This window comes from Rhinolophus ferrumequinum, chromosome 20 (genome assembly GCF_004115265.2).
Source record: "Rhinolophus ferrumequinum isolate MPI-CBG mRhiFer1 chromosome 20, mRhiFer1_v1.p, whole genome shotgun sequence".
In the NCBI taxonomy this organism is placed as follows: domain Eukaryota; kingdom Metazoa; phylum Chordata; class Mammalia; order Chiroptera; family Rhinolophidae; genus Rhinolophus; species Rhinolophus ferrumequinum.
Genome location: NC_046303.1, coordinates 19174582 through 19318760, shown reverse-complemented (window position 1 = coordinate 19318760; position 144179 = coordinate 19174582). Strand labels below are relative to the sequence as shown.

General features: G+C 36.3%; 1 protein-coding gene across 1 annotated transcript; it reads left to right on the top strand.

Annotated features, from left to right (window-relative positions):
* Nucleotides 1–41080: 41080 nt before the first annotated feature.
* Nucleotides 41081–132888, top strand: ABCB5 (ATP binding cassette subfamily B member 5). Its single transcript, XM_033088551.1, has 27 exons — nucleotides 41081–41133; nucleotides 43777–43834; nucleotides 45472–45622; nucleotides 48264–48318; nucleotides 52545–52736; nucleotides 52821–52992; nucleotides 58072–58196; nucleotides 58280–58457; nucleotides 59928–60041; nucleotides 60353–60463; nucleotides 62664–62789; nucleotides 64094–64297; nucleotides 70905–71075; nucleotides 80822–80983; nucleotides 82514–82654; nucleotides 94225–94368; nucleotides 95279–95383; nucleotides 95564–95641; nucleotides 100701–100784; nucleotides 109249–109452; nucleotides 112428–112528; nucleotides 113378–113518; nucleotides 121413–121569; nucleotides 123306–123503; nucleotides 125322–125528; nucleotides 131032–131178; nucleotides 132650–132888. Exons 1-27 carry the CDS (start codon nucleotides 41081–41083, stop codon nucleotides 132845–132847), a joined length of 3777 nt encoding a protein of 1258 aa, XP_032944442.1. The 3' UTR covers nucleotides 132848–132888.
* The last annotated feature ends 11291 nt before the right edge of the window (nucleotides 132889–144179 follow it).

Genomic DNA, 144179 nt, shown 5'->3' with positions numbered 1-144179 from the left:
AGTAAATGAATCTATAACTAAAAAAGCAAACAAAAAATCTTTTGATTCTAAAATGATCTTAGTCTAAATTGACATGTTGAGCTTATTACGGGATTACCCAAAATGGATCCACAGTAATTCCAAGATGGGTTCCTGTGGTAGATTGAATGTCATTCCCTCCTCACCCTTGCTGTGCTTTCCTGGAGGCAGAGTTCACTTCTCTGCCCCATTGATTTGGGGCTGGGCCATGTGACCTGCTTTGGTCAATGGGATGCGAGGGTCTAATATACTTGTGTGGTTTAGTTACGTCCCCCCTGACCTCTTTACACCATGAGGAGAGCATGCCCCAGATAATGGCTACTCAACAGCCATAGCCCAGGAGTTAGAAGACACATGATGCCCAGTTGATACCAACAAAGCTACAGCCCAAACCACAGCCCTCATGTAACATGAGCAAGAAATTAGTGTTTATTGTTGTAAGCCTCTGAAATTTGGGAACTGTTTGTTGACACAGCAAAAGCTGAAATTCTAATAAAATCTAAGCTGATGTGATTCTAAATCAAACATCTGCAATCGTACCCTTGAACAGTTTTAAACTAATCAGGTCTAAGATAGGAATTTCTGAATTCACTAATAGTTTTGTAATTACTTTGTATAACTTTAGGGAAGTGCAATAATGCTATATTTCCTCTTTATATGCTCAAATCCCAATCTACACCCTCCAAAGGTAAATGGTTTACCCTCCATGATTTACAGGACAGTCAATGGTTAACAACAATGCCAATAAAACTCACTGTATATAGTTTTCCACTAGGGGAATTGAAGAATTTTCCCTTTGTTCACAAAGCCAAATACTGCTTTGGAGTTGGAATTTAATAAGAAAAATTCAAATATGCAATTATATGCCTATAATTGTTTTCAGACAGCTTAATCAGGTCAAAATTAAAACTCAGCTATTTAATCAAGCTATAAATCAAACAAGAGCCTTCCCAACCAACACACATGAAAAGCAGTCTAGAATGAAAAAAAGCTATATTCACTTCCATCCTTAAAACTGAAACCACATCTATTAAAAACAGGTACATGGGGAATGAATAAGCTTTCAGTTTATTCAAGTTCCTTAAATTTACAGAAAAGTTACGTGAAAACAGTGTTCCATAGTATATGAAATGGCCAAGGAATTACTACTCCACTTAATAGAAAATACAGTTGCAAAAACACTTACCTCAGAGAAAAATTCTACAAGCAAAGTATCAACCCATGGTCATGTATAAGGAAATGAATAATGAAAGGCTTCTGGAAGTAATCTATCCTTACTGAGTTAAACTTGTGCACAGAAGGCCTACACAATCAAAAGGAGAACTGTTTAAGAATTATAAGACATAAAACAGCAGCAAACTTCAAAATTCCTAAGAAGTGAATGCTAATAATATGCATAAAGCTTAGAGTTCATGATTCTTTTGAAAAGTAATGAGAACAGGATTTGTGATCTACTGAAGGAGAGGCAGTTCTCATTTATCTAAATTAATTAAAAACAATGCCAACTACTTCATATTAAGTACCAACAATGTGATAGTCAAGTTGAATGAAATAAGTTAAGGGTCAGCAATCTATCAGTACATGGTATGCCCATTTTACAAATGAACAGATGAAAACGCCAAGAGTTTAAGTAACATGTTCTGACAATTATTATAAAGTAGAATTTTTCTCAAAGATAAATTAAATTGATAAACACTATTAGCCACATTACTTCAGAAAAAGTGGACTCAACTAAAATCAGAAATGAAAGGGGATATTGTAACTAATGCCACAGAAATAAAAAAGACCATAACGGACTATTATGAACAATTATACAGCAACCAATTGGACAATCCAGGAGAAGTGGATAAATTCCTAGAAACATACAACCTACCAAGACTGAATTATAAAGAAATAGAAAATATTAACAGACCTATAACTAACAAGGAGAATGAATCTGTAATCAAAAACCACCCAAGGAAAAACCCAGGACCCAAAGGCTTCCCTGGTGAATTCTCCAGATATTTAAAGAATACCAATCCTTCATATACACTCCCAAAAAATAGACACAGGAACACTTCCAAACTCATTTTATGAGGTCAGCATTACCTTGATAACAAAGCCAGAAAACACACTACAAAAACAAACAAACAAAAAGTTATCTCTGGTTAATACTGATGCATAAATCCTCAACAAAATACTAGCAAATCAAATTCAATAGTGCATTAAAAGCATTACACATCATCATAACCAAGTGGATTTATTCCTGTAATGCACAGTTCAAGATACAAAAATACATTAATGTAACAAATCACATTAACAAAATGAAGGACAAAAACCACATGATCTCAAATGATGCAGAAATAGTATTTGAGAAAATTCAACACCCATTCAAGACAAAAAAAACAAAAACAAAAAATCTCAACAAACTGAAAATAGAAGGAAACAATCTCAATATAATAAAGTTATATATGAAAGGCCATATATGAAAACTTCTGCAATCCACTGCCCAACAAAGTGAACAGACTTAACACTACTGAACCGCATGATGATAATAAAGATGGTAAATTTTATTATGATAAAATGATAATAAAGATGGTAAATTTTATTGTGTCTTTTTCCACAATTGTTAAAAAGTGTAGAATTCAAATCCAGAATTTTTTTCACAGATGTTTTCCTGCAACATACACTTGGAGGTGGATGAAAGGAACAGCAAGCAGTCCTGGTGGAACGAAGGAAGTGGTCAGATGAACAAGTGTCGACAGTTATATGTGCTCAATGTGAGTAACACGATAGGAAAGTAGAATTGTTACATAAGTACCAATATATACAGAAGCCTGCAGTTCAACTGTCAGAATACATACAATCATAAGAGTTTTAAAAGACTCAATGCTTTTTTATTTAAAGATTTAGTACTTACTTCATTTTCACTGTATTAGTTTGCTACGATGGCCATACCAAATACTACAAGCTGGTCTTTTTCTCAAAACACAATTTGGAGGCTGAAAGCCCAAGTTCAAGATGTCAGCAGGTTGGTTTCTCCTGAGGTCTCTCTCCTCGGCTTGCAGATGGCCTTTTCTCTGTGCACATGCATCCCTACTCTCTCTCTGTATGTCCTTATCTCCTCATCCTAAAAGAACACCAGTCAGACTGGATTAGGGCTCACCCTAAAGGCCTCATTTAACCATAATTATCTCTTTAAAAGCCCCATCTCCAAATACAGTCACATGCTGAGGTAATGAGGTTTAGGACTTCAACATACGAATTTAAGAGGAACACAATTCAGTCCATAAACACCCACACACAAAGTTTAATTTCCTAGTCAGTTGTACATGTGGTTTTTGCTAAAGAAAAACATAAGAGCTGTGGACAGAGATAGTTCAGGTCATATACTATCAACCAAGGAAAATACGACAATGTAATTGCTTTATGTTCTCCACATCACCAGCCACTTATGTGCTTCAAACAGTATTTTTGAAGGCGTTCACTATAGGCAATTTCACAAATTATACATTTCTACAGATCAAGCCTTTTTTGTTTGGTTGGTTGGCTGATTGCTTAGCTCTTCTACGTTTTACTCAGGAGCAGGAAAAAACATCAAAAAGCAGGCTCTCAAGGCCAAGTGAAAGTTTGGGAGAACATCTCTGTAATTCTGCAAGTTTGTTCCCAAGAGATTTCACAACATCCTTGGGGAAGTCTGAAAGCAAAACTTTTCCTCAAAAGGTTTTAATATTCTGGCCTCCACACTTACTCTGGACTGGGAAGTCCCTAAGTATTTTTAAATGAAATTGAAAAGAAATCTACAAATATTTCAAAAGTGTTTTTTTTTTTAATATTCTAAATGGAAGTGCAGTTTAATTTTGTCCCTGGGGAACCAGATGTTTTCTTTTTTCCAGGTTCATTTTATAGTTATTTCTGTAATATATTCAATAGTCATTAATTTTCTCTTCTGATTTTTTACCTGATTTAAATTCTTACGAAAATTATGTTCTCGCACACACTGACTAATTTTCTCAGTTGTCACTCATCTCAGTAAATATTTATAAAAGACCAGCTTGATAAGTAAGCTGTTTAACTAAATATATGTTTAACAAAATAAAGCTCAGGAGCTGTTTTTAAGTCAAGGGCCTAATTGGTGTGTTTAAGTGTATACTGGTGTGTGTGTTTATTTTATTGGTTTATTTTCACTTAACGGAAATTCACAGAATTGGGGAAAACAGCCTAATTCACAGCTTTCTATAATTTATGAAAAACTGTGTACCAATATATTCCCCTCTCAATAATATGAGATCTGGCACATCTTTTAATCTGTAAAATAGAAAAATGTAGGATAATAATTTAGAACAATTTCTAAATGGATGAGAAAATTACATTGTTTAAATTTAAATAATATTTGAGAGATCAGTTCACCATACTCATAAGAACATCTTTGTTTATACAGATTTAATGTATCCGACTATTTTATTTTTAAAAATACAAATTCATGAACTTTACAACCAAATACGGTTTATAAAGTCACAAGTTTTCTCCCCTTGATTTTTATCTTACAAATATTGATCTATAATAAACATTCTTTAAAATGTTACATATTTCTATTTGCAGATCAAAGTGCTGATGAAATACTTCATTTAATCTCCCTACTACATCAATAACATTCTTATTTAATTTAATTTATTATATTAGTTTCAGGTGTACAAAACAACATAATGATTAGACATTTACACCCATCATGAAGTGATAACCTCCCCTCCCCAAGTCTACTACCCCTCTGATATCGTATACAGCTGTTAAAACCAATAACATTCTTAAATACAGCTTACTACATTAAAGAAAAAAGTCACTTTAGTTCAAAGGGACTATCAGCTAGAGAACTGAGTATCATAATCATATAATATTCAGATGAGGTAATCAGAATGTTCAATTTCAAATAAATTGACACAATGTCAACTTTACCAACCTGAAGATGCTGGCATGTAATAGTTTTCTACTTCCCTGAAAAGTCCAGAAACAAAGCATCCTCAAGTGAGGAATTTAAAATGATGCCTCAACTTTCCTGAAGACACAGAAAAGCCATTATTTTATAAAAACCAGATTAGGTTGGACTCTTGTGTCCAGTAAAATAGAATAAAACAGGGGAGAGGATGAGTTGGAGATAGATTGTATTTAAATGTCAACTTCCACCTAAGACTGTGAAGAACACATGCCCTGTTGGTGGCTGAGGTCTTCCTAAGCAAGTAAGTATGAGAGCACTAAGACCAAGAAATGTTCCTAGCGAACATTCTAAAAACATGAGAAGAAATGCCTAGAACAGCCCTCATTCTCTACATAAGTCTTACATAAGGCAAACATGTTCATCTTCTAATTGCATCTCTGCCACCCAATGTACTTTTGGGCTATCTTTTATCATCAATTTTATGGCCTTATGAAATGTAAATTAATTTTAGTATCAGATTAAGAGAACACTAAAATGAAAACATGGAGCTACATACAGTGCATAAGAGGGTCAAATAAAAATGATTTTAGATGATTTTTGCCATTGCTTACTTTCTTAAGTAAGGAGTTGATTGCGTTTTATAATTTATTTCTGTACTTCTAACTATCTCCCCATTAAAACATTACCACGTCATGATTCTGCTTTTGGTCAGAAAGTCTCTCCTGCCCACACTCCTATCTAATCTCACAATGCAAAAGTGACATGTTTATGTATAAAAGCTGACATTATGACTGCGTTTGGTGGTTGGCAGGAACTAAAAAGGAAACACACTATCCAAAAAGCACACTACCAAGGAAACAAGCTCCTTTCGCAAGAGTTATTCGAAATTCTTTTGAGGTCAGAGAGCAAAATGTGATAAGACTGCTTTTGACACCAGTTACATTCCAAGAGCCTCTCCATAAGGTCTCTCCTGTTATCTCAACAATCACTTTCATGTGGATGGTTCTAGCCCAACTCCTGCCCTACCCTCTAGACCAACATTTCAACCTCATGGTTGGCACTCCCACCTGGCTGCTCAGTTAACACCTCCAGCTCCCAAATGTGTTAAAAATGGAGCCTCTCATCTCTGCCCTCCATCTACCTCCCTGCCCCCTACCTCGATAAATCTGCTTTCTCACTTTTCTATTTCCTGTTTGCTACCACTACCTGTCACCCATCTTTGAAGTCATGTGTGGGTTCTTCTTCCATTGCCTCCCCCCTAGATTTTGCATCAGCCTGTCTTTCCCAAACTAAGCTCTTGTTTTAGCATTTACTGACTGTCAAAGCCTCCAGTCTGTCCTTGAAGCAATTGGTCCTATCTTCTGCTTTCAGATGTGTCTACAGACAACACAGCTGCCACAAGCTACCACTAACCTATATGGTGCTTTTGTAATAATCAGAAAAGGTACCCCAACTTCAAAACACTTGACTTCCATCTATCAGGAAAGTTGTTATAATGTAATATATATAGAATGACTGAAACATGGTCATAATAAATATAGAAATATACAGTTAACATGTGAATGGCACCCTCTGAGATTTGCAGTGCACAATCTGCATACAACACTGGGCCGCACTGTGACCCTGCTATCCCTCAACCCCACACATTTTAGTGACCCCTCGTCATCTGTGAAAATAAAAGCACGTCTGTCAGCCTAGTACAGGAGACTCCCCACGCTTGGCTTCAGCCGGCATCTCCAGTATTCTCTCTTATTTCTTACCTCCTCATATGCCTGTGCTCCACTCTCACTGGCAGACTTTCTCAGAACTGATTCACACTTGCCTATTGTCTTGCCCTCAATCATTTGTGCGGCTGGTACAACATTTCTCCTTTTTTTCACTTGTAAATATTCCACCAATTTTTCAAATGTCATTTCTTCCATGAAGCCACACCTTTTCCCCCGCCCAACACAGGAAGTGAGAACTCTCTTCTGTGAGCCCCACTATACTTTGTTTATACGCCAGTTACAATATGTATAATATGTTGACTTTCATTACAGTTATTGGTTCAGTTGATTGATCCTGTACCAGACAGTAAACTTCTTGAAGTGAATATTATATCTCATTTTATGTCTTCTTCAGGGCCAAATCCAGGGTTTTATGCAAAATATATATTTTTAATTTGCTTAATTGAACTAAATCAGTAAGTCTAACTCCCAATAAAGATGCATTACATTTCTGTGGTTAAAAGCTTTCCTTATTCCTAAAACAGACACACAGGACAATGGAACAGAATTGAGAGCCCATAAATAAACCCACACATATATGGGCAACTAATTTTAGACAAAGAGGCCAAGAATTTACAATGGAAAAGGGAAATTCTCTTCAATAAATGATGTTGGGAAAACTGGACAGCCATATACAAAAGAATTAAAGTAGACTGCTATCTTACATCACACACAAAAATTAACTCAAAACAGATTACAGACTTGAATGTAAGACTCAAAACAATAAAATGCACAGAAGTATACATAGGCACTAAACTTAAGGACCTGGCTCTCAGAGGTGTTACTGTGAACTTGACCCCAAAGGCAACAGAAAGAGAAACAAAAACAAATGAATGGGACTACATCAAACTAACAAGCTTCTGCACAGCAAAAGAAACTATCAACAAAATAAAAATGCAGCTAACGAAATGTCAGAAGATATTTGGAAATTATATTTCTGATAAGGAGCTAATATCCAAAATATATAAGTAACTCAAACAACTCAACAAACAACGACAACCAAAATCCAATTAAAAAATGGGCAGAGGATCTGAATAGACACTTTTCCAAGGAAGATACACAGATAGCCAACAAACATATGAAAAGATGTTCAACATCACTAGTTCTAGGAAAATGCAAATCAAAACCACAAGATATAATCTCATACCTATTAGAATGGCTACTATCAAAAAGACAAGAAATAAGCGTTGGAGAGGAGGTGGAGGAAAGGAAACCCTTGTACACTGTTGGTGGGAATGTAAATTAGTGCAGTCACAATGGAAAATAGTATGGACGTTCCTCAAAAATTAAGACTGGAACAACCATATGATCTAGCAATGCGTCATCTGGATATTTAACTCAAAAGTATAGAAACACTGATTTGTAAAGATATATTTACTCCTAGGTTCACTGCAGCATTATTTACAATACCCAAGACATGGAAACAACTTAAGTGTCCATCGATGGATAATTGGATAAAGACGTGGTATACATATACAATGGAATACAACTCAGCCATAAAAAAGATGAAATATCACCATTTGCGACAACATGGGTGGATCTTGAGAGTATTATGCTAAGTGAAATAAGTCCAATGGAAAAATGACAAAAACTTTATAATTTCACTCATACGTGGAATAAAAAACAAATGTGAGGGTAAAGACGATATATGGTGATGGAAGTAGAACTGACTCTGGGTGGTGAATACACAATGATACTGTGATACTGTGTTTCCCCGAAAATAAGACCTAGCTGGACCATCAGCTCAAATGCATCTTTTGGAACAAAAATTAATATAAGACCCAGTCTTATTTACTATAATTATAGTAAATTATAGTAAAATATAGTAAATACTATAATTATAGTAAATAAGACTGGGCCATACATAATATAATATAATATAATATAATATAATATAATAGTACCAGGTCTTATATGAATTTTTGCTCCAAAAGACGCATTAGAGCTGATGATCTGGCTAGGTCTTATTTTCAGGTCTTATATACAGGAACACTGTATATAGATGATGTATTACAGAATTGTACACTTGAAACCTATGTAACTTTACTAATCATTGCCACCCCAATAAACTTTAATAAAAAAGAAAAAGAAAGTAACAAATGAATTAACAAACAAAAACAAACTCATAGACTCAGAAAACAGAATGGTGGTTACTAAAGGGCAAAGGGAATAGGGGGAGAGCAAAGTGGATAAAGGAGATCAAATAAATGATAAGGGACAAAAACTAGCCTTTGGGTGGTGAGCATGCAATAGAGTACTCATATGTCAAATTATAATGTGCTATACCTGACATTGATGTAATGTTGTTAACCAATATTACCCCAATAAATTTAATTAAAAAAAAATAACATTAGGCTACAACTGGAAAAGAAAAAATGCTTCCTAGTGTCAATCAATGGTTGTTGGTACAATTCAACACCAACAGGTGTGCAAACAGCTCAACTGTGATACAACACGGCTTTGGAACATCTCAATAATGTTACAGCTCAATTACAGAACAGCAGGGCTACAGAACAGCATGGCCCTGAGTGGCACAGTTAACCAGTTAACTGCGTTTGCAATATGATGTTTGAGGAGATGTTTCTTAAAGTAATGAAAGAAAAAAACAATGAAGAATCTCACATTCTTAAATACTTTAATTTTTAAGGAAATTAAACCAGTTTTTGAATCAATATTCTACACATCCTAAATGTGCCATTGTTTTTGAAGAATGTAACAGAATTTCCTGACATATTATCTTACTCTCTCAAAGCCTCTCTCAACCTCAAGATTCCCTTTCCTTTCCGCTTTGGTAACCGTATCATCAGACTTACACTCCATCCTCGTGGTTATGCTCCACGCCCCTCTGACAAGGAATCACATAATGGCAGTGACTTACTCTGCAGTTCATCGTTTTATCCCTGACAAGTAAGTATTGAAAAACTCCTTGGACAAAGAGTCAGCAGTCTTGAATGTCATCTCAACTCTGCCACTTAACTACTGTTTGACTTTGAGCAAATCACTGAACCTCATACAACTTCAGCTTCCTTGAGTGTTTAATGAAAATACTTTGCTCATTTGCTCATTCAAGAAGTATTTATTGAGGGCCTACTAAAGCCAGACACAGTCTCGGAGGCTGGAGACACCTCTGGAAACCAGACCCTGTCTCTTCCCTTGAGAGGTTTATGGTTTAAAAGGGAAGAAAGACATTTGAATTGGCAAGCTGAATACAGGGTGATAAATGTCAAGCAAGAGGGAGACCCAATGACCTCCCTAAAAAATAAACATCCTCAGCATTACTTATAAAAGATATCCCTGGTACTTAAACTTGTAGCAAAACAGATACAAATATGAGCCCACTGAGAGTGTTAAAATGTATACAAGTATAAACCAAAAAATGAACTGGAAATTGTTTATGGCTGTGAGAAGGGTATCATGTGGATATATGGCTGCAATTCAAAAGATCACTAAAAATGTATGCAAAATTTGGTCGGTACATTCATTTTTAGAAATAGAGTCCTTAGCTTTTATCAGAGTCTCAAAAAGTTGAATGACCCCAAATCCTAGGAATCAATGCTACAAGATAGATACATTCTGGAGGAGTTGTAAGTGAAACGCTTGGGTTCAAATACAGATAATACACAAATGATACATGATTGACAGATAGATAGATAGATAGATAGATAGATAGATAGATAGATAGATGATAGATCGCTAGATGATAGACAGATCATCTGCCATTCACTAATTTACATGTACCACAAATTGCTAATGTTTCTGTACTTACTATTATGACTCTTTAAATATGTTAAATATCTACACTCTATGCATTTGTTGAAAATTTCTTTGAGATTTGCAGGTAAAGTAGTATCTAGCTCCCTTTCACACAAACAAACAAAAATCTTGGCTTGCATAATCACTATTTCAACAAGAAAGACAAGTGTTATAAATTAAAGTGGCTAGATATGGAGATGTCCAGCAAACTTTTCTCTTACAAGGACATATGCAAAGAAAAAGTAGATTCATTTTGTTGGATAACTGAATCTGATCTTAAGCCATACACTGCTAGATATCAAGAGAGGAAAACATTAACTTTTCCAAGTAAAAGTGTCAAATTCCTATAGACTAAAAGAGTATTTATATAAATGACACATGTGTACACGTACACACACATACACACATACACACACACACACACACAGGATTCATGAGGATTCTCTCATACCCTCATTCCCTCTGTATCCCTTGGTGCCACTGTAGGCCATGAAGAACTAGGAGACTTTACAACAAGTTCACATGTCCAGAAAACTCCCTTTGTTCATGCTACATTTTGGCTCTGAAGGAGGATGTGTAACTCTGGGATAAATGTGTAGGGTGTCCTAGAAGCCCTGCTTAGGAAAGCAGCTCAGACATCTTCCCAGATTTCCCCACATTAATCTGGATATGACCGTGGCATCCCATATCCCCATGTCCACTGTCACAATATTCCCCAAGAAAAGAAAAAGCAAAGACTCTGCATTTTGCTCCATTTCAAATCATTTCTTAAAAAAAAAAAAAAAAAAAATTAAAAAAAATCTTGTATTATCTAAATTAAATTCTAAATATGAAAATTACAGAACCCAAATATGTCCCAACTGCATGACTTTGGATCAGTCACGTCAATGAAAAAACAATATCAGAAGTTTAGGTCTTCCATTTCCAAGTTCATCGTTCCTTCCACAGTGCTTCTTGCCTTCTTCATTATGTCTCCGATACTTTATGAATCAGACCACAATCCATATTTTAAAAACACTGGAGTTGAATGTTAGTCACAGACTGTTTTCCCTGTAATAGTCATACACACGATAAATTATCCACATTATAGTCAAAGTAATACTTTTAAAAATACCTTTATTCACATAGCAAACATTTCCATAGCATTTAGAATGTGCCAGGAACCACTCAAAGCACTTTACAAATACTAATTATATTGATCCTCATTCTAATCTCAAGTTGCAGGTGCCATGATTATCCCATTTTACAGGTAAGAAAACAGAAACACAGAGAAAAAAATAATTTGCCTAAAGTCACCCAGTTTACAGGTCATGGAGCCAAGACAACCGAGGCAATCTAACCCCCCAGTCCATTTGCTCCAATAGTGTCATTCCCCCGCCTGAAAACATCCATTATCTTCCCATCTCACACAGAGTGAAAGTCAAAGGCCCCACGATGCCTTCCTCTGGGCTCTGGTCTACCCCAGATGGACAAGCAGTCCCCCCACAGGGTCTCCACCTGAAGCGTTCTTCTTCCATGTACATGTTTGGCTTGCTCTCTTGCCTTCCCTATTTCATACCCTGGCATTGCTCATCTTCCCCACTGGGCTTTATTTTCTCCAGAGAACTTATTTCCACCTACATATGTATTTCTTGCTTTTGTCTATTCTCTCCACCACCCCATTTAAAATGCAAATTCCGGGGCCGGCCCGGTGGCTCAGGCGGTTAGAGCTCCCTGCTCCTAACTCCAAAGGCTGCCGGTTCGATTCCCACATGGGCCAGTGGGCTCTCAACCACAAGGTTGCCGGTTCAGTCCAGCAAGGGATGGTGGGCTGCACCCCCTGCAACTAGAAACGGCAACTGGACTTGGAGCTGAGCTGCGCCTTCCACAACTAAGACTGAAAGGACAACAACTTGACTTGGAAAAAAGTCCTGGAAGTACACACTGTTCCCCAATAAAGTCCTGTTCCCCTTCCCCAATAAAAATCTTTAAAAGAAAAAAAATGCAAATGCCACGAGGCAAGGGCTTTTGTCTTTTGTTTGCTTCTGTATCTCCAGTGGCTGGAACAATGGCTGGCATGTAACAGGTACTCAATTACCACCCCTTGGACAACCGAATAATGATTTATGACTGTGCAGAAAATGCACATATATATGAAAAAAAATAGGAAATTTGGATTCTACTCTTTCTAGACTGCCTTTTTGACCTAAGTGCTATTTGACCTGGCATTTTGACTCTGCTGCTTGTTTTTTGCTTCATAAGGACCCAGACTACAAAGTGCCAGGTCAAATACACAGAAAATTATACCAGTAATACAATAAGCCAGTCCTAAACCTAGAGTAATCCTAAAATATATGTAGTGGAATTATTCAGTTTTCTCATGATTTAGCTAAACTTTAAATATAACATTTTAAATAATTTATAATAAATACTAATAGTAGACACAATCAACATATTCTATTCATGGTAAAAAATTTTACAGATTAAAAACTGACTAACACTTATGTCTCGTTGATAGAATTTATAGCTAAAAGAGCAGAACAAGTAATAATTATGTTTTTTACAAATAAACAATAAAAAATAAAGTTGATAGTAGTTAAGCCTGCATATTTTATTCAGTTTTCATAGTTCCAGACACTATTCTAAGAGCTTTTTAAAATGTAATTTATTAACCCTCCCCATAGGATTAATCATAAATTATCAAAGGCTATTATAAAACACCTTGTGAGTTAGATACTAATATAATATTATTGCTTTTTATATAGATAAGAGCAGTGAAACACAAAGAAAGTTAAGAAACTTATACTGAGTGACACAGCAGGCAGGGGCAGAGGCAGGTTTGGAACCCATCAATCTAGTCCTTGAATTTGTTCTATGCACTGTTTTCTTTCTAATAAACTTAATGACTGTAGCAAAAACAAATTTTGAAAATAAAATGAAAACAACTTTTAAATGACAAAAGGATGCTATACAAAATAGTTACCAAGAAGTGAAATAGATTTTTATGGACTTTGCTCTTGTTTGCCAGCTGGGATGAGCTAAGTAAAGCAGTGGTAACAGATGACAACCACATCTCAATCATTTCAATCATGTCAGTGGTTTGAAACTGAAAAGTTTATTTTTTATTCATGCTACATGTCTGTCACATTCCGGCAGGGATTTGTGCACCCATTGTCCTTTCTTGGGACTTGCACCATCTGGGCTGTCATTGGTTGAGATGACAGGCATCATTGCTCTTATTTCATTAGCCCCAGCAAGTCACATGGTCATGCCTACTTTTAAACAGGTAGGGAAGTCCCATTCCTCTGTATGCTCAGAAACAGAGGGGAACCATTTAGTGAGCAGTTTTTCAATCAAGATTATCAGCACGTGGATCCCAGATAAATAAACACACTCAATACTTAGATTACAAGAAAGATAGAGCAGCAGGAAATGTTTAAAAGGGTAGGCAACCAACATTTTCTGCCACCATCGATGCTGAGAATAATAATAAACGTAATAGTAGCCAACATTCATTGAGAACTCACAAAATGCTGAGCACTGTGCATTGTATGCATTTCTCATTTAATCCCCAAATCCCAAAAGGAAAGTGCTTTTTTTCTATTTTACAGAAAACTGAAACAACAGAGAAGTAAAATACCTTTCTGGGCCTTAAAGCTAGTTTCTTGGAGCTAGGCCAAGAAACTAGACAATCTCATAAGTAGCGCCTTGTAGAACTGCTCCCCTATACTGCTTCCCTTATTATGTTGTACAAGTTTCAGAGTTTAGAATACTTTATCTATGGGTATTGCAGGCTTTGCAACCATATTCATCAGTGGATCTTGAGTGCAAAATAGATTTGACCCCAGTGGTTTAGCTATAAATGGAAAAGACAACTTCAAAATTTTCTCATAAAGCCTGTTGCCAAGATTGTTGAGAACAGCATGTGCTTTTCCAAATTACAGTGATAAGAAGGTCGATGTTGCTGAGAGCCACAAGTAAGTCCTAAGGAAGCAAGTCTCCAGGAGAGGGATATTTTTGCTGGCCTCCACAAAAGCCTGTGCAGTGGTTTCTTGCGGAGAAGCTGGCTGAGACTACTGGGAAACCACAGTGAAGAGATGCATGCTGTTGGAAGGGTCATCAACAGGAAATAGTCAATAGATTGCCCTAAATCCACTGACTGAGCTTGCAGAGGGTGCTGCTGCAATAGTCTGGATATCGCCATGCCCTCCATTCACTTCAAGACTAAAAGACCCCTTCTATTCTAAAGGGGGAGTAATGAAAGAAAAAGGAGTCTCTGCCTAAAGAAGTTGTATTCAAATTATTCACCCACACCTGGGAAGTTACACCAATCATACCCCCAAAAATGTGACTTTTACAATGACTGGTGTCTGCTGAGCTGTGAATCTCTTCAACAGGTACCCACTGTCGTGGGCTGACAGGTGCTGATGATAATGTCCTCTAGCTATTGTCGCTACCTCTCTCTCTCTCTCTCTCTCTCTCTCTCTCTCTCTCAATCTCTCAATCTCTCAATCTCTCCATGTCTTCCTTTCTAGCCCAGGTTCTTTCAAATCCACTGGATCCCTCTCAACAATTTGCACCCCCATTAGATACTTTGTCTCTCCTCTGGGATACAAGGGACTTTGTGAAGAAGTCTTCAGAGATATTAGCTCAGGCTCTTCATCGTGCCATGGCTGGTCTGCTAGTCCAGCCCCATGATACCCATTGAGCTCCTAACAGTCTCCCCTGGCTACACCTTGGAACCAATTCCCTTCGGTTTGAGAGGTGGGAGTGGGAGAATACAAGGCAAATTCTGCGTCTCTCTCATTAACTCTTACATCATTAAACATTCTGAAGATTTTTGGCATAATCTCCATGTCTTATTACCTTCAGGACTTTGGATTCTGATATCCAAAGCCAAGTTTTTGAATTTTAAAGCACCTTATCTGTCTCAAGCACTTGGCTTTTTGGAATTTAAAAATTCTTAAAATTTGCTTCTGCTATGAGTATCAAAATCCATTCATCAATCCAACTGATGTCCCCTTTCTAAGTAAGTTATACCTTCCTCCCTCTGTGGGTAGTGTATAAAGGAAATCACAGTGTGGGGAAAAGGTAATGGGCTCCAAGCTGCACAGTGGAGGAGCAGGAAAGTGGGCTCAGGAACTCTGACTAATATATCTCAAAATAGCTACATTTATATAGCAGTTACTATGTGCCAGCACCTTAGATAACTTTATCCTCTAATCCTCACAAGACACTATGAGCTGAACCTTTTACCTCCTTTCACAAATAAGGAAAGGGAGTCTTGGATATATTTCTTAACTTGACTAAGTCTGTACAGGTAGTAGATGGCGGAGCCAGGCTCTATGTTAGTTCCTGAGTGTACAAAGATTGATGAGACAAAGATGAGTCATATAAGGATGAATGCACCGAGTGGTATAAGCATCAGACATTTAAATGGATCCTGACAGTCCAAGTGGCTAGAATTGGTGCCTAGGTTTACGCAAATAGGCGGGGAATTTGATTAAGGATTAGAGAAGACTTCCTATAGCAATTAACACTTGAGTTGATTCAAGAAGCATAGCAGGCAAGTTAGACAAGTGGGAAAAATGGGAGAGAAAAGAAGAGTATTTCAGGCCCAAGAAACAGAATCAACAAAAGCACAGAGGTGAGCTGAAACAGAATGGTTTACTCCCTATGTAAGACTGTTTCTGCAATTATCTACTGTTGTATAACAAGTTACCCAAAAACTTAGTGTCTAATAACAGCAGTTACTTTGCTTATGAACCTGCAATTTGGACAGAGCTTTGTGGGGACACCTCATCTCGGCTCTTTCCAGCATGGTCTGGGAGAGCTCAAAGGCCAGGGCTAGATTCAACCAAAGACTCACTCATATGTGAGTTAATAATGGCAGTAGGCTGAGACATTAGCTGGCTCTGTGGGCTGATAAACCTACCCCTGGCCTGTCCTGTGGCTTGAGTTTCCTCACAAAATGGTGGCTGGGCTGCAAGGGTGAGCATCCTGAGAAAGACTAAACCAGGTAAAAGACATCACATTTTTGACCTCGCCTTGTAACTCATGCAGTGTCACTTCTATCACATTGTCATTGTCAAGACAGCTACAAAGAGAGGAGAAAAGACTTCAATACTTGGTGGCATATGGCAAGGTATTAGAAGAGTATGTGGAACTGGAAATATGGTTGTGATCATTTTGTAAATATACAGTGTGACACAACACTAAACAAGAAAGAACAATATAAAATGCTGCTAGCCATCTCCCATAACAATGCTCTTTCCTGATCTAATCACACTATTAGCTGCATGAGGTCACTGATTGACTCATTATTTACTAGGAGGGGGTTACCAGCATAAAGCCAAGAAAAGAACTTTTTGTTCACAAGGCTTCAATGTGACTTACCCACCCAGCAGGCTGGGCACAGGAAAATTCTGTCATCACAGCACAAAATACTTGTTGTGTTATCTGGGCCACATGGTACAAACAACACATTCATGACCTGTCTGCAACAAAGACTTAGCTAAAAATTATGTCCAAAGGCTTCAATTTGATTCTAGCAATTGAAAAATCATTTCAAGCTATTTACCCCAGGCTGCTATAGATGCCTCTATTACTCTATGCAGTAATCTATAAGTCTTGATCAAGAATCCCTAATGATTTTGCAGAGTCATTTCAGGAAAACTCTTATTGCTTGTGCAAGTATCCTCAGAATGGCTGAAACACTTTTGGCTTCATCTCATTTACTGGGTACAACAATCATAGCTCCATGCCATTTAATTGTAACAGATTGCAAGACAGTAACATTTCTATGTCCTATAAGGCCCAGAGTGCAAGTGGCTCAGGATTGCATGTCATGTTAATAAAATGTAAAGTTTCTTTCTTCGGGTAACTTGGAATGAAGCTAAAAGGATTAGAACCCTCTTATCTAGAGGAAAATAACTCTGAATTTTCAGCTTCTTAATCACCTCTCCACCACTCCCACAGGATCATAAGAAACAGAGTAGAGAAGCAATGAGTTTTACTGTCTCTCATAGTGATTAAAGTAGAAAGAATGGTGACCAAATGTAGACAGGGACCCAGTTACCAAAGAATTTACATTCTAGTAGGAAGACCAGAGGTTAGTCAAATAGTCACACAAATATGGGATAAAACTGAGAAGAAATAAATGCTACAAAGGAAAAGCACCTGATTCTATGAAAGCATATTATAAAGAAACTGACATATACATGGGGAAAGCTTCCCTGAGGAAGTGACAGTTGAGCTGAAGAATGAGTATGAATTAACATGGCGTCGGGAGTGAGGGGGGAAAGGGATAGAGGGGAATTCCAGACAGAGAGAACAAAATGAGGAGGAGACCTTGCAGGACAGAGCAGGGTGAACTCAAGGAAGCAACAGAAGGACAGAAGGCACAGCACACAGGATGCCTGGAAGTGGGGGCCTAGGTGAGGCTGGCGGGCCTTTGTCCTGAGAACAATGAGAAACCATTGCCAAGTGTTAAGCCTCTAGATCTTTTTTCACTTCATTCAGTTCAGAACCACGTAATCTAGTCCACTAGAGTAAACCAAATGAGAGTACTGCAGTCGTTTTCGTGTTGACCCTTATGTTTTGAGTCATAACGTGGTCCTCGGGCACTACAGATCTTGTCCACTTTGTTTAGCAGTTAGGCTGACCCTTTAACAACACAGGAGGTGAGGGGCGCTAACTGCCCACGCAGTGAAAACTCCGCACAGAGCTTAAGGCGGCCCTCCGCATCCACGGCTTCCCAACCAGAGATCGAAAATACCGCGCATGGTCTCCTTACCAGGAACTCCTCCCCTCATGTTTCCATCCTCCACACCGCTGTGAGGAATTCAAGGCCTTCCGGGACTGCTGCGCCCAGGTCGCAGTAGCCGGAAAGCAGACGCCGGAAATGACTGTGCGTGGCCGGAAATGACTGTGCCCTGCCGGAAGACGCGGATCTGGAGGACAGAAACCTCGTGAGACCGCAACCGCGGTTATGAGAAGGACCCTGTTATGCACCTCTGTGCATATGAGTCTTCTCCACCGTTTTGTCTTCTCCACCGTCTTGGTCCTTGGCAGCACCTTTGTGCCTTGTCTGCCTGATGACAGGATGCAGGCCTGGGCCCGCCGGGAAGCTGAGAGGCTTATGAAATACTGAGAGACCAATGGCCTCCCAAATTCCAACTGCTTCCTGGCCAGCAAGATCCAGCCGCCAGACAGAGGATGAGGACTGACTGGTTGCGGAATGCGGCCTAAGAAGTGCCGCCTTTACACCCTCTGCCCGCCATTCTGCCCTCACCTCAGAGCACCTGTGGGGACGGAGTCCCAGAGAGCAGTTTCCAGGCTCTTGGCCTCACGTGGAAAGATGTTGGCTCTGGTTGTAGATGGCCATCAGCTCTAACCAGTTAACCATTAGCCACTGATATAACTTCCATGGCCATACTGGGAGGTTGGTTGGTTGGCAGAGAAGCGGAGGGCAGGTTGCAGACCGTGTGGCTCCTGCTTCTTGTGTCTCCAACCCAGCAGCCAGCAAGAATATAGTGGTATGACTCCCCTATCTATGGCTCCCTTGGTGTTCCTTTTTGTCCTCACCATATCCTGAGGTCTTATGTGGGGAGTGGGACCAGGGACCTCCGTATGACAACACCTAATGAAGGGTACTGAAAGGCTGAAAGGTTTTATTTTTGTTTTGGGTAGGTTTTTCTTTTTGGGGGGGAGGGGTGTTTGTTTGTTTGTTTTTATGCTGTCAGAACTTTATTAGGCGAGTTAGGGGCAAAAGAAATAACCCCTGAAACAGTCACTCACCTAGATCAGAACTGGAGTAGAGGACCCTTTGCTTGGAGATGTGCTGTCACTGAGGTAAAAGCATTTTTTATTTTTATTTTTTTTAAGGGGAGCTGACTAGCTGAGCCTCTCTGAGCGCAAATTTCAGATTATTTTAAAATTAGGCAGCCAGAGGAAAACAAGTCTCTGGAAACAAGACCAAACCAGAAGTGGAAGCCGACGCCCCTGCTCTGCAGGAAGACAAACAGGTGCCAGTTTTGTGTTGGGGAAGGGGTGGATATCTTCCTACAATTAAATTTTTGTCGCATCACTCTTTTGCTCAAAAAATTGTAGAGGCAAATTCAGGAGGGAGGGTAGGTTCCAACGCCTGTCTGTTATTTCTGGTTCTATAAAATCTGTCTCCTCTACAACCAACCCTTACTCTTCTTAAAGGAATCTTCTCTTTCATCTGTACTCTGTATTTATGTCTGCCTGTGTGCTTGTGCTCATTTCATTCCTCCTCCTTGGAATGATCTTGTTCCCTTCCTACCTTGGCCATTTCTTATTCTTTCATTAGAGCATCACCCAAGTTCCATATTAACAGGACCTGCCACAGCCATTACAGTTTACAATTGTTGCTTTCTTTGAGATTCTATAGCTGCTGTTACCTCTACACTTCATATTTACAACTAATCACAAATAAAGGCACACTCTGTAACTATTCACATAGGTTCGTCTTGTCTCTTACAAGGACAAGTTCCTTATCAGGAGCCATGTATTTGATCTCTTTTATATCTTTCATAGCTCTTAGTTGAAGGGTAAACTTCAGGGAAGAGGACAGGAAACATTCAACAGACTACACTTAAAAACTTGAGTTCACCTGAGAATGGCTATTGTATTTCATGAGCAACAATGACATCTAGCGGTTGAAAGGTTGCATGCCTTCTGACTTTTTAATAGTTGGAAAAGGCATTCACAAAGAGAATGCTGCTGATTATTTAATGAATCCAAATTATTCCTTTCAATTATGCTTGCTTTCGAGGGGATTTCAAATGTAGATTTATGTGCTCTGCCTTCCCAATGCCTTTCCCACCTTCCTGTGGTCCAACGGCCCACAAACTGCTGGTAAAGGGTCCCAGCGTGTGCTCCTTACAAACCACAACTTCCCTTTCCCGTAGAAAGATCACCAGAAGCTTGCATGACGATTATGCGATTTTTAATTCTCTGCTTCCTGTTAAGATAGAGGTTTATGTGCATAAATATTTATTTTGGAAATAAAATATGTAATTGAGGAAGAAACTTGAGATGATAAATATGATAACCAGAGTAGAAACTCATTTCAAAGCCAAATGGGAGAAAGGCAGTGTGGTATAGAAGAAAGCTCTGGACTTTGGCTTCCAAGGGACTTGGGATCAGATACCAGTTCTTCCCATTAAAGTCACGTAGTAGTTATGACAGAGTAACATCCCTCGGACTCAATTTCCTAATCCCAAACAATGAGGATGACATGTTCCTTTGGGAAGGATTAAATGGAATCATGTACTATAAAATTCTGGCCCAGAGTAGATAGTCAATAAATGATAGCTATTATTATTATTATTTACATTTTGCTAAGAATAAAAAAAAATGTCCTCATGTTTCTAATTTAATATTTTTTAAATAAAACAAATACTGAGTTTTAAATTTAGGATTGTCTTTAACTAAATTTGATCCTGATTAAAATTACCTAATTTCTCTTGGTTTCAGATGCTTCAGCTGTAAAATAATGAGGTTGGGGAAGCTACTTTAAATCTCCGAAAATGAAACAGGCGTTATAATCTGTAGACAGAATTGGAATAGTAGTGAAGGTTTAAAAAAACTTGAGCAGACTGATACTATCTTTATATAGGAAACTTGAAAAATGACCTCTGTAACTCAAGTCATAAATTGTGCAGACAATCTGGATTTGTAGAGGAAGAAAAAAGTGTTAGGAATAAATATGTAAACACATTTATCACAAGAAAATATTGTGAAGTACTGATTTGTGTGGCCCCCCTGTGGGCAGAATGTGAATCACAGTTATCCTTTTAAAATATATATTATGTTAGAAACATCTGAGTCTTCTAAGTTTTATCCAAACCCTCAGGTAAAATGAGATCTTGTTTCAAAAGTTGATTTTTTTTGCCAATTATTTGGAACTTGGCAGACTTTTTTCCATATAAGGAATGTTGCATACTGTGATATCTTTACCAGTCAGTCCCAAAGATTAATGTCACAGTTAGGCCTCAACTGCATAAGTCCACAAACAGGACCCTAAGTAGCATCAGTGGACAGTGATGTTTCTTTGGAAGTGTCAGAATACAATAGAAGTTTGAGGTTGGAAGAAATTTGAGATCTCTATTCTAAATTCCAGTGGAGTATACCAAAAACACACCTTCCGCCAGTTTGGGGCCCAGCAATGGGAGTCAATAATTCCCTCCCCGCCTAGGATAGATGTAGCTGTCTTTTTTTCCTATTGAGTATGATAAAAACAGCAAGGCAGATCAGTCCTGGATTCTAATTCTCACTAATCCATCTGTTACATGAGAGGGAGTAGGGGGTGGGGGCTAGTCATCCCAAAATCTCAGAGGGTTAAATAAAGGTTTAACCAATTTTGTGCTCACATTAAGGACCATTGCAGGTTGGTTGCAGCTCTGTTCCAAGTCTTTGTTCTGCAACCCAGGCTGAAGTAGCAGCCACTAACAGGGACATACTAGTCTGATGGCAGAGGGGAAAAAAATTGACCAGTGAGATGACTCAAAGTCTAAGCTCAGGATTGCAGTAAAGATCAAAAAAGACTGTGATGCTAGATAGATAGATACATAGATATGTGTGTGTTATTATATCCTTTAGTAGAGATTCTGTGCAGTGGGTCTCATATCGAATCCTGGTTCTCACGTGGAAGCCTATATTTTTTAAATGCTGCAGGATTGAGACTTGGAGAGGCATAGTTCTAACCCGAGTCTGGCTGTGCCTGAAGCTAGCAAAGGCCAAGACGTTGTTATTCGTTTCCCTATTTGCCATTGGATTTCTGTCCACTTGTAACCTAAAGAGTTCTAATTAATACACTCCCCTCAGGCATAGTCAATGTTGTTGCTGTTGTTGTTTAATACATACAATTTGAAGAATAATCAGGTGTGACCTTATGGAGACTACTAAAACAATTCATGCCATCACTGTGGGCCTTCAGGTTGATGCCTTTCAATCAGCTCCAAAGTTTCTGTGGTACAGACGTCTAAGAAATGTGAAATCTTTCATAGATGTTCCAGGAAGGTAAAAGGAAAACCACCTTTCTCAGCAGATAAAGACATTTAGAAAATGGGGTGATGCTGTGCTCAAAGAGCCTTCCTTCTAAGCATTCCCTGACTCCTCCCTCCTGTCCCTTTTGCCTACATGCTGATCACTTGTACTCCATAGCTGGGCCCTTTACCCAGCTTCACTTTTCCCAGAGCTTCTTCAGACAGCCTTAGCTCTGTCTGGGAAAGTATCCTTTTTTATCAAGAAACCAGTGGAATCTTAGCTAACCCCTGCCTCCAGGCCTATAGTGGCAACTGTTGAGATGTAGCAGTTCAGATTTACAAGTTTCCTCAGGTCTCCTCCATCCCTAATTCATGATATGCAAATGCTAGGTATTCTAAAGAAGAAAACCAATTATTTCTTATCTTTGTCCACACGCAGAATTTCTGAACAGATGGACGTGATGCCAAATGTTGCTATAGAGTTTAAATTTTTTCTTGCTCTAAATAAAAAATGTCATTGCAATAGTTTATTAAGAAGTTAAAGCTATTTTTAAAAAATACCTTTTCACTTTTTGAGATGTGATAGAGTATTAACACATCATCTCAGAATAGTTAGTGTATAAGAAACGACCCACCCACCCATGCTACAAGTACATGTACTGTATGAATTCAAGAATTTGTCCTGTTTTATAGTCACAGCAGAAGAACTTCCCCTATGTTGATCAGGTTTTTTATTTTCTGTATTTTATTATGCTTTGACATCTTGGGGCCTTGCTGACTCTGGAGGGACTTCCCCTCCCAGGGTTAGTTAATTCCTAGAGATAGCAAACAGTTCAGCCTGGAATGTTCCTTCAAAACCAACCAGTCCAGAGCCCATTCCTTCTGCCATCTCCTTTATTAGGCTATAACCTGCTGAGTAAGCCACTATCTCCCTGCCCTGATGAGTCCGAGGTCAGGTACCAGACAACTAGAGACGGCCCTCAGACCCCAAGTCCACTGAAATTATTCAAACTAGCCAATTCTAAACCTGCTTATCCAGCTTTGTTTTGCCTTTCCTATGGAAACCACAATAAAAGCTCTTGCATATGGTTTCCCCTGCTTCCTTGGTCTCCTGGCCAACCCTGGTACTTCCCTGTGTGGCCCGGTATAGAATGACATACTTCCTGTGTCTGGAGATCTGTGAATACAAACTTCTTCCTTCATGGCAATCATTTCTGTATCTATATGTCTTACCACATGTGATTAAAACAAATCCTGGGTACATTTTAAATCTTTGGCAATCTTATTAACTATTTGGCAAAATAGTTTCTATTAGTGAATATACTACTAATCTAATATTTTTACAATATTCAGAGGTTTCCTTGAGATACATTTTTCTTTTTAAGTAAGACTTCAGGGCCAAAAACTATTCAACTCCATTGAGACTTTTAGAATGAATCACTTCTGTATATTTTAGGAAAAGTTCAGTAATAAAGTCAAAGCTGAATTTGTGGTCTACAGAAGTTTCTATAATCTGTTTTTGATATGAATAAAATACTGTGAGTCATCAAAGGAAAAGTAATTTTCCCTCTTGTGGATTAGAAATGATTTCAGAAACCTTTATAAAACTCAAAGGAGAAGGCATTGCTTCTAACTTGCCTAATTGTTCATTTAGATCTGGTGGTTTAATCTTGTGATTTATTTTCACATGAAGCTATTAACATGTAACTAGCCCCCACATGTGACTGGCTGGTGTTTCTTTTCCTGGAGGAAATTAATTTTATGAACTTTTCTTTTAATTATACCTTCTCTTTTAATTGATGTTTAAATAAGAAAGGAATTGATGGCCTATTGGTGGACAAAATACATTTATGAATGCCTTGCTGCCAGGCTGGGAGATTTTACACACCAGATCCACTGTAATATAATCTTTCATAATTCATATTATGAAATAAAAACATAATTGTCCCTGAGAAGTTATTTTTTTCTCCATTTAGAAGAGGAACTTTAAAAAAGATTCTGTATATAAAACCAACCAGAGATAGAGCCAGAGTGCCCATTACTTTAAGCAATGGATCTTAAGTTCTAATTTGAATAAAATCACTTGTGCTTCTTAGAATACATATCCATAGATCATACTCTCCAAAGATTCTGACTCAATAGTTGAGAAGAGACTCAGGAATCTCCACTTTTATTAAGCAGTCTGCATCCTGACACAGGTGTTCTAAAAATCACAATTTAGTAAACAGAAACCAGTGGCCTACTTTCCCTGCTCCTAAAGGCTTGTTATTGAGCCATGTGTGGAGTCAGCTGTCAGCTTTGGGCGTCCTAAAGTATCTCCTAGTAGCAGTTTCTCTCTGAAAGTTGAGTTGGTCATATTAATTTCACACATATACAGCGGGTGCCAAAAAAATGTAAACACATTTTAAGGAAGGAAAAAACTATTAAAATTGTAATACAATGAATGACGCTAGCATTCATTTGATTGATGCCATCTTTTGAGTGAACTTCATACTACACATTGCTACTGTAATTCAATTTAATTTTGAAAAGTAATACATAGATAATGTATCTTAAAATGTGTACATTTTTTGGCACCCCCACTATATTATATATACATATTTTTCAGTTAAATTTATTGGGATGACAATGGTTAGTAAAATTACATAGTTTTCAAGTGTACAATTCTGTAATACATCATCTATATATCACATTGTATGCTTACCACCCATAGTCAGTCATGTATGAAAATATATTTTTATATAGATAGATAAATCTAGATACAGATATGTTATTAATCCCCACTTTTCAGGTCCGGACATAAATGGGTAAAAACTCCAGCTCAGTCACTAATTGACTGTGTTAGTTAGGGCAAGTTAAACATTTTGAATCTCAGTTTCCTCATCTTTACAATGGGATTCCATTTCACAGAATTACGGTGAGGATTAAAGGGGCAAGTGTATATAATGCAGTTAGCCAAATAACTAGCAAAGATAAGGGTTCAGGAAGTAGTAGATATTATTAAACTATAGGGGTCAAGTCCGTGCAACGCATTGATTCTTAACATTTGTGAAGATTGCTAAATGGTTTCCAGAGTTCTTTCACACACATCATTTCATTATATCTTCACAATTTGCATGTGAGGTAAGAGGGTATAGGATATTGTCCAGTTTACAAATAAAGTTCAACTTCAATTGGCCGCCATGAACATTTGCTCACAGACTCGGTGTGAAAAAACATCAAAGCAGCTGACAGGGTAGGAGTTTCTTGTGCCTTTTGAAGCCAAGGAATTAGTGTGCCCCAGAATGCTCCTGTAAACTTCAGTTCTCACAGTGAGTTTCAAATTTGTAGCACAGTGGCTAAGAGGATAGGTTTTGGAGTAGATAAATTCGGCTCTGCCACTTTAATGGTCCTGTCAATTTAAGTCTTCTGAGCCTCAATTGCCTCTTGTAAAAATGGGGCTAATAAAGCAATGATTAAATGAGATCATTTGCATAATAGTGATAATGTCTAATATTTATTGAAACTTCCATAAAATATTTTTCATCATGTATAGCAGAGTACTTTTCTGCTCAGAATGGATTTAATATATATGAAACCACCCACCTACACATGCTGCAAGTACTACTAATGTATGGGAGCTATTGTTACTATTGCTAACTGAAAGAACAAAGCAATACATTTTTTTTCCTAATGTGAAGAGATAGCTAATGGACAAATGATTAGTCACCATTACAATCGCTTACTTTATTAGGAAGCAAAGTAAACATGAAGAGACTGTGTAACGAGGCCCAGATCACAAAATGACTCCATGGAAGGGTCAGGTTTCTGCCCTGTCCAAGACCTTGTCTCTTCTCCAGAAGAGACACTGTGATCCTTTCATTTCATTCAAAAGAAAGACTTCCACTCGGGGAATTCCCTTGTAGCGTTCCATGGTTTTATCCCAAATGCTCTTGGGTCTGGAAAATTACTTTGTATTCTTATGTTTAATATTTTGTGTTTCTGTTAAAGATGGAATTTTTGCTGAGTTAAAGGCCCACACAGTTGTTACAGGTTCCAATTTGGAACTGATCCTAAATCTTTTGTGGCTTTGAGTTAGTCTTGGCAGAACTCTTTCAGAGTGGGAGGATTTTTAATGGGTTTCTTTAAAGAGTCACTTTAAAGTGTTCATTTAGGCTTAAACCAAAGTAAACTGACCACTCTATTCCCATGGATTTTAGAGGAACAAGGGTTAGAATTCAGGGGAAATGTGGTAAGCAAGCCTACTGAGAATTTGGTTGGTACTGTGGACCATAAAGCAAGATCATGGTGTCACTAAAAGAAACTTTCTCACAAAGTCTTTTCTTAAAACTTTCTACTACTGTATTTACCCAAAAATAAGACCTAGCCAGACCGTCAGCTCTAATGCGTCTTTTGGAGCAAAAATTAATATAGGATTAATATAGGATAATTATATAATATAATGTATTATATTATATTACATTATATTATATTATATTATACCCGGTCTTATATTAAAATAAGACTGGGTCTTATATTAATTTTTGTTCTAAAAGACACATTAGAGCTGATGGTCCGGCTAGGTCTTATTTTCGGGGAAACATGGTAACAGTAGAAGTGTTTTGAATACAAGTAAGTTGTGAAGAATTCTAAATGGGACTTTTTCTTGAGAGACCTCATGGCTCAAATCTATTTTAAAAGTTAAAAATTTGATATATCTTATAATGGTGACATTGTTTAGTATTATGATAGATGTTAGTATCCAAAAATTCCATAAAGATTAAAATAATACTACTTTATTTCTACTGTACTCTCTTTCAAATCATGTAGTAATTATTTTTAATAATCTTCCTAAATCTATCTAGCTAAAATATTTTGTCTTCTATTAAAACTCTATCAAATTTCTTATTTTGTTAACTATTTAATCGTTTTTATTGAGATATGATTGATATAACATTGTGTAAGTTTAAGGAGTACAAGTGTTGTTGGTTTAATACATTTATACTGAAATATGATTAGCACGGTAGCATTAGCGAGCCCCTGTATCACATCATGTAATTATAATTTCATTTTGTAGTAGGAACATTTAAGATTAGTCTCTTAGCAACTTTGAAGTACATAGTACGGTATTTCCAGAACTTATTCATCTTTTAATTGCAAACTTGTACCCTTTGACCAACATCTCCCAAATTCCTTCCACCTCCCAGTCCCTGGAAACAACCACTCTACTCTCTGTTTCTATGAATTTGGCTTTTTAAAATTCCATGTATTAGTGAGATCATATAGTATTTGTCCTTCTCTACCTGACTTATCTCACTTAATGTACTGCCTTCAAGATCTATCCATGTTCTCACAAATGGCAGGATTTCCTTCTTTATTGTGGCTGGATAATATTCCATTTTATACATATACCACATCTTCTTCATCTATTCTTTCATTGATGGATACTAAGATTGTTTCCTGATCTTGACTATTGTGAGTAATGCTGCAATAAACATGGGAGTGCAGATATCCTTCTGATGTACTGTTTTCATTTACTTTGGATATATAACCAGAAGTGGACTTGTGGGATCATATGGTAATGTGATATGATAATACAGGCATACCTCATAGATATTGTGGGTTTAGTTCCAGACTGCTGCAATAAAGCAAATATTGCAATAAAGTGAGTCACTCAAATTTTTTGGTTTCCCAGTGATTCTAAAAATTGTTTACACTATGGTCTATTAAGTGTGCAGTAGCATTATGTCTAAAAAGAACTACGTACATACCTTAATTAAAAATGTTATTGCTAAATAAAAACTTATTGCTAAAAAATGCTAACCATCATCTGAACCTTCAACAAGTCGTAAACTTTTTGCTCATGGAGGGTCTTGACTAGATGTTGATGAAAACGCAGTATCTGTGAAGCACTATAAACCTAGGTGCAACACAAGGTATACTTGTATTTTTTTTGTCAGTTTGTTTTTTAAATTTCAGGTGTACAAAACAATGTAATAGTTAGACATTTCACCCCTCACAGTAATAACCTGCCTCCCCCAATCTATTGCCCCTCTGATATCATATATATCTATTACAATTCCATTGACCCTATTGCCTGTATTTTGAGAAGCTCTGTGCTCTTCTCCATAGTGGCCAAAACAATTTACATTTCCTTCCTTGTCTTGTTCCTGATCTTAAAGGGAAAGCTTTCAAACTTTGACCATTGAGCATGATGTTAGCTATGGGCTTAACATATATGAATTTTGTTATGTTGAGATATGTTCCTTCTATACCCAATTTGTTGAGAGCTTTTATCATGAAAGATATTCAGTTTTGTCAAATGCTTTCTCAGCATCTATTGAGCTGATCATATTTTTTATCATTCTATTAATGTGATATATCGTATTTTTTGATTTGCATATGTCAAACTATCCTTGAATCCCAGGAATGGATCCCATTTGGTCATGGTATATGATCCTTTTAACATGTTGTTGAATTTGGTTTGCTAGTATTTTGCTGAGAATTTTTATGTCTCTATTCAAAAGGGATATTGGCCTTTAGTTTTCTTCTAGAATCCTCATCTAGCTTTGTTATCATGGTAATGCCAGACTGAAAAATGAATTTGGGAGTGTTCCCTCCTCTTCAATGTTTTGAAATAGTTTGAGAAGGTTTGGTTTTAATGCTGTAAGTGTTTGGTAGAATTTACAGGGAAACCATCTGTTTCTAGGCTTTTTTGGGGGAGGTGAGAGCTTTTTGACTATTGAGTCAATCTTCTTACTCATTAATGGTCTGTTCAGATTTTCTGTTCATGACTCAGTCTTGGTAGATTGTATTTTTTATCAGAATGTATTCGTTTCTTCTAGGTTTCCTAATTTGTTGGTGTCTTCATAGTAGTCTCTTTGTATTTCTGTGGTGTCAGTTGTAATAAGTCCTCTTTCATTTCTGTTTTTCATATTTGAGTCTTTTTTTTTTCATAGTCTAGATAATGGTTTTCCAATTTTGTTTATATTTTCAAAAGACCAGCTTGTAGTTTTTTTGCTTTTACTTTACTATCGTCTTTCTAGTCGCAGCTTTATTTTCATTCTGATCTTTGTTATTTCCTTCTACTAACTTTTGGCTTGGTTTTTTCTTTCTTTCCTGTTCCTTGATGTGTACAGCTATTTATTTGAGATGTTTCTTTTTCTTAATATAGTCATTTATTGTTACAAACTTTTCTCTTAGAACTGTTTTGCTACATCCTATAAGTTTTGGTGTGTTGTGTTTCCATTTTCGTTTGTTTCAAGATTTTTTTTTATTTCTTAGATCCATTGGTTATTTAGGAGTGTGTTGTTTAATTTCCACATATTTGTGAATTTTCCATTTTTCCTCCATTTTTGATTTCTGGTTCAGAACCATTGTGGTCAGAAAAGACACTTGTTATCATTTCAATCTTCTTAAATTTGATAAGACTTGTTTTGTGACCTAACATGATCTGACCTGGAGAATATTTTGTGTGTATTTGAGAAGAATGTGTATTCCGCTGCTATATACATGGAATGTTATATATGTGTCTGTTATGTCCGTTTGGTCTAAAATTCTAGTCCAGTGTTTCCTTATTGATTTTCTGTCCAGATGATCTACCCATAGTTGAAAGTGGGATATTGACTTACCCTACTATTTATTGTTATCTGTTTTTCCCTTTATGTCTGTTAGTATTTGTTTAACATATTTAGGTGCTCCAATGTTGGGTTCATAAATATTTACAACTATTATGTTCTCTTGATGAATTGACCTTGTTATCATTATATAATGACCTTCTTTGTCTCTTATTACAGTTTTGACTTCAGATCTATTTTCTCTAATTTAACTACCCCTGCAGTCTTTTGATTTCCATTTGTTTGAGATATCTTTTTCCATCCCTTCACCTTGAGCTTCTATGTGTTCATAAAGGTGAATTGAATCTCCTGTAGGCAGCAGAGAGCTGGGTCTTGTTTTTTTGTGTGTTTTTGTTTTCTTAATCCATTCAGCCACTGGGTGCCTTTTGATTGGAGAATTTAACCCATTTACTTTTTAGTAATTATTGATAGGTGAAGATTTACTAATGCCATCTTATTAATTGTTTTCTGGCTGTTTTGTAGTTCCTTTGTCCCTTTCTTCCTCTCTTGCTGTTTTCCTTTGTGAATTAATGACTTTCCATAGGGGTATAGTCTGATTCCCTTCTCTGTACCTTTTGTGTATGTACTTTAGGCTTTTGTTTTGTGGTTACCATTGGGCTTACAGAAAATATTTTACAGATATAACAGTATGTTTTAAGCTAATAAGAACTTAACTTTGATCACATACAAAAACTCTATCCTTTTACTCCTCCCCCACTATTTTGTTTAAATGTCACAATTTACCTCTTTTTATATTATGTATCCATCAACTAATTATTGTAACTATAGTTATTTTTAATACCTTTCTCCTTTAAACTATACACAAGAGTTAAGTGATTAACCCACCATCATATTAGAGTATTCTGAATTTGACTTTATACTTACCTTTACCAGTGTATTTTATATTTTCATGTTACTAGTTAGCATCCTTTTATTTCAGCTTTAAGAACTCTTGTCAGCATTACTTGTAAGGCAGATCTACTAGTGATGAGTTACCTCAGCTTTTGTTTGGGAAAGTCTTTATCTCTCCTTCATTTCTAAAGGACAACTTTGCCAGGTTAAGTATTCATCTTTGACTTTTCCTTCCTTCCTTCCTTCCTTCCTTCCTTCCTTCCTTCCTTCCTTCCTTCCTTCCTTCCTTCCTTCCTTCCTTCCTTCCTTCCTTCCTTATCTTCTTTCAGCAGTTTGAATATGTCATCCCACTCTGTCTTGGCCTACAAGTTTTCTGCTAAGAAATTTGCTCATAACCTTACGGGGTTTCCCTTGTATGTAAGGAACTTTTTATTTGTTTGTTTTGTTTTGTTTTTTTTGTTTGCTGCCTTTAAAATTCTCTTGTTGTCTTTGATTTTAGATCGTTTTATTATAATGTGTCCTGGAGAAAATCACTTTAGTTAGAAATTGTTTGGAGGCCTATGTGAGCTTCATGAACTTAGATGTCCAAATCTCTCTCCAGATTTGGGGAGTTCTCAGTCATTATTTCTTTAAATAAGCTTTCTGCCCCATTCTCTCTGTCTTCTCCTTCTATGACTCCAATAATGCATAGATTGTTTCTCTTAATAGAATCTCATAGTTCATGTAGGCTTTCTTTAATCTTTTTCATTACTTTTTTCTTTGTTTTCCTCTAACTGGTAATTTCAAATGACCTGTCTTCTAATTTATAGATTCTTTCTTCTGCTTAATCCAGTGGGCTGTTGATGCTTTCTATTACCTTTTTAAATTTTATTTATTCTATTCTTCAACTCCAGAATTGATGTTTGGTTCTTTTTTATAATGTCTGTCTCTGTTATGTATTGTTTTCCCTATTTTGTCAAATTGTCTTTCTGTTTTCTAGTCGCTCACTGAGCTTTCTTAAAATAACTATTTTGAAATTTTTAATCAAGCAAATTACAGCTCTTCATTTCTTTGGGATCAGTATTCCTTTGGTAGTGTCATGTTTCTTTTATTTTTTTCATGTTTCTTGAAGTCTTGCAATATTGTCTTTACATTTGAAAAAGCAGACACCTCTTACAGTCTTTACTGACTGGCTTAGGGAAAGCAATACTTTCCAATGACCCTGTTAGGGATTCTGAGGGATTCTCAGACTTTTTCTATGAATATGTTGCTCCAGATTTTTTGTTCCCTCTTGAAGGGAAATTGTTGAATTTGTATGCCTGCTCTTGATCCTGCAGAGCCAGGCCATGTGCTGACAGCTTCTCATTTCCTTGCTTTTCCTACAGCAGTGCTCAGTTTTGTGTGCTTTCTCCCAATCCCACAGGGTCGGGTTAACTTTCTACCTATGTGCTTGCTCACTGGATATCTGCAAAGGCTTGCCTCTACTGCCCTCAGAGGTACACACAGGGAGATAATCACAAGGGGGTGGGGTGAGGCATGCAGAATGTTGGGGGGTGTCCATGGGCCATTTGGGAGGATCTGCAGGCATCGCATCCCCAGCAGCTCATGAGTAGGCTTTCTGATGGAATCCACCATGGGATTAGTAGGATCTGCATCCCTTTGATATGTGCCATTCCACGCCCTGACTAGTGTTCTCCCAGTTGCTCTCTGTCCCCCAATCATACAGCATACCTCAATATTATGGGTCAGATGAGAAAGAAACAGCTATCTTTAACAGCTTCCCATCCAGCTAGAAAAGTGAAACTGTTCCTCTTACCCTCTCCAATCCATCCAAATTGGAATTTTTTGCTCCAACAGTATGCCAAAACTTCTTTGCTAGGCTCCTGGACTTCCATAAAGGCACTCTTGTCTGTGAGTGATTGTCTGACACTGTGTTCTTATGAGGAAGACAGTAGAAAGCTATTATTTCACCATTTTGATCCCTATGTAAATATGATTTTGCTGTTTTCTTTTTAATAGTGATGTTACACTCACATCTTATTGATTTGGCTCATTTGCCCTGAATTGACAAAATGAAGCACCTAGTTACATAATTCAAAAAAGAAAAACAGGTATATTGCGCTGTATTCCCTGTGCTTAGTACTATACAGTAAGGAGTAAGTGGCTTGCCCAAAATTGTATGTGTCATAAATGGGGAATCCAGAATTGGAGTCTAGGCAGTTTGATTCTAAGAACTGAGCTTTCCAATACAATAGCCATTAACCACATGTGGCTACTTAGAAGTAAATTAATTTAATCATATGAAACCAGAAATTTAGTTCCCTCACTAGCTACATTGCAAGTGTTCAATAGCTATACATGCCTAGCGGCTACCATATTGGATAGTACAGAGAATACCTCCATTTTTGCAGAAAGTTCTATTGGATAGCACTGCTCTAAAGGCAAAACTCTTGGCCTGTAGATTATACTACTTCATCTGTCCTTTTATATAACATTGTATATTATTAAAGCAAATGTATTGTCCAAGTTTTAATTATTCCTTCTGTGCTGGTAACCATTACAAATATGCATCTAGCTTGTCAGTTTTCCTAATTACCAGTGCCACATTTCCATCTGTGTGTCAGATATGTTCACTTGGACTTTCTAATATAAACTCAAACTTGTATTTTTAAACTGAATGTCACCTTTTCCCAAAAACCAACTTTCTCTCCTGATTTTCCTATTTCCATCTTTGCTACTCTTTTATTTCCAGTTTCTGAAGTTTATTCATTAAACTTTTTTTTTTTTTTAATTTCTTCTTTCTTGTCCTCTGAATCTATATTGTATAAACCTTCCTTTAGAAACATCTATCAAATCTGACTTTCTTACTGCTATCAAACTAGACCATAATGGGTATACCTGAATCTTACCTTTCCCCAAGTCCTTCCAGTCCACTCATGACATCAGGTTAATTGTACCAAATACCAATGGCCCTGTCTCTCTCATTCTCAGAAAATTACAGTTGTTTCCCTAAAAATTGGATCAATGCGTTCTACAATCTTATCTATCTTATCTCTTTCTCCATTTCTGTGTGAACTGTCCGTTCTAACTAGACTCATTCTTCTATTGTGAGATAATTTGCCTTTGCATTCCTGAAGTTATGTTCTCGTTCCTCCTCCACATATCTCCACTTACTGAAATCTTAACCATGCTTTAAGGACTAACCTCAGGGCCCTCCTCATATGTGGGATGAAACCATTTTAGATCATAATGTTCTTTTCAGATGCTAGAGTAGTCACTCTATGTACTATTCATCACATAACTTCCTGTCTTTCCAAGTGTATTAGTTAGATTTCTCCAGAGAAACAGAACCAATAGTGTGTGTGTGTGTGTGTATGTGTGTGTGTGTGTGTGTGTGTATGAGAGAGAATATAGGTAGGTAGGTAGGTAGGTAGATAGATAGATCCATAGATGGATAGATATAAATTTTGATTGATTGATTGATTGATTTTAAGGAATTTGCTTGCATGAGTGTGGTAGTTGGCAAGACCGAAATCCTCAGGGCAGGCTAGAAGATTGGAAATTCTGGCAAGAAGTTAATGTCTTGAATCTGAAAGCAGTCTGGAGGTAGAATTTTTTCTCTTTATAGAACCTGTCTTTCTCTTAAGGCCTTTAACTAATTAAATGAGACCTGTTCACATTATGAAGGATAATCTGCCTTACTCAAAATCTACTAATTTAAATGTTAATCACATCTAAAAACTACCTACACAACAACATATAGACTGGTGTTTAATCAAACAACTGGGTATCATTACCTAGTCAAATTGATACATAAATTTATCCGTCATATTGAGGACATAAGTATATTTTTAGACTCTTATATATAATTCTCAACTCTGAAATCTTGCCAGACATGGGGAGGGAAGAAGAAGACAGCATTTGAAGAATTGCAATACATCTACATATTAATATTAGAGGCTATAAAAACAATTGGTGCTTGTGAAGAGTATAGAACACTCCTCCAATTCAGAAAGAAGAGCTTTACAGAGAAGAAACAAAAACTTTTTGTGAAATTTGTCCATATTCAACAATGGGCTTCCTACTTCTAGTTTGTTCCTTTTGGAGCTTCTATAAAATTCATATCTTCTTTCATCTAATCAAAAATCCCGTGCTTTCCATCCAACCTGTCTAAGCTATGCATCAGATTACTCTTACAACCATGTTTCAAGGTTAAGCCACTCAGAAAATTTCTTCCCACAGTGCTGGTTTGTCATTTGACTCTTCACCTTGGCACATGAACTCAAATTTTTTTTAAGCAACAAGCGTTGTAAACAAAATATTTCTAATTTTATATTTCTTTGTATCCTGCATAGTATTTGCTATTACTTCTACATAGTTATTAATTAGTAAGGATTGGCTGACTAACAGATTTTAGTTAGGCCTAGTAAGATGTTCAGAGTTCTATTCTCATTACCTACATATTGTTGGGTATTATTGCCTGATTATCTCATTAGTATCTTACATTTGACATGTTTCAAGCCAAACTTATTTTCCTTCCAAAACACTGAATGATATAGAGGAATGAGGGGGTAAGCATCATGACCAACCCCTATCTTCCCATATAATGATGGGATTTTCTTTCATCTTGTGTCCCTTTGTCTCAATGCACTTTTCCTCTCCACCATATAAATCATACTCCCTCTGCCTGGGATACACTCCTTGATCTTTATATGTCAACCTTCTTCTTCTAATTCAGCTTTCATCCTAAACATTAGCTTCTAGAAGAGGTTTTCCCTAACTGGACAGTATAACTACCATATTATTCTTCATCACATTGCCCTATTTTAGTTCTACTTTAGTTCTATACCTAAAACTTACCACTATCTCATTTTTCTTATTTATGTACATCTTTTGTTAAAACTAACTCTCCCTAAAATTGAGTGTAAGCTCCATGACAATAGGGACTTCTAGATTATTCATTGCTTATAATACCTGGCAAAATATACATTTAAAGAATGAAGAAATGAAAAAAATTGTTTAAGCTTGTTAAAAATGTAGGTTTCCCAGCACATTACCTTACCTTCTCATTCAGTACATATGGGGGTAAGGCCTAGGAATCTGTTTTTCTAACATGCACTCCGGGAGATTCTGATGCCAAGAGGTCCTTGAATCATATTCTAAAACTATGCTTTTGGACAGTGTTAGCATTACACTGTATTTTGAACTTTATTTTTATATTCTTAGATTTAGCAGAAAGAAAAATAAAACTTCCTCTATAGAATTAGTGCCTTCTGTTTGCCAGGACTGTGTGCTAGGTGCTGTAGACTTGATTCTCTAATTTGATATGCATAGAAACCACTTGAGAATCTTGTTAAAATGCAGATTCTATTCAGTAGTTCTAGGGGTAATCCAAAATTCTGCATTTCTGGAATAGATGTTTAAGAGGTATAATCCAGTACAGTCACTTTGGTAAACAATATGGAGGTTCCTCAAAATACTAAAAATAGCACTACCATATGATCCAGCAATTGCACCTATGAGTATGTACATGAAGGAAATGAAATAACTATCTCAAAGAAGTATTTGCACTCCCATGTTCATGGCAGCATTATTTACAATAGCCAAGACATAGAAACAACCTGAGTGTTCATCAGTGAATGGCTGAATAAAGAAAATGTGGCATACAGTCATGCACCACTTAACACAGGTATGCAATCTTAGAAATGTGTTAGGCGATTTTGTCGTTACGAAACATTATAGAGCGTACCTACAGAAACCTAGATGGTATAGCCTAGGCTATATGGCACACAGCTAGGCTATCTGATTTAGCCTATTGCTCCTAGACTACAAGCCTGTATGTCATGTTACTGTACAAAACAAGAGATTAAATCAAGCACAAGAGAAGATGATGCAATCAAGAGATGCAGTAAATACAGCATGTATGAGGCTGCTGCTAGTAAAATGGCACACTGTTTTGAAACACACTTTTTATCTAAGTAGAGTACACTCTAAACTAATGATAAAAATATAGTATAATAAATACATAAATTATTAACAGTCATTTATTATCATTATCGAGTTTTATTTACTGTACATAATAATATGTGCTATACTTTTATTTGACTGGCAACACACTTGGTTTGTTTACACCAGCATCACAAACACATTAAGTAATGCATTGCCCTATGACATTATGACAGCTACGACATCACTAGGCAATAGGAATTTTTTAACTCCATTATCATATTATGGGACTACCATTGTGTATGTGGTCCATCATTGACTGAAATGTCATTATGGGGCACTTGGCTGTATATATACGTAATAGAGTATTATTATTCAGCCATTAAAAAAAAGGAAATCCTGCCATTTGCAGTAACATGGATAAACCTGAGGGCACTATGCTAAGTAAATTAAGTCAGACAAAGACAAGTATCACATGATCTCGCTTATATGTGGAATCTAAAAAAAAAAATTGCTTTTCTGTACACTAACAAGAATCAGCAAATAAAATTAAGGGAACAGTTTCATTCGTAATATCAAAAATAATAAACTACTTAGAGACAAATTTAGCCAAGGAGGAGAATGACTTGTACATTGAAAACTACAAAACATTACTCTAAGAAATGAAAGAAGACAACCTATGTTCATGGACTAGAACACTTAATATTGTTAAGATGACAATATTACTAAAAGTAATCTACAGATTCAATGCAATTTTACCAAAATCCCAGTGACATCTTTTTGCATGAATAGGAAAACCCATCCTAAAATTCCTATGGAATTTCAAGGGATCCCAAATGACAAAAACTATCTTGAAAAAGAACAAATTTGGAAGACTCACACTTTCTAGTTTCCAAATACATTACAAAACTACAGTAATCAAAACAGTGTTTTAGTAGAATAAAACAGACCTATAGGCCAATCAAATAGAATAGAAAGCCCAGAAATAAACCCTTGCATATATGATAAAATGATATTCAACAAAAATGTGAAGACCATTCAATAGGGAAAAGACAGTCTTTTCAACAAATGGTGCTGGCAAAATTGAATATCCACATATAAAAGAATGTAGTTAGACTCTTTATCTTACACCAACTAAAAAAAAATTAACTGAAAATCTATCAAAGGCCTAAATATAAGTGCTAAAGCTGTCAAACTTTAAGAAGAAAAATGGGGAAAACTTTGTGACATTGAATTTGGAAATGACTTCTTAGCTATGACACCAAAAGCCCAGTCAACAAAAGAAAAATTAGATAAATTTGACTTCATTGGAATTAAAAACTTTTTTTTTCTTTTTTTGAAATTAAAAACTTTCGTCCATCAAAGGACACTATCAAGAGACTATCAAGAGACTGAGACAACCCACAGAATGGGCAAAAATATATTCAACTTCTATATCTGATAAGGATTTAATATCAGAATATATCAAAAACTCCTATAAATCAACTATTAAATAAACAATTTAACAAATGGGCAACTGACTTGAATAGACATTTCTTCAAAGAAGACATACAAATGGCCAATAAATGCATTAAAAGATGCTCAATATCACTATTCATTAGGGAAATGCAAATCAAAACCACAATACGAGTAAAATACCATTTCACATCTATTAGGATTACTATTATCAATACACCAGAAAATAAGTTTGGTGAGTATGTGGAGAAATTGGAATCCTTGCATTGCTGGTGGGAATGTAAAATGGTACAGCCACTGTGAAAAACAGTATGGCAGTTCCTCAAAAAGTTGAACGTGATCCAGAATTTCCACTCCTGGGTATATACCCAAGATAATTGAAAGCAAAGACTCAAACAAATACTTGTACACTAATGTTCATATCAACACTATTCACAATTGCCATAAGGAAACAATCTATATGTCCATCAGCAGATGAATAGATAAACAAAATGTGATACACACACAAGCGCGCGCGTGCGCGCGCGCACATACACACACACACACACACACAATGGATAAAAAGCCTTAAAAAGAAATGAAATTCTGATACATGCTACATCATGGATGAACCTTGAAAACATGCTATGTGAAATACGTCTAACACACAAAACACAAACATTGTTTGATTCTGCTTATTTAAGATACCTAGAATAGGCAGTCCATAGAGATAGAAAGTACAGTGCCAGTGGTTACCAGGGACTGGGGAGAACAAGCAATGGAAAGTTATTGTTTAATGGGTACTGAATTTCATTTTGGGATAATGAAAAAGTTCTCTACTGGTGATGGTTGCACACATTGCGTAGGCTAAATGCCACCAAATTGTACCTTAAACATGGTTAAAATGTTAAATTTTATGTGACATATTTTTCCACGTATAAATTGAATTGACGTATAAATTCAAAAAAAATTTAATTCTGCATTCCAGTATGGTACCAAGTGTTGCTGATGCTGCTGGTCTTGGGACCACGCTGAGTAGCAAGGCTGTAGTATACAGAAAAAAAATAAGTCATGTGAGCTCCTCAGGAGAAGGGAGCATATCTTTTTATTTTTGTAAACTAGTAGCTGACACATAGTATAAGCTCAATACTTTTTTCAATGAATTCATGAAGGAATAGATAAAGAAATATAACCTAATAGGGTAACTAGGGATTGTAATATAAGGCAGAATGTGTTAATGAACATAATACAGATATGAGTAAAGTGCAAAAGGAGGTGATTATTTTCAGATAGCAACAATGAGGTAATTGAATGAATGCCTTGCCAATAGTAGTACTCAACGATTATTTGTTATGCAAATGTACCATTGATGTATTAAAGAGATTTATTTTAGTTATTATAATTGCTAATTCAGCTAACTAAAAATATTATGGGACTAGACAATAGAAAAGTGGGTATTTAGACACTACAGATCTTTAAACAGAGTATTTATTTGGCTCAATAGTTTTCTTTGCTTGCCTTGTTTGCCAAGTGCAGTATGACATGAAGAACACAGTGTGCTTTAATTGAAATTTACATAATATCTGTTGTAATCAGATACAGCATGACCAGAAAACAAGCTTGGTATGAAATTGCAGTTAATTGTTTGTTGAGAAGAGACACCACATATGATTTTGATGTAAATGAACAGATCATGCACTTACCAAGGTGAGCTTCATTTTTTTAAATTTCTTTTTATGAATATATGAGTTTTATTATATAATTGCTAATTTCTATAAAATGCAAACTAATAGAGTCTATTCTATTACTTTTCTTATGTCGTACACATATGTCAAATAACTGGAAATGGTTTAAAGGTAGTATAGCAATTGTAAAGATTTCCTCTGTAGAGTTACAACCATTAATTCCTGAAAAAGGAAGAATATGCCAATGTATTTGTGACATGCCTTCTTTCTCAGGCGCTAAAAGCTGACCCATTAGAATTCATTTCTTCATGGAGAAGCTTACTATTTAAAAGTGTATTGGTTTGTTGTTTTTTTTCCAGATGTCTAGGTATTATTTAATTAATTCATAATTCTACTCTAGAATTTAAATCTATATCCTTAATAATGATCTCAATATAGATAATATGTTATATGGCCTAACAAGTTAGATTGAGTCAAACATCTCTATACATTTGCAATGAAATGATAACTTATGCAAATAATTGGTATCTTAAGCTAAGATTCTGAAGCATCATCCAAAGGAATCTTAATTATGCTTAATATACTTTTAGTGATGAGTGGGTTTTCAAATATTCTAATTTTTTTATAACTATTAATTTATAAATGGTAGAAGCTTTGAATTGCTTATCTTTGATGAACTAGAAAACCCTCCTCTGTCAAACTGCTGGCTAACAGAAACTACTTCATTTTTTTAAAGAGAAAACTAAGCATAAGATAGTTTAGAGATTTTATCTATTACAGTCAAGTCAGTGGTAGAGTAGAAATATTCTGAAAAACAATGCATTGCCATCAACTCTGGCTTTCCTTCTTTTATTCCATTTCCAGAATTTTCATTAACTCCATATATAAGCCCAGAATGAAACAAAGAAGCTATAAATTCAATGATAGAATCTGAACAGATGAGCTACCTAACCACAAACTTCAGTTGAGGTGATGGGTTGAAGAGGCAGGGTGAAACTTAGTAGTATGATTTTTAGAAACTCTTAGGAATGTAAAGAACAATTTTATGTCAATTTTATATCACTTAAAATTCTAAGTGATAGAATTTTACATAAGTCATGATATATTTGTTACTATTTTATTTCAGAATAATTAAATTGTAAATATGATGGCAAATTCTGAAAGAGCTGAAGACATGCAAGAAAATTATCAGAGAAACGGGTAAGCTTTGCCTAAATTCTAAAAAGTGTTATGCAAGCTTATTTCACAGCTATAGTAAAGATTTTTTTTTCCCAAAAATATCAATGCTATTTTCATTTTGTTGGACTTCAACATAATCAGTGTTATAACTGGTTTAATAGTGATTTTATGAAGCATAATAACTACAGGATTTATTGATTTTTTACTTCAGATATCTCCTCTTCCAAATTTCTTGTAGCTTACCAGTACATAGAGGAAAAATATCTGAATATTTCCATTTCAATTCTCTTTGGATCCTTCATTCCACATGGTACATTTAATAAAAGAAAATACTGAATTCTGGTTATTTTTTCACTGAATAGAAGTCTGTGTGTATATGTATGTTATAAAAATTTCCTACACCTATGTAATCCACTAATTTAGATATTTAAAATGGAAATGGTATAAAATCTATTTCATTTTCACTTCTACCATAATCATTGTGCTACATTTATTTCAATGTATGAACTAAGAAACTCAAGAGGACCCCTCTAGATCACTTGGTTCATTAATGCAGGGCTACAGTAGCCAGAAGGGGAGCTTCCACCATACCTGCCTATGTGCTTTTCTTCACTTTCAATTCTAGTAGAAAAGAGCCTTTTAAAAGATTATCCTACCCCTCCTTCCAAGGCGTTCCATGAAGGTCAATGGGAGACAGAAATGTTTTCATGAAACAGAATTTATCAAAATAGAGTTTACTAGGTTTTAGGCTTTAAAATCTGTGTTTAGGGTGGGAGAAGGGCTTTATAATCTTAAAGCACGTTTTGTCATCTATAAAACATCTCTGAGCAAATTGGCCCAGTTACGTAAGTAAATTATTAACCTCAAGTAGAATAAAATTAAGTGGCTTGTCGTTTATCAAAACTGATGGAACAGTATGTTAAAAAGCTGGAGAGAAGAGTCAGAAATTCATCCTTCTGTGACATCTTTTTTAGAAAACTTAAAAAATCTGATCCCTTCCAGTTTTCTATTAATGTTTAAGAATTGGGTGTGGATTTAGTTAACAAATTTCCCTGAAATAAATAGATAAAATTTACAGTTTCAATCTGGACCTCCTTGAAATGTGAGTTACAAAATGAAATTTTCAGTGGGAGACAAAATTCGCATATACTTGTTCAATGTATACTTATTAGAACTACCTTCATTTAAAGCTCACAGTTGTTCTTGGGCAATTTGTTACAAAAGGTTAAAAATTCTAATCAACCACGTCATATCCATTAGGATGACTACTATTAAAAATAATAATAATAGGGTCAGCCTGGTGGCTCAGGTGGTTCGAGCTCTGTGCTTCTAATGCCGAGGTTGTGGGTTCCATTCCCACATGGGCCAGTGAGCTGCGCTCTCTACAACTAAGATGGTGAACAACAGCTCTCCCTGGAGCTGGGCTGGGTGATCTGCCGGAGTTTGGCATGAGCCGCCTCGGGTTGCCTCAGGCTGCTGTGTGCTGCCATGGGCTACCCTGTGCTGCCATGAGCAGCTGGCAGCCAGTGTGAGCAGCCGGCAGCTGGAAAGAGCTGCTGTGAGCTGCCGTGAGCGGCCGACCAACTGCCTCAGCCGGGGGAGTGCAAGGCTCATAATACCAGCATGGGCCATGGAGCTTTGTCCTACACAACTAGACAGAGAAACAGCGGCTTGAAGTGGAGTGGTAGGGGGTTGGCGGAAGAAGGGGGAAAATAGTAATAATAATAATAATAATAATAATAATAATAATAATATAATCAAACAGAAAATAACAAGTATTTGTGAGGATATGGAGAAACCTTGTACATGGTTGATGGGAATGTAAAATGGTTCGGCTCCTATGGAAAACAGCATGATGGTTCCTCAAGAAGCTAAAAGTAGAGTTACCATGTGATCCAGAAATTTCATTCTTGGTTATATACCCAAAAGAATTGAAAGCAGGAATTAAAGAGATATTTGTACACCCGTATTCATAGCAGCATTATACACAATAGCCAAAAAGTAGAAGCAACCCAAGTGTCCATTGATTGAGGAATGGGTGAATAGATAAAAAAAAAAAAAAGTGGTATATACATACAATGGAATAATATTCACCCTTAAAAAGTAAAAAGATTCTGACATTTGCTACAACATGGGTGATCCCTGAAGATATTATGCTAAGAAATAAACCCATCAGAAAAAGACAAAATACTTTATGGTTCCACTTACATGAGGCACCTAGAGTAGTCAGATTCATAGAGACAATAAGTAGAATGGTGGTTGGCAGAGGCTGACATAGTTTCAGTTTTTTAAGATTTGTGTTGTTCTGTGGTGATGATGGTAGCACAACAATGTGAATGAACTTAGTACCACTGAACAGTACATTTAAAAATAGTTAAGATAGTAGATTCTATGTTATGTGTATTTTACCACAATAAAAAAATTCTACTCCAGATGTGTATCTTCAGTTGTTACTTTAATGTGAACAGGCAGTGACCACTTTCTTTCCCAGTGATTATGCCAAAAATCTTTGTATTGTCTATCAATAAGTTTGGTTTTTAAATTTCAGTGTTGGTATAAATTTGCTAGCAAGGGTGAAATTTGGCACTGGCACAATTATAATTGGAAAATGTTGTAAATTACATTCACATTGTAACCTTTACATTTTAAACATTTATTGTCCAGAAAACTGCAAGAACACCTGCCTAAAGTAAGAAACCAAGTTGTTGGACCTATTGAGATTGTAAGTGAAATCAGAATGTATGTGTATCAAAAAATTTTAAGGAATTGTCAGAAGTGCACAGAGTGATTGTTTGATAGTTTACATCTATTTTTTGGGGGGGAAAGGAATTTAAAACAAGTGATTCACCAACATATTATGTCCAATAGGAAAAAATATATAATCAACCCAACATTTCCACAATAAGCAATAAGAAAAAAACAAAATATGCATACAATGATCCCAATTTTTCAAAAAAACAAAAATGTGTGCGCACACTCTGTGATGCAGAAATGTTATCAGAGATTATTTCTGAGTAGTGGGGAATTATGTGTCATTTAAACTACGCTATGTTTACATTTCAGTATTTTCCAATGATAATATATTGATATGAGTTGCTTTTATTATTTTTAAACTGTTATAAATCCTTTTTAAATAAAAAATATTATCTAAATATTTTGTAAAGCCTATGCATCAAAAAGTGTGTCAGCACATTTCTTTGGGATTATGTCCAAGGAACATTTTCAGGAATGTGTTCCCAAAACAGCCTCTCCACCTACTCTAATCTCTAAGTCAGCCTGGTTGCCAGTGTCCCTAGAAATATACATGAAACAGTACCTGTTGTTTCAAAAGTCAAATTAAAAAAACAAACAAACAAACAAAAAGCTGGGAAATAACAGAACGTGAGAAATTTTATCGAGATAACATACTACTCTGGGGGAAAATGTAGGAGCTGATACCCCCTTATAATCTGTAGTGCCGAGTACAATGCTATGGCAGTTACTCCATAAATACATATTAGCTATTGCGCGAATGAATGGAAAATTATTAAATTGTTTTTAGTCTCTACTTAAAAAATATGTACTAAGTTCCTCTTGCTGTTACTCAAATCTAATTTCTTCTCAATACCATTATACATTTTATCTTGACCTCTCTTTGGTAAAATAAATAATCTACATTTTTAAGTTCATGGTTTAGTTTTGGAATAGTGCTGTAGGGACCTGCTGTAGCACAGAATGTAAAGCATTCAGTATTTGACTTTCAGTTGTTTCTTTCTTATTCTAAACAGCCTTGCAAATTATTATGGACCCTAATTGACATAATAGATGTTGTCCTGGGTAGAAAAACAAACTGAGGAATTTAAAATAAGAATAAAAAATATAAGTCATACATTTGGTGAACTAATTTTTACTAGATGTTTATTATTCACTGCACTTAGTTTTATCATTGTTATGCTGTTGATAAACCTAGGGAATTGAAAGTTTGAAGATCAGTTGTCTGTAAACCAGTTGTCATTGCAGTCTTTTGCAATATCTTAATTTATTCCAGAATCAACCAAACGGAAGAAAGTTACTGATTCATACTCACTGATTCATACTGATTCATACTGATTCATATCTGACCTGACTTGTGTCACAGATCTACAATTTGTACTGATTTTATTACTTCGTATTTTTCAACTTCTTCAAAATACATTGTAAATCCTTAGGATTGGGGACCGTTTCTTTTTTTTTAACTTTATTTATAAATATTTATACATTTATTTAGTTTCCTCATTAATTTATAAAATAACATTTACTGATAATAAAAACTGCAGGTTGGTTTTTGTTTTCCGTTCTTTTACAACTGTAATGCTACCATATTTTGTTTGTTTTCCTCAGTTCCGCTTTGCTGATAGACTGGACATCACTCTCATGATCCTGGGATTACTGGCATCAGTGGTAAACGGAGCCTGTCTTCCTGTAATGTCACTGATTTTAGGAGAAATGAGTGATAACCTTATTAGTGGATGTCTAGCCAAAACCAACACAAGTAAGTATAATATTTACTTTTCTATATTGCTGGAAACTCAAAGTGTTAAACAGTAAGTTTATAATACAGATTATTGTATTGTTAAACAATATCTATATAATAATTTAAGTCATTTATTCTTCTCTATTGCCAGGGACTAAAGAACCAAAATCTGTATTCATCAGCATTTTTCAAAGAAATAATACCAATAGGGTGTGTGTGTGTGTGTGTGTGTGTGTGTGTGTGTGTGGCAAAAGAGAGATTTATTTTTAAAAATTGGCTCACACAATAATGGAAGCTGGCAAGTCCAAAATCTACAGGGTGGACCTGCAGGCTGGAGACACAGAAGAGGACTGAGGTTGCAGTTCTAGTCCAGTATCTGTCTGCTCGTGGTATAGAAAAATCATCTGAGACGCATTATAGCTTGGCTAGTCTCTCTAGGACTTCAAATAATTGTCTATCAGAAGTGAGGTTTATATCAGGATTTAATCATAGGTTTAAACTATTCTGGGCAATTTATCTGTAATTTACCCTTTAAGAAGAAATCGAGAATGGCTAAATCTTTCAAATAACTATTTATGGTTTCATTAATAGTGTATAGACATGCATGGCACTATAAAACATAATGCAGCAAAGAAGCTGAAGAGAACATGCAGAAAATTATAGTACTAAAGGCAAATACCCTGAATAAAGATAGGAAGGGAACCTGGCAATCAGGTGTAGAAAATAAGTGCCCTTGTACTTCCCATAATTATAGATGTCCTTCATATATCCTTACCTTCGCAGCGTCCTATTTCAGGGTCATGTCCATCAAGGTAACTATTTTAGATGTAAATTCTAGCATTTCTCCTATGCACTAACATAGTGAATATCCAGTCTTTTCTTTTATCTGGTAGATATTACAAAAATAATTCCCTTATTTTACATGTTTTCTCCAAATTACACAGTAGGAAGTATTCTTATAGCTACTTACTACAACTAGGATACATGTCTCGTTAATACTTGACTGTCTTTTAGACATAAGCCTAGCTTTATGCAGCGTACCTCCCTCTGTGCCCTATTTGACTTTAAATACTAATTTATACCCTCTTGTTTTCCACCTGAAGGCTTGTGTTTCATGTATCCCAATCTTGCTTGAATGTAATAAAGCCATTGCTTCTACCTCTGTCTTCTTGCATGTGATGATCTCCTGTCTACACAGTTACTAATTTTTTGATATTTTAATCATTGAAGCTAAATTAAGGATGTGATTCTGTTTGTTAAACAAATAGAACCGCCAATTCACTGAGCAAATATTTATTGATTGCCAACTATGTCTATCTCTCTAAATGAATGAGTGAAGGAAAGAAGGAGGGATGGAAGGAAAATCCTAGCAACCTAATAAGGCATGCTTGGAAGTATTCCTTCTGTTAGATCTACTACATAATTGATTGCCTTACCAACTTTAGGTAGGAGAGGCCAAACATATGTGTATCTGATTGATACTACTTTGAATTTTAATTTTTGTTTTTATTGAAGGCTTCTTCCATTTTTTTTTTGAGTTTCATTGTGGAGTATACTGTCAACCTCCTAACAATGATTTTCTGGAGGATAATAAAAGGTTATTTGCTCCTACAAATGAAAATATGAATATAGCTATTATTGATCGGGGCCCATTTTTATGCCAGCACTGACCTTTTGCATGTGTTAACTCTATTAACATAATCTCCAAAATGAGATTATGCCATTTTTATGTGATTCTAGGTACCACTTTTAGAAACAATATTTATTTTATTAGCTCAGTTAATCTCATTAAAACTTTTTACTAGGTTTTTATACTTCTACTTTGTCAGTTCTGATATTTGGAATAAGCTGCTTAAAAATTTTTTCTGCAATAATTCCATAAATTATTGGAGTAAGGGAAAAATAATTATTTGCATATAAATAAAGATCATCCTCATAGACATTATCATGTGTGATGATGTAGTGGTGAAGAATCAAGATGTTTGCAATTCATTTGAAATGTTTATTATAGAGGTTTAAGAAAGAAAATTATGGTAATGGATATTGACCACTGTTTGTGCTGTTGGTGAAATCACGACCTTGGTATGCCAATTAATGTATGATGTATTTTTTACCAGAAGATACATAGAAAACTTTACATAAAAAGCTTATAACCCAGGGATTATTTTAAACACTGTTTATGTTGCTATTCTTATTATACTCAACATATTTCAGTGAGCTTCATTTAAATGTTTTCCATAACTACTGCTTCAGGAACTTTCACATGTGTTCTTGTTTTTTCTTGGACTTTCTGAATTATTCCCTGGTATCTCAAACTGAATTCTAAATGCATAATCTCAGCAGGAAAGGAGAGTTTTATTACTGTTAATTACAAAATTGTTGCGTGAAGTCAGAGATGTCCTAAAGAATTCTTTCTGGGTATGAGCTACATGGTTAGTATTTCCTTGTAATTTTTCACATTGCGTGAGAGTTTCTTGAGACTGGAAATAATTATTTCAAATTTTAAGTTAAAGAATAGAAAATAAGTGATCATAAACCTGTGTGTGGCATTGAGTTCATTTTCTTCAGAATGTACTATATTTGGTTTGCAGGACTATGTATGAAACAGTATGGCCAATTATAAATTAATTGCCTTTATAATTTAAAAAAACTTTTACAGCAAATTATCAGAACTGTACACAGTCTCAAGAGAAGCTGAATGAAGATATGACTGTGTAAGTCCAAATGAAATGTTAATATCTTTGCTGCTTTATTCAATACTTATAAGGAAAACACTGAAAAGTTTGATCATTAATATTACATATAAGTGATTAAAACAAACATACCCTACTATTTCATTAGGTATATAAAATATAAGTATTATGTAATTCTTTCTTCTATTTGAGAGGTATGTAGGCAGAGATATGCTTTATGTTGTATTTGGCAAAATTGTCATCAATCGAAAAGTAGTTTTGGGATTTGCATTTTCTATCAATTTTGCCTCCTAAACCTGAAGGTACATATCCTAGAGGCTAAAGGACTTGTGTTTCCTTTTTTTCAAATTATTTTCCTTACAAACCTTATAGAAAAATGCCACTTCAGTGGACTTTAAAAAAACAAAAATATGTGTGCAACAAATAGTAAAAATAATAATGAAATAGTAAAATATTATTGACTAATTTTGGAGACTAATTATTCAGACTAGTATAGTTGTATTCAGACTAAAAATTGTAAAGTCTGAAATGAATAATTCACAAGGACATTCTGTTTTAGTAGTTTTATGTATTAAACAGTATGCAGGCTTTCCAGTCACATGTGTTGAGTTTCTTAGCTAGAGAGATGGTACTTTACCGAGTATATTCTATGGGTTTCAGTAGTGTCTTATTAAAACTATGAGAGTCTTTGCTATAGACTTAAATGTTTCTCATTTTTTACCCCAAAGTGAAGCATCCATGTTGCAAAACCCCGAGGGTCACCTATCACATCACAATGACACCTTCTGGGCCATAATTCTTGACTTGCACTGTCCAGTATGTTAGCTACAGCCACATAGGCCTATTTAAATTTGAATTAATTAAAATTAAATAAAATTAAATATTCAGTTCCTCATTCTCAGTCACATTTCCAGTGTTCAAATGCCACATTGTCTGGCTGCCATATTGTATAATACAGATATGGAACATTTTCTGTTAGACAGTATTCTTTGGTACAGTGTGAATGGTACCCCCTTGAGTTGTGCTATGCTGCAGCCTTAACTTTCATTGAGGAAAAATTATTGTTTTTTTTAATTAAAGTTTATTGGGGTGATAATTGTTAGTAAAGTTACATAGATTTCAGGTGTACAATTCTGTAATACATCATCTATAAATCCCACTGTGTGTTCACCACCCAGAATCAGTTCTCCTTCCATCACCATACATTTGATCCCCTTTACCCTCATCTCCCACCCCTCACCCCCATTACCCTCTGGTAACCACTAAACTATTGTCTATGTCTATGAGTTTTTGTTTCTCATTTGTTTGTCTTGTTCTTTTGTTGTTTTTGGTTTATATACCACATATCAGTGAAATCATATGGTTCTCTGCTTTTTCTGTCTGACTTATTTCGCTTAGCATTATAATCTCAAGATCCATCCAAGTTGTCACAAGTGGTCCTATTTCGTCTTTTCTTACCGCTGAATAGTATTCCATTATGTATATATACCACAACTTCTTTATCCGTTCATCTATTGAAGGACATTTTGGTTGTTTCCATGTCTTGGCCACCATAAATAAAGCTGCAATGAACATTGGAGCACACATATCTTTATGGATAAATTCTATTCGTAATATTTTGAGGAACCTCCACACTGCCTTCCATGGCGGCCACACCAGTCTGCATTCCCACCCACAGTGTATGAGGGTTCCTTGGAAAAAATATCTTTTTAGCACCTTTTATGTAACATTTCTTTATATTGGGTCTTTTGAAAATTCCTGATTAGAATCCAGGATATTGCCTTCTACTGAATTGTATTCTAGCAGTATTAAAGCAGGGTTCAGATGTACAATTATGAAGTATAAGTTTCTTACAAAAAGTTTGGAACTTTTAAATATAGGGGCATCCATTTAAAGAACAAATAATAAAAGGGAAAGTAGCTAAAAAGATACATATGTCTGTGTAGTTATTAGGAGGTTACTAAATTTATAAAGAAACCTTGTTAACATTAATAACGTAGCATTGGTTATGCTATTGTTTTCCAAACCAGTGTTCTGTTTTGGAAATATTTGAGATACCTGATAAAATATATTTCATGATCAAATTGATTTGGAAAACACTATATATGACAGCCTCCTCTTGGATACACACAGTACAGATAAGCATAGTAAAGACTCTGTTTAATCCAAGTTTTCCAAACCTGTTTGACTATGGAACCTAATTTTTTCCCCTAACACCTAGTAACATTCTATGGAACTACGGTTTTGATGAGTACATTTCCAGGAATCATTGCGTTATGTAACTATTTTGATTAGGATAAATACTGCTTTCATTTACAATCATCAGGAACTGAAGAATTTTATTCTACCTACCATGTTTCCCCGAAAATAAGACCTAGCCGGACCATCAGCTCTAATGCATCTTTTGGAGCAAAAATTAATATAAGACCTGGTTTTATTTTACTATAATATGAGACGCAGTATAATATAACATAATATAATATAATACCGGGTCTTATATTAATTTTTGCTCCAAAAGACGCATTAAATCTGATGGGCTAGGTCTTATTTTCGGGGAAACACGGTATATATATATATATATATATATATATATATATATATATATATATATATATATATATATAAAATATAAAATACACATAATATATAATATACATATTATATACAACATATATATAAAAATTATAGTTGACATTCAATATTGTTCTGTTTCAGCTTCATATGTGGTCAGGCATCTACACGCAATATATGAAGTGATCCTCCTGATAAGTCCAGTCCCTATCTAGACACCCTACAGAATCTTTATAATATTATTGATTATATTCCCCATACTGTATTTCATATCCCTGTGACTATATTGTGACTACTAATTTGCACTTTCTAATCCTTTCACCTTCTCCCCCATCCCCACCCCCCCCATCTAGCAACCATCAGTTTTGTTTTGTTTCCTATATCTCTGAGTCTATTTCTGTTTTGTTTGTGTCCACTTCTTTGCACACCAGCTGCCACCATCTCATCCAAACCCTAATCCTTCTCACCTTAGTTATTGCAATAGTCTCCTAAGTAAATTGCCTGCTATTGTTATCTCTCCATCCATTCTCCATAGAAAAACCAGAGTGATCTTTTAAAAAGTTGAACAGATAAAGTCATCCCATGCTTTACTCCTCCAATGGTCTTCTGTTTCTCTTGAAATAAAACCTGTATAAAAACCATGGCTAACAGTCTTACAAAATTTGCCAAATTTTCCAACCTAATCATTTCATACCACTTTGGACTTCTTTTGTTCCTGGAACGTGCTAAGCTTTTTCCTGCTTCAGATGTTATTACTTGTTATTCTCTCCTTAGAATGCTCTTCTTGCTCTTTTTATGACTGGCTCCATTTCGCCTTTTGAATCTCAGTTATAACACCACTTCCTCAAATAAGTTTTTCTTAACCACTCTATTTATCTGCAACTAGCTCTCCCAAGCCACCTTTACCCATCAGTTATTCTGTTAACCATCACTCTGTTTACTTTGTAGAACAACCTGGAATTCTTTTTCTTTGTTTGTTGTCTGTCTCCTTCCACCAGAATGTAAACCCTTCATGAATAGGGACTTACTATCTTGCTCATGACTATAGCTCTAAAACCTCACAAATAGTGTGTACTCAAAATACATTTATGAAATCACTACATTTCTCACTTACATTTATTATCTGGTCTATTGTTAGATATTTAGATTATATTCAGCTTTCCTGTATTATTTTTAATGCTAAAATGACCATCTTTCTAGATTACTCTTTGTATAGTTTTCCTTAGGAAAATTTCTTAAGCTGAATTTTGGATTTAATGGTATATATATTTTTAAAGCATTTGATACAATGCTTTTGACCACTATCGTTTCTTTACCCTCCTGTTTCACATACAGCTGTCTTAATAACTTCAATGTAACTTTTGAAATGAAAGCATTAAAAAATACTTAAAGAAGCTATAAATAGCAAATATGTTTTAAAATACTAATTTCTGCTAATGTAAAAAAGACATACTCACGAGGTCTTATTAGAGAAACCTAGATTTTTACATTCAATGTACTTCACTTTATCACATGGAGTTTCATTTTTAGTTATTTTATAGGTTCTAGAACAAATTCTCTCAAATATTGATAGGCTTGGGTGTGCTTTGTTTTGCTTTGTTTTGGTTTGGGTTTTGGTAACAAGGGGAAAAAGTTGCTCTTCAGTCTCACTGACATTTCAAATAATCTTTTTTCAGGATGACCCTGTATTATGTTGGAATAGGAATTACTGCCTTGATTTTTGGCTACATACAAATTTCTTTTTGGATTATGACTGCAGCACGACAGACCAAGAGAATTCGAAAACAGTTTTTTCATTCAATTTTGGCACAGGACATAAGCTGGTTTGACAGCTGTGACATTGGTGAACTTAACACTCGCATGACTGAGTAAGAGGATAGATGCGTAGTATCTCAACTTTGTTTTCAAATATGACATATAAATGACTTAGCTGCATTTATTTACTGTTTCAGTGACATCAGCAAAATCCACGATGGTATTGGAGACAAGATTGCACTGTTGTTTCAAAACATGTCTACGTTTTCTGTTGGCCTGGTGATAGGTTTGGGGAAGGGCTGGAAACTCACCCTGGTGACTCTGTCTACATCTCCTCTTATAATTGCCTCAGCAGCCATGTTCTCTACGGTAGGTAATATGGTGCATGCAGTGTTGACTAAAAGCAACAATGTGAACTGGGTTTTTACTGAGTTTGTCAAAAAGCCATTTCTTTTCAGTGCCTATGTCTCAAAACAGAAAGGAACATTATACACAAGTACTTTTGATTTTGTTCACCATTAATCGCCTTTCTATCCTCAAGATATTAGGCTACAATGATTTTAGCCTAATATCTTGGTTTTAGTATCTTACTAACATTAAAAAACATTCCTCTTTGAGCTTCCAGTCAAGATGGCAGTATAGGTAAACATTGTGCTCACATCCTCCCATGACCACCTCAAAATTACAACTGAACTGCAAAACAGCCATCATTGAGAATCACCTGAAGTCTAGCTGAACAGAAGTCCTATAACTAAGAATATGCAGAAGAAGCTATGTTGAGACTGGTAGGAGAGGTGAAGACATGGAATGGGCTGGTCCCACACCCATGTGTGCAGGTTAAAAATCAGGAGGTATATCTCAACCTTTAAGGTTCCCCCCAGAGGAGGGAGGGGGTTCCAGCCCTACACCAGGCTCCCCAGCCCAGGATTCCAAGGCCAGGAAGAAAAGTCCTCATAACGTCTGTCTGTGAAAACCAGCAGAGATTGTGGCTGAGTGAGACGGAGGGCAGCCACAATCTTAGGTGCTCCTCTTAAAGGTCCTATGCATGGACTTACTGACAGACTCACTCTGAGGTCCAGTGTTGGGTCACTGAATTCTCTCGCTTCAGAGTGAGGGCTTCAAGGGCAGCTTTCTCCCAGGCCAAAGTGCTGGCAGAAGCTATCATTCCTTTGTTGAGTCCTCCCCCTTCCCTGCCTGCATGCACAGGCAGCCTCCATATCTGAGTCTCCATCAACCTAGCTAACACCCTTCACCCCACCCTGGTGATTCCCTGAGATCCTGCCCCACCCAATTTGCAGGCCCACCCAAGCTGCTTCCAGTGGCTTTTAAATACAAACAGCCTGTCATGGCTCATACTGCAGAATTTCCTAAACCCTGCCAAAGATTCACAAACCTCAGACAAGCAACATCTGGCCTTAGTGTGCCCCATACCTCTTGCTAAACAGCCCCAAGCCCAGCACGAGCAGAAGTTGGCCTCAGTTCACAGCTTAGCCTCTCCCAGGCATCTTCAACCCCATCACAAGTGACAACTGTCTACAAAACACTTTTTGTCTTATTCCAAATAGCTCCAGGCAGGGCACAGGCAGTGGCTGACCTTGCCCTGCACCAGAGCCCCTCTGAAGAGGCCTCGGAACCAACACATTCAGTTGCCAGCTTCAGACACACCAGAGCACAACCCAACCACCTCCACAAACAACACACCCAGAGGGCTGACTCAGCAGGCACCAAAGCCCTGTTAAATAAATCCTGCTCCATAAAGTCAGGCTTGTACACTAGGTCCTCCATTGTAGTCACAGCCAGTCCTCACAACCTTATCAGCCTGAGAGCTAGTCCCTCCAAATGATGTGTCAATAACACTCGAGGCTCAACTACAACAAGAGGGCATGCACAGCCTACACAGGGAACACCCCTGGAGCACCCAACTCAGGTGACCCTGGAGACTGTGCCCCTGGGACCCACAGGACACCTACTACATAAGGTCATTCTAATAAGACGAGGAGACATAGCAGCCCTGCCTGATACATAGAAACAAACACAGGGAGCCAGCCAAAATGAGAACACAAAGAAACATGTCCCAAATAAAGAACAGGACAAAGCTTCACAAAAAAGAACTAAACAAAATGGAGACAAGCAATCTGCCAAACTCAGAGTTCAAAACACTGGTCATAAGGATGCTCAGTGATATCAGGGAGAATTCAACAAAGAGATAGGAACATAAAAATGGAGATGGAAAACATGAAAAAGAATCAGTCAGAAGTGAAAAATACAATAACTGAAATGAAGACTGCACTGGGGGAATCAGTAGTAGATTAGGTGAAGCAGAGGATCAGATCAGTGATTTGGAAGATAAGGTAGTAGAAAACACCCAAAAAGAACAGCAAAAAGAAAAATCCAAAAAATGACAGTTTAAGGGGCCTCTGGGACAACATCAAGCATAGTAACATTTGCATCATAGAGGTACTAGAAAGAGAAGAGAGAGAGCAAGGAATTGAAAACCCATTTGAAGAAATAATGATGGAAATCTTCCCTAACTTGGTGAAGGAAATAAACATGCAAGCCCAGGAAGTGCAGCGAGTCTCAAACAATATGAACCCAAAGAGGCCCACACCAAGACACATCATAATTAAAATGCCAAAGAGAGAATCAAAAGCAGCAAGAGAAAAGCAGGTATTACCTACAAGGGAGATTGCATAAGACTGTCAGCTGATTTCTCAACAGAAACTTTACAGGCCAGAAGCAATTGGCACAAAATATTCAAAGCAATGAAAAGTAAGGACCTACAACCAAGATTACTCTACCCAAAAAGACTATCATTTAGAACTGAAGGACAAATAAAGCGCTTCCCAAATAAGAAAAAGCTAAAGGATTTCATCACCACCAAACCAGTATTACAAGAAATGTTAAAGGGACTTATTTAAGAAGGAGAAGAAAAAATATAAAGATTAAAATGGCAATAACTACATATCTATCAAGAATTACTTTAAATGTAAAAGAACTAAATGCTCCAACCAAAAGACAAGTGTGGCTGAATGGATAAGAAAACAAGACACATAGAAAGTCTGACAATTAAGTTCGTGAACTTGTTTGCAACGATGTTGCTAATCTTTTTTGATATCAGAGGGATTATTCATTATGAATTTGTACCAACTGGACAAACAGTTAACCAAGTTTACTATTTGAAGTGCTGAAAAGGCTGTGTGAAAAAGTTAGACGAAAACAACCTGAACTTTTCACCAACAATTCATGGCTCTTACATCATGACAATGCACCAGCTCATACAGCACTGCCTGTGAGGGAGTTTTTAGCCAGTAAACAAATAACTGTATTGGAACACCCTCCCTACTCACCTGATCTGGCTGCCAAGGACTTCTTTACCCAAAGACAAAGGAAACATTGAAAGGAAGATATTTTGATGACATTCAGGACATCAAGTACAATATGATGACAGCTCTGATGGCCATTCCAGAAAGAGTTCCAAAATTGCTTTGAAGGGTGGACTAGGCACTGTTGTCAGTCCCCAAGGGGAGTACTTCAAAAGTGACCATAGTGGTATTCTGCAGTGAGGTATGTAGCACTTTTTCTAGGATAAATTCATGAACTTAACTAACTTAAAATGACAAAGGTTAAAAACAAAGAGTGTTATATATGCTGCATACAAAAGACTCACTTCAGATTGAAAGACACACAGACTTTCAGGGATAGAAAAAGGTATTTCATGAAAATGGAAACAAAGAAGCTGGGGTAGCAATACTCAACTAGACAAAATAGACTTTAAAACAAAGGCGATAACAAGTACAAAGAAGGACCCAGAAATTGCACTTCTGGCTATTATTAAACCCAAAACATTAATTTGAAAAGACATGCATCGGCACATTCATTGCAGCATTATTTACAATAGCCAAGATATGGAAGCACCTTCTTGTCCATCAGTAGATGAATGAATGAGAAAAAAAAGTGCTACATGTATGGAATATAACTCAGCCATAAAAAAAAAAAAGAATGAAATCTTGCCATCTGCAACAACATGGATGGACCCAGATGGTATTATGCTAAGTGAAATGAGTCAGACAGAGGAAGAAAACTACCAAATGATTTCACTTACATGTAGAATCGAAGAAACAAAATAAAAGAAACTTATTGAAGCAGAGATTATTTTGACAGTTACCAGATGGGAAAAAGGTTGGGGGATGGGTAAAAAGGGAAGGGTTTAAGAAGTACAAATTGGTAATTACAAAATAATCATGGGGATGTAAAATATAGCATAGAGAATATAGTCAATAATATTACAATAACTATGTATGGTGTCAGATGGTTACTAGCTTAATGGGAGTGATCGTTTTGTAAGTTATATAAATGTCCAATCACTGTGTTGTACACCTGAATCTAATATAATAGCTGTCTTCAACTTAATTTGGCAAACATTTATTAAATACTCGCTATGTAGAAGGCTTTTTGCTAGATGCTGCCTCCCTTCCAGTGATGTGTTATAGAAATGGTTATCTTAAAATTAATTCAGAAAATAATGAGTATTTACTCAGCTTATGCTACCTTCTGATTTTAATAATCGTCTGAGCATGTCTTATATAAAATCAGCTTTATTGTGTGGAATGTACTTTGAAGGTGGATAGAGTTATATGAGTAAGCAATAGAGACACAGCTCAAAGGACAATTTTGCTCTTGTTCTCTTTCATTGAACTGTTGTGCTAATTACTAAATTAAATCCTTTACTAATTGAAGGAGTAGTACATGCATGTATAATAGAGGAAAGGGCACGTTCTGATTTTAAAATTTTGAGAAATCAAGTAAATACTGCCTAATATCACCAAGAGTGGTACTTTCCTCTCTGTCTCTGGAATCTCACCGCTCAATGTTTGGAGATACAGCATTTACTACAGCATTTACTTTTTCCTTACTAGGCAGGCTGCATTATTCAGTTACAGTTTCATGGGTCACACCCCTGACATATGTAGGATCATCTTCCTCTTCCTGCCACAGCCCTGTGACCAGTATCCTCTGGAAGCATTGCTTTTCACATGGTAACGAATCAAATCAAATCAGGCTCACTCATTTCCAGAGTGCACCCAAAAAGAACTGTGTCCCTAATCAAGGCTTTCCCAAATTGTATTAATATAAATACCCATCTTCTAAGTTTTTAAAAATACAGAGAGAAAACCGTGAAGCTCTACTGAGAGAAGGCAAAATAGAGATTTAGATTCTAGGTTATATTAGGCTAAGTTCTTTCAATGTTATGAGACTTTAAAAAGTCAATTAATATCTCTGGCCATTGACTTCTCATTTGCAAACTGACATGGTTAAATTAAGTGATATTAAATACGTTTTCCAACAATAAAATTTTGTTATTCAAGATTCTACCTGAATTAAATTCTCTGCACACTGTTACTGTCCCAGGGTCACTCTCTGAATACCTGCGGTTGTGGTTTTTTACAGATAGTCATCTCATTGACCAGTAAGGAATTAAAAGCCTATTCCAAAGCTGGGGCTGTTGCAGAAGAAGTCTTGTCATCAATCCGAACAGTTGTAGCATTTGGGGCCCAGGAGAAAGAAATTCAAAGGTCTGTTCCTTTAATTTTGTCAATATATGCCTGGTTTTATTTTTTTCCCCAAAGGCTATTACATTTTCTTGTGTCTTTTTAAGGTATACACAAAATCTAAAAGATGCAAAGGATGTTGGCATAAAAAAGGCTATAGCTTCAAAACTCTCACTTGGTGCTGTGTACTTCTTTATGAATGGAACCTATGGACTCGCTTTTTGGTATGGAACCTCCTTGATTCTTAGTGGAGAACCAGGTTATACCATTGGAACTGTTCTTGCTGTAAGTCTTGTTTGAAAACAAAGTTAACTGTCCTAGTAATCTTTTATTACCTAAAGTTTAGTAAAAATTTCTCTTTGAGTGACATTGAATATTCAAAGATGAATGTTTTTAAGAAACAAATATTTGTTTCCTTCAAATGATTTGTTTACACGTTTAAATTATAGTTGTGAATGGTACCATGTTTCCCCCAAAATAATACCTAACCGGAAAATAAGTCCTAGAATGATTTTTCAGGATGACATCCCCTGAACATAAGCCCTAATACATCTTTTGGAACAAAAATTAATATAAGACCCGGTCTTATTTTCAGGGAAACACAGTAGTATATATCCATCTAGTATATCTTCTGAAAGCATCATACTTTTAGAAGAATTATAATTTAATTTTTCACCGGGAGATAGTTTTCTTAATCGAGTAGTGAAAAAGGCTAGTCTTTAGTGAGACTTTTTCCTTTCAGTTTTGCTGAGATAAAATGATACTCTACATTCACCTTGCTAAATGTCTTGCCTCTGGAAATATTCTACAGATTGGACTCTCTTGCCCTTCCTCTGTCCTTTCAGCATGTAGTAATGTTTAAATCAGACTCTGTAAGTTCTGTCCAACATCACAATTTAGAGTTTTTAAAACTCTTAGGAGCTATGCATTAAATTTGAGTGTGTTCAGTTATCCTCTCAATTTTCAACAATAAACAGACCAATTTAGGTTTAAGAACCATTTGTCTTGCTGAACTGAATTGATCTGGTCTATATACTTCAATTCTTGTTTGGCCCTCGCATTCTATGTAGATTTCTTTTCTCTCCACTACAGCTATATTTTAAATTTGAGACTTTCATAATGAAGACTTTAAGCTACTCATTTATTTCATGTAAATAAAACTTGAGCACTAGAAATTTGGGGCATATCCTTATTCCTCAATTTATGTGTGACTGTGGGCAAATGACTTGCTAAACCTCAGTTTCCTCATCTATAAATAGAGAAAACAGCACCTACCTTGTGGGGTTCTTTCCTTATTTGACTTTTTTGCAAAAGATGTGTCTGTCTGAAATAGACAGGTATCCAGTAATACAAGAATTCAGAAAAGTTTGGACAGACATAGTACAATGTCTCTAAGTTAGTGAAATCTAGCACATACTTCTCTTTAAAGCCCAAGGGGTTGACCAGCAAGGAGGGTCACCTCCTCACTCAGCCAGGGTCACCTATGGCCAGCACTCCTTAGTAAGCCAATTTTCCTGCTCATACTTCCCAGAAAGTGATGATGACAAAACTGTGGCACAGTCAAAAGTTGTTCCACATTAAGAAAAGGCCAAGTATACTTGGATTCACTTGTGTTTCCTTTATATTTGACAGCAGCTTCTATTCTCTCCTATCTAATTTTTCTAATACCTCTGAGTCTCAACCAAGCATACACTTCATTCTGTTGCCTCTCATACAACTGAGGAAGAGTAAATATTACTCTTTTTGTTCTTATAGGTTTTCTTTAGTGTAATCCATAGTAGTTACTGCATTGGAACAGCAGCCCCTAACTTTGAAACCTTCACTATAGCCCGAGGAGCCGCCTTTAATATTTTCCAGGTTATTGATAAGGTAAGACTTCTAGTTGCTTTGAAAGATAACTAACATTACTGCAAGAGGGAGACCGAAAAATGGGCAGTCATTTCTCTAAAACAAAAAGATGGGCAAGATCTATGGTGGGCACTTTTCTATAGATAGCAAGATTGGTTTTAATTCTTCTACAAAAACATTGTTTTATTAAAACCCTCATGTATGAATCAGTGCACTTCTAAAGCAAAAAGGAAAATATGTAAAAGAAAACCATCTTTACACTATTTTTTAGGATATAGAGAGGGTCAACATAGTCCCTTAAAGATTTATAACATCCTCTTTGTTTTTCCAAGAGGCCCACTATAGATAAATTTTCAACCTCAGGATATAAACCGGACTGCATAGAAGGAACTGTGGAATTTAAAAATGTTTCTTTTAGTTATCCATCAAGACCATCTATCAAGGTAGGTTAAATTTAATTATAGAATTATACAGTTTTCTGATATTATTTTCTACTGGTTAAGATCTCCTCTTATGAGATAATTTAGGATTATTTTGACCAAGATTTGCCTACCTTGCTTAGAGACTTGCAGGTGGGGTGGGAGATAGAGAGAGAGAGAGAGACAGAGAGAGAGAGAGACAGAGAGAGAGAGAGAGACAGAGAGACAGAGAGAGAGAGAGAGAGAGAGAGAGAGAGAGAGACACACACACACACACACGCGGAAGAAAGAGGTGGTGGTGGGAAGGGAGGGAGGGAGGAAAGATCAGTAATGGGCAAATAACTGTAACAGTTAGTTTCATTTTGCAGCCTCTTTTCTATATTCAGCTGACTAAAGCATTTTCAACTCCCTGGAATTCCTTTACCCTGGATTTGGCAGCATACCAAAATGTCTTGGCTTGATGGTGCCACCTATTGGTGGTCCCTGGATGTTATCCTTCTCAACATAACTCATTTTAACCTAGTTTCTAACCTGGGGGAATTACACATACGTTGTGCCTTTCGCTTCTCCCCTTCCTATGGCGTTCACTGCACCAGCATTTGTTCCTCAGGTACTTCGTCTCTCACTACTACACACACACACACACACACACACACACACACACACTCGCGCACACACATGCATGCACACACAGCACAAAGTTTATCCTCCTCCTTCTGTCATTCAGCCTTTGACAAATTCTTGTGAAAATGTATGTCTCTTCTATTATCTTCCTGTTTTCATTGTATCATGTATTTATCCAAAAGAGTAGTTAGTAAAAGATTGCAGAGTAATTACTAATAAACACCTGTTTCATAGCAAAAGGAGGACATGATTTTAAGTGAAATTGATAAAATTGCTAATGCCATCAACCTCTAATGCCTTTTAAAGTATCCAAATGTCCCCTGCGTAATTTGCATCAAAAAAGATCTACCTTCTCCTACTTCCTTATTTTTCTCTGTCTTTGAAATTCTCTTTTCAAAGCTATTTTTTAAAATTTCTTGTTACTTAATTACAAGCAATAGTGTTGTCTTTACCATTTTTCTTCACACAAAATATTTCAATGCCATTTTGCAAGTATGTTTGGGTTGGCTTCCTGGAAACTTAAGGACCAGTTGTGCTATTATATTGCATTGTAAAGTACTCTCTGGATTTTAAACAACTATTTTTTAAATGAACTTTTGAAACAGAGCCCTTTTGTTACGCTGAAGAATGAACAAATTAAAAAAAAAAAGTCCACCCACTTTAAATAAACAAAACACAAAGTCTTCTAAGGCAAGAACAGACATCAACTCTAGAGTAATAGTGCAGGTGGGAGAGGAGGTACTCCCACTGGGGGTCCCCAATTTCTCACCTCCTTTAGAGAATTTTTCTCTGCTTGGCCCTTTGAAGGTTTTATGTTTGGCTATTTAAAGAGTCTGTTTCTTTACAAATGGGGAGATCAAAGTGAGAGAATCTAAGGAAAGATTCCCATACTTGGCCTGAATACATACAAATGCAAGTAAAAATAGGTGAGAGTTTCTCAATGGGATTGCTGTTGTCGTTTTGGGAGGGTAATTATTTGTGAGGTTTCTCTCACACTGCAGGTCCCTGGAACACTAAATGTCGGTAGCAACCCCTAATTATTGAGAAAATTTTAAAGTGCTGTTCACCCCAAGTTAGAATGTCCTCTTGAGATCCACCACTAGAAGAGGGAGGATTTATACTGGGGGAATCCCACTCGTGGGAGTCCCTAAGGAGTTTTGACAGTTGTTTTACTTTGGAATATATTTTGTAATAATGTTAAATATACTCTAAGAAAGAACTTCCTTAAATAGCTCACAAAGATATATGGCAAGATTTCATTCAGTTATTGCAAATTAAAAGGCAAAATTTTCACTAACTTGGCAGTCATGAAATTCATATAAAGTATTTCAGCTGAAAGCATAAATAGTTTGCTGTGGCTAATTAATGTTCATTGAGTACTCTTAGTTTAGATTTTCTTATTATATAGAAAGAATTGATGAAAAAGTCTTTCATTATCATTTTCCAAAATTATGTACATTACACAAAAATAACAAGATCTAAATATGTTTTTAAGTGCCACAGAAGAATTCGTTTTATATTAATTAAATTTCTGAAAATATGTGAACCATATTCTCACTTATCCTAGTTTTATGGAAATTCTTTCCATACATTCCAATAGATTTTGAAAGGTCTGAATCTCAAAATTAAATCTGGAGAGACAGTAGCCTTGGTTGGCCCCAACGGCAGTGGGAAGAGTACAGCAATCCAACTTCTGCAGAGGTTATATGATCCCGACGATGGCTTTGTAAGTGTACCTAGCAAAATTATGTACAATCCGCAGGATGGGGTTTGGAAATTCCACCTATTGAAAAGATCTTACAGCTATGTCAACTTTTAATTTTTAACAGTGGAGCTGGGAGAGAAGCCATATTGTTTTCTTTCCTATTATATTCATTCATTTAACAAATGTTTGTTATATTCATTCATTTAACGAATATTTATTGAGCACACTCTGTGCCAGGCACTGTTTAGGTTCTGGGCCTACATTGGCAAACAAAACATAAAAACCTGCGCCCTCATCAAGTTTACATTCTAATAAGCAAAGACAGACAAAATAAATAAATAAGCAGATTAGAAGGTATTAAATGCTGTAGACAAAAATAACATAGTAATTTGTAATACCCAGAACTTACCAAGAATTTCAGTTTCTCAAAACATCCCAGAAGAATATCTGTAAAGAATATGCTCTCTCATTTTTTCTGTGCTTCATAATGTTGCACTTAACTTTCTCACCCTTGTACATGGCTTAGAGAATGAGACTATAAAGCATAATTCTTAGTGCTTGTATTCAAATTTTTAAAAGAAAATATGCTCTCCTATAGCCTGGTTTCACTTAAATTTGACTTCTTAAGTCTTCATTTGGAGTATACTACACTCATGTATTCATGCTAATATTGAATAAATAAATTATTGATAGCTGTTCCATATATAAAGCAGTTGCACAGAATACCCATGCCAGACATAATACCAGAGTTGATGAGAAAGAGAGACTCTATAAGTTATAATTATCAAAGATTGGCTTTATCATCAGAACATGTTGGGTAATGGGTAATACCACTATCTGTGGAGAAGAGAGCATCCATTTACTATTATTTATAACAAGGAATAGGAGACACTTTTGCCTTTTGCCAGGGAGTGGGGTGTTAAAGAGAAATAAGGAAGGTTATTTCCTAAAAAAAATGCAAGGATCACATCAGTCTTAAAATAGTTTGTTACATGTGTCTACATGATAACATTTGTGGCTCCTAGGGTTTCTATATTAATAATACCCAATTTATGCATCTTAGAATAAAGATGTTTAGGTGATGTGTCAAGATTTTAAGCCAGTGTTTTTGTTTTTGTTTTTAGAGATTTTGGAGGTTCCCATCTACCAGAAAAAAAGTCTCCTAACAATACATTAATATGTGCTGTAAATATTTTATCAAAATATAGTCAGTCTTTGATTCCTGAAATACCCTGCTTCTCAGCTTGTTTTCAACTAGTAAAAAATACTCTAAACCCAATGCAATGAAAAGCTTTGCAACATGATTCATTTCTTTGCTTTGGCAGATCACAGTGGATGGCAATGACATCAGAACTTTAAATGTGCAGCATTACCGAGAACATATTGGAGTGGTCAGCCAAGAACCTGTTTTGTTTGGGACAACCATTAATAACAATATTAAATATGGACGAGATGGCGTGACTGATGAAGAGATTGAGAAAGCAGCAAAGGAAGCAAATGCTTATGATTTTATAATGGAGTTTCCCAATGTAAGTACCCTATGTAGACTATGTCCTTAGCTTAGAGCTAAAGCACTACAATATTCTAAAATGAAATAACAAAACAATAAGTTCTACAGAATAGAGGGGTGTGATTAATTTTCAGGTTATACTATATGAAACATCTGTAAATGAGAGAGAGAGCATGGTAACAACCAAAAGAAATGCTTCATTGAAAAGTAAATTTTAAAAATCATATTTAGTTCTAATTGATTCTCACTGTAAATGGAAAAGAAAAAATTAAAGTTGTGTTAAAATATACCATTATATGAGACAAAATCATCAGTCAAAGCTGAGAAATGATGTCTGCAAAATGTTGATTTGCAAGGCCATCTTGTGGCTAAGAGTGGAAATGTCACACAGAATGTTAAGATTGGTTCTGTAATAAGGCAAAAGAACAACTGATTATATTTAGGAGCACATGGAGCTAATATTGGACAAGAAATGTGAAATCTTACTTAGAAAGATATATAATAAACTAAAATTCTTGGTATTAGGACTTTTCAGATCCTAATGGATATTTAGAATTGATAGTTGTGAAACCATTTATTTACATTTCCTAAAGTATTTGTTCATCAGTATCACCTGGAAATGTGGGGCGCACCCTATGAAATATGAAAGGGAGATCCAAGATGGCGGAGATAAACACTGTGCCTGCTTCCTTCCATGAACATATTAAAATTACAACTAAATTATAGGACAATCAACCTGGAGAACCATCTGAAGTCTAGCTAAACAGAAGTTTTATAACTAAGGATATAAAGAGGAAGCTACGTCAAGACTGGTAGGGGCGGAGCTGCAAAACAGCCTGGCCCCAAACCTCCGTGCGGTGTTTGAGAATCAGGAGGGATATCTCGGCCGTGATGTTTCTTCCCAGAGTGACGAGGGACCCCAGCTCCACACCAGACTCCCCAGCACGAGTACTACTGCCAGGAAGAGGAGCCCCCCACAACATCTGGCTATTAAATCAGTGGGGATTCTGACTATCCGAGTAGGACAGAAGGCTGTGGGAAACACAGATGTCCTCTTAAAGATCCCATGGAGAGGTGACTTGCAGTCACTCACTCTGGGCTCCAGCAAAGGGACAGTGACTCAGGGTGCATTGGTGGCATACAGGGGGGCAGACTGAGGTGTGTAGCTTTGAGGCGAGGTCTGGAGGACAGTCACCATTTTCCCTATGAGAGGTCCTTCTCCTGTGCAGCCGGCTGGTGGGCACCATCTTTTCTGTGTTGAGCCCTCCCCACATGGCCAAATCCAAATTGGTCTGGTGACTCACTGGGACTCTTCTCTACCCATCTCCCCCAATACCAGAGGCACTTTCTCTGCAAGCAGTCAGCCCTGCCCAAATTGCACTATTTCTTATAAAGCAATCAGAGTCTGCAGGCCCCAGGCAGGCAGCGACTGGCCTCAATGTGCTCTGAAACTTTTGCTGAGTAGCTCCAGGCTCAGCACTAGCACCAAACCAGAATCTACATTAACATGGTGAACACAACTCTTCCCACTCTAGTAACTCTAGAGACCCTACCTCACCCAACTCACATACCACACAAGGCTTTATCAGTGGCTGAACCTTGAGGGAGCTGGCAGGTGGTAGCACACCTCGGGGTGTCCTGGCTTTTTGCAGAGCTACACCAGGCCCAGTATTGGTGGCAGCCATGCTCTGTTCACAGTTTGGCCTCTCCCAAGTGCCTTCAGGTTTAGCACAGGCAGCAAACAACTGCAGATCACTTTGTAGCTCCTACCAGATAGTCCCCAGCCAGTCACAGGCAGTGAGCAATTTGGGGCTGCCCCAGAGCCCCTCCCAAGAGGCCCCAGAACCAACATACTTGGGGGTTGGCTTCAGAGCACAGCAAAGCACGGCCAAGTTATCCCCCAGGCAGCACACACAAATGGTAGTCTCAATATGCACCAGAGTCCACTGGGGCAAATTCCACTCAATGGGATAAGCCCACTATACAGCAGCCTGTAAGTTGTACTCGTGGCCAAACTCCACAGCCTCGGAGTCAGTCCCACCCACTGATGTGCCAATAGCAGTCAAGGCTCAACTATAACAGGAAGGTACACACAAGCCACACAAGGTACACTCCTGGAACATCCAGAGCAGGTGACCAGGGAGACTGTGCCAGGGCCCTACAGGGTACCTAATACCTAAGGCCACCCAGCTAAGACTGGGAGACATAGTAGTTGTACCTAATACATAGAAACAAGTACAGAAAGGCAGCCAAAATGAGGAAACAAAGAAATACATACCAAATGAAAGAACAGGAGAAAATGCCAGAAAAAGAACTAAATGAAATGGAGGCAAGCCACCTACCAGATACAGAGTTCAAAAAATCATTATTAGGATGCTCAAGGAGCTTAGTGAAAACTTCAACAAAGAGATTGCAAGCATAAAACAGACATAGAAACAATAAAAAAGAACCAGTCAGAAGTGAAGAATACAATAACTTAAATGAAAAATGCACTAGATGGAATCACCAGCAGACTAGATGAAGCAAAGGATCGAATCAACAATTTGGAAGACAAGATAACAAAAAATGCCCAATTGGAAAAGAAAAAAGAATCCAAAAAAATAAGGCTAGTTTAAGAGACCTCTGGACAACATCAAGTGTAACAAAATTTGCATCATAGGGGTACCAGAAGGAGAAGAGAAAGCAAGGGATGGAGAACCTATCTGAAGATAATGACTAAAAACTTTCCTAACCTAGTGAAGAAAATAGACATACAAGTCCAGGAGGTGCAGAGAGACCCAAACAAGATGAACCCAAACAGACCAACACAAAGACACTTTATATTAATAATTAAAATGGCAAAGGTTAAAGACAAAGAGACAATACTAAAAGCAGCAAGAGAAAGGCAACTAGTAACTTATAAGGGAGCTCCCATAAGATTGTTAGCTGATTTCTCAACAGAAACTTTGCAGACCAGAAGGTATGACACAGAATATTCAACATGATGAAAAGCAAGGACCTACAACCAGATAAAGAGCTTCCCACACAAGAAAAAGCTAAAGGAGTTCATTGCCACCAAACCAGTATTACAAGGAATGTTAGATGGACTTCTTTAAGATGGGAGGGGCATGGGGGGGGAGACCAAAATTATGAATAATAAAATGGCAATTGCTACATATCTATCAGCAATTGCTTTCAATGGATTAAATGCTCCAATCAAAAGACCAGTCATAGGAGGGCTGAATGGATTAGAAAACAAAACCCCTATATATGATGCCTACAAGAGACTTACTTCAGATTGAAAGATACAGACAGAAAGTAAAGGGATGGAAAAAGATATTTCATTAAAAAAAGCTGGAGTAGCAGTACTTATACCACACAAAATAGACTTTAAACACAGGCCATAATGAGATAAAGAAGAATACAGTAATACCACCTCTGGGTATTTATCCAAAAAAACCCAAAACACTACTAAGAGGGGACAGTGCAGATGTAAATAAATCATAGGGAATATAATCAGTAATTATGGTAATAACTAGGTATAGTGCCAGGTGGGTACTAGATTATTGAGGAGGATCACTTCTTAAATTATATAAATGTCTGACCAGTACGCTATTCACCTAAAATTAATATTAAATAATATTGAATGTCAACTGTAATTGAAAAATTAAAAAGAGTGGGAAGGTGAGGGTGAATAAGAGATCCAAATTTCCAGGTATAAAACAAATAAGTCATGGAGATGTAATGTACAGCATAGGAATATAGTCAATAATATTGTGATAACATGGTACAGTGTCAGATGGTTGCTGGACTTACCATGGTGATCACTTCTTCAGGTATGTAAATGCTGAATAACTATGGTGTACACCTGAAACTAATATTGTTTCTGGCCGGACATAAAAACAGTCCGGCCAGAGTGGAGAAATCACATTGAGCCTTTTTAATACCTCAGGCGTATAGCTGAGACACTATTGAAAGCTGCACCTTAGGAGTAAAGACCACACCTTAGAGTAAGGCTGACTCCAGACCTGCCCTAACAAATCCTAGAACCAAGCCATGACAAGATCCCCAAAGGAGACAGAACTTAGAGTTTGGGTCCTGACAAGTTTCAAGACTTTCTACAGATTCACCCCCACAAAGCATAAAACCAATTTTACATATGTTCAGGATGATAACTCAGTATTTGAATTGCCTACTAGAACAAAACTCAACATTTTTTTCAGAAGAAAAAAACTTCAGAGTATCTCCAATACATGCACAGAATTCAGTATATATTCTATAATAACTAGACAAACAAAGAAATAGGAATGTATGATCCACAGTGAAGAAAACATAACCTAAATGTTTATGCAATTCAGAAAAGCTTCAAAATGCTTGAGGCAAAACTTGATACATCTGAAAGGAGAAATAGACAAATCCACAATTTTAGTTGAAGTCTTTACACTCAATAGAACAAATAGGCAGCACTAAAAAGAAATGAGTTTTCAAGTTATGAAAAGACATGGAGAAACTTTAAATGCATCTTACTGAGTAAAAGAAGACAGTTTGAAAAGGCTGTATTCTGTATGATTTGAACTGTATGACATTCTGGAAAAGGCAAAACTATGGAGACAGTAAAAAGATGAGTGGTTTCCAAGGGTTGAGGGGAGTGGGAGGGATGAATAATTGGAGCACAGAGAATTTTTAGGGTATTAAAAATACTCTGGGGGTGGCCGAATGACTCAGTTGGCTAGAGTGCGAGCTCTGAGCTGCAGGGTTGCTGGTTCGATTCCCACATGAGCCAGTGGGTTGTGCCCTCCACAACTAGACTGAAGACAATGAGCTGCTGCTGAGCTTCCGGAGGGGTGGCCAGGTGGCTTAGTTGGTTAGAGCACGAGCTTTCACAATAAGGTTGCCTGTTCAATTCCCACATGGCATGGTGGGCTGCACCCCCTGCAACTAAAGATCGAAAACGGCGACAGGACTTGGAGCTGAGCTGGGCCCTCCACAACTAGATTGAAGGATATCGACTTGACTTGGAGCTGATGGGCCCTGGAAAAAAAACACAATATTGGGGACTATTATTTCCCAATATTCCTCAATAAAAAAAATTTTTAAAACCTTTAAAAAAAAAAGAAAGAAAATACTCTGTATGGTACCATAATGGTGGATACATGTCATGATACATTGTACAAAATCATAGTATGTACAACACCCACAGTGAATTCTAATGTGATCTGTGGACTTTGGGTGATTATGATGTGTCAGTGTAGGTTCATCAATTGTAACAAACATACCACTCTGGTGGAGAATGTTAGTAATAAGGCAGTCTATGCATGTATCAGGGCTGGAGGGATATGGGAAATCTCTTTACCTTCCTCTCAATTTTGTTGTGAGCCTAAAATGGCTCTAAAAGAAAGTTTTATAAAAAAAGTATGTAGTGTATAATTCCATTCATATGAAGTTCCAGAATTAATGAAATTAATTTATAGTGATTAAAGTCAAAGCAGTGGTACCCTGAGGCAGGGTGTGGGTTTTGACTGGAAAGTGTCATGAGGACACTTTCTAGGTTGATGGAAATATTCTGTATTTTTATTGGGGTGGTGATAGCATAGACATACTCATTTGTCAAAACTCAGAACTGTATCCTTAAAATGACTGCATTTTATTGGGTGCCTAATGTTTATGGATGCATAATTATTAAATTATTCCTCAACAATGTTTATATTTTTTAAAAAAATTTGAAGGTCAGACCTAAAAATTAAAGGTTTAGATAGAATACTTAAATTTATATCCTTGAAGAAATGAACTTTGGATCAGGGACTTAATCCAATAGAATATTGCTAACCATGGTATATTTGTTCTAGAAGTTACCTCCAACCTTGGGTATCTAAAGATATCGTGTTTCCCCGAAAATAAGACAAAGCCGGACCATCAGCTCTAATGCATCTTTTGGAGCAAAAATTAATATAAGACATATTAATATAAGAGTGTGTCTTATATTAATTTTTGCTGTATAAGACCAGGTCTTATATTAATTTTTGCTATATAATGTAAGACGAGGTCTTATATTAATTTTTGCTCCAAAAGATGCATTAGAGCTGATGGTCTGTCTCGCTCTTATATTTGGGGGAACACAGTAGCTCCATTGTTAAAGATGTATATACAAAAAAGAGTAAAAGAAGACCTAAAATGTCTCCCAAAATTGAAAATATTTTAATGGGAAGTTTGTTTTGCAGTAATTTTTCATATTTTTCAGAATATCCAGGAAGGAGATTGTGGATAATACATTAAATTGCTAATAAACATTTTGAATAATAGTTAAGTAGATGTTTGTATTACAATGTTCTTTTAAAGATATCGATGCATTCTAAAAATATCTTAAAATCTTTGAAAAGTGGTTCAATTATTAATTTTCCTAACAATCCTTGATTATACGTTCTCATTTCTTTTAGCACTAGCCAAATTTTTCTTACGTCCTCTCTTCACTAGACTCTTCACTTTTTAAATAGTTTTGTTTTTACAATGAATAAGTTAAAGGTCAAAACCAGGCAGGCTGAAGAGATTAAGCTGGTATTAAAACATAACTGTGATTGTTTGTCATTTCCTTTTCTAATCATTTGATCAGTCCACCTTCTGTTTCTGTGCTCTTTCCTATGTTTCATTAGAAATGTAATACATTGGTAGGGGAAAAAGGAGCTCAAATGAGTGGAGGACAGAAACAGAGAATCGCGATTGCTCGAGCATTAGTTCGAAACCCGAAGATTCTGATCTTAGATGAGGCTACATCTGCCCTAGATACAGAATGCGAATCAGTTGTTCGAGCTGCGCTGGAGAAGGTAAGTGAGCAGACACATTTCTTGGTTTCATATTCCTGCTTCAGCATTGTTCTTAAATACAAGAAAGTATCGCTACATATTAGATTATTTATTAAGTTTAGAGCCCTCCTTAATGTATGGGTTCAGGGTGTTCACCCTTGTTAAAACTCAAGTGATGGTTACAGGAAGTGATTTGGAGCAGAGAAGAAGATGCTGTAATTGGTGCTAAAAACATGCATGAGGCTGCTATCCAAGCAGTCATCCCATATGTGTTTGTACTCCAGCTGTCTGCAATTTCTACCTCCCCACTGTAACCCCACACCACTACCACCATCAGGACATAACCACATCCACCTTTGCCATGATGAGAATGTCCTGTGTTGCCCGTGATATTTCTTATTTTCATACGATGAACAAGTGATATGAAAATTTATATCTATTTTGGAAACTCTGATAATTTGATCTGTTCTCAACACAGCAGCCAAGTAATGCTATTAAAATGTAAATTTGATCATGTCATGCCTCTGCTTCAAATCTTCCAGTGGCTCCTTATCTCACTCTTCACTCTAAATAAAAACCAAATTCCTTACAGTAAGCTACAAGGTTCTCTGGAGGTGGGTGCCACACTCCTTCTGGAACTTTGCATCCCACCACTCTCTCCACATTAGCTGCTCTTTAAACACGCCATTACACTTTTCATTAGCTAACATACTACACATGTATTTTTTATTTTGTTGTCTCTCTTCCTCCACTGGAATGTCAACTCTCTGGTGGCAAAGGTTTTGAGTGGTTATCTGCAGTGTCCCAGCACTAGAACAATGCCTGGCCCTTAGTAGAGAGCCAATAAATATTTGTTGAATGGATTTTGCATGAGTGTGATTCAGAATAGTTCCAAGGCCTGAAGTGCTCTTTTCTGGATTTCTTAATTTAGGCTTACTAAAAACTAGTTTTGCTTCGCTGATCTTGATCAAGAGGGGCATCTGGGTCAATGGATAAAGAGTTATGCCACAAGCTACAGGGTTCCTCTCTGCTACTGGTTTGGACCTGGCATGCCGATAAGGTAGGCCTCCAGGCTGTCCCACTATGAGGAGGCTTGGCCCTGAACATCTGCAAGTCACTGGGGAAGCAGAGCAAGCCCACCCTCATTTGGGAACAAAGCCTGTGAAAGCCCTTTGAAATGTTAAAAGTGGTATGCAAATCTAAGGAATAATTATTATTAAGGGAGTTTCAGCTATACCACATAAACAGGGAATCTTTAAAAAGGCACTTTGCTCCTTACAAGGAAAGTCTTTCCATCACAGTTTTATTCTTTGAAGAAGAGACAGAGCTGCTTTTGTAGAAGTGCTCGTGGACTTTTCTTTATCATCAGTGTTCTTTCCCACTATGATGCATTCTGTTGGTCTTCCTCCAAGGCTCCTTATATTATATTTATACTACTGGGAGAACTGAACAATAAGAAAAGTGGTATATTACATTAAATTTATTAAATTATTTAAATTTATTAAATTATTTATTAAATTAAGCCCTAAGAAGTGGTATTCCAAAGTTGAAGTTAATTATTGCACACACACACTTACACATATTTTGGTGTGTCTACGTCAGTTAAATACCTCGCTCTCTCTTTATATATGGAATTGGGGATTTTTTAGATTTTTTTCTTCTTTTTTTGGTTGTTTTTTTTTTTTTTTACTATTTGTAACAACACTATAATAATTGGGAACAGAAAGGGGATTTCTGCAAGGGGATTTCCTTAGCTGGAATTTAGCCAGGAAAGCAAAGGTAACACAGACATGCCCTTATTCCCCAAGCATCATGGGATATTTTATAGACCTGCTTAATCAAGCTCATATTTGTAAGGGATGGTATTAAATCATAGGCCATTAACTTCTTTTAGAGTAGTGCTTCTCCCTCTTTGCTAGATCAGGGCCCCATTGAAAATCTGACTATGAAAGGGAAAAATGAACCACTATAACTCTTCAGAAAAATCTACAAATGCACTTACATACAAAGATTTACATATACTATTGAGGGCTCCATGGACCCCCTCCCCCCGAAGCCATTCATAAATTCCTATTTTAGGTGTAATAAAGGAATAAATGGATAATAATAGCTAATCTTTACAAGAACCCATCCAATGAGGTAAGAACGCTTATTCTCCTACTTTATGATGTGCACACTGAAACACAGGGAAGCTGATTAACAGCTGGGCAACAGCCGGGAGGCTAACAGCTGGACCCAGACAGTCAGCCCTTTAGCTCATTCACATAACTGTCATGCTATACAGCATCAAGATCATACATCTGCGAGGGACTGAGGGTAGCTCTGAAGCCAGATCACTCTGCAAAACTAGCCTCTTATTAAACATAGAATTACTACATGATCCAGCAATTCCATTTCTGGGTATACACCCCCAAAAATTAAAAGTAGGGGCTCAAACAGATATTTGTACACCAGTGTTCACAATAGCATCATTCACAATAGCCTAAAGGTAGAAATCCAAATGTCCACCAACAGATGAATGGATAAACAAAACTTGGTACACACACACACACAATGGAATAGTACTCAGTCTTAAAAAGGAAGGAAATCCTGACATATGCTACAACATGGATAAATCTTGAGGACATTATTATGCTAACTGAAATAAGGCAGATGAAAAAAGACAAACACTGCATGGTAACACTAATATGAGATACCTAGAATAGTCAAGTTCATAGACAGAAAGTAACACAGAGGTTACCAGAGGCTGAGAGAAAGGGGGAATTGACAGTTATTGTTTAAAGGGTACAGAGTTTCAGTATAGAATGAAGGAAAAGTTGTGAAGATAGTAGTGGTGATGGTTGCACAACAATGTGAATGTACTTAATGCCACTTAATTATACACTTAAAAATGATTAAAATTCATTTAAAATTTATTTTATGTATATTTTACTACAAAAAAATAGGAATCTAAGCCTGGGTATAAAAGAATAGTGATACAGAAGGAATTAGCCTTAGATCTGGGAAGACCCTACCCCTTAAAAATGGTTAGAATGGTAAATTCCATGTTATACATATTTTACCAGAATTTAAATAAAAAAAAAGAAAGAAAGAAAAATCTGGCCTCTTCCCAAAACCACACTGCCCTCCTGGGAAAGAAACTCAAACCATACCCCAAATTGAGGATCTTATATAGGGCTTATAATAGACTCACTTTAGTCCCTTTATGCTGCTTGTTTTGTTCCTATTAAATATATAGGTACTGGATTTTTATTTCACAAATGAATTTAAATTATTGTTACTTAGCAGGACATTTCAAAGTTTTGAAAATATAATAAAAAGCCTTAAAAATATATGATTTTTCCATGGTATGGATAAGTATCTTGGTGATTTCTGTAAATTTAAATTATTCCTAAGGTTCGTCCTCCCCCACAAATAAAGAAAATTCCTATATAAGATTGACTTTCATAATTGCTACCAAATCAGACATCTCTAATGTATTATTTATTGGTCAGCATTCTGGTGAAGGTAAAATATTATTCCTTCCTGGAAGAAAGATGAGCAAATTATTGTAGCAGTTTTCTCTCCTTGCCCACCATCATTTACTTTTCTTGTAAAGTTATCCACAAATATTAGCTTGTCAATAAAGTTAAATGAAGAACAAAGGTATTAAATGACTCTAAATAATAATTTGTTAACTTATTTAGAAGTCAGAATGAAGAGATTTCAGGCTATAAAAAGAAAATGTACTATAGAGTATTATTCCTTGTTACTAATTAGACAGTACACGTGGCTTCATCTCAGCAAAGAGTTTAGATATTGAAGGTGTTTTCCTTTCTAAAGGCTCTTAGCCTAAGCATATATATTCATATGAGTAGATTCCTGCAAGTTGAAAGGAAGGGGTCGAGGAGCCCTTAGAAAATATCAACCTTCTAAGTGCCTGATATTTTGCCATTTGTCATCCTATTTTACTAAAGAGAAAGCATTCTTGGACAGGTGAAGTGACCTGACAGTAATTTCACATTATTCAGATATGGAACCAGTGTTGACCCAGAAGAATGCCAAGCTAACTGGCTTTCAGCATCATAATGAAGTAGTGAAGACACCAGAAACCCTGTATTTCTCATATGACTACCATAGAGACCTTCTAATAACAGATGGTCAATTAAAATTTTGTAGCTAAAAGAGGTGGAAATCTATAAAAGAGTAGTGAGAGGTTTTACAGACTGTATTCTTGGAGAAATGGGGGACTAAGGTTTTCCAGGAGCCTCTAGAGAAGTGGGAGAAGGTGGGGAGGTGGGGTGATGAGCCGGTAGGATCCCCCCACTCAATTTAAACAAAACAGCTACCCATTAATCTGTATGGCTTATTTAATTATATCGAGTTTCCACATGTGCTTTCATTTGATGAAATTATTTTTCACCTTTAAAAAGAAAGAAAAAAAACATTTGAAGATCACAGGACTGTGTCATCAAGCATATGTCATCAGTGGACCCCAATCCACCTGAGGCAACCGTCTAACTGGCAGTCAGTGGGAACTTGTGTTCTCACAGGTTTCCCGCCCACACTTGTTGTGGGACACTAGAACTCTGTGTTTACAGGCTTCCCAGAGAGTATATTATCCCTGATAATTGACCCAGCAGTCAAATGTGGGCCCTCTCAAGTGCTTACAGCTCTGCATAGCTCTTTCTTTTCCTGTTGCTCACCTTTATTCAAAGCTCATTACCACCACTAGTGAGAAGCTAGCTGGTCTCCTCAGCCTCTTATCTCTGCCCAAGCAATTCTGCCAGGGATGTTTTAAAGCACCCTGTATTTCAAAGTCCAAGCTGATTACCTGGTGATTTATGGTTGTGTGTGGAATTGTGAAGTAACCTGAAAAATGCCAGCAAAGTGTCAAGCAGAGACCTATCTTCCTGTTGACCTTCCTTTGGTCAAATACCTAATTGTTTGGCTTTTAGCTTTTTATAAACTGAAGGAGGAAAAGAAATGATAGGAAATTCTTTCAGATTGTTACTATCTAGAAGAAATAATAGAAACAAAGGCATATTGAAAAGTTACCACAAATGTTTCAGCATTGCTACTTACCTGCTATGCAGACTGGCATCCATTACTTACCTTCTTTGAGCCTCAATTTCCCTATCTCTCAGAGGGATATAAGCATACTTTCCCAATCTGCTCACAGGACTATGTAAGCAAAACCAAACAGGGAAATGTTAGTTATAGAACATTTAAAACTCTAATATTCTTTAAAATACAAGATATTCTCAAAAGTAACAATTATTTTTGCCTTCAGTAATCAACAATTAACGGTAATATTGTTTGACTGATTGATGGATGACTGTGGATTTCTGTGGCCTTCCTACTTCTTTTTTAAAGATAACAGAACTGACTCAGAGCTGCTGAGAGCATAAATAACTATTCTATCTACTCCATATGACAGGAGACGTAGGTAAAATATAATATAAATTTAGATGCATTAAATAATAATTTGAGTCTGATTATTAGAATGTTATTAAGATCATGACAAGATGGGACCCTGCCTTGGATAGATGTTAAACTATCCTTTTTGCTTATTTTTTAATCCACCTGTTTAAAGGACTCTCTTAATATCCATGCTTGGGACAAACTGAGACACACCTACATGGAAACCTTTTTACCTTTACCAGTGGTCAGCTACATAGTCTGTGGGGCCCACTGAAAAATGAAAATGTGGGGCTTCTTGTTCAGAAATGATTAAGAATTACCAGATAGCAGCAGCAGAGCATTAAGCCAGCAGTGGGACCCTCCTCAGCACAGGGCCGTCAGTAACTGCATAGTTCATACATCCATGAAACTGGTCCTGCCGAAGGCCTGTCCTGCCACCACAACTAGGAGGAGCTTTAAACTGACTGTGATGCAGTGACCTAGCCTCACCTCTAAACCTCAGGCATCATTCCTCATCACTTACCCGAATTATAACATTCTTGTCGGCTTAGGCTAGTATAAAATGTGCATGCATGTACACTGACACATCGGGTATGTATATGTATATACATATAGTGAATATGTGTATATGTATTTATGTATTCCTGACATAACTAGGTGTATGACATTTACTGGTGAGTACATTTCAGAAACTAAAATTGATGACAATATCTGGTTAACGCAGATTAGTTTTGATGAGTCATAATGTCTCTATCACCAATCCTATTTACCTAAGAAATTTTAAAAATTAAAGTCCGAGTAGAATACCTAATTTAGGTGGTAACCACCTCTCTATTGTCATTTGTAACCTGAGTACTACATGACTCCTTTTTAATTTTCCTGACCCTAGACCATAAATTCAAAAGGTTTCAAGTTATAATCACATGACCATATCTCTCAGTTGTCCTGAGAAAGTTCCAGTTTGCTCCTTTTGTCCCATTCAAGAGTGTCCTGGTTTGGATGATACTTTAGATAGTCACCCTAACATAAGTTAAATATATCAGAATCTATCTTTCTTCTTTTTTTATTTTAAATAAGATGCTATAAAAATAATAGTAAAAATGACCTCTAATCATAACAATGTAACTATTTTCAGTTTTTCATAATAACCTCTATTTGTTGCTTGTGTGTGTGTGTACATACAAATATATATTATATATATTATATATAATATATATCACATATATTATATATAATATATATATTCATATGTACAATATATATTATATATTCATATGTACAATATATATTATATAATATATGCATATAATTCATGTTATATGTATATATAAATATATTATATGTTATATAATGTATACAATGTATTGTATATATATTATATATGCAATATATATGTACAATATATTGTGTATATATAATATATAATATATTTATATATACATACATATATATACATATATATATATATATATATATCATAGGAAAAAGCCATTGAAAATAGAACATACTTTTCCAAATTATTTTAACTTTCTTGCTTTTAAACAAAAATGAAATACAGGTACATTAAATAAAAATGAGAAACCCGAGAGAAGAAGAATATAACTCATAGGTCCAATAATTAAATACAGGCACTATTAATATTTTGATGTATTTCTATCTGTATGTCTTTTTCTGTGGATTGATTTGTGACATAGTTATAACATGATGCATACTTTTTTCCTGCATTTTTCCATATAATATTGTATCATAAATATGTTTCCACATTATTATTTAATTTCAATCACTATTGTTTTGAAAAGTTTTCTCTTATAGATTTGCAATAGAGGAATTTGAAAGGAATACTCATCTGTTTCATTGAGAATATCTACTGCAATAGAGAGACCCTTTTCAGAGAATAGAGAGCATCATACCAGATTCTAGCACCAATCCTTCCAGTGTCTAGATGAAGCATTTGAGCAAGCCTCTTAACTTTTCTGAGCTCCAGTTTGCTTCTCTGTAATAGATAAGAATAAAAATAAGAACAATAAAACTAAATATCAGTAATAAAACAGTACTGTAGTATTAATAGTTATAATATTATCTATCTATTGATCGATCTGTCTGTCTATCTATCTATCTATCTATCTATCTATCTATCTATCTATCTATCTGTTCTTAAATACCCAGAAAGTTTTTAGTGTTTAGTGTATAGCATGTCAGAAGTATCAGTTATTGTGCTAGGCATTTACAAAAACTACATAGTCAAGACAATCTTGTAGAATAGTAATAAAGCTGAAAGACTTAGACTAATAGATATCAAGGCCTGTTTGAACTTCATTGTAGTTAAGACAGTGTAACATTGGTGCAGTAATACACAAATTGAATAGAACAGTATACAAAATACAAAAGCAGACACAAAACAATGGTCACCTGATTTAATGACAAAGACAGCTCTGCAGTGCAAAGGAGAAAGGATTATCTTTTCAAAAAATGCTGCTAGGACAATTGGTTATTTATACAATTGTCCCCTTATCTGCAGGGGATATGTCCCAAGTGGATGCCTGAAACTGCAAATAGTAGCAAACCCCATATATACTATGTTTTTCCCTATACATATATACTTATGATAAAGTTTAATTTATCAATTAGGCACAGTAAGAGATTAACAATAACTAATAATAAAATAGAACAATTATAACAATATACTGTAATAAAAGTTATATGAATGTGTTTTCTCTATCAAAATATCTTTTGAATTATTTATTTCTGGAATTTTCCACTTAATATTTTCAGACCACAGTTGACTGAGGGTAACTGAAACCACAGAAAGCAAAACCTTGTACAAGGGGCTAATACTATATGCATTGACTCCTACTTGATATCACACACAAAAATCAATTTCCCATGAATTATAGATCCAAATGTGAAAGGCAAAATGATAAAGATTGCAAGGTAAAAGATAGAAAAGCATCCACGTAACACTGGAGTAGGTAAAGATTTCTTAAATATGACACAAAAAAGTGATAAATTGTAAGCGAAAAGTTGATCAGTTGAACTCCACTAAAATTTTTAAATTATATTCATCAAAAGACGCCATTAAGAAAGTGAAAAGACAACCTTTTTGAGGGAAAAAATAATTAATGCACAGTGTCTGACAAAGCCCTCATACACAGAATATATAAACAGCTCCTGAAAATTGACAAGAAAAAGACAGTTCCAATAGAAAACGAGCAAAAACCTACAGTTCACAAGAGAGAATATCTAGATCATCACTGACCATATGAAAAGTTGTTCAACATTATCAGTCATCAGGTAAATACAAATAAAAGCCACAATATGATAGTACTCACCTACCAAAGACAGAAAGGACCAAGTGTTGGTGAGAATATAGAGTAACCATAATTCTGCATTTTGAGAGGTTTGTAAATTGGGACAACCACCTTGAAAAGCTGTTTGACAAAAAAGAGCTGAGCATATGACTCAGCAATTCTTCTCCTAGGTATAAAACTAGTAGAGTTGTGTACATCTGTTCACCAAATAAACATGTATAGGAATTATTCATTATAGAAAAAGCCCTGAAACTACCCAAATGTCAGTCAGCAATAAGACTGATACATTGTGGTATATTTGCACAATCGAATATTTATTCAGCAATAAGAATAATCAATAATTTTATACAACCAAATAGATGCATCTCAAAAACAGTATGTTAAACAAAAATGCCCAGACATAGAAGGGTATATACTGCATGATTCCATTGACATAAAATACAAAAAAAAAAAAATTACACTGTTAGAAGTCAGGATGGTGGCTACCATGGGTGTGGGTAAGTAGCAATAAGTGATTGGAAGAGAGCCTGAGAGGGTTTCAGGGTTCTGGTGATCTCTTTCTTAACCTGGGTACTATACATCTGGATGTATTCGGTCTATTAAAGTGTGTTGATCTGTACACTGATGTGTACTTTTCCATATGTAAATGTTACTTGTAAAAAAGTTAAAAACATATATAACCCTGAATTTGTACCCAACTAGTAAAGTAATATCCTTATTGCAAATATGAAGAAAATGAGAAATAGTGTAAGTTGCTTACTTAATTACTTTTAATTATAAATAGCCTCGCAGTTGTTAGGTGTCTCAGATTAAATGGTTTTTATTTTCCTTTCTGGTTCTAAGATACTGTGATTTTATAAATCCACCAATTTGGAATCTCATTAACTTTCTAACTCTTTTTTATTTTAATTTTCATTGGCCTTCCTAATCTATTAACGTTTCCAAATCTCTATATGAAAGATGAGATTTTTTGATATTTAAAATATGACAAGTAGTTTCCTTGAATATTGCAGAGTTTGTTATTTCTACTAATTTTCTACTTTATTTTCTTTTTAGACAAGCAAAGTTCGGACTACGATTGTGGTAGCACACCATCTTTCCACTATTCAAAATGCAGATCTGATTGTGACCATAAAAGATGGGATGGTGGTGGAAAAAGGAACACATGCTGAACTAATGGCGAAACAAGGTGTATATTACTCACTTGCGATGTCACAGGTAATGTTTACGTGACATAACATTACGTTAGCATGGTTTATTTTTAACTCTTCAGAGATTATACCACACTAGAAAACAGAAGTCCTGAATTATAATCTTAAATTTCTAAATCTTAAAGTAACTAAGGTTTATTCATAGTTTCTCAGTGAAGAAATTCAGTATGTTTAATATTAGTGTTTAGATTTACTGTTGGCATAAAAAATGTTATCATATCATTATTACTAGCATTAGCATTATCCAGTCAAATTTTTCAGAAAATTGCAAACCATGGAGATTAACACTGTAATTATTTGTCTTGAACATACATGATTATTTATAGATATATTCCTGTAGTGCGTTTCCACATGAAAATGAAATAAAAACAGGTAGAGGTATCTACATACCAAAATTTGTTGTTGTTATTTTGCCTAGCAGCCTTCTCAGGAAAAGGAGTTGTCTTTGTGTCCTGTTAAAGCACCTTCTTAGAAAAATTTATAAAGAGAAGAGGTCAAAATTTTATTTTAAACTTGCCAAAAAGTAAATAGTACCTTTAAAATAAGAAGCCAAATAAAAGATTTCTTTCTTGGTAGAGAAATGTATAGAAAAAAAGTGATAGCATAAAAGAATGTCTGATTAAAGATGTTAGGATAGTATAAGGTTGGTTAAAGTTCATTGTTCTTTGAAATGACTGATTAACAGTTGTTAAGCTTGTCAAAGAATCAGTGTCCCTGGGAAGCCTTTCATGTGCATATTCTCCTTTGTACCTAAATCCACCGATGTCTTTCATCTCCATTCCCCACCCTGATCTGGGCCACCACCGTCCTAAATGGGCTCTTCATTTCTTTCTTGTCCCCCTCCTCCCAGCTCTTCACTGGGGAAGTCACAGATTTACTCACACCACTCAGATGAGCAGAAAATATGTGGCACCTTTATATCAATAAAACTGGTCTCGTTTCTCTGGGGAGCAAGAAAAACAAAAACTAGACTTTGAGCAATCTGGTTTAGAACTTCATCTGATCCTATGATTTCTTATTGTTTATGAGCTGGCCCCACCGATTTTACTTTTTAATCAGTTTGGAATGGGCGGCAGTGGCAGGCCTGGAAAGTATTGTCTCCTGAGATCTCCTTCAGGCGCAGGACCAGCCTCACATTTAAGGGCCTAGCTGCATGTTATAAATTTATAAGCTCCAAAAAATGCTAGGAAGAAAGGGTCAGAAGGAGAATGTTTGAGTTATCTCCCTCATAAAGCTCCTTTTACTAAGATCTGCCCCTGGTAGTGGAATAATTGTTTTGGATTAAGGCATTGTTTTCTTCAGTTAATTATACAGATTTTTGGAAAAGGAGGCGCAATAAGTTATTGACACTCACTAGCATTTCAGTATGGGTTGACTTAACTAGCTCTTTATCAAGCCTGAAAACTTCAGCAAGAACTGTACAAGAGTATACCACTTTCAATAAGAGAGACAGTACAGTTTTAGAGGGATGTTCAACAAAGTTCCTTTGAATTTTTAAGGCATTATTCTAATGTAACACGTATATTCTTCATTTAAGGATATTAAGAAAACTGATGAACACATGGAATCAATGGCATATTCTACTGAAAAAAATACCAGCTCAGTTCCTCTGTGCTCCATGAGTAGCATCAAGTCAGACTATACTGACAAGTCCGTGGAATCTCTTCAATATAGAGAGGTAATGTTCAACTACCAACATGTTTTCCCCACATGTTCGCCAATGAATTTTGATTTAATCCTTACACTATTTTGAATTTATTTATTATAAAATGTTACTATAGCACTAAATTTACGAAACAAAAGTCTTTCCCAAACTTCACTCTAGCATCACTGCGACACTATAAGAAAGAAGCCCTTAAATAAGACTGCTTATGTCAGAGGTCATTTTGGGAGCAAGAAATCTCATGAGAATGTTACATTATTCTTTCCTATGAGGCAAACCATGGGTTAAAACAGTGGCTCAGGAAGTGAGGTACAGATACCACCAGTTGTCCTCAAGATCAAGCTGGGTCATATAAAGACCCAAATCCACTCCACCACCTGGACAGAGATAAACACCAGCACGTATGGGATCCAGTCCTCTAATCCCAGGGTACAACCAGAGAGTGCTGAGGAAAAGGTTCAGAGTGTAGGTGGAGGCCCAAAGCGGGTGCTGGGCATGTTAAGAGAAGGGAGACTGAATGGGGACACAGAAATGAGATGTGAGGTAAGATTGGAGATTGAAAAGAGTAATACTGAGGGGTATGAGATGTAAGGAGGGTTAAAGCAGGGTGGTCTGGACTTGGGGAAAACCCAAGGTTAGGAGTGAGGAAGCAACCATGAGAACAAGTACCCCTTGCCCAAATGCACAAAGCTCTGTGAGGGAGGGCGCAGGCATCAGTGACCTGGCTGAAACATAGGCCTGTGCTAGAGAAAGCACTTGGTGGCCAAACACATGAGAAAACTTCACCTGCAGGCACCTAGCTCTGAAAAAACTGCACAAGCAGAACAGCAGAGAAAAAAGCTCACCCTGAAGGAATCTCTCCAGTGAGCCACTGGAAAGGGCAGGAAGAAAAGCTTCCGCCTCTTACAGTGTCTTTCCAGTACCCTCTACTGACAGGACTTGACATCTTGCTACCTGGTAAAGGAGAACTATTTGTCAGGCAAAAGGGTAAATTTGGACCTAAGAGGCAGTAATCAATAACAGGACAGAAGCATCTTAAATACAGGAACAGCAAATATCAGTGCAGAGTTGGGGGTCACAATGCCTAAGGAGGAAAGGATTGGGCAGAAAGGTTTGTGAGATACTCAGGGACCAAACCATGTAGTGCTTTGTAGGCCATAATAACAGTTTTGAATTCTATTCTTACTCAAACAGAAAGCCATGAGGGTTTTTAACCAATGATCTGTGACCTACAAGGAATCTTTGGATAAAATTCAGAGGCAATAAACCTGAATGGGAAAACTATCACAATTTTTTTTCTACCTATCCTTGATAGAAATTTAATTTATTTTAATTATGAGTGTAAACAACAAAGTACAATAGTATTACCAATGCCTATGATATCACCAATGAAAATCATAGAACATTTCATATCACATTATAGTTATTACAAGTATCTTAGAATATATTTACACTTATCACTATTAGATCTTGTTATTTGATGTGCTAATAATGAAGTATCCATAACTATATCACAACTTTGAATCTTTTGTTAAATATTTTTAATACTATATCTCAATATAATTGGCTTTCTTTGAGATCTATTGTTATAAATTCTTCTGGGAAAGAGTCCATAGATTTCACCAGTCTTCCAAAAGCGTCTATGAGAAAGCTGGTTAAAAATTGTTGCGTAAGAAGGTCTCATCAGAAGAGTGAATGAATTGATTTACCTGATGCGGTTGCCAGGTAGAGAATGGTGTTTGGGAGCCAGAGTGAGACCAGGGAGAACAGGGCAGGGAAGAGATGATGGTGGCTAAGTAATGGACCTGATGGACCTGACTAAAGCTGTCTAAGGAGAAATAAAGTATAGGTGGAGAAGCAAGTATGACAGGAGATTGAGACGTAGGACACCACAAAATTTAAATTCAGATAAAAAAGCAGTAGCCAGCAAAGGAGCTTAAAGAATGGCTGGAAAATAAAAGGAAAGCCAAGAAAGTGTGGTACCATAAAAGCCAACTAAGAAAAGTATAACAAAAAGAGAATGAGATCATTTGTGTCAATTGCTGTGAAAACCAGATGAAATTAGATTTCTCCTTCTAGCTCAGATAGGTTAACAGATATTAGATTTTCCTTCCTGCTTGAAATACCCAAGAAACAGGACAAAATATGTGATATAGTTTTCTAACATTGGACATCAGGCAAAACAAGACAATGATCCCTAAGAAAGAGAAAAATTAGATGAACCTTATCATTGACCCAGGTTAGTGTTTGGGTAGTTTTCAAGCCTCAGAACTGGAAGGGAAAACCCAACAGAGCCTAGGAGATGAAAGCAGAAAGTCTTCAGAGCAAAGAACTGGAGAGGAGAGAGTTTCTCGGAGAGAGGGAAAGAGTTACAGAGATCTGCAGAGGTTTTCCCTTGAGTCTTCATCTAAGTACTGATTCGTGCATTTACTGAGAAAACTGGCAAAAGCAGTTTTGATCTACCAGAAAGGACGAAAGAGAACAATCCGTGGAGCTCACACAGGGCCAGGAATGGTTCTCATTAAACCAACCAGAATGAGGAATCTCTAAATTTATTGGGCATTGAGTTGAATATTAAGTATAGTATTAACTCAGAGAGGGAAAAATTAGCCCCAGGCTAAACTCAGCTCTGAGCCCATATAACAAAGCCTAAAAGCAAATTTCAAAAGAATCAAACCATTTCCAAGTAATTTAAATACGTCCCAGAACAAGGTTCAATAATATATGTAAGAATTCACAAATATCCAGTGAGTAAAATTTACAGTATCTGGCATCCCAGTCAAATATCACTAGGCAAGTAAAAAGCAGGAAAATAGTACTTAATATGAAGATAAAATTGATTAATAGAAATAGACCAGAAAATGACACATTGATAAACAGCTATTGCAACCATATCTCATATGTTCCAAAAGGAGGTGAGAAGGAACACAAAACACATTTAAACAAATAATGAATTTTCAAAATTTGATGAAAATTAAACCCTTAAAAGCTCAATAAATTTCAAGTACAAGAAACATGAGGAACACCATGCCAAGGCACATCATAATCCAGTTGCTTTAAAACCTGTGGTAAGAAAAAATTTTAAAGCAGCCAGATAAAATTGACACAATATGTGTAAAGGAAAAAAATAAGAAAAAACACAAACTTCGCATCAGAAACAGTGTAAATCAGAAGACAATAGAGCGATATCTTTAAAGTACTGAAAAGAAAAGAACTCAGAGTGCTACATGCAGAAAAATACCTTGCAAAAAATGAAGGCAACATACAAAATTTTTCAGGAAGAAAAAAAAGACTAAAATAATTTATCACTAACAGACCTACACTACAAGAAATGTTAATGGAAGTTCTTCAGGCAGAAGGAAAGTGATATCAGATAGAAATCTGAATCTACATAAAAAAATAAAGAGTATCAAAAGTAGTAAGTAAATTGGTTAATATAAAATAATGGTTTTTAAAATGTTTTAAAATAATTCACATTTTAAAGAAAAAGAATTACAATGTGGGGTTCATAACACAAGTATAAGTAAAAATGTATAAAAAGAATACCCAAAGACTGGGAGGGAAAAATGGAAGTATTCTATTTTAAGGTTCTTCAATGATATATAATATTACTTGAAAGCAGACCATGATATTAATGGTAGTCAAAGTATATTTCAGAACAACAAAAAAAAAAGAATTACCAAGGATAAAAAGGGTTATTTCATAATTATAAAAAGAGCAATTTATCAAGAACTGAAAAGAGAAATAGACAAATTCACAATTACATTCAGAGATTTCAACACCCTTCTCTTAAATATTGATAGAACAAATAGACAAAAATTCAGCAGAGATATATATTACTTTAATAGTGCTATCAACTTACTTGACCTAATAGACATTCATAGAAGACTTGACCTATCAACAAAAGAATACACATTCTTTTCAAATGTACCTGAAAAAAGATAAACCATATTCTGGGCCATAACACAAGTCTCAATAAACTTTAAAAAATTTATGTAATGCAAAGTAAATTACCTGACCAAAATAGAATTAAATCAGAAATCAAAAACAGAAAGTAGACTGAGAAATCTTGAGATATTTGGAAGCTAAATAACTCCTAAATAATGCATGGATCAAAGAAGAAATCAAAAGAGAAATTCAGAAATATTTTGAATTGAATAAAAATGAAAATTTCAAAATGTTTGAATGAAGCTTAAAGTGGTATAGTACTGAGAAAGAAATTTATACCATTAAACACCTATATTACATAAAAAAGAAATATCTCAAATGAATAAACTAATAAACTTCCCCCTTAAGAAACTAGAAAGAAGAAAAATAATTATAAAGAAGAAAAATCAATGAAATCCAAAGCTAGCATTTTTTTCTTTTTGAGAACATCAGTAAACTGAAAAATCTCTGGACTGACTGAGCAAGTAAAAGAAAGAAGACGGAAATTACCAATATAAAGAATGAGAGTGGTGATATCACTACAGATTCTACAATAATAATATAATTTTATGAAAACATTTATACAAACAAATCCTACAACTCCCGTGAAATGGACACAAACTACCAAAGTCCACTCAAGAATAAATTAATAGCTTGAATAATCTTATATCTGTTAAAAATAAAATGAATTTTCACTTGAAACCATTTTTCATAAAAAAAAGAAAGAAAGAAAGAGAAAAGAGGGGGAGGAGAGAGAGAGAGAGAAGAGAGAGAGAGCGAGAGAGAGAGAGGAGAGGGAGAGAGAGAGAGAGGAGAGAGAGAGAGGAGAGAGAGAGAGAGAGAGGAGAGAAAGGAGAGGGATAGGAGAGAGAGGAGGGAAGAGAGGAGAGAGAGGGGAGGGAGAGAGGAGAGAGGAGAAGAGGAGAGGAGGGAAGAGGAGAGAGAGGAGAGGAGAGGAGAGAGAGAGGAGAGGAGAGCGAGAGGAGAGAGAGGAGGAGAGACGAGAGAGAGAAGAGAGAGAGAGAAAGAAAGAAAGAAAGAAAGAAAAGAAAGAAAGACAGAAAAGAAGAAAGATAGAAAGAAAGCGAACCAGAAAGAAAAGAAAGAAAAGCAGAAAAGAAAGTAAGAAAGAAGAAAGAGAAAGAAAGAAAAAGAAAAAAACTCCAGGCCCAGGTGGCTTTACTGGTGAATTCTACCAAACAGAAAATTGAAGAGGGAGGACTTCCTATTCTATGATACCAGCATTTACTCTAATATCAAAATAGACAAAGATACTACAAAAAAATAAAATTATAGACAAGTATTCAATCATGAACATAGATGGAAAATTTCTTAACAAAATTTTTGCAAGCCTAATCAACAATATACAAAAAGAATAATACATCATCACCAAGGAGTGCAAGTTTGGTTTAACATTCAGAAATTAATGTAATTCCCTTTATTTTAAAGAAGAATCTAATCATCTCAATAATTGCAGAACACTCATTTGGTAAAATGCATCATCCATTCCTGATAACTCTCAGCAAACTAGAAATTGAAAGAAGTCACCTCAACCTGGTAAAGGGCATCAACAAAAAATCTACAGCTAGCATCATACTAAATGGTAAAGGCAAGGGTCTACACTCTCATCACTTCTATTCAACATTGTACTGGAAATTTCAGCCTGTGCAATAAGGCCACCAAATAGGAAAGAAAGATGTAAAACTGTATTTATTCACAGATAACATGATTATCTATGAAAACAATCCTATGGAATTTACAAAAAAGTACTAAACTGATCATTGGGTTTAACAAGGTTGCAGAATATATAATCAATACACAAAAATCAACTCTAATTCTATATACTAAAAAAGAAAATAGGAAATTCAAATTTAAAAAATAATGTCATGTACAATAGTATCAAAACTATGAAATACTTTGGGATAAATTGATAAAATATTGTAAGACCCACACACTTAAACATACAAACCATTACTAAGAAAAAATTAAAGGAGACCTAAATAAATTGAGAGATTTACATGAATAAGAAGATTCAGTATTGTTAAGATGTAAGTTCCCAAATTGATTTATAGACTCAAAGAATCCCAGTCAACATCTCAGCAGGATTTTTTTGTGGAATTTGACAAACTGACTGTAAATGGAAATTTAAAAGGATAAAATAAGCAAAACAACTTTGAAAAAGAACAAAATTGGAGGATTTATACTACCCAATTTCAATTCTTAACATGAAACTATAGCAAACAAAATAATGTGCTATTGGCACAAAAATAGACAAACAGATCAATAGAGCAGAATAGTCAAGAAACAGACCCATACATATAATCTTCTCAATTGACCACAAAGTATTATCAGTTGATCTCAACTGTATTTAGTTAAAAGTGCAAAGGCAATTCAATAGAGAATGTATAGTCTTTTCAAGAAATGATGCTGGATCAATTAGATATCCATATGCAAATTAATCATCCTCAATTCATACCTCAAAGAACAGATGAAAATCAACTCAAATTGGACTATAGATCTTACTGAAAAACATAAAATTAGAAAAGTTCCATAAGAAAATTCAATAGAAAATCTTTGTGACTTTTGAGTTTAGTAAAGATTTTCTAGATACAACATGAAAACTACAATTCATTAAAAAAAAAATAAATTAATTAAATTGATGATTTCACCAAAATCAAGAACTTCCCTATTTGTAAAATACTTTTAAGAGATGAAAAGATAAGCCATAAACTCAGAGAAAATATTGTTAAGTCACTTACCTGATAAAGGACTTATGTTCAGAATATACAAAGAACTTCCAAATAACAATAATAAGACCAACAACCTAATTGAAAAATGGGCAAAAGATCTAAATAGACATTTAGCCAATGAACATGTGCATATGGGAAATAAGCACATCTTTTAGAACAGTCAAATCTAAAAATATTGACTGTACCAAGTGTTGCCAATGATGTGGAGAGACTGGGAACTCCACATTTTGCTGGTGGGAATACAAAACGGTAAACCCACTTTGGAAAACAGTTTGGCAGTTTCTGAAAAAATTTAACATACACCTACTATATGATTCAGCCATTCAATTTCTAGGTATTTACCGAAGAGAAATGAAAGAATATGTCCACACAAAACCATGTATATAAATGGTCAGAACAGTTTATTTTGTAATAGTCCAAAACAGGGAACAATCCAAATTTATGTCAACAGGTAAATGGGTATATAAATTGTGGTATACATGCAATGGAATATAACACAGCAACAAAAATGAATGAACTGTTGAGTCATGCAACAGCATGAATAAATCTCAAAGTAATTATGTTGAGCAAAAGAAGCCAGATGAAAAAGTATGTACTATATGATTCCATTTATATAAAATTCTAGAAAATGCAAAATTATAGTGAAAGTAAGCATTATCAGTGGTTGTCTGGAAGGAGGACTGGCAGCTAAGAGGTGTAGGAGAAAGGGATTACAAAAGGCAGGAGAAACCTGCAGGTAATGAGTATGTTCATTATTTTGACTGTGGTGATGGTTTCACAGTTGTGTAGTTATGTCAAAACTTATCAAAATGTACATTTTAAATATGAACACCTTGTATGAAAATTATAACACAATAAAGCTCTAAAATATATTAGCTGAAATTTTAATTCTTTAAGAGAGTTTATTTTTCAACTTTAAAAATTCTTTTATATGTCTTTACAGAACGCCTATAATGTCATATATTTTTATATCAGATTCTCTTAAAATGTGCTATAACCTGTAGCATATTTAGGTACCATGGAGTCTTCCATGATTTCTCTAAAATTTTTTATTTTGTCTTATTTAATTTTATTTTTTCTATCTTGATAACTTATTTAAGTAATACTTACATTTTAACCTGTTATTATATATTTTCCCAGAGTCAAAAAGATAGATGATTCTATAGAAGCAAGACAGCCTTCCTATATTTACCAGCTCTGTAATTTACTGGAGTTATCCCCTGAGACGCACTAAGCCTTAGTTTTATTACAAAATGAGGTGATTTTATAAAGAATTTGACAAAAAAAAAATTTCAGTGCTCAACAAAGAGTTGGTATGCAACTTTTTAAATTTCTGTATTTTCTTTTGGACAGTCAACTAACTGAAGTGAGGCTCTTTATGACAATGATCTTCAGAAAACTTCAGAAGGAAAGATAATAGTCAAATTATTAAGTGACCCAGTATAATGATGGTTCAGCCATCCTGAAAATAGACTTTAAAGGCTTTAGAATTTCAAAAGTTCTGTTGTTCAAACAATACAGTTTACATTATATTGCCAGACTAAGATTAAAGCAAGAATTATAAACTATTTTATAGTCTTTCCTGAAGAATTCTCTGGTTAATAGGTTCATAAATGTCATTCCATCAAGAGTGAATACCAGGAGGAAGCTTTAACATATGAAACGCCTAGTAGTTTGCTGTCTACTTTCCTATGTGAAATAATTACTCAGCACAAAGCTATTTACAAGATTTTTAAAGATTATCCCTCCACACATCCCATTGAAAGGACTGGCAGATACCAGAACAGATGCTTACATTGTGTTTTCTCTGTAAAATATCTGGAATTTTGCATAATATACTCCTTTCTCTGTAATAATATCATTAGAAACAGCTAACATTTATTGTGTACTTATTATTAGCAAATACTGAGTTAATCTTAATTCTAAAATCAAACCTGTAAGATGGAAACTGATATCTTCACCCTTGGAAAGATGAGAAAACTGAGGCTTGGCAAGTCTAAGTAATGTGCTCAGATACTGTAGCAATTTACTTGTAAATGGGAACCCCAAAACAAGCTTTTAACCAAGGCATTAGAAAAATGTTTCTGTTAATAAGTCATGAAACTGGAAAATTAAGCTTGAAAGTTAATTATGCTTAAAATGCTCGTAAAGCTTTTACCTTCTGTGTCTCCTTAGTTCCTACCTAGCTTGTGTCCTATCCTAGAGTATGATATCCCATTCAGTTTAATAGGAGTAAAGAAAAATATGCCGGGCCCCAAGAAGGGCACAGGCAGTGGCTGACCTAGGCTAGCTCCAGAGCAAGCCCCTCCTAAGAGACCCCAAAACCAACATACCAGGTGACCGGCTTCCGACCATACCAGAGCACAACCCAACCACCTCCAAGGACCCCAAGGGCAGGCTGGGCAGGCACCAGAACCTATTAAAGGGAACTCTGCTCTGTCGGGTCAGCCCCTGCACAACAACTCCCCCACTATAGTCACAGTGACTTCTCACAACCATATCAGCCTCCCATTGACATGCCAATAGCAATCAACTCAACAACAGGATGCACACATAACCCACACAAAGGACACACCTGGAACGCCTGGCTCACGTGACCAGGGAGACTGTGCCACTGGGCCCCGCTGGACACCTACTACATAAGGCCACTCTTAATAAGACCAGCAGAATAGCAGCTCTACTTAATACATAGAAACAAACACAGGGAGGCAGCCAAAATGGGAAACATGTCCCAAATGAAAGAACATAACAAAACTCCAGAAAAAGAATGAAACAAAATGGAGACAAGCAATCTACCAAATGCAGAATTCAAAACACTGGTCATAAGGATGCTCAGTGATCTCAGGGAGAACTTCAACAAAGGTATAGGCAGCATAAAAATGGAGATGAAAACATAAAAAAAAAAACAGTCAGAAATGAAGAATACAATAAATAAAATGAAGAATAAATTAGAGGGATTCAACAGTAGGTTAGATGAAACAATTAGAGGATCAAATCAGCAATTTGGAAGACAAGGTAGCATAAAACACCCAATCAAAACAGCAAAAAGAAAAAGGAATCCAAAAAAATGAGGACAGGTTAATGGGCCTCTGGGACAACATCAAGCGTACTAACATTCACATCGTAGGGACACCAGAAGGAAAAGAGAGAGAGCAAGCAATTGAAAATCTGTTTGAAGAAATAATAATGGAAAACTTCCCTAACCTGGTAAAGGAAATAGACATACAAGCCCAAGAAACACAGAGAGTCTCAAACAAGATGTACCCAAAGAGGCCCACACCAAGATTTTAATCAAAATTAAAATGTCAAAGGTTAAAGAAAAAGAGACTCTTAAAAGCAGCAAGAGAAAAGCAGTTAGTAACCTACAAGGGAGCTCCCATAAGACTGTCAGTTGATTTCTCAACAGAAACTTTGCAGGTCAGAAGGGATTGCCATGAAACATTCAAAGTGATAAAAAGCAAGGACATACAATCAAGATTATTCCATCCAGAAAGGCTATCATTTAGAATTGAAGGACAGATAAAGAGCTTCCCAAATAAGAAAAAGCTAAAGGAGTTTATCACCACCAAATCAGTATTACAAGAAATGTTAAAGGGACTTCTTTAAGAAGAAAAAAATAAATTAAAAATATGAATAATAAAAGGCAATAACTACATACCTATCAGTAATTATGTTAAATGTAAATGGATTAAATGCTCTAATCAAAAGACATAGGGTGGCTAAATGGATAAGAAAACAAGGCCCATACATACGCTGCCTACAAGAGACCCAGTTCAGATCAAAAGACATACATAGACTGAAAATAAAGGGATGGAAAAGATATTTCGTGAAAATGGAAACAAACAGAAAATCTGAGTTAGCAATAATTATACCAGACAAAATAGACTGTAAAACAAAGGCTATAACTAGAGACAAAAAGGACCCAGTAATTCCACTTCTAGGTATTTATCCAAAGAAATCCAAAACAGATTTGAAAAGACATATGTGTCTATCTGTTCATTGTAGCACTGTTTATAATGGCCAAGATGTGGAAGCAACCTAAGTGACCATCAATAGATTAATGGATAAAGAAGAAGCACTACATATATACAATGGAGTATTGGTCATCCATAAAAGGGAATGACATCTTGCCATCTGAAACAATGTGGATGGAATTAAAGGGTATTGAACTAGGTGAAATAAGTCTGGCAGAGAAAGACAGATACCATATGATTTCACTTATAAGTGGAATCTAAAAAACAGAATGAACAAACAAAACAGAAACAAACTCATGGATACAGAAAACATTTTGATAGTTGCCAGGTTGAGGGTGGAGAGTGGAGGGAAGGTGGGTGGAAAAGGGAAAGAGATTAAGAAGTACAAGTTGATAGTTACAAAATAGTCATGGGGATGTAAAGTATAGCATAAGGAATATAGGCAATAATATTGTCATAACTATGTATGGTGTCAGACGGTTACTAGATTTATCGGGGTGATCACTTCATAAGTTATATAAATAAATGTCTAATCACTGTGTTGCACACTTGAAACTAATATACTAAAGTATGTCAACTATAATTGAAAAATAAAAAATTATTTAAGAAAAAAGAAAAATATGTCATTTCTTCTGTGAGTCTTAGCTATCAGAACATGTGGGTTAATTTGTACTTTTCAATCCTAGCAACTGAGTGAAATCCCAAAATGATAAGTTGCACAAAGAGTCACTTTTGTGTAACATTATTTACTTTATGGTTTGAGGTCATCGTCAGTACTGTGAGCACTGAAATCTTTCTAAGGAAAATTCTACTTTCTACTCTGCCACCTATTATATTTGACATTTTACAATATAGTTCTGTTTAAGATGGCTAACTTCTCTAGGTTTCATTATGCTGTCAACCTGGAGTTATAACCAAGGTATTTTATTTATAGAAAAGTCTTCCTGAAGTTTCTCTATTAAAAATTTTTAAATTAAACAAGTCTGAATGGCCTTCTGTGGTTCTGGGGACATTGGCTTCTATTCTAAATGGAACTGTTCATCCAATATTTTCCATCATCTTTGCAAAAATCATAACTGTAAGTAAATCTAATTTGCTAATTTTTTTAAACAAATTTAAGCAAAGTGTAGCCTGAGAGAACAGACCTGTTTGTACTCTGATCCAGCAAGGGGAAAATTGGGACTTGTGGTGTGTCACCTCTACTGTGAGATTCAAGATACAAAGGTCAACTGATGTTGTCAGGGAATAAGCCAGCCTCTGTTGTGAAGTGTTGGCTGGTCCTTGTTGACTGGGCAATCAGTAAAGAAATTGCTTTGTTTTCTAATTTTGACTCCTGTGCTGTATCAGTATTCCAAAGCACTGAAGCAATAAAACAGACAAATACGACTGCTCCTCTTTCAAGTAGTCGGAACAATGGCCATTTTTTATTACCAGCCAGATCAGGGAGAGGAAATAAGGGTTTGGGATTATGCCATGGAACCAGGGAAAGTTAAAGGGTTCAAAGATTTTACTAGAGCCTTGTTAAGTTTTCAGTCTTCCGGATTTAAACAGCTATGTTTTGTCAACATAGGTGCCAATACATGTATAATTACTAATTTTAGGAACAATTTCTAGCGATATATATAAAGGTCTCATATTGCAGGTAGTGCTCTAAATAGAGCAATACTACAAAACCTGAGTTATTAGAAGTTATTAGAAGTAATAATTCAAACTGGTGGTTTCTTTGAAAATAATAACAGAGAGGATTCATCTATGTGATTTCATATTTACATAGCTTAAGTGAGAGAAGTAACAGAAAATTATGTTTTTATCATACTTGATGAACATAGAAGATAGAACAATGGGACACTTTTCCCCCAGAAATGTGTATACAATCTTATTCTTATGTTGAAATTCATTTTAAAAATCCTGATGAACAGACATTTTAGCTTTTTCTCTTCTATATTTTGCTCCAACCACCCAATGAAAAAAAATCTATTCCTTTTCAGATGTTTGAAAATGATGATAAAACCACATTAAAACGTGATGCAGAAATCTATTCCATGGTATTTGTCATTTTGGGTGTTATTTGTTTTGTCAGTTATTTCATTCAGGTAAGCTTTCAATGAATTAAACAAGTTTGAACATGATTATTTTCTATGTCATTCTCTATTTGAGTTAAAAATAATAACTAAATATAATAACTAAAAATATAAATAAGTAAATATAGTAACTGTTACAAAGAAATATAAACAGGGTTAAGAATAAATCCAGATTTCCTTTTTGTTTTCCAGGGATTATTTTATGGCAAAGCAGGGGAAATTTTAACTATGAGATTAAGACACTTGGCATTTAAAGCCATGTTATATCAGGTCAGTGTTTAGTTGATTTTTTGTTGTTATTATTTTATTTAAAATGTGCTTTTAAATATTCTAGCTTTGAATTTTTCTTCAATCAATTTCTTGACATAATCTTTCCTTTGATCGTTTAAAAGTATGCTATTTTGTGTTCCTAGCAATGTCTGGTGGCAGAATTCTAATAGTGTATTTTTTCTAGTAGAAGGAAGTCCAAAATTGTTACGTTCAGAAACACAACTTATATAAAACAGGATTTAGAGTGTACTCCTTGTTCCTTGCATTTTTCTTGACAGATCTTTCTTTTAATGTATAATATAATGTTCTAAAATCAGAATGGAAGATGACACTAAAACGGAAAAGGAGGGTTAAGAGTTACAATATCTTGGAGAACATATTTTAAAAGGAAGAGTTAGTTTCTCTTGTTCTCATCCACGTGCACACCTTAGGTTTTTTTCACTTCATACTTCTTACAGCCAATCCCTCTTCCTTCATTGGAAGAGTCCTGATTTCAGATAACATCAGTCTAGCTGGCAGGTTCACTAGCCATACACAGATAATCAATCAGTCACACCTGTGAAATAACTAAAATGAGGTGGATCAAGTAGTAATCTTGAGAAGAGAGTCTTGGGGGCAAATGGCAGGAATGTCGCAGTTTGGCACCTCTAAAATTCTTTCAGGAGGCTGAGGTGTATTAGGTTACCCTGAAAGCCAGTAATCACGTGGACTCCTTCACTACACTTTCTGTCACCAGAGCTCACTGTGCAGGAACAAATAGCTTCCTGCCAGGAACATTTCTTTTCAGAGTAAAAGTTACTGTCACTCCAGTCGTCAAAACCAGCTTTTACATCTTGTGACTTTTAGTAGTAGCGCTCGGGGGATTGCTGTTTAACAAAACTCCTCAGGCGCTGTGCTCTTGGGAAACTACAATGTACCAATGCAGCAAAGCAAGTGGGAGGTTTCCCATAGCAACCTGATGCTCCGAAGCAATTGGTGCCTGGCATTCAAAAAAAGGTCCGGTCAGAGACAAGTGGAGGCACTCTTTAATCCAGAAAAACCACTTTTCTGGATCCACTTTTTTTAATCCAGAAAAACCAAAATCTACTGGAGCGATTATAAAACGATTTATTGTCTGCACATCTTACTCATGTTAAACTTGGTACTTTAGTTTTGTTTTTTTTGTTTTGTTTAGTTTTTTTTTATGAACACTTTATGTCTTTACCTCAACTTTTTGATGAAATAAGGTGGGGTTTTAATTAACTAATACTCCATTTCGCACTTGTTGACAATTTATGCTCATTTTTTTCTTTATGGTTTTCCATATTTGAGCAAAATTTTTTTCAATTTCTGGGAATTTTTGAAAATGTACCCTGAATGTCTGAATGTTTTAAACAAAAGAGTATACATTTTAACTTTTCCAAGCATTACTTTGAAATTCCTCTCTAGAGGTTCACTGCGTGCTTTTGCTGGAAGAGTCTCCAGGCCACGAGCCAGTTTAATCAGTGGATATTATTAATCCAGTATCCTGATTGTTCATACTAAATGTTAATCGTCCACCTAGCATTAGCCATGTGAACACCAGGACAGTAACATTCTTGGATATAGTAGCTTCTGCCCATAAGAATACACCAGTCTGTAAGCAATAAACTATGGTCGTACAAAAAACATACACATACAAAGATACACAGAAACTGTATGCTATTCAGCAGATGTTATTACATTCCCTCATAAATTTAACTCAGCCCTTTCATCTTATCATGTGTTTTCCCATTTTATCCTTCAGCATTCTTTCTGCTTATGTTTGTTTTTTTTTTAATTGGAGGAAAAGAAAAGAATAGTATATTTGGTCTTTTCTTTATAAATATCTTCCCAATTTCACTTTATAGTAAAGGAAGCGCCTAACGTTCAGTTTTGCCTAACTCTTATTATATGGTTTTTGTCCTAAAATAAGACTTTTTAAGGCTTAGAAAGCATGCTGAGACTTGCACTGCTTTTTATAACCATTTTGAAGCCTCATATCAGGTAGAAATATTTATGGAATCAGGTGTGGTCTTTTTGTAGATATAAAATTTATGTTTGATTTGATTACTTGAGATCCTTTCAGTTGAAAAGAATGTTCTAATTGATGCTGACTTCAATGGTTGTAAATGATTTATTGCTCATTGTGGTTCAAAGCTAAATTTATATTTGTTTCTTTTTTAATTAAAGTTTATTGGGATGACAATTGTTAGTAAAGTTACATAGATTTCAGGTGCACAATTCTATAATACATAATCTATATCTCACATTGTGTATTCACCACCCAGAATCAATTCTCTTTTTGTCACCATGTATTTGATCCCCTTAACCCTCATCTGCCACCCCCTGCCCCCTTACCCTCTGGTAACCACTAAACTGGGTCTGGGTCTATGAGTTTTTGTTTCTTCATTTGTTTGTCTTGTTCTTTTGTTGTTTTCAGTTTTATATGCCACATATCAGTGAAATCATATGGTTCTCTACTTGTTCTGTCTGACTTATTTCGCTTAGCATTATAATCTCAAGATCCATCCATGTTGTCGCAAATGGCACTATTTCATCTTTTCTTATGACCGAATAGTATTCCATTGTCCATATATACCCAACTTCTTTATCCATTCATCTATCGAAGGACACTTTGGTTGTTTCCATGTCTTGGCCACCGTAAATAAAGCTGCAATGAACATTGGGGCACATGTGTCTTTATGGATAAATGTTTTCAGATTTTTTGGGTAGATTAAATTTATATTTCTTAATGATAAATATTGACCTATAGATCTGTTACATTTATGAATAGATTTGAAGTTTACTTTTGCCCGTTACTCTCTAAATTAGATTGACTAGGGCTTCTGTGGAGGGGACTCTAAATCATAAGATGACATTATTAATGGTGATCACTAAGAGATCTCAAAAAGCCACTTCCAAAAGGATTTGAGGTAACACCCTTTACTCAAAAAAGATCTGGTCAGAGACAACTGGAAACACTCTTTAATCCAGAAAAACAAAAATCTACTGGAGGGATTGTAAAATGATTTAATGTCTGCACATCTTGCTCATGTTAAACTTGGCACTATAGTTTTTTTGTTTGTTTTGCGAACACTTCATGTTTTTACCTCAACTCTTTGATGAAATAAGGTGGGGTTTTAATTAATACTATATTTCACACTTCTTGACAATTTCTGCTAGTACTGGACCAGGAGAAACAGGTAATGAAACTCAACTAGAGCTCTGCTTCAGCTAGATGGATACACAGGAGGATATTGGATTAAAAAATCTGGCATCTTATTGCCTAGGTTCAAACCCTGGCCTCAGCATTTGCCAGCTGTTTGGTCTTGGGTGAGTTATTCAATCTCTCAGTACCTCAGTTTCCTCATTTGTAAAAAATATGGATAATCACAGTATCTACCTCATAAAGTTGTGACGACTAAATGAAAAAGTATGTACCAAATACTTATCATGGTGTTATTTATTTCTAGTACAATTATTAGCAGGAAAAAAATGGACTTACTAGTATCAAAAAACCTGATAGCCTTACTTATAATCAGTTTACCATCAGAAATAGCAAAAGCAAGCTAATTTTCACTCAGCACTAGCTATGTTCCAGAAACTCTGCTAAGTGTTTTAGCATATATTGCCTATGCTGGAAAATGATCCCCAAAATACACAGTTGCTGACTTGAAAAGCAATTTTGGATATCTTGCTGACTGAACATCAGATAATAACTAAGACTAGTCATATATGTATCCTATGCCTCGTGTGTTATAGCAACTCACTATAGAATCAGGAACGTAATATTCAATAATAAATTCTCTTTCTACACTTTAAGGTTATATTGTATCTAAAAAATTTTTGTGCATTTCATGTCATGTTAGAACATAGAAATAATTAGAAAATCTATAGTGTATCTTAAATTTTTAAATATACAGTAAAAAATAAGTAGTATCTTCCCGTTTAAGAATACTATAATATTATCGCTGCTGATGTGAGTTCACAATATGTTAGGCTCTTGAGTGGGGTTGTGCTTCCAAAGTGACTGTGTAGTACGAATCAGATCATGATCTCTATAGGATGCCCTTTGGGTATCTAGGACCCTAAACTCTTTGGGACCCTTTCCCAATGCAGGGGTTTACAGAGTAGCACTGTCACGCCAGGGTTGTACACACTCTGGCTCCTGCCATACATAGTCCTCCACGGGAGCTTTCTTCTAACACAACTTCAGGATTAGTGCACAGCCCTCTGTCTGTTATGCTTTTGTTTTCTTAGTTGGAAGAAATGTGTAACCTGGGCATCAGGGCCCTCGGCTGGATTGTAGAAAGCCCACAGTTATCTCACTCACTAAAAATAAGTCATTTTCAGAGACAGTCTCCATATAGTTTTAATCCACAAGCGATAAAAGTGGTTTGAATGAGTGGGAGGAAACATTCAATAGCTAATAAAAGGAAATCAGAATTCCTTGGGTTGAGAAGTGCTGTCTCCATTTGCTGTTGAAATTGAAATTGGTTATAACATTATGCTTTTATTGCTTGTTTTTGACTGGTCTCCTTCTTCTGATTGCATGCTTCTTGGCTTCAGGGGTTTTATAGCAACCTGCCTGCCTCTTTAGCTTCTGACAAGGGCCAGTGCTTGTAAAATCTAGGGGGGTAATATGAAGTGTCAGGGAAAATTTTGCCTATTTGGGTCCTAAAGAGAAGGAGATAGGCTTCTTATCATTAATTGGTTTAGGTAGAAAGATTTGAAAATATTTCTAAATTGTGGTATTCATTATCTTACTTTGTAATAGGATCTGCTCTCTACAAATTACTTGATGGTTCAAAATGGCCCTTTTTAACCTTGATTATTATATAATATTGTAGCATGGTAATGTGTCCAAGCTGTTGGATTTAAGTTCTTCAGTTTACGTCTAAGTATAGATCTTTGTGAAGTAACAACCAAAAGTCATTTGATCCATAGTATTTATAAGAATTAAGTAACTGTGAGGAAGCAAGTAAGTGCCTTCTGACTCACTAGAGCAACAGAGAATCTTTTTGATAACCATATGTTAATTCCCTTTTTTTTTTTTCAGGATATTTCCTGGTTTGATGATAAGGAAAACAGCACAGGAGCCTTGACAACCATATTGGCCATAGATATAGCACAAATTCAAGGAGTATGTATATTGCTTTATTTTTAAATGGTGTATGTATGTGGTATGCATGCATGCACATACACACATGTGTCTGTGCATATTTGTGAGCTATACTGAGATGACCCACATTGTTAAGGAGACCAGGTAAGTCCCACAGCTAACAGGGAGGTCTCAATGAAAGATGTGAGAAAGCCTTTCAGTTCTGGATATTTTTAACCAAAAATAACTAAAAATAATGAAGATTTAGCACATGTAATAGGATAATCAGTGGATTGAAAAAGATACAAGAATGAGGTAGAGAAAAGAGCTCATAATTAAATAGACAAGAAAAAGTAATAAAATGAAAATACATACACACAATTTAGAAGTCTTAATAAAAGAAGAAAGTTTAGTTTATTCTTCCCCCAGAAAGCAAGATCTTATTTACCACAATGTCTAACAAGTTAGGTTTATCTGTACATCTAGAAATGATTCTGTGCTGGTTGTTATACAGATCAAATTAAAGAGGTATATATAATCATGACTGGACACATTATATGTAAACAAAATGTTTATGTACCATACTCAAAATTGATGATGGAATTACCAGCAAAATATGTGTCAAAGTGATGCTTAAATATGTTTTGGGAGTAGGGTACTATGGAAGAGATAAAGAGTAATTTATTAATTTTCTTCCAATTATTTTAATAAAATTAACTTATATCACAAGTTGGATTTCAACTCCGATTGAGAAAAGGAGTGCAGAACAAGCTTTCATACTTTTAAATGCAATAAAGCTTTCAATCTCTTTGTTAAACTAAAAATTCTAGCAGAGTTATAGACTTTCCTTTTTCCTTATCATTCATGAGGGAGAAAAGGAAAGTCAATAATGCACCTCTAAATGACAGAAAAATCTTAAAAGTATTTTTTCTATTTAGAAATATTGAAATATCAATTATAGCATTACTACCAAAGCAACAAATTATCAGCTAAAACAGTCCTCCAAAGGACATAGCCACTATCCTAATTTTTGTAACTTCTGTAACACTTCTGTTTGCAATATATACATTCAAGGATAGATTTATATTTCCAGAAAATAGAACAAGTTGTAAACATTCATGTGCTTCTATGTTGATGTGGAAAACTAATTTTATGACGTAGAAAGAGGAAAGGGAGGATTATCTTCATCTTTTCATGAAACTCCTTTTGATAATTTTGAAGGCAAGGCTCTAAATTTCATTAGATAGTATTTAAATTTTAAAATAGGACTGAGTAGCTCAAATTACTGGTATAAGTGGAAAGAAACTGATGATAGAAATTCACGTAATAGTCAAGTAATAAGCACAGCATTAATCTTCCATAGTACAATAGCATTATGTGAATCACAACATCTGCATTTTTTGTTTATTTGTTTGTTTCAATTATAGTTGACATTCAATGACAAAAATCTGTGTTTAAACATTCCAGGATTCACTACGTTAGGCAGAAATATTAATCCCTATAATTCCATTTGAATCCCCATTCTACAAATTCACTATTTTCTTCTTTGCTGGGTGAATGTTTTTCTCTTACTACCTATCAATCAGATCTTTTAAGAATTCAATGAAATAGGCATTCTTACTAGCAGATATATTTTATATGTGAGCCATCTTCTCTTTTAGCAAGTATTTATTTTAACCAAAAGAACAAGTTAGAACTAAAAAACAAACATTACTCTGCTTACATTCATTAGCGATTTCTAATAAATAGTGTTGTCTCTCATTGAGAGAAATTAATGAGAATATTTGTGAGCCTGATTCCTTATAAGCATCTAATACCACTTTTTCACTTGATACTATCTCATTGCAATGAGTAAATGTTGGTCTCACAGTAACTTCTGGGCAAGTCAGATCATTTTCATTGAATGAGATGTAGTAGCTAAAGAATAAATGGTTGGAATACTGCTGGCAGATTTTTAAGTTGCTGGATTTAAAAAGCAAAACAATCAAAGAAGGATTTCAAGAGTGAGATTCTGTCTACTAGCATGTAATTCACATAAACACTTGCTTTGCCATATAAAGATAGATTCATCTCTAACTTGAATGGATACTCTTTCTATTGAAAGAATTATTTACCATTCCTATTAGTGCACTATTTCTTTTCTCACAAAGACACAGTACACTAGAGATGAATCAGGAAATAATAATTCAGGGTCATATTTCCTATCATATCAATTTAAGTAAACATATTTCATTTCAGTTTTTTCATCATATAATTTCAGTCACATTTTATTTTATCAAATGTACTAGGGTAAATGTTGATAAAATAGCTCCTTAATAACAATAAATATTATTTTGAAACCTTTACTAATGACCGAAAATATATGCCCCTGGCCATTTTTATAAGCTGTGCTACTTTAAGAGTAATAAGAAAAACAATGTGAGTAAAATAAAGTCATAGGGCAACATGATTCCTGAATTAGCTGATTGAATACAACCAATTTAACTGGTACTATTTTGGATTAAGGCAATGTCTTATTGCCAGTATATCGGTCGACAGACTATTGTCTGTGGAATATGTAGTTTTATTAAAGATATAAAGCCATTGTAGATTCTTTGGGAGACCAGATTCCACAAAATTGCAAGACATTATTTCTGTATATTTTAGCAACTCCTTTTCATCACCCAAAAGTCTTACCTCATTTTTGTCCACAAGAAAGTGTTACTGATGTCACAATGTACACTTGATGTACCACTGACATAATGTTAGTTCCAAGAATTCTTCTCATCAGAACTGTAGTTATACAAGAAGTCATAAAAATTCCATTTAGTAATTCGAAAAGCCCAATGACCTGATTAGGTAGAACTGGGATATCATTACCTGGACAAAGGTGACCTCATTTCTTGATTTAACTTTTTGACATGGGAAATGTGTAAAACAGCTTGGCATTACTTGTGATTCAAACGATATTAGTAATCATCAAAATGACTTTACCATAGTAGATATTGGGGATACAATTGCTGTTTTGCCTTACAATTTCAGGTTGAATTCATTTAGAGACATTATCAAGTCTACAGCAAATGCTAATATCCAAAGCCATAGTGGTTAACAATTACCCTTCTTGTTACAAAAAAATTCAGTCTGAGTTGTGAACTCAAAATTGCAATGAAACTTGATCACTGCTAAGTCCTCAAAGTAGTATGTGGTAAGGCAAGTCAAGATAGCTTCCATTTTTGACAAAAATAGAAATAAAAATGGTGAAGTCAATAAGAGCAAATGAACTTTACCATTCACCATACTGGTCCAATGTGTGATAAATTCCATTATTTTCCACAAAATACTTGCTGATGAATGATACAATGAATAACCATAGGCTTTAAACACCTTATATTTTCACAAACTTTGTAAATTTGTCCAATTAAGCCTTTTTCTCTGCTCTACAAATATGTTTACCACCATCAGTTGTAATACATCTTTGCAGATTCCACTTTGGGTTGTACTGACTTAGTTTTTTTTCCTCAACTTCTTTGAAAATATTCTCACCTGTGACTGTTCCTTGTGGACTTTACATAGCAGCTAATTTTTCAGTCACTTTAACACATCATTGGCTCCTCAAAAAAACAACAGTTGAGTTATCAGTCACATATGTCAACCCATCAAGAGCCAGGGGAAACTTTAAAATAGATTAAAATAATCTACCTTGGTTTTTAATTGACTATTGACGTTGCTGTCAAGGTTCTCCACTTTTTGAGCAACTGTTCTCACCAAAGGCTAATCGTCTCATGTAAGTTCATGCTGAACACTTTTCTTCTGCTGCAGTCAAACATGATTTCATTAATTCACTATTAAATTATTTCTTTTCTTAGTTAATAAATGAGCCACTCAGAAACTTATTTCAATTTCAGCCTCATTTTCACTTTTTAGTTTTATGAAGAAATTCTGCTAAGATAAATATTTTATTTTAAATTTTCTATATTTTCTGAATGTCCTTTTCTGTGAATTAAGACTGTTATAATGAGTGCTTAGTCCAGTAATGTTGATATATTTTGTATATTTTTAGTACTACATAGTGTAATGGTATAATAAACACAACACTGTGGCATTTAATTAGAACACAAAATAATCCACAATCCACTGTGCCTTAAAATTTGCAGGACGTTCAGAGTCCTCTTTTCTCTTTCTTTCTTGTTTTTAGATGTTGGATATGCAATGGTAATTTGTAGCACTCAGTGTGCTGTCAAATTATAATCGCATCACAGATTTGTAGCTCCCTGAGCAGCAATGCAAAGTGAGGAGAATGGCACATACGGTTTCTCTAGCACCTACGCGACTCCATCATTATAGCACTAAGACAGCCACAGACAGTAGGTAAACCAAAGAGCATGACTGTGTTCCAATAAAACTTTATTTATGGACACTGAAATTTTCATTTGTAGAATTTGATGTGGGTCTTTTTGATATCCTCATTATGTCTTAACATCTTTTGTACATGTTACACAATGATAATAACTTTTATTGTCATTGTCTACTGCGTCTACTTTTGTGTCAGTTCTGGATCAGTTGCAGTTGGTTGATTTTTATGCTCATTATGGGTCCCAATTTGCTGCTTCTTTGCATACCTGGTAATTTTTGACTAGACGCCATACATCATGAATTTACCATTAGTGAGTGTTGGATATTTTTATATTTCTATAAACTTTGTTTTCTTCTGGGATGCAGTTAGGTTACCTGGGATCAGTTTGATCCTTTTGAGAGTCTTGATTTTAAGGTTTATTAGGCAGGAGCCTACTATTAGTTAAGACCTTTCTACATACCCTACCTGATGCTCTGTGAGTCATAAGGTTTTCCAGTCTGGCTTTTTTGTGACCAGGCACTATTTCTAGCCCTCACACATACACTGCTCAGCTGAATACTGAAGAAGGATGCTCTGCAGAAATCCACATTTCTCTTTCTGTGTACCTCTCTCTGGTATTCTGTGCTGCAAATTCCAGCTTCCTTGGACTCTCCAGACCTCAGCTCCATCTATTCAACTTAGAGCATCTGTTGGGCTCTGTCTCAGTTCACCCTTCTTACTCTGCAGCCTGGATGCTCTTTCAAGGAGTAGGCTGGGGCATCATTGGACTCACCTTGTTTGTTTCCCACCTCTGCCTTCGGTTGCCTTAGGTCCAGTATCTTGAAAACAATTGATTCATGTATTTCTTTTTTCTATTTTCATTTGTTTTATTTTATTTTATTTTATTTTTATTTTTTTAAGGAGGGTACAGCTCACAGTGGCCCACATGGGGATCGAACCGGCAACCTTGGTGCTACTAGCACCACGCTCTAACCAACTGAGCTAACCGGCTGCCCCTATTTTTGTTTGTTTCAGATGGGAGGATAAATCCATTCCATTACTCCATGTTAGTCAGAAGCAGAAATCCTACCACGTGGAATTTTATTTCTACAATTTAATACTGCGTTTGCTTCCATTTATTTTCTTAGCTAGCCATTCTTCTTTGTATGCTGTAATTTTCTTATAAAAGTTGTATTCCCTACATTTCTGTAGTGACTTCGATACAGTAGATACTCCATAAATAATTGTTATCTAAAAAATTATTTAATAATGATTTTTCTGCTCTTAATTTCAGAGGAAAAAAGAACTATCTTTGTGCATGTTGCTAAAGATTCTAAGGAAGATTCTTTAAATTGACTCGAGCTCTAAATTCTTTCCAGAGCCACACTATTCTTCTGATTCTTTAAGACCATTTTCCATTTTCCTGTAGTTCTTATAGTATATTTCAAGGCCAAATGTCTGTTATTTTCTGTTTCTTCTTCCTGTAACAGGAAAAATATATTCAGATTTTTCTTACCCTACCCCCATCACCAAAAGGGAGGGTTTGTGGCCGATTCTTGGCTTCACTGACTGAATATTTCAATAAGTTTCTGGTAGCTTGAAGTAAAATACCCTATAGAAATGTATAAAACATTATTTTCAAGCAGCAGATTAGTATACAAGTGGATGACCCAAGCCTGTTGAGTGAGCAAGGATACACAAGTGCAAGTCACTTTGTAGAAAGTTCTTACGTCCCAAGCAAAATGCTCAAATACAAGAACTCTCATAAAAAATTTGGCAAGTTATGCTGCTCACAGCCCACAGCTGGGGTCGCTGCCATCTTCTCTCCCACTAACCCTCACACATTCCTTGGCCAGAGATCCCAGCCAGGCCCCCGAAGTCTGACAGCCCCTCTTTCCCAGAGCTGGTTCCTCCCCAGGAGGGTGACTTCAAGGCTTGCCACCCACCCTGTTCTCCATACTCAGCTGAAATTTGATGAATTCAAATGGGCCTCTATGCCAACTGGTTTCTTTTGTTCTCGATAAATGTTAGGTTAGATTAAAAAAAAAAAGGCAAGGTTCCACTTAAATGTTTTGAGAAATGAGGTTAATATGCGCAGTCCTTAAACTTAATTTTAAGGGACTCTAAGTTCATCTAGTGTGTCTCGGTTAGGTATCTCTACCTGTTTCTCTAACACACTGTGTAATTTTATACATAAAAACATTTATCTCCTCGTCATCCTTAACCTCTCAAGAGACAGAGTGTAAGTCAGTATTAAGTACCAAATGACATCCCTATATCAGCTTCATAGGTCTTAGAGTTGATGTATGATGCCCTAAGACACTTAAAATAATCTGTCTTAGTTTTCAGTATTTAGTGGTTAGTTTGGTGTTTGCTGTTATTTGATTTTCATTTTTTGGAGTTTTCTTTTATAACTTATTGAGAAATTGGGAAATAGTGGATCATTGCCAAATGCAGTCTTGAAACTGAAGCCACAAAAGACTTTTTAGAAATACGGCAGAGCCCTGGGGGCATAGAGGGCTTTTTATTGTTGTTATTTTAATGACAATACTAATTTGTGGGTACTTTAGTGAAAATTGATATAATCTTTTAGAGAAGCAATTTGGCAATATCTATCAAGAATGTAAGAGTATATACCATTTAACATATAGCTCCAGTCTAAGAATTTAACATTAGGAAATAAAATATAAGCACAAAGATTTTGCACAAATATGCTCATTACATCTTTATTTTTAATAGCAAAACATAGGAAGCAATCTAAGTATTTTTTGAAGACTATATAATGGCCCATGAAAAAACTTATAGTATAATATAAAGGGATAAAAGCAAAATAGAAAGCTGCATACACATAATAACCCCAATCTGAATGTGTGTATGTATTTATGTCTGGAAGGATGTAAATTTTAGCATTACCTAAACCTTTTCCAATGGTTATGTTTTCATGATCAGAACAAAATATGTGATTTAAAATGTGAATTGATATCTTCGTTGATTATAGATATGTTCTTAGGTAAATAGGAGTCTCATTTTTTCATCACAGCACTAAAGGAATTTAACATTTTGTTTATTACTTATATCACATGTACCATTGAAAGTTGATTCATGAGACATGTAGTTCTTGTAAAACAGTTATAAACATGTCTATTTATTTAAATGTTTTCCTAATTTATTTCGTTACATTGCACCATGATGTTTCCAACTCCTTTTCTATCTTGATATTGCTTCTTTATATCTTTGCTTAGTGAAAGCAAATTATAAAGTGCAGAAAAAAAAATGCCAGATGTCATATCCAAAGTATACACTTTAATGAATATTCTCAATCATTCAGTTCAATTCTACTATGGCATAGTGGCTAAAGGTGTTGGCCTTCCATCAGTGTAGAGGGAAGAGGCAGGGCTAGGTTTGGGAGCCCACATGTGGTGAGTGGCCATCCATGTGTGGCAGCAGCCTGTGTGGAAAAGCCAAGCCAGAGCAGGGTGAAGAAGGTATCCATGCAGAGGAGAGACAGGGACCATGATAGCAGATTGGTTACATCCGGAGAGATTGATTACATAAATCTGTTAAAGAAAATGAGAGCCAGGTTTCTCACTGTTGAAGAGGGGACAACAAATACTGGAAGAGGAAGCTGGAAATAACCTTGTGGTGTTGGATGGGAATTGGAGGTATTGACATGAACTTAATGCATTTCAATAATTATAAATCGATAAAAAAGTATAGAATTCAATGTGTGCAATCTATATTCTCTCTCTCTCTCTCTCTCTCTCTCTCTCCCCCATTCCCCAGTTCTGCCCACTGACATTCCACTAGTAATGAGCACAACTAGAACCATAGATTGACTTCTAAATAACATCCACTAAAAGGAACCAAGATTCCTTGGACAAATGACAGATTCCAGGGGTAGGGCCTGGAAAATCATTTTGTGTCAGAAAGCAAGGACATATTTAAAGAATGATAGGGACATGTCAAAGGCCAACAGTATCAGACATAAGGTAGACAAATAAAGAATAATGACACTTTAACACAGGACATTTTTAAAACATGGATATTATTTAATGTCCAATTATAAATTCAAAGTTAAAATCCAAGTATAAATCCTCAAAAACAAAGCCTACCTTATTTTGCAAGAAACTATAACAGCAATTTTTGTATATTTTAAATTAACTGACTTTTTCTCCAAAATATGTCTTCTTATAGGCAACAGGTTCAAGGGTTGGTGTCTTAACACAAAATGCAACTAACATGGGACTGTCAGTTATCATTTCCTTTATCTATGGCTGGGAGATGACACTCTTGATCCTGAGTATTGCTCCAGTACTTGCTCTGACGGGAATGGTTGAAACCGCATCAATGACTGGATTTGCCAACAAGGACAATCAAGAACTTAAGCGTGCTGGGAAGGTAAAATAAAGACTGTTGTTATCATCGTAACATTTTAAGAGAAAACAATCAGCTCCCATCTTTACAATGTTAACTTCCTTTCTTTCTGTGTTTCTCCGAAAATAAGACCTAGCTGAACCATCAGCTCTAATGCGTCTTTTGGAGCAAAAATTAACATAAGACCGGGTGTAATGTAATGTAATGTAATATCACATAATATATAATACTGGGTCTTATATTAATTTTTGTTCCAAAAGACGCATTAGAGCTGATGGTCCAGCTAGGTCTTATTTTTGGGGAACATAGTACGAATCTGTAAAGGGGTGTACATGTATTGCAACGCACACGGACCATTCAGGATGGGGGTCGCTGAGCTACAGCAACAGGATGCAAGATTTAGCACATGGGCTCTGGAGGCAAATCGGCTGAATTAGAGTCCACATTCCGTCACAAGCAAATGTGTGATATGAGCAAGTTCTGTCAATATTTCTGGACTTCAATTTTTCCCTCTGTCAAGGGGGAATAATAATGGTATCCACTTACAGATTTTTGTATTACACAAAACACTTAGCTTTATTATATGCAAAACACTTAGAATAGTGCTAGAAAGCAGTAAGCACTCAATAATGTCAGCCATTATTACTGTTACCGTATGCTGGGGGAATTTTCTAACATCGTGATTTCCCATTCTCTGACTGCTCAATGATTAAATTTTCTTGAACAATTCTGGGTATTTTATTTTTTTACATAAAGAGGAAATGTAATCGTTACTGAACACAAAGCAATGCATCTCTTTTTAATTGATACTACCTAAAATAAGATTTAGAGACAAAGACCATTTTTGTACTGATCAAAATGAACAATTTATTTAATTACTTGGAAAATGTTTTGACATATAATCTCAGGATCATTCATATTCATAAAAATAATGATTGTACTGGGGACTTAGGGAAACATTAGTATTGTAGTAGCATAACCTCTAAGAATTGAAAGAGATGTCATTTGATCCAATCACTCACCCGAAGTAGGAATCTCTTGTACAACATTCCTGTCAACCTGTCCAGTGTCCATCCATCTTCTACCTACCGTTTCCCTCCAGTGGCAGGCAGTGCATTACTTTCCCAGGCTGCCAACAGTTTTGGTTTTTTGTCTGTTTGTTTGTTTTTTCCTGTGGTCTTCTATCCTGCTCTTCTTGGCTTTTATCTTGGTAGAAATCCAAAGACTGACAGCCTTTAGGAAGCTGCACCATGTAGACACCGAGCCTTCTCTTGGCCATTTATCCCCGAGTCTTTAAGCTGTTCTCACGATACACTTTCAAAGATCTTTATAACACTGGTGGACACCCTCTGAATATGAAAATGATTTTAATATCACTTACGGCCTTTATCACTCTGACTGTATCACAGCTGATACATAAATAGCGTGACTATTCATGAAGAGGGATGCCAAGTACATGACTCATTGAAATCTGGTTTGGATGATCTTTGGACCTTTCCACCTTTCTTACACTAGATAAGGACCCCGGGAATGTCTGCTTGGGCAGTACAGACTGAACTACTTAGCATATATTTGTGTCAGGGACGGTGAAAAGTTGTTGAGCCCTCTATGTGCCCAAATGATCACAATTTCTAAATTAGTGGTGCCCTAAATAATTATATTTTACTCATCTTAATTTTCATATAATGAGCTTTAGTTGTATATATGCCCTTTGATTTTTCCTTTTTGTACTAGTAGGGTAACCTCAGACTATGCAATCAGTAATTCCAACTAATTAGGCAATCTGTGTCCTTCCCCAGTAGCTTTAAATCAGTCAATTTACCCAACACCAGAACTTAGAATATGGGCCAATAAAACATATTTGGTCCTTCTTTGGTTGCATATGTAAATTTTGACATATCATCACATGTTTTATTTTTTATACTTAAAATGACAATATTAGTAAAAAAAAAAAAAGACTATTTTCTAAGGTTCTTTAATGATAATAGTCATTTTTCCATTGTGAAAAATGATCACAGATGTTTTTATTCATTCCGTTTTTTCCCTCAAGGTTTCAGCATTTCTTATCCATTTTCCTTGCATACCACGGAATGCTAAAAATTGAGTTTTCTTTGAGTTCATTTTGAAATTGATGAGAATTTAGAACAACTCAACATCAAAATTGAGAGCAGAATCCAGGTGTCCTGACCACAGTCCAGAAATCTAGTTCTCTCTTGTAACCCAAGTTCTCCTTCAAATAACACTTGGTGTCCACCTAGGCCTTCTTCTGTCCCACAATCCACTCTGCCAGTCTGGAAACAGAATGTGAAAGCTGGAAGTTTCTCTTCCAAGTTGACATGTGTTCTCATGTCCAAGAAATTATTCTAAGCCAAAAGTTTCCTCCATTTTGGATTTCATGTGATGATCCCTTTTTTTAAAACTATATAAATGGGGAAGCATTAATTATATTTGAATTAAATATATTTTTAAGTTCGTAGACATCAAAATGAGAAACAGCTATAGTTTATCCAGAATTCTATAGCCACACCCTGTGTTTCTTTACTGTAATGTTCCCGAGTCCTTTGGTTGCTATTTACATTTCTGTGCTAGAATAAAATAATTATTTATTTTATTTTCTCTGCTATCTTCTCCTTGAATTATCTCATAATTCATTAGATAGTTCCTTCGCATAATTCACGTGAACATAATGCTCACTGTGTGATCCCTCTGCTTATGGAACCAGTTTAAAAAGAAGTTCAGTGAAGACTTGAAGGGAGCTATATTTAGTTCAATGGACTAAATCTTTTCAAAAGAAATGTTCCTTGAGCCTATTATCCTGAAATGTTATTTTCCTGTCTTATTTTGGGGGAAGAAAAAAGGAAGCTAAGAAAACTCGTTAGGAAAACTTACTGACTTGATGTACTTAATATGTCTCCTGTGTAAATGACTGAAATGCACAACCAGGAGAAGTTTAACCATTACTAATTTTATTTCTATATTGTGTTGTCCTGTTTTATAAGATAGCAACCGAAGCTGTGGAGAATATCCGTACTATAGTGTCATTAACAAGAGAAAAGGCTTTTGAGCAAAGGTATGAGGAGACTCTTCTGACTCAGCACAGGTGATTGCAGATTCATACTGACTCCATTAACTATATTTGTTATTGTAAACGCAGTTCTTGTGGATGACTCCAGTGGTTTCCCTGCCAATTCATTTGCTCTGAAATCATTCCTAATAATGGCATATCATGATTTCTCACATGACTTCACCAAGAGAAAACTAGAAGAGGAATCTAGAGCAAGCACTGTTAGAATGTATGTTTTAGGTCCTCCCACATTTTCATGTAATATTACTAAGTGTACACATTTTTCTTATTTTCCTGAAACAAGATTGAGAAATAACACAGTCAAGAAAGAAAATAAGAATTGCTAAAATAGTTCACATTTTAAAATGACTATATACACAGTAAATGTGATCACCCCTTTTAATTTTAAACTAGTCCTCCTTATCACATTTACTTAGTGATACTCTTTGTATTACTGTATCAGAGAGATAGGTTTGTACTCTTTTACACTCATTCTTGTGGTTTGTACTGACCTTTCATTTCTGCTATTTACTCTCTTAGTTCAAGATTAGGATAGAAAATATTTCTAAATACTTCTAAACCAAATCCCTTTAACTCTTTCATTAGCTGTCCTTTCACAGACCTTGTCCATTTATTTGAAAGTACATAGAAGTAACTTTGTTACACTGGACTATAGAGTGTATAGCTGTAGAGAAAATCATTATATTTTCTGTTTTCTCTATAATAATTCTCAGTAGTTAAATAAACCACTTTCTCTTTAATTCTTAGAAAACTGAACCTCACCTAAATAACACGTCTAGTCTTCTATGCTCATTACTCTACATTTATTAAAATGTTCTTGCTATACTTCATGCCCCATTATTTAGTAAACTGTGTGCATTACAGAAATACCTTGAAGAAAGCACAGATCATTGGAAGCTGTTATGCATTCAGCCATGCCTTTGTATATTTTGCCTATGCAGTGGGGTTTCGATTTGGAATCTATTTAATTCAAGCCGGACGAATGACCCCGGAGGGCATGTTCATGTAAGTTGTACAAATACATAAATTCTGTAAATGGGTCAGGTAATTAAATTAAGCAGAAAGATGTCTAGTGTATAAGCATTATCATTTAAATTATGTATCTGGGAAAGGCATACTGTGGAAATTTTGTTATTTAATATCTGTGAGTTCAATCTAACTGGCAAAATACTGATACTGATATAATACAGGTAATCTAAGTTAAACCCCTCTGTGAATTGCTCTCTGTTTTAGTTTATTAGAATGTGGGAATATAAGGATAAAATATACCTTCTTGTCATCCATTCCTTCTGGAATTTGTGAGGCTTCATGGAACTCCCAAGGCGGAGATGGCTTCATCAAGTATGACTAAATCAGTGAGGTTGAGTTCTTTGCTAAGCAAATATTCCAAAGAAACACATAAGTTTGTGTTTCCCTGCTGAAAAGTCGTATTTGGAGTTGATCGTGGCATCCCAGAGAGGCTGACTCTTCCCCACGCATTTGCTGGAGCTTTTATTTTGGGATTCCATTTACATAGTTACGAATTTGGGGCCTGTGCCTTCCTTTGCAACCTCATCCACTGCTGTCTTTTTTGTGAACTGCCCTACACAGCAGCTCCACATGTGCCATTTCTGTCCCCAGAACTTCCAGCTCAGTGTCTTTGCACTTGTTTTTCCCTCTGCCTGGAATGATGGTTCCCCACGGCCCTGCCGAGCTGCCTCTCCCTCACCATCCAGGCTTCTGCTCCTAGGTCCCCTGCTCCGAAGGAGCTTTGCTGATGGCCCAGAGCAGTCCCCCCTGCCCCCGTCATCACTCTCCATCCTGTTACCAGGCATCACTTTGTACAGAGCACCTACCACTGTATTAAGTTATCCATTCTGTGTCTGTGTTTATTAAGTGCGTAGACTTTAAGCTCAGGGAGGGCAGAGCTTAACTTATTCTGGTCACTAATGTTTCCCTAGAGGCAAAAACAAAAGCTTGGCACTTAGTAGGCCAAGCTTAGTAGGACAAATTAATCAGGCAGTCCGGTCATTCCTGGAAATGTGCTTCTAGAGTCAACTTCTCCACATTACTCCTGTTTTTCAGATTCTTCTATTTTTCTTCCCTTCCACATCCCCGTGTCTAACATCAGGTGCTTTGGTAGAGGACTAGGTAGGTCTAAGTCATAGACACCATTTATATAAAAATAGTATGTCTGTAATTGGGAGTCTACTTCTACATACTGAGATTTGTTTAGCTTAATACTAAGCAAGCAATTTCCTTGGTTAAAAAAATTATACAACCTCAAAATCATGCTGATCACTATCATGCCTGCAAGTGATAGCAGGCAGGATGTTTCTTAAAAAGAGCCTTTAAAGACTGCCAACCATTCTGTTTCATATGATAATCACTATAACAACAAAACTTGATTAAACTCTTACTCGGTAGTAACAATTTGTCACACATTATCTGATTAAACCTCTCAACTACCCTGTGAAATTTTTACAAATGGGAAAAATTAAGACTCGAGGAAGTTACCTAACTTGCCCAAAGTCACTTAATCAGCAAGTGGCAGAGCACCGATTCAAGTTCATGATTCAATTTGCCAGAGGCTTTGCTTACCAGATATTTTTTATTATTAGTGTCATTAAGATTACTATTATTACTAATTCTGACAAGACAAACTTTCGCAGAATCTGTAAAACAATTTATATATATATCTTGCTTAGTTTTCCAAACATTTGAATGAGAAGCAGCTGGGCTGCTGCTTAACATAAAAGGAACAAATAACATGGTTAATGTTATTCAATGACCCTAAAACGTAAGAGAATCCAAAGGTCCCAATACAAAAATTCCTTATCCTACTGACCTACCCCACTTCCTGCATTTATTTTCATTAATTCATTAACAAAGGTCATTTCTGGGGACATAAGCATTTTCGCTACCAGAACATATGGAGGATATCAACATAAGAGCAATGATTAATGAACAGTAACCCATTGGTATTTCCCAGTGTCCTGAGGGAAGGAAGAAACAGGGAGCACCTAAGCTAGGGCCACTGGTATCACTTTTTATTTGAATTTCATTCAACCTGACTACAGACATAGTAAGGATACCCATATTTTTATGGTATGGACAAAGAAGAGAGTCTCTGGGAAATATGGGTATGGGGCATGCAAAATGTGAATAGATAAGATTTGTCTTCAACACCAAAGTCTCTAGCCTTCTTAGAGACCCGGTGTGACCCCCAACCACCATTGAATATGTCACAAGTGACATATTGAGACACACAAAATTATACCTGTCCTAGAAGACTCTGCTTTCTAGAATCTAGGGTGACAGCTTTCTATCTAATCAACTAACTGAATGGAAGAGGCTTACAAAGAAAACCCTTCTACTAGAACCCTTCTTAGGTAAAAAGAAATTTGTGTCATTCTCTAAATCAGCGGCTTCCTAACTCACCAATCAAGGAGCTGGTTAAAGATGCAGATTCCTGGAGGTCACCCCACAAATCTAACCTAGAGATTTTGTATAGGGCCAGGAATCTACATTTTGCCAACCATCCCAGATTATTCTCAGGTACAGAATCCGAGGTTCACACTTTAAGAAATCTGAGCACAGAAACTGAATCCCAGTCTGCTCTTTATAGTTGCTTAAAACCTGAGGGTTTCATTTTGGCCACTACCAGAAACCTCCTATTATTATATAAAAATTGGGGAAGTCATATTTTAGTTTATTGTTAAAAATAAAGATGTTTTATTCACCCTATAAAATGTGAATGTATTTTCATACTTTGTAGCTACAGGGATGGATAAGCTGTCTCTCAGAAATGACAGTGTGCCTTAGAAAAGGAGATGCACAAAGGAAGTTGTAACGGCAGAATCCCTTCATGTGCTCATACTGTTAGTTTATCAGCATAACTATTACTATTATTAGCCTTAGCATTTTCCTCTAAAAAAGGCAACATACATTTCTTATGGTAGGAGCTGTCTCCATCCATCTCTATTATTGTAGAAATTTCTCTGAAATGAACGTTTTTTTAAAAGGTGATGACATTTTTACTCTGCTGCCTTGCAGCCAATGCATAGGCATTTAGCAAGTCTCGTTTAGGGTCTCATACACATATACCGGGGGTGCCAAAAAAATGTATACACATGACTTGTATTCATCTTTTGTTATTGGTCTATATCGAGTATTACAATTTTAATAAAGTTTTTTCCTTTCTTAAAATGTGTATATTTATTGGCAACCTCTGTATATAGTAAGATTCTCCCCCTCTGCCTCTGTTAGCCCTGGCAACACTTTTGATTCACTTCACTATAAATGTGCAGACTTTGAGAACTACAGAATTATTTTCTCCTATTTGAGTTTTAGTGACTTTAAGGTTAGTTTCTAGCTGACTTGTTTTTTGCAATATAGTCTAGAAACCATTAGTGCCCAGCCAAGGTTTCTGTAACTCCCCATACCTCCACTCCAGAATTTTCTTCTCTCTCTGTTTCTTTCTTCTTTGCTACACGTATTACCAGGAAGCTAAGGAGAGCACATGGCTAAGAAAGAATCAAGTCATGACAGCCTTCAGTACAGTAATAGCAACAGCTGCAGCTTTGAAAACTTCCTGAGAAGCAGAGCCTGGCAGCTTTTGTGTTGTGTTCTACTCCTCCAAAATTCCAATTGCAGCTCTTGCCAGGAACTCATATAGGACTTTGAATATTCAGTGTGACTGCTGGCCAAAGAGTGATATAGGCAGGTTTTCAATGAATAGTAATAGTTGGTTGATAGCTTGAAATAATAAGGAGTAAGAAGAAGCAAGCATGACCTCCACCACTATCTTTGCTCTGGTAGGCTGGACAGCCATGGAAGAACTGCACGTGTCACCATTATAATTAAGAAAGCAACCTTACTTAGCCAAAACAAGGAAAACACAAAGTCTTCTTTTAGTGCTCACTGCAGGGGCAGCCACCCAGCTTCCGCCCCACACGTCCCCAGATGTTATCCAGAAGAGAGGAGGACAAGATAAGGAGACTAAATAGAGGGATCAATGACTGAAGGGATCTAACGGAGACAAATCAAGGGAGATTTGATATGTAGGGCCCTCTGGAGATTCTAATATAGGAAACAAGTGGTAACAAACTCCAACATGCAGAGAGTAAAAGAAAGAGAAGGGGTGGGGTGGGGGTGAGGGTGGGAGAGGGAGTTCAGGCCACCTTTCCACTGGAAAGAGCACCGTGTAAGGAAAACCACAGTGAACAAGGAGATTCAAGTTGCAGTCGTGCAGTTTCACCACTATGTGATCCTAGAGAAACTGCTTAATTTATCTGGGCTACTCTCACTTGTTAAGAAGTGATATGAGTTCCTATCGTCCTTATCTCATAAGTGATTGAATGGTATCATGTATATGAAAACATTCAAAGTACCAAATAAATGTAAGTTGTATACATTCCATCTTCATCTGTTGAGGAGGGGATTTAGGATGAGAAGAAAAGGATCTTTGGGTTATTATATGGATGTTTGAAGAAATGAGTATGTATATTGGGATAATTGTAATGGCCACCTCTGTGAGGAAAGATACTGTACGTTCCAGTCAAAACTAAAAGAAACTTACTGAGTGGGGACTTCAAAAGTTGTGATTTGACCTGCTGTGCTAGTAACCTATATTCTATACCTATTGAAGAGCTTATTTCCAATAGAAAGTATGCCATTAACTTTCAGTTCTATGAGGAATAATAATAACTTAAATATTTGTTGAGCACTACACTAAGCACTTTATAATATTAATATATTTAATTCTCACAACAGCCCTATAAGATGTAAATAGTCTCATTATATTCCATTTGCCAATAAGAAAACAAGCACAGAGAACATGCCTAAGGTCATACAGCTAGTAAATAAATGGTGGAGTTTGGATGTGGTCCTAGTGGTCTAGCGTCGGAGCCCAGGCTCTGAACCCCCTCCCCGGTGTACCTCCTCTTAGAGTAAGTCACCAAAGCTGTACAAACTGACTATGGGAGCGGGGTTAAGGGGAGACAACTAAATCTGAATCAGTCGCTATGCAGGGTGTTCCTATTTGGCAATTGTGTTCAAATAAGGATCATTCATTTCTATGCTTTTTTGTGTTGTTCCTAGCCAAAGATCTTTTTTAAAATTCCAGTTTTGTTTCAGCAGCAATGATGAGCAAAGGGATTTCGCCATGGCTTGGACGTCCTTGCAAAGATCAGTGTAGTGAGAATGCAGTGACAGTGGCCCCATGAACCCATGGAGAACCCATAAAACTAGGCCCAGCATCTGAAAATCCTTCCCAGGCCTTTACCAGTGCTCGATATTCTCCTCCCTCAGCCTCTACCAACCCAAAGATTTTTGCTATAAATTCAGTATAGCAGTATAAATTCAGTATAAAGCCATATAAGGATAAACTATAGGTACAATTTCTTCTTCCATGCGCAATTCAAGCTTAAGAAAATTACAGAAGTTGAATTTTAGGGGTTTTACTTCATATTTTACATACTTATACTTCAAGAGTTAGTAGTTCAACATGAAAATCATTTCTGAACTGTGCAATGTTACTTGTAATCTTATTTACAGGCATGAAAGGGATATGTAAGTAATTATTATAAATTAATACTTTAACAAATGTGTTATTTATGACTTTAAAACACTTGTCATTACAGCAAATTATTCCTTTTTATATATCCCAGATAGGTGAAATTCCCAAGCCAAACAATGGCCTGGGAGGTTGGCCTGAACATTTCTCTGGTGTAGGCTCTCAGTTGAAATGCCTCCAGGAGTTTGGACCAGATCGGAAGGATCTGGTTTAACTCTGTCATGGAGTTACAGCACTCATGGTTGTGCAATAAATACTTTTTGAGTGGAAGTGCATGACAATTGGGCCAGACTAGGTTAGGACAGATTCTGTAGCATTCTAGCCATGGCCTATCTTTATACAGAACCCACCCGGGACAAAAATAGAGAGGAGGTTAATGTCCCAAACTCAATCCCCACGTAGTCCTGTAACCACAAAGTTAGGTTCCTCATTGTAATCCTTATCTATATCCACTCCCATCCCACTTATCTTCCCCGAACACATAACCCAATAAGGAGAGCATTGGGGCTTTTAACTGGTACTCTCCCTCCTCTGAAACTTTTCTTCTTGCTCTATTGTGCATCCATTGGGTCACTTACCTCTCAAAAACAGACACAAGTTCTAAATGGATGGCTTTTCTCCCCTGTGAGGTCAATTTCCGTTTTAAGAGGGACCTAACAAAGACATTGGCCTCTGTACTGTTATTCCTAACGCCTTAACTGACTTCTAATGGTGGACATTTTAGAACAGGTAGATGATGATTTGGCGTATCTCACATCAGAGAAGGAAGGTATTTTCTCAATTGTTCTGAGAATCCTCTATCCCTGTGGGACTAGAATCCGGATCTCCTGACTCATAATCCAATTACCTTCCCATCATCTCACCTGCTGACTCCTGTATTAGACTGAGGCTTAAGTCTAATTCAGTTCGATTTTTTCCTTGCATTAAAAAAATAAGTAAATAAATAAAAATAAACCTCTGATGTGTTACATAAATTCAATAACCACTTCTGAGATTTATAGCTGGGTACTAAGAACTTTGAATGGCATTTTGAGCTTTAAACAGCTCTGTAAATATTAGTACCATGTTTCCCCGAAAATAAGACCTAGTCAGACAATCAGCTCTAATGCGTCTTTTGGAGCAAAAATTAATATAAGACTCGGTCTTATATTGTATAAGACCTGGTATTATATTATATTATGTTATACCTGGTCTTATATTATAGTAAAATAAGACTGGGTCTTGTATTAATTTTTGCTCCAAAAGATGCATTAGAGCTGATTGTCTGGCTAGGTCTTACTTTTGGGAAAACACGGTAGTGAAAATCACAGAACTAGTGGTTACAGTACTTTTAGCATCCAGCATCCCAGTAAACTGGTTGTTTTAATATTTCATACTACGTTTGATCTTTGTAAAGACAAGAGTCAGGATCTGAGGTCTAGATGACTGAAGACATTGCATCAGTATGCCCATTTGGTAGGTGCTGCCATCTCCAGAGAAACAATGCGCAGACCACGTACATTTACCTTGCTGTGATCCAGCACGGCAAACAAGCCATGGGTTCTGTGATGTCCTTTTACTGATTAATGTTTCACTATCACAGTGAAACTTGTCCAGTCTTAGCTGAATTATACCTTTAGCTCTGCTACTGAAATGTATATGATAGGCCACATTTCTGTGGATACTCTGTATGCTTCCAAATATCAATTGCATACTTACCGTTTTATAATTAACATGTTTTGAAACTGAGATCATAATCTATAGCAAACCTAAAAGATCAAAGCTCTTTCTTCTAGTCTTGCTAAGGTGTATTTTTAGTCAGGTTTTGTTTTGAGGACCTTAATAAAAAGTACAATCCCATGCTTTGTTCTCTTTAAATCATGGAGCACTTTAATAAGATGATCAATCATTTGGCATCAATTATCTGTCCTAACTACATTACATACAGTATATGCAAAACAGGAAAAAAAATCATCCACATGTTCTGAGATTCATTCAGATCTCACTACAGGAAACTCATTCTTCCTACTGTCAGTTGAACTCTTTCTCAAATTTCCAAGCAAGTGAGCCTTATATCAAGGTGGCTAAGGAGTTTTATATTCACTGGTTAGGGCCTTTGACTTGTGTCTCTAGTTGGAAGATAAAGTTTTAAGATTACCCAAGCTTCAAAGTTTATTTTGCTGTACAGAGCAAGGGATGATCATTGTGTGGTAGAAAATTCTAAAAGAGATATCATTGTTGGGGCCTCAGCATTAGTGGTGTTGTCAAGATCAAGATTATATTCCTGTGCCTGTTTTTTCCTTTACTTTTAGAGCTCCATTGTTTGAAATGGACCTAAGATTCAAATGCTTTATCTTTTGATAGAGTTTTTACTGCAATTGCATACGGAGCTATGGCCATCGGAGAAACACTTGCTTTGGCACCTGAATATTCAAGAGCCAAATCTGGGGCTGCACATCTGTTTGCTTTGTTGGAAAAGAAGCCAACTATAGACAGCAATAGTCAAGAAGGGAAAAAACTAGTAAGCATAACGATGTTTTTAAATGTCCACTTACTGTTAATTGTCCATTTGCAAGCTCTGTAAATAGGCACTTAAGGCATTATTTGATAACTTTGCAAAGAAATAGTGCTATAAAGACTTTTAAAAGTTTACATAAAGTAATTGTTATGGCTACAAAGGAAAAAAGGGTGTCTTGTCTTAATCAAATTTTCACCTCTACTACTAAAACATACGTATTTTATATTAAACTATATGCTTCTAGTTTATTTATTTGCCTGATGCCATGAGAATGTTCTTCAACAGAGAATTGATTTACATACTTAATTTTATTTAGACAGCAAAAGTTTTAGTCTTAGATGAAGATGTGCATTAGGGTTTGTTTGTTTCTGTGATAATATATACAAAGTAAATAATGCTCGCAGCTTCAGACACCATATTTCATGCTTGATATATCTGCAAACAGAAGAGAGGGGGAAAAGGGAGCTATATTTATTAAATTCACACAGAAGCGCGCGCGCGCTCACATACTTAGCCGCAAACTGTGAAAGACTGTGAATATTAAAAGAGAAATAGTAGGGATATTGTATAATTTCAAAACAAGCCTCTCAATAGTAGTCTTACACATTAAATATATATTCAATTTTAAGACCTTTCTAGACAGTTTAAAATTAAGAATAGCCACTAAGTATATATGCTTAAAAGAAATTTTTAATTTAAAATTATTTCCCTCTAGAATTTTAACAGTATATTTATATACTATGACAGCTTAAAATAGTACATTATCACTAGAGTCACATAATTATTTAAAAGGAATGCTAGTTGTTAGTGATAGAAATAAAAGGATCTGGAAATTCTCAAAATAGAGTGCTCAAAAATACATCAGTCAAAATAACATTTCATACTTGTCTTTTGTAAAGTAATGAAGGAAACTCTCTTTTAATCTTAGGTTTTAGATGTATAATAATACTGCTACTCTTATTTCTTTGTAAACATTACAATATAGGGATTGAGTGTTTCATTGATAATGTCTTCATAGAACTATGTACATGGCATAGAACATAGAAATGTTTCTTATAAAGACTGAAACTGTAAAACATGGTCCAACTTATAAAAATAACACTTATACGGGCATCCAGATGGCTCAGTTGGATAGAGCACGAGCTCTTACCAACAAGGTTGCCGGTTCAATTCCCACATGGGATGGTGGGCTGCGCCCCCTACAACTAAAGACTGAAAATGGTGACTGGATTTGGAGCAGTACTGCGCCCTCCACAACTAAATTGAAGGACAATGACTTGACTTGGAGCTTATGGGTCCTGGAGAAACACACTGTTCCCCAATAAAAAGTTAAAAAAATAAATAAAATAACATTTATACGTATAGTTTATGAGGACTCCAGCTATTCTGAATTAAGCAATTAAAGTCTGTAAAGCACAAACTAAATTTTTTTAAAAAGATGTATTCATTCAGAGCAGCTGGTCAAACAGCTAATCTGCCAGTGGGACTGTGTCTGGGTAGTGAAGCTGAAGGAAACCAGTGTTTTTAAGCAAATTTGTGAGGTCCAATAGTGAAGACAGCAAGAAGTACCGGTATAAAATCTACACAAAATTGACAGAAACCTATGTGCAGTCAGCAGCTCTACAGACAGGAAGGAATGCAATGTTGAAAATTAAAATGGTTGTTCACAATTTTCAGAAAGGGTTCAGCCAATGTAAGGTGTTGCAACCTTTCTAAATGCTGCCAACTTTCTTTCACAGGACACATATGAAGGGAATATAGAGTTTCGAGAAGTCTCTTTCTTCTATCCATGTCGCCCAGATGTTCTTATCCTTCGTGACTTATCCCTCAGTATTGAGAAAGGGAAGACAGTCGCATTTGTTGGGAGCAGTGGCTGTGGGAAGAGCACATCTGTCCAACTTCTGCTGAGATTTTATGACCCCGTGAAAGGACAACTAGTAAGACGGCCTTTAAATACAGTGTATCTGGGGGTTAGTGGTGCTGTTCTTAAACATTCTCTTGGGGTTAAGCATCCTCATCAGTTTGGGTAGGGCAAACAGCACTGTAGTTAAAAGGAAAACAAAACCCAAAAAACTCCGTCCCTTAAAACTAAGAGGACAAGCAAACCATAACAGCAGTGATGGATAGGACTATGAAGCCAAGTACAAACACCCAAAGATTCTTTAGTCATTCTGGAGGTAGAAATTCAGATCTTATAATCCATGAAATTCTTTAACAATACAGGTGTTGGAGTACTGGTCTAATATCCATATCTGGGCTCTTTCTTTATTCTGTTCTGCTTTAAGACAGAGAAAACAGTTTTCCTCCGCCTCCCTCAAGCTTTCTGCTGTTCCCACTGGCCATCTTCACCTGCCCCTCCCCAATTCTTAAAACCTGCCGCATATAGGGGCTTCTGTGAATCAACCCCATTAAGTCCTGCATTCTGATCTCCAAAAAACGTCACCTCTCCCTCCTTTGAACTCCATGTGCTATTGGTCTCACCTGGCACTTTCCTTACTCTACCTTATCTTCAGGTTTTCAGTTACCCTCTCCACCCCAACCACCACATCGCACACATACACATACACAAACACAACTTCCTATTCTTCCTCCTCCTCCCCACAAAAAAAAGAACAAACCTATAAGCCCCTAAAAGTCAAAGACTGTCATATTAGTCCTTATTCTCCTGCAATTTACAGTCTTCTCCCTATCACAGATTCTCAGTGACTATTTGCAAAACGTAATGGTCAAAAATGTCTCCCTTATTACCAATGACAAGAGAGTCAACAATAGATAACAAAATTAGGTGACACTCATCTGTTTGCACACAGCATGTGACACTCCTCCTCTAAACCCTCCAGTGGTTTCCACCACAGTTAAAATAAGCCATCATCAAGGTCCTTCATGATCTGGCACCTGCCTCTCTCCAAACCCCTCTCCTGTCACCACCCCACCTCGTGGAGCACTGTGTGTCAGTCTCAGTGGCTTCCTCAGGTTCTTTAAACACACTTTTGGGCTTTTGTTCTTGCTTAGAATGTTCTTACTCTAAACTCTTTGCTGGCTCCTTCTCGTCATTCATGTCTCAGTCTAAATGCTACTTCCCTAGGTAGGGCTTCTTACAGACGCTACAGAAAATAATGCACCTGCCCACCCCCTTCCCACAGCCACTCTCTATCCCACTCCCCTGTCCTCCAGACACTTTCTCTGTCTGAGTTTATTGAGTTCTTAGTAGTGTGTTTACTGCCTGCCTGTCTCCACTAGAACATAAGCTGCAGGAGGGCGAGAGCTTTGTCTTGTTTACCACTATTTCCCCAGTGCCTGAAGAGCCCCCTCACATACTTGGTTGGCTGTTAGTTTATATCCATGTAGATAAACATGGCTATGTGCCACCTGACATGTTTCTACATGTAGACTACTATATCAGTCTCTCTCTGGGCTTTCGTAAAGCAGGGTCCTGCTACCGGGGAGGTTGGTCATTTGCATTTGACTTCAGAGCAGAACAGCTGGCTTCACTGTAGCCTCCGGGTAGGTCTCTAGAATACATGGCCATACCTAGAAACATCAAGTAAGTTTAGGAGTGGGCATTTTAGTCAGGGACACGCTGTCCGCATCTATAAAACGTATGATTTATGCGCCTTCCTTGGGTAACATTACACAACGAAATAGCTTGAATGCCTAACCTTCTTGTTATGATTTGTATATGATGGAATACAGTGAACTGAAACTTGATACAGTGTTGGATCTTCACATACCATTCTCCATTCTGCTCTTGGCAGCTGTTTGATGGTGTGGATGCAAAGGAATTGAACGTACAATGGCTCCGTTCCCAAATAGCGATCGTTTCTCAAGAGCCTGTGCTCTTCAACTGTAGCATTGCTGAGAACATCGCCTATGGTGATATCAGCCGTGTTGTGCCGTTAGAAGAGATAAAAGAAGTAGCAAATGCAGCAAATATCCATTCTTTTATTGAAGGTCTCCCTGAGGTAAGAAAATATCTGAAACCTTGAACTACAAAGCTGCCAAGTAAGCCCAAGTAGTTTCCTGGGCATAGTGACTGTTTTACGTGCTCCTTGATTATACAGTTTATTTATTGCCAGCATCTAATGTACAGTTAGATGTGAAAACAGCAAAGTTTGAGATTTTTGTGTGACTATTTTTTCCAACACCAGACTGTATGAATATTCACTGAATTAATCTTCATATTTTGATTCTTCACCTTCTATCCATTTATACTCTATTCATGTCCACACCACCATCATCCCCCTCTCCCACCTCTGGACCACTCCAGTAGCCTTTTAATCTGTCTTCCTGCTTCTAATCTTGCCCCTTTATAATTCTTCTTCCTCACAGCAACTAGAGGGATGCTTTAAAAACATAAATTAGATCCTATCCCTCCTCAGACTTCCCACTGGCATCCCATTGCACTTAGAATAAGGTCCAGACTCCTCGTGTGGCCAGCCGGGCCTTCTGTGATCTGGCCCCACTGGCATCTCTACACCTTCTTCACCACATGTTCACCCTGCTGCAGCCACGCTGGCCTCTCTCCTGTCTCATGAACATGCCAAGTACTTCCCTACCTTGGGACATCGCCACTTGATGTTTCTGCAGCCAGGACCTCCTTCCTCTGGCTCCTTGCAGAACCGGCTGCTTAACTTTTAAGCTCTTTCCTTTGTCACCTTCGCAGAAGCCTTCCTGGCCACCTTATTTAAAGAGTCCCCACTGCGCCTGTCACATATGACATAGTCTTCAGGGTACTTATCACAGTCTAAAATTACCCGGGGTGCTTACTGACTTGTTTAGTGTCTCCTCTCCCCACTAAAGTGTTAGGTCCCTGCCTGTCATTTCTGTCTTCTCTCTGTACTGGCTGGAAGAGCTGATGTAAAATCTCAGAAAAGTCAAGTCTTGGCTAACCATAGAGAAGACTTTAGCATAGCAAGCATGGATACAAATCCAGAAGAAGCACACAGAAATGGGTAATTGTAATTTAAAGTGTTTGCAATATCTGAGTGTTTATACCTACATACAAAATCACACCAAAAAATTAAAATATAGATACCTACTTTTAATTAGAAACACATTTTTATAATGTAATTTTCTATCTCACTTGAAAAGGAAATGTCAAAGTTTAATAACAGTTACTTCAAACAACGAATCTAGTGCCTTGTGTCCTGGTGGAGGATAATGTCACCATACTGTCAAACTGTTACACTACTGCATCTTCCCTCACCATCTCCTGTCCACACCAAATAGTACCTATAACTAGAAACAGGCCTTTAAGACAATTTCCCTTCCTCCACCAAGGTTCTGCAGTACTAACAGTTCTACAGTTACAGTACTAACTGTAAGAGAAGGATTACCACATTTTCTATAACTATTGTGATCCTTTGTCTTTCAATGGCAGTTCCCTTTTGTAACTAAGGCACCCACTGCATTGTTGATTCCTGGTCAGATGATTATCTCCACAACCCTGACAGAGTTTTTCCTTCAATTTATGTAGGATGAACCACTACATATATTATCTTTATACCATTTTTCTTTTATTCTTAGATTGTTTAGCTTTCATTCTTTTCATTGTACTATTTCTCAGATTTACCCAAAACTACACACTGCAGAAATTTAGTGTGCCAACTTTTTACAATAAACTTCAGAACCAAGATGGTGTTATTTCCTAAAAGAACGACTAGCTTCCAATTCAAGATGACAGAGTAGGAAAACCTCACCTCCTCCCTCAGACACACTGAGTCTACAGCTACATGTGGAACAATCCCCTCTTTAAAAAGCCTAAGGTTGGCTGTGTGATGACTAAGTATTGGGCACATGAGAAGAAAACCACCTCAAAGTGGATAGGACAGGCTGGGACACATCTTTCCTAAACCCCATCCCCAGTGCAGCAACCCAGAACCTGGAGAAAACTCAAAACCTACAGCTTCTACCCAAGGAGTGAAGGGCTCAAACCCCACTTCAGGCACCTCAATTTCTAGTAGCTGCACCTGAGAGATGAGCCCGCAAAACATCTAACTTTGAAAACCAACAGAACTCATGTTCAGAGATGCACAAGATTGTAGCTATCTGTGAGAAAGCTCTAAAGGACCCGCCTTCTCAGACTGATCCACCCCAGGGCCCAGCTCGGAGGAAGCCAACCCCCAGTTCTGGTTTCCAAAAGCTCTTAAACTCGATGCCCCCACACACACACACACACATACACAAATTTTGTATGTTTGGTGTAAATTTGTTTAGTGGCCAAAATGATGTGAGGATATATGTAGTCTTCATTAATCCTACTTAAGATGAATAATCAAATATTTCTGCACAAATAGTCATGTATTTGATTACCAATTGCTTCCCCAGTCCCTTCTGGCAGTTTTAAATAACATATATCATATGTTAAATATATGTAATATATAGTACATACAATTTATAGTATAATAGCATATTTTCTTTTAAAGTAAAAATAATGGAATTCTTAAACAGATATAGCTCTAAGAGTTTCCAATAAGGGATTGCAGACCTGTCTGGCAGTCAGACCAAGAGGGTGAATACCAAGGAATCGAACTGGAGTGGGCGAAGGCTTATGCATTGTGGGGACAGAGCCAGGAGTGTAGTTTGCAGGCTCTCGGCCTCACGTAGAAAGGTGCTGGCTCAGGTAGTAAATGGCCATCAACTGTGATTGGATGACCATCAGCTGTGCCTAGTTGGCCGTCAGCTGTAACCAGTGAGCCATTGGCCACTAATATAACTGCCGTGGCTACACTAGCAGCAAATGGGGGGTGAGCAAGAAGGTGGTGGCTGAGCTAGCAAGTGCAGATTGCAGTTAGCAAGTGGGGTTGGTTGCGGATAGTGTGGCTCCTGCTTCCTGTGTCTCCAACCCAGCGGCCAGCAAGAATACAGTGGTATGACTCCCCTATCTAGGGCTCTGTGGGTGCTCCTTTTTGGCCTCACCACATCCTGCATTCTTACGTGGGGAGCGGGATGAGAGACCCCGCATGAGTCCCTGCATGACATGCATCTGTGGTGAACGCCATGGAGATGGCCTGCAGGCATTTGGAAATACCAGTCTGGGACTTGGGACAGGAGTTGAAGCGACACCACTGAGAAGTAGACCAGGTGTAGCTGTCACTTACTCCGTACAATATCACACAGTGGCTGCTCTCACACAAGCCACATCATGGCTCCTTGAGGAGGACTTCAGCCACTGAACAGCCCTGCAACTCCTCCCCAGGGCCCATGGGATTTTCTAGAATGCAGCTGGTTTAGGATTAGACTCTCTGATGTTCCCTTCAGGATACAACTAGCTTTCAGCCCCAGGTTCATATTGCGAAACCATTGCCCCCTGAGCGGCTCCTAAAACAGGTGATTTCAGTGTACTCATCATCCCAGTGTTTGCCAGAAAATTGATTTAGATTTTCAGTTTAACAGGAAAGAATGGAACTCTGTAATTCTTTATTAAAAAATGAAAACCTTTAGTTTAAGTATCTGCAAATGTTTTTAAGTTGCTATTGAGACAATGTATTGAGGAGACAGAGCAGGAGAGCAGTTTCCGGGCTCTCGAGCTCACGTGGAAAGGTGCTGGCTCGGGTAATAGATGGCCATCAACTGTGACTCGTTGGCCATCAGCTGTAACCAGTTAGCCATTAGCTACTAATATAACTGCCGTGGCTGGACTAGCAGGCACAGCTTGCGGCTGGCAAGTGCGGTTAGCAGGCGGATTGCGGCTAGCAAGGGGGTTGGTTGGTTGGCAGAGAAGCAGACAGCAGATTGCGGATCGTGTGGCTCCTGCTTCCTGTGTCTCCAACCCAGCCGCTAGTGAGAATATAGTGGTATGACTCCCCTATTTATGGCTCCGGGTTCCTTTTTGGCCTCACCATATCCTGCATTCTTGTGCGGGGAGCGGGACCAGAGACCCCGCATTGCAGTATATATCCACATTTATAATCTGTTCTGCTCAATGACAGGAAACAACATCTGAATTTGATTTTCATCCAATTCATTCTTGAGACTTACATTCCTACAATCTAGAGTAAGTCAAGAAATGCAAAGGGATTTCCTCTTCAGCTACATGAAGAAGCCATATACAACTGAAGCTAGACTGACAGAAAGAGCTGCAAGCCCATGTCATTCCCGTCTAGTCCTGTTTTGGGTTTACGATTGGATTCTGTAATTTTGATGGGAACTTTGCAGTGTGTGTGAAAATGAATGACATGGTTTTATTTGATCATCCTGCCCTATGATTCTGAATTTAATAAAATGCATTTTAGGGGCCCAGCCTCCTGGCAGTCACAGAGGAGATAGCTGAAGTCTGTTTTCTTTGTGGAGCATTCACTTCAGAAAAGACACTTTTACTGGGCTTTAGTAATTCAGACATCCATTGTTTTATATAAAGCAAGCAACTGTGTATTTTACATTGAAAAATGAACTTTGAATGCAGTAGACACATTTGTCATAAGGTTATGTCTCAGGCTTTCTCAGTACCTACTCTGCCTGAATGGCACCTTCTGAAGACAGATGTGGAGGGAAAGGCAATTCATTCAGCCTTCTCCATGGTACTAATATAAAATGAACAGCATATAATCATGTGCTGCTTCTCCTCTGTGATGCTGCTACAGGATCCACCTTTAGAGGATTGTATACTTGGACTTGCTTTCCAGTGGAACTGATCCATCCACACATTCTTGTCTGGGTACCAATGGCAGGTGTTTGTTAGGTAAATGGCAAGGCTACTAGATAGCAGTGTGGAACCTTGGAGGGAAGTAGAAACAGTGGGACAATCTAGAAAGCAAGCAGGAGTCTGCTTGCACCAACTGAACTGACTAATCGTGGTTGAGCGAACTAGGAAGGCTGCAGGATATGAGACATCTCCTTTACCCTTCTATGGAGGGAAACACTGGAAAAGGGGTCATGAGTAAGTAGGAGGGCTGTGGAAACCTTGTGAAGTACTAAATGTCACTGTTATTGCCTGAAAAGATGAATGGATTATCTCAAGATGATAGCCTAACTTATTGCCAGGAAGATACCTGCACCACTGAGAACAGCATCCTGGCATCTGGAGAGAGGTGCCCATAGAAATGTAACAAGAACCAAAGTGAAGGAACCCCATGATTTCCTTGTGTTTAGACTTTGAGGCAGCTTGACCTGAAAACAGAAAGGAATGTAACTTGGTGGAAAAAGATTTGTGTTTACTTAGAACGCTTTTGGGTTTTTTGGCCAATACTTTTTTTCTTATGCTTTAATTCAAATAATTCCTTTGTAGGAAGGTAATGGCAAAATCTGCTGTGTGTGATCAGATTAGATATGTAAATGAGATCGTAATGTTTACTGCTTGTTTAGCATTTATTTGCAACAAAGCACAAGAATAGATTTCAGCACTCATTAGGACACAAATTTTCCACAGTAGCAAAATTTGAAATATTTAGATGGTTCTCACCCACACTTGCCATGCTAATTTAAATAACGAAGACTTGCTTTCTTAATTACATGTTCCTGTAATAGAAATACAACACACAAGTTGGACTGAAAGGAACACAGCTTTCTGGCGGCCAAAAACAAAGACTCGCTATTGCAAGGGCTCTTCTCCGAAAACCAAAAATTTTATTGTTGGATGAGGCCACTTCAGCCCTTGATAATGAGAGTGAAAAGGTAACATCCTCTTCTTTTATCTCAGAATGTAATACCGAATACCAGAGTGGAGTACCATGGAAGAAAGAAAAGTTAGTTTACCGAAAGAAAGGTCTGGAGAGAATTGTAGTCATAGGGTCACCAGTTCTAAGTAAGGTTTTGGCCTTTTACAAAGAATAGAGGCTGGTGGGGAGGTGGGAGAGAGTTGGGCCACAGGGCTTCTCATATTCTAGAAGGTTTTCCTCTGTTGAATTTGTCTCATTATCAAAAAGGGGCCCAGTACTTGAAATGTTTCTTCACTCAAGGAAAAAGCCCAGGAAAAATAACTTTCCTATTTTATCATTATTCCAATGATGCCAAACAAATTAATAAGGCAATCTACATGTGTAACAGAGTGATCGACACTGCAGTGTCAGACCCTACTAATTACTCCACCTTCTACAGACTATTGGCTCAATTTGAGAAGGAAACAAGGAAGCAGACATGTGACAGTAGACCTACACTGCAAACTCTTTCAGATGTTTAACTTTGCTATCTCCTTGTCCCCTAGTAGTTTCTTACATCAAGTAGGCACCTATTTGTTAAATGAACATTGGTTAAATAAATGATAATCATTAATATTTATCAAGTGTTCATTATATGCTATTATCTCAATCCTCACAACAACTTGATGAATTAGGTTATCTTATTATTGTGCTCATTTTACAGATTAGCACACCAAGGCTTAGAAAAGTTAAGTAATTCCCTAAATTCTAATAGCTGGTGTCTGACCTAAGAGCTCATGTGGTTAACCCCCAGTTGATTGCTGTTTGTAGATGGTTATCATTCTTGATTTCCAAGGAGAGAACGTGTTATGAAAGAAAAAAAAATTATTATTATTATTTTTTTGAATCAAACAGCTGGACTATAATCTTGGATTCATTAGCTACAGGTAGTATGACCTTGGTCAAGGGACCTAGACTTTTCAAATCTCGGTTTACTCATTTGAAAAATGTAAATACCCCCACCTTATGGGGTTATTGCAAATATTTAAATAAATAGCCGTCATTGGAACATTTTATATATTCCACAAATATTGGTTGTCACCCTCTAGTCTCATTTCCTTTATACAGCATTATAACCTCATTGTAGCTGAGATGCTGTTTCAGTCAGGAAAATTTTACGGTTAAATTCTACAAAAATTTTTAAAAAGTACTATGAAAGTCAATTAGATAATTCTACTTGGGTGTGGAATACTACTTTCTGGCTTTGAGTTTGGAACCACTTACTTAGATACAAATAGCCATTTTATTTTTATTCATTGTCACAAAACTTTTCCATAATTATTTTTTCTAGATTTCTATTGAGTAGGGTGAATGTATCACAAAGTAGGACAACTTCCTTGGGAATGAGCAAATAAAGAATGCTATTAGATTACCTTAACTGATTTGTTTCAGGCAAGTTTGTTAGCAGCTAACCTGAACTAGTGATCACAGGTCCTTCTCTCTTCCAGGTGGTTCAACATGCCCTTAACAAGGCCAGTCAGGGGAGGACGTGCCTAGTGGTCGCTCACAGACTCTCCACAGTACAGAATGCAGATTTGATAGTGGTTCTGCACAATGGAAAAATAAAGGAATGGGGAACTCATCAAGAGCTCCTGAGAAATGGAAACATATATTTTAAATTAGTAAATGCACAGTCAGTGCAGTGATGCTGTTAGCACATAGTTTGATCCTTGTGTAATGCAAAGAAAAAGTACTTACTAATTATTTGGCACTCTCTTTTATTGCATGATCAATATCTGGAATCATGCTATTCAAGTACAGACACGTTCTGTTTACACACCATCTTCCCTTCAGATTTTTAAAAGGAAACAAAAATTTTCTAAAACTCATGTAAGATAATGCCTCTATCCCTCACTTTATAAAAAAATATTCTAGCACATTTGCTTGTAAAGCAGGTTTCTGCAAAGTGAATCTATTTTCCCATCAACTTCTACTATGTAACTGGGAACATGTTCCCAGAGGGAAAAATTATCCACGTAACTAAACTGAAAGATTTTAGCAAAGAGAAAGATGTAGTTGGACATTGCAGGAAGAATGATTTTAATTCAGAACTTCCAGTGTTTTGTAGCATACTTGAGAGTACTTTGACCTAATCCTTTTCTCCAAACCTTAGGAGTTTCTCTCATAATATCTTCCTCAATGTTTCTCTCTCAAGGAATATCTAGTGTTTCCCCAAATTACAGTATACCCTGTTACCCCCAAAATAAGACCTATCCGAACCATCAGCTCTAATGTGTCTTTTGGAGCAAAAATTAATATAAGACCCAGTATGACATGATATGACATGATATGATGATATGATATGATATGATACCTGGTCTTATAGTAAAATAAGACTGGGTCTTATATTAATTTTTGTTCCAAAAGACGTAATAGAGCTGATGGTCCAGCTAGGCCTTATTTTGGGGGAAACACGGTATCCCTTTGTTAGGGGGATAGGGAGGATTACAGTGTAAAATTTCTGAAGAATTAGGTAGTTGTCTTTCTCTTCACTGGGAAGTGAAATGCCTCACATGTTCCATCCTAAAAATTCCATCATTCTGAGCTTTGGTTTTGTCAGGTTAAATCATAGGCCTTCCAGTGTATGAACACTTACTTAAAATAAGAGCTACTTTTATTATGGGTGAAAAATTAAAAATGCCTTTATGATTATTCAATCAAGTAATTTGTTTAAATTTTATATGTACCTTATGTAATATATGTATGATTTAAAAGTTCTGTTAAATAACAATATTGGTAAGCTGACTCATGTTTTCCACTTACCTAAATATGTAATTTAATCTAACGATTTTTATTTCTAGTCTTCATTGTATTTTCTTTCATTTACAGTGACATTTACAGCCAGACTATCTAAAGTGCACTCTGCCAGTAATCTAAAATCTTGCAAAAAAAAGAAATTAAAACCCCTGTGTATTACACGACTTTTTTTTTAATGCAAAACAAAAGTAGGATTGGGAGTTTGGGAACCAAATGTATTGTTTAGAAGCATTGGCACTGAAACCCTTGTGGCCACTTTGCTATGCATGGATAGAGAGCTCTTGGTTTCTCTTCCTAGAGCAGGGAGGGCAGCAGAAGGGCAGAATGGTATGAGTGTGCTGCGTGCCTCCGAGCAGAACCTCAGGCTCCAACTCTGTAGTCCAGTCCCTCCTAGACTAGCAAATGCCTGCTGCTGTGCTTGCTTTCCCCTTGAACCTATGAACAGCAATTCCACGGTCACATCTCCAGATGTCAGTAAAGCACGCTCGAATTAATAGCACTACCTAATTTGTATTAGCATTATATTTCAAAAGATTTTAACGGATGCTTGTGGGGACAGAGCCCCAGAGAGCAGTTTCCAGGCTCTCAGCCTCACCTGGAAAGGTGCTGGCTCGGGTAGTAGATGGCCATCAGCTGCAACTATTGAGCCATTGGCCACTAGTATAACTGCCGCAGCTGCGCTGGGGAGTCGAGTCAAGGAGAGTCGAGTCGGTCGGTTGGCAGAAAAGCGGACAGCAGGTCGCACATCGTGTGAATCCAGCCTCCAGTGAGACTATAGTGGTATGACTCCCCTACCTATGGCTCCGTGGGTGTTCCTTTTTGGCCTAGCCATATCCTGTGTACTTATGTGGGGAGTGGGACCAGAGACCCTGCATGACAAATGGCGCAGTGAGCAGGGTCCCCTGCACGACAATGCTCCACAGGTGGCATTCTCTTAAATGAAGTCGCTGCCTTCACTAGAATAAGCAAATATGCTGAGCATTGGGGTCCCAAACAGCTTACAAGGATCTGGGGGGGGCGTCAGCTGATGAAGGCAGAAAGTATAATAAGTAGGGGCCATTTGCTTTATCAGCTATGGAATTACTTACTTTGAGGAGCTCAGGGTTTGAGACAAACCTGTAATAATTTTTTTCAGAATAAACAATCACTTACACACACCTTACCAATTCTATAAATCTGAATTTTTAATCCCTATACTTTTTCTTAAAGCAGGATATTCTATAACTGAAAAAGAAGCTAAATTTGGAATTGAGATTTTTACCTTTAAAAAAACAAAAGGAAATGGTACTAGAGCAAATTTAAATCTAGGTTTTAAGTTTTAAACCATGCATTAAAGCTCTTATAAATCAATTATTAAATAACAATACATTAGGTTTATAGCTCACAACGTGGTATTTACTTAAGGGCTTTAAGCAATAAAGGCCAGATTTTTCAGGCACCAAATCAGTGAATTTAAGATATGTTGTCTTCTTAAAGTACTTCGATATGGTAGATGTTCAATAAATACTAGGAGATTCGGTCCAAAAGGACACTTATCATAGCAGGTGTGCATTATTGATACTAAACGGAGGCACACACATTTACTAAAAAAGTGACCTGCTAAGCTGCAAATTGTTTTGGCTTCAACAATCCCATATAGGTTTTTCCCCACTATCTGAGAGCAGAGCGTTCCTATAAAACCTTTCTGAAGCCAACGTGGCAGGAAGTGAAGCAGCAATTACCATTAGTTTATATGGAAAAATTGGGGGGCATTCCCAGACCCAAAAATAACCTACCAAATCATACCAAAGAGGCTTAATTACCTTTGGTTTTGCACTAAGCATAACTCCCTTACAAGCTCTCTTAGGCTCTTCTAGTACCTTAGGACATATCTTGCTCACGGATACAAAAAATAAATCGAGACCAAGCACCGATGCTCACAGACACAGCTGAAAGCCCTGGCGGCCTGAGGCTGAGATGTGAGTGTAGCTCCCAGAAAGGAGTTTGGCGGAGCCCCTCTGCTCAGGGTGCAAGCTGCCTCTGTGAAGGCTCGCTGCAACACGAAGCTGAACATTATTTCCACTTTAAACCTGTTTTTGTAAAATTGAGAATCCTCTTTGGATTTCTTTCGGTTAGTGAAAACAGGTAGTAATGTAGGTCTTTCCTAAAAGTGGAGTGGTGTAACACGAACTTTTGGAAAGTGGGATACCTGTCTTATCATCCCCTTGTCATGGGTATGATCAGTCATTGTTGACCCATTGTTGACCCAGAAGGATGGTATACTTCTAGGCTAGCTGAGGTCCATGAAAACTTCTTTCCATTCACATGGTAATTTTAATTAACCTCATTTTAATTTAATTAATTTTAGTCTTCTATAATAGTTCAGGTTGGTTTTATTTAACTTTGAAATAATTTGGTACTTGAGCCTACTTTACCAAATTTCATATATTGCCTAATTTCCCACAAGACTTTTATCTATAATATGACACATTCCCTAGTCTTGAGTACTTCCTGGTCTCAGGAAGACACTGATTTCTGCCAGTCATGATTCATAACCTAATACTTACCGAGACTCACCTCAGTTCAAACTTGTCCATGCATCCTTGCCCTCTGCTTCTCCTTTACCTTTGGGTTTGTATATATAGTGCAATAGAGACAGCATGGGGTGGGAGGAAGGCAGGGAGACTGAGGGGACCTGTAAATACCTGGCCTAGAAAATCCTAAATACAACGAAAACAGCTAACCAGAAAGATGAGGATCTATCAGAGAGTCGTCCTCTACATGTTAGCATGTTACAGTAGCCCTCAGCCGACACCACATCTTATCCTTTGCAACACCCATCCTTCCTAGTTGGGAGGGCTGTTCAGTGAGTCTTAAAATAATTGAGACATCAATGAGGGCACCAGTGCAATAGAAATAATTTAGCAAGGATAAGTTATGGCACAGATGTGAAAAGACAAAAAAAGAAAGAAAAAAAAACACACCATTTCACGCCTGTTTTATAACTAACCCAGCCAACCTACTTTACATCTTGCCACTCCTTAAAACAAGCTGTGGTGTGTTTTCAGGTTAAGTCAACTTAGGTCAGAGCTAATCACCTGGTTTTTAGCCTGCTTCAGTGTGTCACTTTCATAGTATGCATTGGATGCTTTGCATACGTATTAGCTGTCTTGTATGCATAGGGTATGAACAGGAGCTTTACATAGGTCCCATTGTATGAAAATATTTCCCATTAGTGTTGACCTATATATTCATTGTTTTAGTTTGAGCTCTTATTCCAAGTGGGTCTGTGAAGTGGAATCATAGATTGAGTGGAAAGTTCACTCCTAAGAATTAGTCAACGGAGGAAACTGGGAAAATTGAAGTAGAAGAATGAGATAGAGGGATTGGGAGACACAGTAGCTTTCAAGCCTTTATTTCTCTACCATTAGTAATAATTACCAGAAGTTAAAAAGTTCATTTAAAAGCCATCATTTTTTTTTAATGTATGAATCACCAAACATGTCTGCTTAGTACCTGAAGTAACACAACTCCCCTCTTTTTCAGCCGTACCACACTGAATAAGCAGGTATTACTTTCTATTGCTGCTTTAACAGATTATTAGACTTGGTAGATTGAAACAACCCAGATTTATTATCTTACAGTTCTGGGGGCCTGTGGGCTCTGGGAACAAATCTCTTACTTGTTCTTTTCCAACTTCTAGAAGCTGCCCTTGTTCCTTGACCTGCATCCCTCTGATCTCTGCTGCTTTCGTCACATCTCCATCTCTCTCTGGCCATTACCCAACCTACTATAAAGCATATCCATTGAAACTCTTATTCCATGGAGAAGACAAGACAATTTTTCACATATTTGCACTGAGTGAAAGCTCAAAGAGAACCCTGTAAACATCCAGTCCAACATCATCATTACATGTTGACCAGAGAGCAAAAACTCACATTTTTTGCCCCCCGGCCCTGTACTGTTCTATTGCAGCATGCTACCTATCTTCATCGCTAGGCCGGGATCTGGAATGTGATGTCTTTCTCTCCACTTGTGCTATTGGATGCTGCTGTTACTGCTGTTTCCTTTTCATCCTGACACGAGATTTATTAAGTAGGAGTTTATACTAAGTTCTAATGTTTTGGGTGTTTTTTTTTAAGATTTTATTGGGGAAGGGGAACAGGACTTTATTGGGGAACAGTGTGTACTTCCAGGACTTTTTTTTCCCAAGTCAAGTTGTTGTCCTTTCAATCTTAGTTGTGGAGGGCGCCATTCAGCTTCAAGTTGTTGTCCTTTCAGTCTTAGTTGTGGAGGGCGCAGCTCAGCTCCAGGTCCAGTTGCCATTGCTAGTTGCAGGGGGCGCAGCCCCACCATCCCTTGCAGGAATCAAACCAGCAACCTTGTGGTTGAGAGCCGGCGCTCCAACCAACTGAGCCATCCAGGAGCTCAGTGGCAGCTCAGCTCAAGGTGCCGTGTTCAATCTTAGTTGCAGGGGGCGCTGCCCACCAAAGGGACTCGAGGAATTGAACTGGCAACCTTGTGGTTGAGAGCCCACTGGCCCATGTGGGAATCGACCCGGCAGCCTTCGGAGTTAGGAGCATGGAGCTCTGACCACCTGAGCCACGGGGCCGGCCCAAGTTCTAATGTTTTTAACCTTCTTCTCTTTCCACTAAATAATGTGCAAGTAAAAACGGCATCCTAAATACTGTAAATATGAGTTTCACATACTTCCAACCCAAAACACTTTTGAATTTTCCTAAAATCATTTTAAACCACTCCTAATGAGTGCTAACATTTTTGTGAAATTTTCCACATAGGCCTCAGATAAGCACTTTATATACATTATCTCTTTAGTCCTCACATCAACTCCATAATTGCACATATTATTACTATTATCTCTCTTGAAGGAGAAGAAAACTGAAGCTGAAGGAAATTAAGTAACTTGTTGAGGCGTGGACTCTGGGCTTCATACCCCTGTCTAACTTCAGAGCCTACGGTCTCAATCATAGCATCCAGGATTTCTGTCCACAATTTATTCAGAGTGAACTGAGAGTGCTGGCTGAGAGTGCAGTCATTGAGTACATGAAGCCAATGTGAGAATAAAACCAAACTTTTGGCGACCAATTCCATGATCCAATAAAATTAACCAGCCACACCCTTAAAATGCTTTTTACATCCACACTATGCAACAAGATTGAATTCAGCCCAAGGTATGAGATCTGTTTTTCCTTGAGTGTTTACGTAACCTGTATTAAGTGTTGGATTTGAACACTTCTTACATGGGCAATATTGCAGAAATATGAGAATTCCAAGGTAAAAAAAGTTTTAAAGGGGCACATTTCATAGAGAAAAACAGCATCTGTGATTATAATGTCTTTGAAAATATGCCAAAGGGAATATTTGAAAATATGCTAATGTAATTGAATTTGTTGGGCATGTTTTCTTAATGATTTATACTTAACTATCAAGATTTAATTTAATTCTCCTAACATGTTTTTAAAGTGCTTGAAGATGTTAGTTTATTGAGATTTCAGAAAAAGCAAAAATTAGACAATTAGGTATGAAAAACTATAAATGAATACAACCACTGCTGCATTACTAGACTGAAGGAAAGAATGGTCTAATAAACCGATCTGTGTTTTGGTGGATGTAAATGATGAAATGCGATTCTTTATGAGCCAAGTAAAATTTGCTGTTGAATAGAGGTATTTTGTTTGATCATCAGTTTTACTACATCATATAATAAATGGATAAAAAATGTTCTGCCCTGTTAAAAGTCAAGAAATTGTAGGAAAAGATTTGAAGTTGTTAAATTACCAGAACATTCTGGATAATTGTGAAGCAAAAAAAGAAAGAGAGATAAAGAAAGAAGAAAAAACTATTTGTAAACACTCAAACAATGTGTAATACACTCTAGCAATTAGATTAGTACTGCTGGAAAAAATATTTCACCATCAAATCCTCAGAAAACCTAAGAGAGCTATAAATTTAAATTTAAATTCCTGGTCCCATGGCCCCAGTTCAGGTAGAATTACACCTTTGCTTAACCTAGTTTCATAAATTCCTTTAGTCCCCAATGTCATAGATCTTAGTGCCCTGAGAAGAGGTTAATGAGCGACATATTAGCAAAAAAGAAAATGCCTGGCTCTCACAGGATGGTATGTGCAGGACACCAAAGAAAAAGCAAGAGCAAGAGGGGTCATTAAGAATTAGAGCAAGGTCAACAGGGCTCCCAAGAATAGAGAAAGGAGAAGATCACCAAAGTAACAAAGAGAAGGTAAATGCCTTCCATTATAGAGTAGCAATAATAAGATCAGTACTAGAAAATAAGCTAGAACTACTAAAATTAAGTTCTTATGCATTGAGCATTCATTCATCAGGCACTGTGATTGAGCCTTATAAGCATTAGCTTGTCAACAGTAGGACACAGTCTATTATTTTTTATATTTTATCAAATGGGGAAACCGAGGCATAGAATAATTAAAGAACTTTGCCAAGGTCAAACACCAAGGAAGGGACAGAACGAGGATTCGACCCAGAGAAGCTGACTCTATAGCCCACACTTAGCTGATCAATTATCCCTCTAAGATGGAATTGGAAATGATAAGGTACTTTTGAGTTGTTTGCTTAAACAACAACTTGCTGTGGCCTCCTCATTACACTGCAAAAATACAAAACTATCCTACATAGTTTCTCTTTGGTTAACATTCTGGTGTGAAGCTGGATTTTTTTCTGCCCACCCACACTGTGAAAAACAAAAAATCTTGTATAAAACCCAATTACAACTTGGAAGGGTTAGAAATACAGCTGTTCTGGTAATCGAATGTTTTCTCCACAACTCCAGTCTTTCTTCACACACACACACACACACAAGTGTAGGGGAAGATTGGACCCTGATATCTCCATAGATTGTCTCTCACTATTGAATCATCCCTGCTATCTTTATTTTCAGGGTGTTTATCGTAACTCTTTTGTTCCATTTGCAACCCACTTGCTGGTGCTTCATTCCTCTCCCTGGTTAAGATAAAAAAAGATCTTGATAGCTGTATCTTGCAAAAACACAGATTTACAAATGTAACTGAAGAAAAGTAGTAACATATGCAGTGTGTAAAGTGTTGACTAAGGTGGAATCATCAGAAGTGCTTCCGGTTTACTTAACTATCCGGAGGCTCCTATTTATATGAAGGACTTTCCAAATACTGTAAAATGAATACTTCCCCAAGTATGAAATTGTTTTAAAATTAGGGTGTTTAATGATGGACTATAAAATTCTATATATTTTCATATTGGCAGAAGGCCTATGACATTAACCTAGAAAAAATTAAAACAAGTAGAGTGACCACTAGTATATTACAAACTCAGCATGTACAGAAGTACAAACATAACAAAATTTTGATCCTACACTTCTGAAATGGGAGGGACAACACCCTCATGTTTTTTTCTTTTATATATTTCAGGCTGCTCCTACAATAAGAATTGGAATTGTCACAGAAACTCCAGTCTGTCAGACAAGAGTTAATTAACTCTTCTTCTTTCTCCATGTTAATTTTTATCAAGGTACATTATAGAACCAAAAATAAAAAACACTTTATTTGATTTGCTCAAGTAAAAGTCTTCTAAAATGTGTAGCATTTTAGCAGAACATACAAATTAAGGACTCAGGGGACCTCTAGCTCTAAATCTAGGGACCATTTATAGACTTCAGAGAGGTGTTGAGTGAGATGAATATTTTTAAGATAAGATCCAGTAGCCTGCATCAGAGTCTCAAAGGGATTGTTAACAACAGAAAAAGGTTGAGAAGCACTGTTCTAGACAAATGAAAAATCTGTCTCCAAAACCAGTTACTTTATATAGAATTCATGAGTAAAAGTTGTAAACCTGAACATTAATAGAATGATTAGTAAAGTCTAATAAGTGTTAACTTATTTCGTCTGTCACAGTATAGTTTTAAAAAGGCATGGCTCTTATGTCTTTTTTTTTTTTTTTTTTTGGTCTCTTCGGTTTCAGTGTGTTCAGAATTTCCTGTATACAGTTAAAAGAAGGAAAAGCTGTTACTTTTCTAAAAGACTATTAACCGCCATCAGTGAGTTCTCTTAGTTTATTATACACAGTAGAATATTTAAATTTACTTAATAATCAAGTAACTTTATTTGGAGAACAAACTAACCTCTGTCCTCTTGTAATATTTTTAGATATAAAGACCAAGGTTTAATTTATTTCAACACACTTAGAGTATTTTAAAATTATAATACTATAATGCCTAAAAATTGTTAAATTTTTAAATAATTTAGAGTCATAAAAGCAAGAAGATGGATGATTTTTATTTTGTTCAAACAGTAAATTTTTTTCCTTAAAGAAAGAATGCCAGAAATATTTAACTTTTGTTTTACAATTATAAGTAAGTTCTCAAATTATGACTGTAATTCATGATCATGCTCAGGCTTATTTTTAACCCAAAGTATGAATACAAGCTAGGCATTCAGTATTTGTTGATTTGATTTTCAAACTGAACAAAAGCAAATGTATCATTTAAAATATCACTGTCAGATAAGCTATTATGTCTACTATAAGCTGAGGCTATATTAAAGATAGGATGTCGTATGTCCAATCTACTCACCATCTTCTTCCCTTCCCTCCTCCCAACAACTCAAGAGTTTAAGCATTTCTTTCAAGTGCTAATGAATAGGTCACCTAACTATTATAAAACTTCAGGTTCACTAAAAAGTAGCTCTTTAAATTACATATAATATTTAAGAAAATTTAAAAACTTGGAATTATTGATTAAGTAGAGTTGACTTTACTCTTGGGCACAATTTCTCCAGTGTCGTAAAATATGAAAATTTTAAAATAGATCTTTTTGTCCAGTTCATAACAGCTGATTCAAATCAGACTGTCTGTGGTGGCCACAAACGAATGAACTCTTTAAAAGTCAGTTCTGTTGTTTCTTGCAGCCAGAGACCAAGACATCTAGCTAATTCAGTTAATAAAGACATTTATAAAAATGTCATTTTCTTTTGGTATCCTACAAACTCATTGATTGAAGCTTTTCTTAGTTTTCAACCAAGTTACAGATAACATGTTCATTTGAATCTATATTTTATTATAGTACCATGTGACAGTGTGAAACTATCCCATCTCAATTGGGAAATACAACTGGTTGTTTTCCCAAAATTCATTTGTAAAATGTTAGCATAAATAAGGTTCCATTCTGCCCACTCACTGTAGTTAATCTATTACTAATAAAAGGAAAACGATTTGTGGGTGCCAGTTGAAGGGAACTGCATGGTGGGCACAAAGGCATGAAGGGAGTTTCTGCTTCCAGAGCCAGCAGCACTTTTTCCCCAGAATGCCCTCCATTGGCCCAGATTATTTGCCTCATTTTGCAAACAAGTGGACTCTCATTCAGAAAACTGCATCACCATGGAAGGACAATTCACAAAAGAGGAAATGACAATGACAAGTAAACATCTGGAAAAAAGTTTAGCAATGTAAAATTTGCAACTTAAAGCAATAATAAGATTCATTTCTTATTAAATAAACAAAGATTAAGAATTCCATGCGTTTAAGGCTGGTTCTCTTAACTGCTGTTTGCTGGAATATAAACGGCCTAATTCTTCCAGGACGGTACTCTGTTAATCTCTGTCTGGATCCTCTCAAATGTCCTAATCCCTCAAGAATTCCTTCCTCTTTTAGTATCCTAAGGAAATAATCAGAAATTAGAACTAAAAGTCATGCATAAGGATGTTCGATAATTTGGAAACAACTAAATGCCCAGTATTAAGGAAGGAAGTAAAAATTTGATATATCCAGACCATAAGTATCTTTTAAACACTTAAAACTATGTTTTCAGAGAATTTTTAATAGTAAGGGAAATTTATTTTAATATTAATGGGGAGAAAGCAGGTTACCTTTTTGTACGTACTCGTATGTGTAAGAAAAAAATCACGTAGAAAAAAGATTATGAGTAAAAGCACAATTGTTGTATCTCAGAAGCAGGGTTAAGGTAATTTGTTTTCTCTGCATAATTTCTTGTACTTTCCAGAATATCTTCAGTGAGCATCTTATTATCTCAAAAAAAAAAAAATGAAGTTTAGAAATGAAGAAATGGAAAGTCTTTGGATTAGGATGGAGGTAATATGACTTGACAAATTTGCACTTGTATGTGAATGCCTCCCTTAGAATTCACAGAGGTAATCATATTTTTTAAATATTTATTAATCCAAATGAATATCTAATTGGTTTTATAAAACAAAGTAAAAT

Coding starts and splice junctions, on each gene's coding strand:
- ABCB5 (XM_033088551.1), top strand. CDS start 41,081: ATGGCAAATTCTGAAAGAGCTGAAGACATGCAAGAAAATTATCAGAGA. Junction 58,458..59,927: donor CCATTGGAACTGTTCTTGCT/GTAAGTCTTGTT, acceptor TTGTTCTTATAG/GTTTTCTTTAGTGTAATCCA. Junction 80,984..82,513: donor ACTCACTTGCGATGTCACAG/GTAATGTTTACG, acceptor TCTTCATTTAAG/GATATTAAGAAAACTGATGA.